Source organism: Phocoena phocoena, chromosome 11 (genome assembly GCF_963924675.1).
Source record: "Phocoena phocoena chromosome 11, mPhoPho1.1, whole genome shotgun sequence".
NCBI lineage: Eukaryota > Metazoa > Chordata > Mammalia > Artiodactyla > Phocoenidae > Phocoena > Phocoena phocoena.
In genome coordinates this window covers 81,880,273-82,024,451 of record NC_089229.1, presented here as the reverse complement: position 1 = coordinate 82,024,451, position 144,179 = coordinate 81,880,273, and the positions used below count along the sequence as shown (strand labels likewise).

Below are 144,179 nucleotides of genomic sequence, written 5' to 3'. Positions count from 1 at the left end.
CTCTATTCCTGGCTTCTGCTGAGATGGCTGATTAAATCCATGAGTCTCACACCTGATCTTTTTTTTTTTTTTTGTGGTATGCAGGCCTCTCACTGTTGTGGCCTCTCCCGCTGCGGAGCACAGGCTCTGGACGCGCAGGCCCAGCGGCCATGGCTCACGGGCCCAGCTGCTCCACGGCACGTGGGATCCTCCCGGACCGGGGCATGAACCCGTGTCCCCTGCATCGGCAGGCGGACTCCCAACCACTGCGCCACCAGGGAAGCCCACCCCTGATCTTTTTATCTAATGGTTGTTCAGCCATACCCTTACTGTTCCGTTCAGAACGAGCTTTCTCTTTTTTTTTTTTTTTTTTTTTGCTATATGAATAGACAGAGAAATTTCTAAATCTCTTAAGTTCCTTTTTGTTTAACAATTCCTTCTTCAATTCATTGCCTTCCTTTTGCATTTTACTATAAGCAGCCAGGGGGAACCATGCTGTTCTTTCAACACCTTGCTTAGAAACCTCCTTGGGTAAATATCCAATTTCATTGCTTATAAATTCTTCCTGCCACAAAACATAAAACGCAGTTCAGTCAAGTTCTTTGCCACATTAAAACAAGTGTCCCTTTTCCTCCAGTTTCCAATAACCTATTCTTCATTCCTTCTGAGACCTCACTAGAATGGCCTTTAATATCCATATTTCTACCAACATTTTGTTCATGATTATTTATGTATTCTCTAAGAAGATGAAAACTTTCTCTCCATCTCTCCTCTTTTCTATCTGAGCTCTCATCAGAATCATGTTTAACGTCCATATTTCTAGCATGCACCTCAAAACTCTTCCAGCCTCTACCCACTCTCCAGTTCCAGAGCTGCTTCTACATTTTTAGGTATTTGTTACAGCAGTATCCCACTTCTTGGTGCCAAAATTTGTATTTGTCAGCTTGGGCTGTCATAAAAAATACCATAGACTTGGAGGCTTAAACCACAGAAATCTAATTCTCACAGTTCTGGAGGCTGGGAAATCCAAAGTCAAAGTACCAGCCAATTCTGTTCCTGGTGAGGGCCCTTTTCTTGGCTTGCAGATGACTACCTTCTTGCTGTGTCCACACATGGTAGAAAAAGAGGCAGCAAGCTCTCTGGTGTCACTTTCGTAAAGAACACTAATCCTATCAGATTAGGGCCCCACCCCATGACCTCCTAAATGCAGTTACCTCTCAAAGGTTCCATCACCAAATACCGTCACATTGGTAATTTGGACTTCAACATATGAATTTTGGTGGTACATAATTTGGTCCATAGCAGTACGTATATGATACATGATTAACTTCCAAATTACCCTGGTTGGCATTATTTTAATGTGTGTAACCAAGAGAAATATTGTCTCTTTTGGGGATTGACGCTGAGTTGCAGGATCCATAGTAATGAACTTCCTTATATAGCTATTATTATACCGCCTAGACATTTTAATCACAATTATGTGTAAATGTGTGTTATTGTTTATCTGTTAACATTGACATCTTAGAGAATAGCCACAACTTGCTACTACAGATACCATGGATTCAATAGCAGAGACCAAAAACAGAGTTGGTCTTCTCTACTTCCAGCCTGGCCTTTCTATACCCTTTCTCTTGGCCCATCACAAGTCCCCCCTCATTCCTTTCTTCTCTCTCTTCACAAAACCTGTCAAAATTTCCTTTCTGAAAAAGACTGTAGTAACAATAATTTACACAATTTTAAGGATTTAACCAAATTACCTTTTCATTCACAAAATTTGCTTTTTTTTTTTTTTTTTTTTTTTTTTGCGGTACACGGACCTCTCACTGTTGTGGCCTCTCCCATTGCGGAGCACAGGCTCCGGATGCGCAGGCTCAGCAGCCATGGCTCACGGGCCCAGCCGCTTGGCGGCATGTGGGATTTTCCTGGACCGGGGCACGAACCCGTGTCCCCTGCATTGGCAGGCGGACTCTCAACCACTGCGCAACCAGGGAAGCCCACAAAATTTGCTTTTTAAGCCTGAAATTTTAGGCATTAATGAGCAGACAAAAGGAGGGTTCGGAAAAACGAAGGACCAGTCCAAGTGCACTTAAAAATCAGATACAGATGACCTCTAGTCCTGTATGGACCTGGTTAGCATGGTATTTCCTACCTTCCTTCCATCTCTGAACCCTTAGGCTGTGCACATATATGATGTGCTGCTGCTGCTGGTTGATCTTCAGGCACCTGTGACCTATTCCCGCTCTCTCTGTCCAACTTAAGAGCCAGGAAAGGGGAAGGAAGAAGACATTTCAACATGGAGGAGGGGAGAGGACAAGTGGCCGAGCACCTCACCAATTCCTAAGCTCAAGTTAGATCTTCATTCTCCTGTTGCCCTTTGGAAATACAGTGGGTAACACATGTGGCTTGTGTATAGAGAAAATTCTCAGAGGACAAGCTATGAAAAGATGTTGAAGTCCAAACTCAGCTTCAAAGTAGTGCTCACATCTTTTCTTTTTTTTCCTCCCAGCACCATCCCTCTCTTCTAAGGGTTTCTCGTCTGCTTTTTTCTCCTGGTCATGAGGTTTTTTCATTTGCTGCTGACAACATAAACTATGAATTTAGTAAGGGTTTGGTTTAACTTTGGAGTAAAGCTAAAGCACAGCTGCTTCCTTTCTCTTGTGCCTTTTCCTCCTCCCCATCATTTTTTCCTATAAGTTTGGACATTTTCTATTTTAAAAATTTAGCCAAATATCTGTATTTTACAATCAAAACTGTTTTTTGAAAACATCAGTCTCATTTTTCTTTGTTAAAGAACTGACATGCCTGAAAGTTCTAGGACTCTAGCCGCTCACTGCTACATATTATTAAGAAAAATGATTGTTGGACTGTTTTGAATGGGAGTGTAGCTGTGGAATTTTTTTTTCTTTCCCCTGCACACACCTCAGGAAGGAAAATACAGAAACACCCTTTTGACTACTCTCATGAGAAGTACTCCTTAAGCCCAGAATAACTCCAAACAAGTAAAACCTTTGTGTTTAGCATAGAGTGGATCTGGAGGAGAAGAGGATGTAGAGAAAGACACAGAGCGTTGGGCTCTTCTCACAAAGAAATTCTGTGCGTTTAGTCTCTGTGCTTTTAGTGTCTCTAAAAGCTGTTTATTGAGGGGAGGGGTGGTAGAAAATGTACCCATTACAGGGGTTGTTTGAATCTCTAAATCTGACTTCAGTTTCTAAGGTGAATGACCTGTGTAAATAAAATTGAAATTACCTCAGGTTTCTTTTTGCAATATTCTTCCCTCCTTTTTTTGCCCATGGTTGGCCTTCCAGTTTGGGTTGTGCTTATAAGTAAAGCACCAGGTGTGTAGACAGTAAATAGTTCCAGAGTGGACTGGGGCTTTTTATACTCTCAGATTCATCAACTCACAACACCTCAGTGGAAACCAATCTTCATTTGGGGAAGCAAAATACATTTTTGATATTAGTCCCATGGAACAATGGACTCTATTCACCATGGAATTCCCACATTTTCAACTATTACAAGTTTTCTAACTTCTTGCCTTGTCGTTATTTCTGATTCAATCTGTCTAAAACCGAATTTATCAGCCCCCTCTGGTCCCTCACTGAATTTGTTGAAGAAAAAATTGGGTGTTTTCTTCTAGGCACTGGGCTAGGTGCTTGGACTACAGTGGTGAAGAGGCAGTAATTCTCAGCCCTTATGGAACTTCCATGTGAGCAGGAGAGGTCAGATAGTTAGCAATAATGATCTTAAGGACTATAATTTCAATGGAGACAAATGCTATGAAGGAGGTGCACAGGTACTATGAGTGAGTTTAACTGGAGGAATCTGTCCTAATCTGGGGGATCAGGAAAAGTTCATTAAGGAAGACGTGTCCAGGCTGAGCTCTAAAGATGCTTAGATATCCACTATGGGGTACTGTGTCTCCAGGGGAATCAATAGCTTTGGAAAGTGGTTGTGAGGAAGCATGTGTTAAAGAAATTGAGCAAAAGCTATGGTTTCTGGAAGAGAGAATGAAGGGAGAGTGATGTAAAATTCAGTCTGGTGAGGTAGGCTTGGAGCATGAAGGCCTTTGAGTCACCTGGGAGATTTAGAATTTTGTTCTAAGAGTAGTAAAAAGCCATAGAAAGATTTGAACCAGGAGAATCACTTAAATAGAATAAACTAGAATAACTGACTGCTGTCAGGAGAATGGAAGCAAACTCTGGTAGTTAAGATTTTTGTTCATCTAGCACACTTCTTGCCCTCTACTTCTGGTAACAGTACACCTCTCCTTGTTTTTGGTTTTTCTTTTTTTTGGCTGCAACGTGGCTTGTGGGATTTTAGTTCCCCGACCAGAGATCGAACCCAGGCCCCCTGTAGTGGAAGAACGGTCTTAACCACTGGACTGCCAGGGAAGTCCCAGCACCCCTCTGCTTGTGGAGAACCCCTTCCATGTGATTTGGGTAAGGTTTGACTCCCTCATCCCCCATCACAGGGATGGGCACATAATCCATCTAAATGTAACTAATCAGAGTTTCCTGTTCTCTTGGCCTCAGGGTTTGGTTCAGCAGTGGGCAATGACCCAAGTCAGACTAATTAACATCCTCTCCAGGACGTCTGCTCAAATTCTCAGGAAAGAGATAAATCCTGTCTCTCTGGGATTGTCAGTGGCCATGGCTCACGGGCCCAGCCGCTCCGCGGCATGTGGGATCCTCCCGGACCGGGGCATGAACCCGTGTCCCCTGCATCGGCAGGCGGACTCCCAACCACTGCGCCACCAGGGAAAATCCCCAAGATTTGTTAATTCACTCTCCTGTTAATGAATGAATATTTGAATTGTTTCTAGTTTTGGACTTTTAGAAATAAAGGTGCTATATACTTGCCACGCACAGGTCTTTGTGTGAACACAGTTTTTATTTTTCTTGAGTAAATCCCTAAGATTTGCATTGCTGGATCATATGGTAAGAGTATGTTTGTCTAACGTTATAAGTGTTGCTAGTGTTTTCCAAATGCCTACACCTCCGGCAATTTATGAGAGGCCCAGTTACTTCCACATTCTTGTCCATACTTGATATTTTTATTCTTTCTAATTTTAGCTATCTTAGTGCATGTGTAGTGGTATTTCATTGTGGTTTAATTTGCATTTTCCTGATGATTAATGATGAGCATTTTGCTATTTTTTTTATTTGCCATTATTAAATGAGGCGCTTATTTGCTATTTGTAGGTATACTTTGGAGAAGCATCTATTCAAATTCTTTATTTTTTAAAAAACACCTTTTTATTTTGAAATAATTATAGGCTCATAGGAAGTTGCAAAAATAGTACAATGAGTCTGACGTGCACTTCTCCCAGCTTTCCAATAGTGACATGTTATGTAGCTTGTAGTACAGTATCAACACCAGGAAATTTACATTGGTATTACTGTTAACAGACTTTATTCAGTTTTATCTTTAATAAACCTGCATTTTTTTGGTATGTGGATGTGTGTGTGTGTTCTATGCATTTTTATCCTACGCAAAGATTTGTGCAGTTACTACAACAATCAAGATACAGAACTGTCTATTACCACAAAATGACTCTCATGCATACCCCATCACACAATCCATCCCATCCTTTGTCCCTATCCTTTAGTACCAGTGTTTGTTTTCTATCGCTATGATTTTATCACTTTGAGAATAAATAGGATCATATAGTATGCCGCCTTTTGAGAGTGGCTCTTTCACTCAGCATAATTCCCTTGAGATTTACTCACATTGTTGTGTCTATCAGTAGTTTGTTCCTTTTTATTGCTGTGTAGTATTCCATCGTATGATAGACGTATCAGAGTTTTAACACTTACTCATCGAAAGACATTTGAGTTGTTCTGGTTTTCGGCTATTTATAAAGCTGCTGTGAACATTCATGTACAGATTTTTATGTAAACACAGGTTTTTATTTTTTTTTTGGATAAATGCTCAACAGTGCAATTTCTGGGTTGTATGGTAAATGCATGTTTAATTTCACAAAAAGGTGCCAAACTATTTCCCAGAATGGCAGTACCATTTTGCATTCCTGCTAGCAAGGTATAGGAAATCCAGTTTCTCTGCATTTTTGCCAGTATTTGGTATTGCCACTTTTCTTTCCTTCCTTCCTTCCTTCTTTCTTTGTTTTAGCTGGTTTAATAGGTGTGTAGTGATATTGCCTATGTTTTTAATTGGGTTGTCTTCTTATTATTGACTTAAAAGTATTCTTTATACATTCTGAATGTATGTCTTTTATGAAATATATATTTTTCCAACACTTCTCCCAGTTTGTGGTTTGCCTAATTTACTTTCTTAACATCTTTTAAAGAGCAAAGGTTTTTAATTTTGATAAAGTCCAATTAATCAATTTTAAAATTCTATTTTTCATGATTTTTTCTGTCATATCTAAGAAATCTTTGCTTAATCCAGGGTCAAATAATATTCTCCTATTTTTTTCTTATACTCATATAGTCTTTGCTTTTATCCATAGGTCTGTGATCCATTTTGAGTTTATTTTGATATATGCTATGAAGTAAGGGTTGAGGTTTGCTTTCTTTTCATGTGGATATCCAGTTGTTTCAATGCCATTTGTTAAAGAGCTTATCCTTTCCATACATAATTACTTTGGAAACTTTGTCCAAAATTGACCATATATGTGTAGGTCAGTTTCTGGACTTTCTGTTCTGTTTCATTGATCTGTATGTTTATTCTTATGCCAATACCACACTGTCTTGATTACTCTAGCTTTATAGTATGTCTTAAAATCATGTAGAAAAAGCAACTTTGTTGTTCTCTTCAAAATTGTCTTGGCCTATCTAGTTCCTTTGCATTTCTATATAAATCAGCTAGGATTTTAACTGAGACTGCATTAAATTTATTAATCAATTTGGGGAGACTTGACATCTCAGCGATATTGTGTCTTCCACCCCATGAACATGATATGTCCCTCCATTTATTTAGATCTTCTTTAATTTTTCTAAACAATATTATGTAGTAGTCTTTCACAATATTTGTTAAGTTGATTCCTAAGTAGTTTGTATTTCTTAATGCTGTTTTAAATATTATTTAAAAATATTAAGTTCCAAATCTTTCATTGCTAATATGTAGCAGTTGATATTTTACATGTATTCTGTGACATTACTAAACTCCCTTATGAATTCTAGTAGTTTTTTTTTTTTTTAGATTTCTTAAGATTTTCTACATAAGTAATCATACTGTCATAAAAACACTTCTCTTTACCTTTTCCTATCTGTAGACTTTTTGTTTCTTTTGCTTTCCTGATTGTATGGGCTAGGACATTCATACAATATTAGATAGGAGTGGTGAGAGCAGATGTCATTGCCTTTTTCCAGATCCATCTGCTGAATTTGGATTGCTATTACTTTATTAAAGAATTTTACACTAATGTTCATACGGCGTATTAGTTAGTCATTTCTTTTAATACTTTTGGTTTTGGTTTCGGGGTAATGCTGACCTTATAAAATGAGTTGGGAAGTGCTCTCTCCTCCTCTGTTTTCTGAAAGACCTTAGGTAGGATTGATATTATTACTTCACCAGTAAAGCCATCTGGATCTGGCATTTTCTTTCTGGGAAGGCTTTCAATTATAAATTCAATTCCTAGATTAGAGTTATACCTACTCAGATTTTCTGTTTCATTTTGAGCCAGTTTTGGTAATATGAGTCTTTCAAGGAATTTGTCCATTTCATATAAGTTGTTTATTGTCAAAAGTTTTGTGTCATTTTCCTATTACCTTTTTAATGTCTGTACGCTCTGTAGTGAGTCCTGTTTTGTTTCTGATACAGTTTATTTCTGTATTCTCTGTTACTTTCCTGATCAACTGAGCAAGAGGTTCATAAAATTTATTTTTCTTTTCAAATACCATATTTTCCCAATTTGTAGTCTCTATTTCATTGACTTTCCCTATTGTTTATTTTCTATTTTATTGATTTGATTTTTCCTCTTGTTTCCTTTTACTATAGTTTTAATTGATATTCTTTTTCTTGCTTCATAAGATTGGAGCTTACAACATTGTCTTGGACCTTTCTTCTGTTCTATAAATTTAAAGTTATGTATTTCCCTCCAAGCACTGCATTGTTGGCATCACACGATTTAAAAAAATCGAAATATAATTCATGTACCCTAGAATTTACTCTTTTGAGGCATGTACAATAAATCGGTAGTTTTTAGTATATTTACAAGGTTGTACAACCCTCACCACAGTCTAATTCCAGAATATTTCATCACTCCAAGAAGAATCCCTATACCAATTAGCAGTCACTTTCGATCCCACCTTTCCTCCAGCCACTGGCAACCATTAATCAATTGGACAACATTTTGTTTACTGTTCATCAGTTGATGTACATTTTGATTGTACCCTCTTTTTGGCTTCTATGAATAATGCTTCTCTGAACATTCGTGTATAAGTTTTTGTTTGAACATATGTTTTCAATTCTCCTGGGTATATACCCAGGAGTGGAATTGCTGAGTCATATGATAACTCTACGTTTAGCTTCTTGAGGAGCCACCAAACTGCTTTCCACAGTGCCTGCACCATTTTGCATTTCCACCAGCTCAGTTTATCCACATTCTCTCTAAATTTGTTATTTACATTTTTTATTATATCCATCCTAGTGTGTATGAAGTGATATCACACTGTGGTTTTTTGTTTGTTTGTTTCTGTTTTTCAGGTCATCTTTATTTTTACTGATGTTCTGTGTTCTTTCAATTGTGTGTTCACATTGTGGTTTTGATTTTCATTTCCCTAATGACTGATGTTGACTGTCTTCTCTCTAACTCAAGGGGTAGTCAGCCTTTTTGTTCAATTCAGGCCTTCAATTGATTGGGTGAGGCCCAACCACACTGGGGAGGACAGTTTGCTTTACTCAGTCTACTGATTTAAATGTTAATCTCATCAAAAACACCCTCATGCAAACACCCAGAGTAATGTTTGGCCAAATATATGGGCACCCTGTGACTCAGTCAACGTGACATTTAAAATTAGCCATCATGGGAAAAAAAAAAAAATCTTAAAAATGCAAAGAATCCATGACTAACAAATACCAAAAAATTAAATAAAAGAAGGATCAGTAAAAATAAATAAATAAAACAAAATAAATAAATAAAATTAGCCATCATGCCCTCCTTCAAGATTTTGAGGGGGTGTGGTTAAGCTCCACCTCCTGGCTTGGGGAGTGTCTACAGATTTTTGAAATTCTTCTGTAAGGAAGATTTGCCACTTTTTCCCCATTGAGTGGGTCTTTGTTCCTCACAACTGACCAAATGTGCCCTAAAACAGAATGCCTAAAAGCCATGAAGGACATAAATGTTCCTTTGGTATGATGTTTTAGATTAAATAATAGAATATTATTTAAATCTAGAATATTTTGGATTTAAACAATAGAAATTTAAAAAAAAATCCAGATCCTTCCCTCATATCCTACAGAATTTAGTGTCTTTCTGGTGACATTGGGTGAACTAGACCTCCCACAATGGTATGGTTCCTCTCAGTTTATCAGATATTTACTGAGTAGCTATTATGTGCTAGGGATGATGCTTAGACTGAGAATATGATGACAAGAAGTCCTGGATTCAAAGAATTATAATCCAGTGAGTCAAGCACAGGTGTAGAGATAGAAGATTTGGGTTGAGCCCTGCTTTATCACCTACGCTGACCTTAGGCAGGCAGGTTAAAAATTCTTTGAATGTCAGCTTCCTCATTTTTCAAAAGAACATAATGGTAGTGATGATAATAATAATAATAATACCTGGCTCACAGGGTTGTTGTAGTAACTAAATAAAACAGTATTTGTGAGGAAAAAGTTTTTAGATTGCTGCACAAATGCTATTGTTCTCAATCACAACAATAGGCAAGACAGGCAAAATAGATGTCCTTATCTCCAACTTTTGTAGCTTTGGCATAATGATTAAGTATCTTGTGCAGAATCACACAGCCAGTTATGTGCACTGCTCACTTCAGAACACAGGTCTTTTCATTCTGTTGTTTCCACCCCACTGCCCTGCAAGAATCTGATGCATTCCTATTTATAAGGGCAGCCTGTCTATTTTTTAAATTATTCTGGAACACATTTAAAAATCCATAATGTGAGATTAAAAAAAAAGAAAAAACTTCTGGTTTGCATTTATCTTGGCAGCTTGGAGAAAACATATTTTTCTGGGCATGTTTGGAAATGGATGATCGTTTTTGATTCTTAGCCATATCCTCCAGGCTTTCCTTGGGACACTTTCAGAGATTATCTTTGGGATTCAGGAAAGCATAATGTCATTTTATTTTTTAAATCCTCGGGGTGTTAGGAGTTTTGCGTCTTATTTTTCCAGACTGCCCTTTCATTGTAGCTATTATTTTTTAAATCTAATATTCATAATTCATTTTGTTAAAGAAGAGATTTCATTTTATGCCAATAAATATGTATGAATATTGGAAGATGAAAAAAAAATGCCTGAGCTGTGAGTGCTGGCAAGAATTATAGGGCATGGTATAGTGAAATAGAATGTGGGGATTAAGTCACTGTGCTCCTCTGTGTAAACCACATGATTGAGAAGAGAATGGGAATCACCTTCTGCTGAAATTCCTCTTGGAAATACCTTCAAAAGCATATTGGAAAAAGATAATTAAATTAAAAGGACACAGTTTATTTTATTTGTAGAATCATAATCCTCCATGGGAGATCTGGGTAAATAGACTTCAAAATTTTGGCTTTGTTCAAGATTCCTTGACACATTCGGTGGTTTGAAAAAATAATTTAAATTCACTATCTGAAAATTAGGACAATTGTAGTTCATAACACTGTACTTGGAACTTGGGAGTTAATTATATTAATGGCTGGTATTTAATATATGATTACTATGTGTCAGACCATATGCTAAGTATTTAACTAGCTGTTAACTCACTTAATCCTCTCCACACTTTGGGAAGTAAGTATAATTATTGTTTCTATTTTATAGATGAGACAACTGTAGTAGAAAATTTTCAGTGTATTATAATCATCTGTTTACATATTGGTCCGTTCCTCTGGACCTGAGGGTAGGCGTTGAACCCTCATACTATTCATCTCCCATGCTTAGCATAGACTCTGGTTCCTAGGCAGTCAATAAATACGATCTAATCTATGCTTCAGGAAGCCACTGAGTGTACGTTGGATTGAAGTTCATTGTTTAGGCAAAATCCAATAAGAATTTATATTCGGATGAAGAAAGTAGAAAAAGAAATGTAGAGATGTGAAAAGGTAAATAGTAAGTGATATAAGATTTTAAGTAAAGGCAGCATTATAAGCTGTCTCTAAAAGAGCTGTTTGGGACTATGTTAATGGGTTAAAGGCCATGTACAGGCTTTACCTTGTTTCATTGTGCTTCACCTTATTGTACTTTGCAGTTATACATTTTTTTAAAAATTGAAGGTTTGTGGCAACCCTGCATTGAGCAAGTTCATCGGTGCCATTTTTTCCACCAGCATTTGCTCACTTCGTGTCTCTGTGACACATTTTGGTAATTCTTGCAATATTTTAAGCTTTTCATTATTACTTTTGTTATGGTGACCTGTGATCAGTGATCTTTGATGTTACTGTTGTAATTGTTTTTGGGAGCCGCGAGCGGTGCCGATATAAGATGGTGAACTTGAGAAATGTGTGTGTTCTGACTGCTCCATGGACAGGCCACTCCCCCATCTCTTTCCCTCTCCTTGGACCCCCCATTCCCAGAGATACAACAGTATCGAAATCAGGCCAATTAACAATCGTACAATGGCTTCTAAATGTTCAAGTAAAAGGAAGTGTCACACATCTTTCACTTTAAATCAAAAGCTGGAAATGATTATGCTTAGTGAGGAAGGCTTGTTGAAAGCCAAGATAGGCTGAAAGCTAGGCCTCTTGTACTAAACAGTTAGCCAAGTTGTGAATACAAAGGAAAAGTTCTTCAAGGAAATTAAAAGTGAACACACAGATAATAAGAAAGCAAAACAGCCTTATTGCTGATATGGAGAAAGTTTTAGCGGTCTGGATAGATCAAGCCAGCCACACATTCCCTTAAGCCAAAGCCTCATCCACAGCAAGGCCCTAACTCTCTTCAATTCTGTGAAGGCCAAGAGAGGTGAGGAAGCTTCAAAAGAAAAGTTTAAAGCTGCCAGAGTTTGGTTCATGAGGCTTAAGGAAAGAAGTCATCTCCGTAACATACAAGTGTAAGGTGAAGTGGCAAGTATTGGCATAGAAACAGCAGCAGGTTTTCCCGAAGATATGCCTAAGATAATTAATGAAGGTGGCTACACTAAACAATAGATTTTCAATGTAGATGAAATAACCTTATATTGGAAGAAGATGCCATCTAGGACTTTCGTAGCTGGAGAGGAGAAGTCAATGCCTGGATTCAAAGCTTCAAAGGACAGGTTGACCCTCTTGTTAGGGGCTAAAGCAGCTGGTGATTTTAAGCTGAAGCCAGTGCTCATTTACCATTTTGAAAAGACCCTTCACGATTATGCTGAATCTACTCTGCCTGTGCTCTGTCAATGGAACAGCAAATCCTGGATGACAGCACATCTGTCGACAACATGGTTTACTGAATATTTTTAGCCCACTGTTGAGACCTACTGCCCAGAAAAAAAAAGATTCCTTTCAGTATATTACTGCTCATTTATAAGCAGCTGGTCATCCAAGAAGAGCTCTGATGGAGATGTACAATGAGATTCATGTTTTCATGCCTGCTAACACAACCTTCATTTTAGGGCCTATGGAACAAGGATTAATTTTGCCTTTCAAGTCTTATAATTTAAGAAATACATTCTGTAAGGTTACTGTTGCCATAGATAGTGATTCCTTTGGTGGATCTGGGCAAAGTAAATTGAAAACCATCTGGAAAGGATTCACCATTCCAAGTGACACTAAGAACATTTGTGATTCATGGGAACAGGTCAAAATATCAACATTTATAGGAGTTTGGAAGAAGTTGATTCCAACCTTCATGGATGACTTTGAGAGGTTCAAGACTTCAGTGGAGGAAATAACTGCAGATGTGATGGAAATAACAAGAGAACTAAAATTAGAAGTGGAGCCTGACTGTTAGCATCTGCCTTATGTATTGAGGTTCTCCTATGTTGGGTACATAAATACTTACAATTGTTATATCTTCTTCTTGGATCGATCCCTTGATCATTACGTAGTGTCCCTCTTTGCCTCTTGTAATAGTCTTTATTTTAAAGTCTATTTTGTCTGATATGAGAATTGCTACTCCAGCTTTCTTTTCATTTCCATTTGCATGGAATATCTTTTTCCATCCCCTCACTTTCAGTCTGTATGTGTCCCTAGGTCTGAAGTGGGTCTCTTGTAGACAGCACATACACGAGTCTTGTTTTTGTATCCATTCAGCCAGTCTACGTCTTTTGGTTGGAGCATTTAATTCATTTACATTTAAGGTAATTATCAATCTGTATGTTCCTATTACCATTTTCTTAATTGCTTTGGGTTTGTTATTGTAGGTGTTTTCCTTCTCTTGTGTTTCCTGCCTAGAGAAGTTCCTTTAGCATTTGTTGTAAAGCTGGTTCGTTGGTGGTGAATTTTTGTAGCTTTTACTTGTCTGTAAAGGTTTCAATTTCTCTGTCAAATCTGAATGAGATCCCTGCTGCGTAAAGTAATCTTGGTTGTATGTTTTTCCCTTTCATCGCTTTAAATATGTCCTGCCACTCCCTTCTGGCTTGCAGAGTTTCTGCTGAAAGATCAGCTGTTAACCTTATGGGGATTCCCTTGTATGTTATTTGTTGCTTTTCCCTTGCTGCTTTTAATATTTTTTCTTTGTATTTAATTTTTCATAGTTTGATTAATATGTGTCTTGGCATGTTTCTCCTTGGATTTATCCTGCATGGGACTCTCTGCGCTTCCTGGATTTGATTGACTATTTCCTTTCCTATATTTGGGAAGTTTTCAACTACAATCTCTTCAAATATTTTCTCAGTCCCTTTCTTTTTCCCTTCTTCTTGTGGGACCCCTATAATTTGAATGTTGGTGCATTTAATGTTGTCCCAGAGGTCTCTGAGATTGTCCTCAATTCTTTTCACTCTTTTTTCTTTATTCTGCTCCGCGGTAGTTATTTCCACTATTTTATCTTCCAGGTCACTTATCCGTTCTTCTGCCTCAGTTATTCTGCTATTGATTCCTTTTAAAGAATTTTAAATTTCATTTATTGTATTGTTCATCATTGTTTGTTTGCTCTTTAGTTCTTCTAGGTTCATGTTAAACATTTCTTGTATTTTCTCCATTCTATTTCCAAGATTTTGGATCATCTTTACTATCGTTACTCTGAATTCTTTTTCAGGTAGACTGCCTATTTCCTCTTCATTTGTTTGGTCTGGTGGGTTTTTGCTTTGCCCCTTCATCTGCTGCGTATTTCTCTGTCTTCTCATTTTGCTTAACTTACTGTGTTTGGGGTTTCCTTTTTGCAGGCTGCAGGTTCGTAGTTCCCCTCGTTTTTGGTGTCTGCCCCCAGTGGGTAAGGTTGGTTCAGTGGGTTGTGTAGGCTTACTGGTGGAGGGGACTGGTGCCTGTGTTCTGGTGGATGAGGCTGGATCTTTCTGGTGGGCAGGACCATGTCCGGTAGTGTGTTTTGGGGTGTCTGTGAACTTAGTATGATTTTAGGCAGCCTCTCTGCTAATGGGTGGGGTTGTGTTCCTGTCTTGCTAGTTGTTTGGCATGGGGTGTCCAGCACTGGAGCTTGCTGGCTGTTGAGTGGAGCTGGATCTTAGCGTTGAGATGGAGGTCTCTGGGAGAGCTCTTGCCGATTTATATTACATGTGGCTGGGAGGTCTCTGGTGGACCAATGTCCTGAACTCGGCTCTTCCACCTCAGAGGCTCAGGCCTGACACCTGGCCTGAGCACCAAGACCCTGTCAGTCACGGCTCAGAAGAGAAGGGAGAAAAAAAGGAAGAAAAAAAAATAAAATAAAGTTATTAAAATAAAAAAGAAGAGAGCAACCAAACCAATAAAGAAATCCACCAATGATGACAAGCGCTAAAAACTATACCAAGATAAACATAAAAATCAGTAACTAGTCAGTCGCATACAGCAAACCCCAAGACTTCACTTGCTCCCAAAGCCCACCGCCTCAATTTTGGGATGATTCTATTCAGGTGTTCCACAGATGCAGGTACATCACGTTGATTGTGGAGATTTAATCCGCTGCTCCTGAGGCTGCTGGGAGAAATTTCCCTTTCTCTTCTTTGTTCGCACAGCTCCCGGGTTCAGCTTTGGATTTGGCCCTGCCTCTGTGTGTAGGTCGCCTGAGGGCGTCTGTTCTTCACCCAGATAGGAGGGGTTAAAGGAGCCGCTGATTCGGGGGCTCTGGCTCACTCAGGCCGGGGGGAGGGAGGGGTACGGATGAGGGGCGAGCCTGTGGCGGCAGAGGCCGGCGTGATGTTGCACCAGCCTGAGTTGCGCCGTGCGTTCTCCCGGGGAAGTCCCTGGATCATGGGACCCTGGCAGTGGCAGGCTAAACAGGCTCCCGGGAGGGGAGGTGTGGATAGTGACCTCTGCTCGCACACAGGCTTCTTGGTGGCGGCAGCAGCAGCCTTAGCGTCTCATGCCCGTCTCTGGGGTCCGCGCTGATAGCCGTGGCTTGCGCCCGTCTCTGGATCTCGTTTAGGCGGTGCTCTGAATCCCCTCTCCTTGTGCACCCCGAAACAATGGTCTCTTGCCTCTTTGGCAGCTCCAGACTTTTTCCCGGACTCCCTCCCCACTAGTGCACTCGTCCCCTTCATGCTGTGTTCACGCCGCCAACCCCAGTCCTCACCCTGAGATCTGACCTCCGAAGCCCGAGCCTCAGCTCCCAGCCCCGCCCGCCCCGGCAGGTGAGCAGGCAAGCCTCTCGGGCTGGTGAGTGGTGGTCGGCACCGATCCTCTGTGCGGGAACCTCTCCACTTTGCCCCCCGCACCCCTGTGTCTGTGCTCTCCTCCGCGGCTCCGAAGTTTCCCCCTCCGCCACCCGCAGTCTCTGCCCGCGAAGGGGCTTCCTAATGTGTGGAAACCTTTGCTCCTTCACGGCTCCCTCCCAGAGGTGCAGGTCCTGTCCCTATTCTTTTGTCTCTGTTTATTCTTTTTTCTTTTGCCCTACCCAGCTACGTGGGGAGTTTCTTGCCTTTTGGGAGGTCTGAGGTCTTCTGCCAGCGTTCAGTAGGTGTTCTGTAGGAGTTGTTCCACGTGTAGATGTATTTCTGATGTATTTGTGGGGAGGAAGGTGATCTCCACATCTTATTCCTCCACCATCTTGAAGGTCCTTCCTCTCATGGTTTTTAATGAGAAATATGAAGTGAGTTGGATCATCATTCCCCTATATTTCAGGTACCATTTTTCTCTGGCTGCTTTCAGGATATTTTCTTTGTCTTTTGTTTTTAGCAATTTGGCTATGGTATTATCTGGGTATGGATTTTTTTGAGTTTATTCTGTTTGAGGTTCAGTGAGCTTCTTGAATCTGCAAGTTTATCTTTTGCCAAATTTGGGCATTTAAAAACCATTTATTTCTTTAAGTATTTTTCTGCATGATTCCTTTTGTTCTCCTTTGGAGACTCCAATGACACAAAGATTAGACCTTTTGGTATTGTCCCATAGGTCCTTTACGTTCTGCTTTTACAAAAACTTTTAAAATCCCTATTGTTCAGATTGGATACTTTTTACTGATATCTTGAAGTTTGTTAGTGAGCCCATCCAGTATGTTTTTAATTTCAGTTATTGTACTTTTCCAGTTCTAACCTTTTCTTTTGGCTCTTTTTTTATACCTTCTATTTCTCTCCTGAGACTTCCTATTTTTTCATCTGTTTCAAGCGTTTTCGCATTTACTGATTAGAGAATGATTTTAATAACCATCTTAAAATCTTGGTCCAATTTCAACATTTTTGTTCTTGGATGTTGATTGTCTTTTCCCTTGAGAAATGTCAAGATTTTACTGATTCTTTATATGTTGAATAATTCTGGATTTGATCCTGGACATTTTGAATATTATGTTATGGGATTTTAGGTTTTGTTTAAACTGGTGTAGTAGGCAACTGAACAGTTTAGGTTTAGCTTGCAAGTTTTTAGTCTGCCTCCTTTTGGCTGTGACTCCAACATCAGTGCAGTTTTCAAAGCCTTTGCTGTGCTACTTGTGTCTGTCTCATGTGTGTAACACCCAGTGAGCAGTCTGGGTCTTAGGCAGTGGTCCATCTTGTAGATCAGTTCTTAATGCTGTTTATTTAGGGTCAGGTCCATATATGCAGAACTCGGAGATGAGCCCAGGAGTTCATACATAGTTTTTTGGGTTTTTTTGTTGTTGTTTTTTATGTGGTATGTGGGCCTCTCACTGTTGTGACCTCTCCCGTTGCAGAGCACAGGCTCCGGATGCGCAGGCTCAGCGGCCATGGCTCATGGGCCCAGCCACTCCGCGGCATGTGGGATCTTCCCTGACCGGGGCACGAACCTGTGTCCCGTGCATCGGCAGGCGGACTCTCAACCACTGCGCCACCAGGGAAGCCCCATACATAGTTTTAAGGCATTGCTTTCTGGAACTTCCTTCTGTCTATTATTCCCCCCAGGGAAATCTTTCCTGCTCTTAGGCATCCCCTTCCTGGTCTTCTAACTAGAAAGCCATGGCTCTCATTTCCCTGGTCTGTTATGCACTTCCCACAACTGTGTCTGCTACTGGGACCAAGTAGTGAGAGATCAGAGAGAAAAGAACAAAATTGGGGACTTCCCTGGTGGCGCAGTGGTTGACAGTCCGCCTGCTGATGCAGGGGACGCGGGTTCGTGCCCCGGTCTGGGAGGATCCCACATGCCACGGAGCAGCCGGGCCCGTGGGCCATGGCCACTGAACCTGCGTGTCCGGAACCTGTGCTCTGCAGCGGGAGAGGCTGCAACAGTGAGACAACAGTGAGAGGCCTGCGTACCGCAAAAAAAAAAAAGAACAACATTGGATTCCCCTTACACTCTTGGACCAGTGGTTCCTCTGGTCAGAGACAAGGGTTTCCTCTCTCTAAGTTTTAGGCATTTGTTTTGCTATTGTTGCCTCTGTGTCGCTGTAGGATTACCCAGGGGCTGGGGCAAGAGAGGGAAAGAAAAACCCAGAGGATTTCCCTGGATCTTTCTGATCCATAAGAGGCCATTTTCCTGCTCCTTGGACAAGAAAGAGAGGACTTTTTTGGGAGCACTTTCCATCTGCTCTGGTATATAATTCTGGATTTTAGGTTGCCTTTGAGTCCAGACTGGGAGAAACTAGATTTCAGGAAGACAGAAACTCACCCCCAGTTTAGTGGCTCTCAGATATCTGTTTGTCTTTACCAATCTACCGCTACCATTTCCTTTTCAAAGTCCTCCATACATCCTTTCCAAGGGGCTTAGTTGCATTCAGTGGGAGAGAGAGGGTGGGGTATATTATCTCCATTTCATTTGGAACTCAGAGAGCTCTTCTTTGCTCTGAATTACTTCAACGTAATATTTCTTAAGATTAAGGACTTTCTCTTATGTGACTACCGTATAATAATCAAAATCAATAAACTTAACATGTCCATAATACTGCTATCTAACCAAAGTGCATATTCAAATTTTTTTAGTTGCCCTAATAATTTCCTTTATAGTTATTCTTTTCCCTGGCTAAAGATCTATCCAAAGAGCATGCATTGTATTTAGTTGTCATGTCTCTTTATTTTCCTTTAATCTGGCTCAATTCTTTAGTCTTTCTTTGTCTTTTATGGCCTTGATGTTTTAAAGATACAGACCAATTATTTTATAGGATATCTTTAAGTTTGTGTTTGATGTTTCCTCATGATTAGACTCAGGTTATGTATTGTTGACAGAAGTACCACATGAGATGTTGTGTTCTTAATGTATATTACAGGGTGTACATGATGTCTGTTTGGACCATTATTGGGTTGTTATCTCTGATTACTCAGGTAAGGAGTTGCTTAACAGTTTTCTCTACTGTAAAGTTGGTATTTTGTGAATATTTTTAGGGGTTGGAGTTTGAATATGATTACAAGGTTAGAAGGAAAACTCTAGACTAGTGCTGTCCTGTAGAACACTCTGTAATGATGGAGCGTTCAATTCTGCACTGTCCAATAGGTAGCCATTTGAATGTGGCTAGTGCAACTGAGAAAGTTTAAGGGGTAACATTTGAAGTTGAAAGTTTCCAGAGAAACTACCAGTTCCTAAAGAGTTTTTTCATACCCTGGTTTCCTGAAATGCTCTGAGAAGAAAAGAGTTGCAAGGTCAAGTCAATTAGGGATCAGTCTCCAGAGCATATTTGGTGAAACACAGTACAATATGCGGCCATCTTGCATTTTTTCATTTGTCCTAGTGCTAGGTGTAGGTGAAATTGTCAGCTAATTATTTTGTGAGTCCTCCCAAAACTTCTTAAGTGGTTTTTATAAATTAATTACTGAAAAGTACAGCCAAGTCGATGGCAGTGATGGGGTTTACACCTGGGCCAGTCATCTGACTCCAAAAGCTGAGGTATTTCTAGTATATCAGCAATGGTAATGGAGAAAATGTTATTGAAGTTCAGGTTGCTTCATGAGACTTTGTCTAAAGTCTCATGATATAGGCAAGAGTGCTTCAAACATTTATTTCTAGTACTTGGATTCCATTTTTATCAATGCAGACCCAGGAAATGTTTAGCATTCATGGAATGTGGTCATCTCAGTCTTTCTAAGGGAATTAATATTAATATTAAGGGCCCTTATCAATGCACAGCATAGCTATCCGAGGATGTGTTTCTTTCTATTTAAGTAAATGAAATCTCAGAACAGATCGCCTTAGTGAAAGTCATTCAGAGCATCAGAGCAAATATTCTCATGCAGATATATAGTTATCACAAAAGGGTCTAAGTGTCTGTCAAAATCACACACATAATTAGTTACTGAAGGGAGCATAGGATAGTTGGAAGGTGTGAGGAAAGGAGGCTTGGAGCGGAGAGAAAGGAGAACAATTTGCAGAGACAAAGAACTGTTGAGCCAGAGACTAGAGCCAGCAATTGGGTGGTTTGAATTAGAGGAGAGTAAGCTATGTACAGTGTCTTCTTTCTCTTCCTTCAGCTGAAGTTCCTTTGGGAAGCTCTTTGCTGAGCCTGGGTTGGAGAAATTTCATTCTCATAACGGTAACTGTTGTTTTGATTGGCTCACGCCAGCAGTTGAGAGCTGTAGTTTGAAGAATTCTCAAGCAAAGGGATTTTGTCTAGTTGATGAGCTCAGAATTCAGATAAGATCTTGAAAGTGGTAACAAGAGTCATTTGTTGTGTGAAGCTATAATTCTTGAAGGTAATTGGGTTTAAAAGCATAAGTATTTCAGAGATTGATTTCATCCTCAATAAAAGTAGATTTTACTTTCTTTTAAGGTACACATTGGAAGTTGTGACCCAGAAATGCCCCTCTAAGACATTACAGATGGCTATTTTCATGTGCTGTTTGGCATATGTTCAGGGAAACCACAAGGGAAAATTGGCTTTGAAATGCTTGTGCTGTAAGGTATATGCTGCGATACTTTGTAAAGACTCATTTTCTTGCCAAATATAACATTCAGTTACCAACTGGAAGTGTAAAAGTTCATATTTTCATGAAAATCTTAGCAATGAGTTTGAACATAAACAATTAAGCAGTGCTTAATTATGTTTCATTTTTTCCGTTCTTCAGTGCCTACTTACTTTACCACTAGAGGGCATTGTTGGCAGGGATATCAAGAGAAAGTAAAACAAAGAATTTTGTCTTTTTGAGATTTTTTTTCAGTTTTCATTTCAGCCAGTTAATAATAATGTACATTCAAAGCATACTTTATTTGTTATCTTTTTCTTCTGTTTTGCATCCCAAATACTTAACTTTTAGCCTTTTTTTTGTGCATTAATTTAATAAAAAACAAATTGTAAAATTTTTTTCAGGTTTCTAACAAATTCTAAATCTAGATCTGTTATTTTTTTCTCCTCAAATGTTATATATTCTTGCAGATTTTCTTTTGGTATATCATTGCACAGTTAGGGACTCATTCTTATTTTTTACTTGCTAAACGGTTGAAAGAATTCCATTTTCCATATCATACCTTTTCTGATATTTGTCAGAGGATCAGGGGCCTATTTATAACAGGCAAAGTCTCTTTTACACACAGATGTTGAAATCTAAAAATGATAAGAGAAGTTCTTTCCATTTGGGGACAATTGTATAATTTATTGGAAGTTCTTCATGTGCGAAGTTTGCCTCTAGAATTCATTGTATTAGACACGGTCCTTTAGTTGCCAGTAATAGAAACCAAATCAGTCATGCTTATGCAAAAAATAGGGGGTGATGGTAATTTATTGTCAGGAAACAGAGACGTCTTATGGACTGTGGCCAATACAAGAACTGGAAGCTAGAGGTCTATCAGGATGCACTCAGTGTCTTGTGTCTGCTGCTGTCTATGTCATTACTTTATTCTGTTCTCTCTGTATATCACTATTCTCTACCTCTTGCATCTCCATGGCAAAGTATGTCAATAGAGTGAGTGAAAATGACAAAAGGTCTCTTGCTTCTCAAGAAGAGGCGGTTCTAGCATTCTGTGAAGCTGGCTCCCTCGGGGTGGTGCAATACTGAAGTGATGAGTGGATTCCATGGTCATGGGCTCACTCCCACATCTTCTTCATGGTGAAGTAGGTCTCCTGGTTGGATGCCTTGTGTGGGTTTCCAGGCCTGTGGTTGAGATGCTCCATAGGCCCCTGAGTGTGGTGCTGGCTGAGGCTCTGGAATGTGTGTGTATCCCTGTGAGGATGAATGGCTGGCCTTTCCAGGATGTAGGGGTTCCACGTAGTCAACTTACTACTAAGTGGCTGGCTGACTTCCTTGAGGAATAATGCCATATTGGGGGTTCAGTATTGGTCTCTGTTGCTGACAAGTTGGATATTCAAAGGCAGCAGTAGCTAGATTGGTCTCGGTAAGTGGGGTCCATGCTCTTGGGCTCACACATAACTTCTGTTTCTACCACCATGTTTGCTCTGTTTGTGTGTCTATCCTGCTTGCTCTGGGTGACCGATGACAAAGACTGGCTAATGTCAAGTGACTATTTTGTCTCCTTGGTTGTTCAGGGCTTTTTCTGTGGTAGATGCTTTCTGGTCAGTATTCACATATAATACACAAGTTTTCACACTTAATGCTGTCACCTATATGTCTATCCACAAGACTCCTTGTTTCTCATCTTCCAGTTCTTTTCCTTCCAGTTCCCTAGCCAGACAGTCAGGCCATTGGATGCTGCCCAGGGATTTATATATATCCTCACCTTGGATCACTTCTCCTTTCACCCAAAGCCAATGAGCAATTGTACTGTTCACAGGTCTACCATTGAGAAGCATTTCCTCTCTGTTGTCTTTCCAGGTGTAGCACAGAGATACTGAAGTTTTAGTTTGCATTAGAATTATCTGGACAGCTATTCAAACCATAGATTGCTGGGCTCAACCCCCAGAGTTTCTGATTAAGTAGGTCTGGAATAGGAACCAGTACTTTACATTTCTAACAAGTTTCTAGGTGATACTTCTGGTCTGGGGACTGTATTTTGAAAGCCACTGCTCTAGAGATTATAAAATGCATAATCTACACTTATTACAGTCTATAAGTAGCATTTTACCACTTCATGAACAATATGAAAAGCTTTTATCTCTAAAACTGCCCTTACTTATGACTACTCTTTTTGCTTTTATTGTCATGTATTTTACTTTTAACCTATGTTATAAACTCTACCACATGTTATTTTTTAAACTATTTGTGTTGTTTTAAATAGTCACTAGTCTTTTAAAAAGTTTTAAGCGAATTAATCTTTTACATTTATCCATATGTTTATCCTCTCTGGAGCTTTTCATTCTTTTTAAAAATTTCATGCTTCCATTTGTAATCATTTCCTTTCATTCTGAAGGACTCCTTTTAGAATGTTTTGTAGATCTGCTGGCGAAAATGTTCTTCAGCTTTGCTTTGCTTGAAAACGTCTTTATTTAACCTTTACTTCTGAAAGATATTTTCACTGGGTAAAGAGCTCTAGGTTGGCAGTTTTCCTTCTTTTTTTTCCTAGCACTTTGAAGATGTCATTTAATTGTCTCTTGGCTTCCACCATTCGTATAATTTTTCCCTTGATGACATCTTTATTTTTCCTCTGGCTACTTTAAAAATTTCCTTTTATCTTCAGTCTTGAGCAGTTAATCATGATGTTTTTGGGAGTTTTTTCTTTGTATTTATCTTATTTGGGGTTCACTGAGTTTCTTGTATCTATGGTGATGTCTTTCATCAGTTTTGGAAAATCCAGAGACATTACCTCTTTAAATATTCCTTCTCTCCATTCTTTTTTTCCTCTTCCAGAACTCCAGAACACAGGTTAGACCATTTAACAGTCTTTTTCTTTATTAAAATTATTTTTCTTATTTGTGCTTCAGTCTGAATAATTTATTTTGAGTTGTCTTTGAATTCACTGACTCATTCCATGAAATCCTAATTTTGTACACTGTATAGTCCTAGAAAGTTCATTTAGTTCTTTTTAGAGATTCCATTTCTCTGCTTAAATTCTTCATATTTTCAGCCACTTTGTCCATCTTTTCCTTTATTTAACATGTTTATAATAGATTTTTTGGCTTGCTTCTTTTTTTAAAAAATTAATTAATTTATTTATGGCTGTGTTGGGTCTTCGTTTCTGTGCAAGGGCTTTCTCTAGTTGTGGCAAGCGGGGGCCACTCTTCATCGAGGTGTGTGGGCCTCTCACTATCGCTGCCTCTCTTGTTCTCTGCAGAGCACAGGCTCCAGATGCGCAGGCTCAGTAATTGTGGCTCACGGGCCCAGTTGCTCCGTGGCATGTGGGATCTTCCCAGACCAGGGCTCGAACCCGTGTCCCCTGCATTGGCAGGCAGATTCTCAACCACTGCGTCACCAGGGAAGCCCCTAGCCCCTAATTTTTTTTATTGGAGTATAGTTGATTTACAGTGTTGTGTTAGTTTCTGCTGTACAGCAAAGTGAATCAGCCATACATACACTTATATCTACTCTCAGTTCCAACATCTGGGTCATCTCTAGTTTTACTTCTATTATTTTCTTGATTAAAAGTTACGTTTTCCTACTTCTTTGCATGTCCTTTTTTATTGTTAATTTTTAAAATTTTATTCTGGACATTGTATTAAAAACCTGTAGATATTGACATAACTATGTTTCTTTTCAGGTAGGGCACATTTTCCTTTACCAGGCAGCAAGGTTGAGGGACTAATCGCTTCAGTTCCATCAGGAATTGAGTTGGGATGGGAATGGGTTACAGCTTTAGGTTGCTTTGGTTCTCATCTGGCTTCAAATGTGCTGAGAATGAGATCTGTCCTGTTTTTAGTACAGCTGCTCTCCCCTATCTGACTTGGAGATTTAATCACTCACACAATGGGGAGCTCTCTCTACCTTTCCAACCTAGTGCCTCAGCTTCCCAAGCTGCCCAGCATTCATCAAAAGTCTCAAGGGCAAAGACTGACTGGTGGGGAGAGCTGCTTATTCTTTTGTGGATTTCTCTAGATTCAAATATATCACTCATGCTACCGTGGCTATTATAGACGCTGTTAGATTTTCCTTTCCCTTGGAAGAAGAATCCCTTTTCTCATGGCAAGCTCAATTATCTACCTATCTCAAGCTTGGCAGATGCTACTAGGGAGGAAAAGGTTCTTCCCTGTCTGGAAGTTAATTCCTTTAGACTTTTTGGCATCCATTTTTTCTTCTTTTCAGTTTATCCATTTTCCCCCTACAGTGAGAGCTATAATTTTCTATAGACTTTTACATCATAACCTAAAATAGAACTCATCTAAATTGTTTGTAACCCCTATGAAAACCATGCAAATTAGATATTATCACCTTTATTTGAAGGTGAATATCACCTTAAAGATTAAGATGAAGCTTAGAATGGACCACTTGCCTGACATTACCCTATTTGAAAGGACAGAATCCGAATTCCACTGCAGGCTGAACTTGCCATGCCTCCGGAGCTAGTGCCACCTCCCTTCCCCACCCTGCACTTTACTCCTTTCACTATAAAGGCACTGCTGTAAGGTGGCTCAGGAAAAAAAAAAAGTGTTCTGTGGTCGAATTAATCTAAGAAATGCTGCAGGCTATCTTCCCCTCTTTAAGATTCATGATATCCACCAGCATGTTAAAGTCCTACAGTAAATAACTTGTTTAATACAATGTATTACTTGTTATTGTATTAAATACAATTGTATTTAATACAAGTCTAAACTTGTTTGACTTCAGGACTTTCCCCCACGTCAGCAAATAATAGCGATATCACTCCACAGAACTAGAGTTGTGTGTAGTACATTTTGCACAGAACAGCACTACATTATTGTCTCCTGATTCTGCTGGTTATGTCTTCCAAGAAGGTCATTTAGGCATTATTTTATAATAATTCACCAAAGCATTTGATGAAGACCGCAGCACTAAATTTTATTAATTTAATTATTTCCTATAGAAGAAATACACGTTTAACTGAATGTTTAGAATAAATCTGTTTTAAGCCGTGCCTTTACAAAAAAAAAAAAAGGTAAATATGAGAGAACAAAGTTAGCATAACAAATTATATTGTTTTATTTAAAATATATTACCTAACATGAAGCAAGTTGCTCTACCCTTATCAATAATGAATCATTCTGCAACATATAGAAATGCTACTTTAGGAATATTTTATGTCAGAAGAACAAGGAACTTCAACGACTGAGAAACTTACAGCTGTCCAGACAGAGGTCATAAAAACAGAAGTATTTTCTCCATTAGGTAGATTCACTGGATATCACTATCTTGCATTAATATTTTTACCTGGATTTCACTGTAAAGGTTAAAATAAAACCTATACAATATGTATGTTGCAGGAAATATGTTAGAGTGTATTAATTTGGTTAAGACTCATGATATAAAATTTCTCGTGAACTAAAAATCAAATTGATTTCCACTGGATCTTCTGGAATTTCTACCGGATTCCAGGGTCAATGAATGTCCACGTTGTTCTTTGAGACAGGAGTCCTTTACATGGTTTAAAAGCATCATTGGCCATGATCTGCTGGATGAGAAAGCTCAGTGTATTAGACTCAGATGCACCAGGCAGTTACTATGTCCAGGACATGATGATATGTTCCCTGACCCTGAATACCAAATGTTTACTGAGAAACAGGTGGCTACCCTTGACCAAAAAATCCACACTTCATTCATCTTCCCACTGTTACATGAATAAATGCTGATCAGTGGTTCCTGTTACAGGGACTATAGAAACATGACTTTTACTTCAGAAAAATAGTGACCCCTGACATACTGAATTTCAGCTTAATCAATTATAATCTCTTGGCCAATCTTGTTTTATGTATGCTTCTTCCCATTTTGCACTATCTCCAATCCCTCCACCACTAAGTGGATTATTTTAAGGCAAGTCCTAGACATTGCACTTCAGAATGATTCTCCAGGACTTTCTGTTTCCTGTACATTACTCTTTTTTTTTTTTGCGGTACGCGGGCCTCTCACTGTTGTGGCCTCTCCCGTTGCGGAGCACAGGCTCCGGACGCGCAGGCTCAGCGGCCATGGCTCAAGGGCCCAGCCGCTTCGCGGCATGTGGGATCTTCCCGGACCGGGGCACAAACCCGTGTCCCCTGCATCGGCAGGCGGACTCTCAACAACTGCGCCACCAGGGAAGCCCTGTACATTACATTTTTTTAGAAAAATTAAACCTTTTATTTTGGAAGCGTTTTAAATTTATAGGAAATTTGCAAAGATAGTGCAGAGAGTTTCCATAGTACACAGAGTTTCTATATACCCTATGACAGTCTCCCCTATTATTATTTTACATTAGTATGGTACATTTGTCACAATTACTGAGTTAATACTTATGCATTTGTATTAACTAGCGTCCACAGTTTTTTCAGATTTCTTTAGGTTTTTTTTTTTTTTTTGGATGCACCGTGTGGCATGTGGATCTTAGTTCCCCGACCAGGGATCAAATCCACAGCCCTGCAGTGGAAGTATGGAGTCTTAACCACTGGATGGCCAGGGAAGCCCCAGATTTCTTTAGTTTTTACCTAATGTCCATTTTCTGTTCTAGGATCTTATCCAAGGTGCTGCATTACGCTTAGTTATCATGTGTCCTTAGACTCCTCTTGACTGCAACAATTTCTCAAATTTTCCCTGTTATTTTTAAATACTGGTCAAAGTATTTTTTTTTAATTAATTAATTTTTGGCTGTGTTGGGTCTTCGTTTCTGTGCGAGGGCTTTCTCTAGTTGTGGCGAGTGGGGGCCACTCTTCATCGCGGTGCGCGGGCCTCTCACTGTCGCGGCCTCTCTTGTTGCGGAGCACAGGCTCCAGACGCGCAGGCTCAGTAGTTGTGGCTCACGGGCTTTGTTTCTCCGCGGCATGTGGGATCTTCCCAGACCAGGGCTCGAACCCGTGTCCCCTGCCTTGGCAGGCAGATCCTCAACCACTGCGCCACCAGGGAAGCCCTGGTCAAAGTATTTTTGTAGAATATTCCTTAATTGGGAATTGTCTGATGTTTTTCTCAAAAGTAGACTGGGGCCATGGAATTTGGGGAAGAACACTACAGAGATGAAGCGCCCTTCTCATCACATCATATCACTGGTGTATACTTTTAAAACCACGTATCACGATAGAGGTTAACGTTGATCACCTGGCTGACATACTACTGTCAATTTCCTTCACTGTAAAGCTACACTTCCCCCGCTATTTCCATACTGTACTCTTCGAAAGGACGACATTCTGTGCAGTCTACATGATGAGAGGGGAATTATGTTCCACCTTCTTGAAGGGAAATATCTACATAGATTGTTTGGAATTTGGCTGGGAGGTTTGTCCATTCTCTCCTATTTACTTAGTTATTCAATCATTTATTTATAGCAGTATGTACTCATAGGTATGTCGTATATCTTGAGTTATAATCCCATACTAACTTATTTATTTGTTGCTCCAATTGTTCCAATTTTAGCCACTGGGAGCTCTTTCAGTAGGTTCCTGTGTCCCTTTGACATATAGCTATCACTGTGGGGTTTTTTTTATGTGATTGACTGTTTTTTGAGCACTTCCTTACTATGCTTTAGGCCCATATTGTGTATTTCCAGCCTCAGTCCTAGAATCAGTCATTTCTGGTTTCTTTACTGGGTACTGGTACTAGAACTGGGTGCTAGATGTGCTCATCACTACTGGGGTGTCACTGCTTCAAGGTTCTCTCAGCTGACAGAGCAAAGAAATACACCTGTGTATACACATATCAATAAGTATTTCTATATGTAACCATTTGTATATATAATAAGCTAAAAATGAATTCATAGTGATGTCTCCAACTCTAATTCAATACCACATAAACCCATTCAAGCTTTGTCCCTTTTGTAATCTCCCTCCATCAGTGAGAAGCCTGGCTCTTGCCATCTGCCATCCATTTATATGGTAATTTAATTCCCGTATACATGTATAATGGTTTCCAAAATGTTAACCCAACCTCCGTGGAAACAACTTTATCAACAAAAATATAGTTCTTATGTATAATTTCTTTCATCTTCAGTCTTACAGTCTTCATTCATTTCCAAAGTTATTTAGGTCAGCACCTTATTTCCCCACCCCTCTAAGGATTTATAAAAATCCAAAAGAGCACAAAACTATAATAACAAAGTAAAAGCAACGCATAAGCCATTTCACCCCCCCTAAAATTAATAATAATTCCTTAATATTATCAAATACTTAGTCAATGTTCATTTTTTCTATTATCTCATAAATGTTTTACTTTAGTATTGGCTTGTTTGAGTCCCAAATTTAAACAAGTTTCACCCATTGAATTTGGCTGATATAACTATTAATTTTCTCTTAATCTGTAGGTTTTCTGCTCTCATTTCTACCTTGTCATTTATTTATTTATTTATTTATTTGCGGTACGCGGGCCTCTCACCGTTGTGGCCTCTCCCGTTGCGGAGCACAGGCTCCGGACGCGCAGGCTCAGCGGCCATGGCTCACGGGCCCAGCCGCTCCGCGGCATGTGGGATCTTCCCGGACCGGGGCCCGAACCCGTGTCCCCTGCATCGGCAGGCAGACTCTCAACCACTGTGCCACCAGGGAAGCCCGCCATTTATTTTTTGAAGATACGCTTCGTTTGCATTTCTCCCTACAGAATTTTCTTCCTGCGGAAATTCTGTCCTATAGAATTTTCCATTTGCTGGATTTTGCTGATATTTAATATCTCACTTCTTTCTCTGTATTTCCTATAATCCAGTATTTCTGTAGTCTGTATTTCTTGTAATCTTGTATTTAAATCTAGAAGCCTAAGCAGATTTGATGGGAGGAGGAAGAGGACACTAATATTTCATAGGCAGAGTTGTGTACTTAAGACATTCCATCTAGAAGCACATAGTGTCTACACATCTCTCTTTTTGTGATGTTAAGAATGATCAACGCCTTAAGATATTGTTAATCTGTTATAAAGTTCATCATCAGCCTTTTACCTAATCATTTTAGCAACCACTGATCATGGTTACTTAGATCTAGTATTTCATCAGGGTTTAGAAGTCAAATCTGTTGTATTCAGTTTATAAGTGCCAAGAGGAACTAATATTTAACTACTCATTCTCTGCAAGAAAAATATGGTATTAGAGTCTGGATTAATTGTGATAAGGTGAGAATGATGGCATATAAGAGTGACATTCGGTTTTACTGCATTGCTCTAACAGTATATCTTGAGAGCTGAGTTGGAGAGCTGGGAAACACTGAGTAATGATATACTTCTTCTTTCTAGGAATGCTAACTGATTTTCCCAATGTCTCTTAGCTAGTGAGTGGTAAGGCTGGAAACAGAATATAGGTCTCTGGACTATGGATTCAGTGTCCTTTCCACCAAACCCTGATGCCATCCTGCTTTTGTGTGCTCTTCAGCACTGGGTCAGCAGACAGAATAACATCATTTATTTGGCAATATGGAAAGATGTAGGATTTCTCTATTTTAAGACAGAGGAAAGCTTGCTTTATTAGTAATCAGTTTTGCTTCACAGAGAGAAGAGGTGGTCTATAACTCTTGGTAAGAAGAAAGACTGTTCTGGCTGGGGGCAGGGGTTGTCACTGGATGGCTCCTTGCTGATTTGATCACCCAGGATGAATGGTTAGTGAAGCACTTACTTATTTATTCTTAACCCCGGCTAAGAAAAAATGGTGACTGAAGTAAAGAACTGAAAGTCTGACCTTTACAGAATAAAGGCATTCCACACATTGTCTTGGCACTTTGCATTGTTTCCATCCTTTTCTGTGCTAGCCCCTGTACCTCTGGAGCTGAGAAGACTGTGATTTACATCTCCACACTCCCTTTCCAGCAGAGGTTTGGATTCAATTTAAATAATGAAAACGAGATGCATTCATATGAGATTTAGAAGGTAAAGGAAAGTTCCTCAGGCATCAGGGGCAGGTGTGTGAACTTCCGCAAATGTGGGTTTTTGCAGTTGCCTACTATAATTCCCTGCCAGTTACCCTCCGCAGGGCTGCAGGCAGCTGTGACTTTTAGCAGTGGTTTCCTGCAGTTTTTAGACCAATGGGCAGCAGCAGGAACCTGCTGATTCTCTGGACAAAAACTACACCGAAATACTGAAGGCTAAATGATCCCCCATCCCCTGCAATTTTTGCTCCCAGCTCCTCCAGTGGTTTTGAAAGCATCTACTTCAACGTACGAATTCTTTTCTGTTTGAAGTGCACAGACTAGTTTCTGTTTTTGTAATTGAACTCTGATATAAAAAGTAATTAGTGTCCGTGTCTGAAGTTCAAATGGTAGGATCGATTTATATCTCTGATAGTAAAGAAAATAGGAAGATGCAAAGTAAGCTGTAAAGCAGAAGAAAGAATCACATAGTTTTAGTTAAAAATGAAAAAGTACAGAAAAGTCATAACTGTCCACATTTCACTTTGTCTTTTTTTAACCTTAAAGACAAAGCTAAGTCTACTTTAATCTTCATCATCCCCCCAACATCATTTTCCATTCCCTTCCCCATTTCCCAGAGAAACGACCCTATTGAGTTTGTTTATATACTTCCAACCCATATTTTACATATATGTAGTAACATTTTATGTGTTTTAAAAACAGCATCATATGTACATATTCTCCATCTTGCATGTTTGTCTTCAGCATCACATTTTGGAAGTTGATCCAGGTTCAATTGCTTCAGCTGCTTCATAGTGTTTCCTGGTTGATTTTGTATTAATTTTGTATTAATATGTTCACCTACTGGTGGGCATTTAGGTTGTTTCCAGTTGTTCGGTATCATGACTTTTATGCTGTCAATACTATAATAAGTTCCTCTTGTTCTGAACGCTTTCTGAGTCTTGAATTTTAACGAAGCTAAGACAACATATATATTTCAAAAATATCTTTCACCTCTTTGTATTTTCTTGTAGGACAGTTACTTAACAGTGATGTGGTCCACATACCCTAAAAACAGAAAAGTCTGATTCTAAATGATTAAAAAATCGTACCGTTTAGATGAACAGGATTTTCTCAAATTCTTCATCCCTTCTGACTATATGAAGCCATGAAGACAGAAGGGAATCATCCGCGTTAGTAATTACTCGTGAGTCTTTGGCTTTTAAATTGTGCCATTGCAGTATTTGCTTCATAGTGCCTTGTGCCCACATCAAAAAGTAGCCATAGGAAACTCCGTGCCTCGTTTGGAGGCTGCTCATCTATTACCTTTTGCTTAGGCTCAATGTCAGTTTCTTGCTCCCTAACAAATCCCCTGGCAGTACAGAAACCAATGTTGGAGCACAGACTCCAGCAAGTGTGACAGTTATGCTTAGTGACTCTCTGGTGTAGTCCTTAACAAGCGTATTTAGTCACTCACTTGGCATATTTCATGTAGAGATATGCTTTGCAGAGAAACAATTCCAAGAGGGTTGAAATGAGTCATAGTAGTTGATTAGTCTGTGGTGGTGGTGAGTCACTGGAACCAAAACATTTTGCAAAGTGCCTATTGACAGATGACCAGATGCTCTGGTTTGAGCTAGTGAGATGTGACATTTTGGAAAATAGGAAGAAAATTGTGATATCTTACTATCTCCCCGTGGAACATGCTGCCAGCTGCCTAGAGGAATATTTTCATTTTTGTGTAGACTGCTTCCTTGACTTAGAACACCCACTCCAATGCTACCACTCTGACTTGCAAATTCCTATTACTCATCTTTCAAGATCCGTCTCAGGCCTGAAGTGTTTCTTGAGACACAGTTACTCACTCCCATCACGGAGCCTCACAGCTGTTGGTTTCCACTGTTATTAGACCATCTATCGTGTGATACTGTGATTTACCTGCCTTTGTATTTATCTTCTTCATCATTCTTCAGGGGCAGAGACCTTGTGTTAGTTGTCCTTATATACTTAGCACATGACACATAGTAGGGCTCGATTCACTTTTTTAAAATATTTATTTATTTATTTTATTTTTGGCTGTGTCGGGTCTTAGTTGCGGCGTATGGGCTCTTTCATTGCAGCGTGTGGGCTCTTTGTTGTGGCACATGGGCTTCTCTCTAGTTGTGGTGAACAGGCTCCAGAGCATGCAGACTCAGTAGTTGCAGCACCTGGGCTCTCTAGTTGTGGCGCACAGGCTTAGTTGCCCTGTGGCATGTGGGATTTTAGTTCCCCGCCCAGGGATCGAACCCACATCCCCTGCTTGGAAGGCAGATTCTTAACCACTGGACCACCAGGGAAGTCCCTTGATTCACCTTTTTTAAAAAAATAAATTTCTTTATTTTTGGCTGTGTTGGGTCTTCATTGCTGTGCGCAGGCTTTCTCTAGTTGCAGTGAGCGGGGGCTGCTCTTCGTTGCAGCGCGTGGGCTTCTCATTGCGGTGGCTTTTCTTGTTGCGGAGCATGCGCTCTAGGCACGTGGGCTTCAGTAGTTGTGGCATGCGGGCTCAGTAGTTGTGGCTCATGGGCTCTAGAGTGCAGGCTCAGTAGTTGTGGTGCACGGGCTTAGTTGCTCCATGGCATGTAGGGCTCGAACCCGTGTCCCCTGCAGCGGCAGGTGGATTCTTAATCACTGTGCCACCAGAGAAGTCCCTCGATTCACCTTTGTTTCTTTGTTAAATGGGTGTGTTACTGTTTATGTAGGCACCATGAGATGCTAATACTTATAACAGTAATAGTTAACATTTACCAAATGCTTCTTATTCTAGGAGTTTCATGGTTCAGGTCTTACGTTCAGGTTTTCAATCCATTTTGAGTTAATTTTTTTGTATGGTGTAAGACAGTGGTCCAGTTTCATTTGTTTGCATGTGGCTGTCCAGTTTTCCCAAGAGCATTCATTGAAGATACTGTCCTTTTCCCATTGTATATTCTTGGCCCCTTTGCTGTAAATGAATTGACCACATATGCATGGGTTTATTTCTGGGCTCTCTGTTCAGTTCCATTGATCTATGTGCCTGTTTTTATGCCTGTTTTGATTCCTACAGTTTTGTAATATAGTTTGAAATCAGGTAGCATGATGCTTCCAGTTTTGTTCTTCCAAGTGCTTCTTATGTGCTAGGCACTGTCTTAAGTGCTTTAGTTGTATTAACTCATTTTATTCTCCAATACCATTCAGGAGGTAAGAACTGTAATCTCTTTTACAGATAAGGATGCTGAAGCACAGAGACATTAAGAAACGTATCCTGCCATACAGCTTCTAAGTGGCGGAGTTAGGAATAACACTCAAGCATTCTAGCATCAGAGGCTGCATGCTTAGACACTATGCTATATTGCCTCTATTTTATGTTAGGAAGATAATCTAGAGATAATTTTAATGAAACAGAATAAATAACTTTACATTGGAAAATAAAATTGCAGTCACTAAAAGAGAATGTTTCAGGATTAATTTGAAGACTGTACTCGAATGAGAGCTGTACGTGTTTGCCTAGAGGGAAATCTCTGATGTATAATTAAGTAAGAAAAGCAAATTTTAGAGTAACTTGGTGTTATAATTTCTCGTGAATAAGAAGAAAATAATAGAAGGGTCATTCAGGCTGGACCTCTTCCTTCCACATCTTTCTCTATGCTGACAAAACGTGCATGAAGGCTGGGCTGTAAATATGGGTTATGACACAGAAGGGGACTAAGTAGGGGAGTGAGCTTATTAATTTTCCTTTTGAATTATTTCATGATTTCAGTGGCAACATGTCATTCTTTTAATATTTGAAGAAGAATTTACTGAGGAAAACATTATTGAAGGTGAATACAGTAAAATTCTAGAGAGAAATTCCAGAGAAGGTGACTTGCCAAGTCACACCTGGTAGGTGAAGTTGACTTAGTTCAAAGCGGTTTCCATGAAACGCTCATTTTAGCAGTGGTTGTTTCATTCTTAAGGACTGGAAAATGAAGAAGCTGTGGTCTGAGGCTGGTGGGCCAGGCCTAGTGGGGGCACCATACTCATTTATGCATCTCCACGATTCACGTCGCCCCACTTGCCCCCCAGGCCTGGGCGACTTGCTCAGGGAGGAACCCTGGCCACTTGCTGTCCCCTGCTAGCTCAGCCTGTTGTGGGTGAGGACTCCTCAGCCATCCTTGTCTGACTGAGTGTCTCACAAGGGCTCTGGCTCCTCCTGCCATTCCGGGTTCCGAGGAAGTACTTGCTATGGGACAGGAGATCTGGCTTCCTGGGCAGCTGCCCCAACGGGATGGAAACACAACCCGGGAGTACAGGGGGAGGTGCTGCTCCGTGCCGCTCACTTGGACAGGAAACAGAAGAGGGCCAGAACACAAATCCTTCTCTCATCCTCCCCTTGATCAATTCTTCTGAGGCTCAGTGGTTCCAATGGCCTTTTCAGAGATGTCTATGCAGCAAAGCAACGGACTAGGTCTTCTTGTGGGGCTGCGGCCATCACTGTAACGTACCGCCTTGTGTTTGCTTTCTCTCCTTCACTGTCTCCCTTCCACCTTTGCCCTCAGGCTCTTGCTGTCCTGGGAGTAGGAGTGGTAGCACATAAACTGTACATCAGGCTCTGTTTTCTAGGGGACCGGAGCCAAGATGTGGGGGGATATAGCCTGGTTTAGAAGCATGGGTGCCTGATGTTATAAATAGTCCTTTGTGCTGAAAATTGGGAAGCACTATTTGAAGTCTGAGTGCTTGACTTGTGGGCTTTGGAAAGGATTTTTTTTTTTTAATTGGTTTTGGTCTGATACAAGGAAATGTAAGTTAGACACAGTTATTTAGGAAAAATAAGTTTTCTTTAAATTATATAGAAAGGAATTAACTTGGGATTTTTTGTGAAGCAAATTATGTGAATGAATTTGTTGAAATACCTTGATTCTTTTATTTTATTGATTTATTGATTTTATTGATTTCTGCCTTTACTAATAGGATGTGTCTTTTGAATTAACACCCTGTTGTGGCCAAGTAAAAAATGTCAGCTTTATCCGACAAATATTGGCGTTTTGACCAAGGCTAAATATATAGTTAAAATAAAATAAATTTAAGTAAAAGTAATACATACTTATCTGGAAACTTGATAAATACAATAATGTATAAAAACTAAGAATCAGCTATAGTCCTACCATCCAAATACAGCCATGTTCACATTTTGGTATATGTCTACCCATGTTTCCTATGGATAGGATATGTATATATTTTACATTGGTATGCGTAATATGGCAATATATACACCAAGTAAACATGTAGAATATTTTCACATATTAATATCTATATATATTTTATAAAACACAAACATATTTTATATATGATTTGGAGTATTATTGTTTAACTTAATATATGATGAGATATTTCCTAAGTTATCAAATATTCTAAAACATGAATTTTAATGGAGACATTTGGTATTTCATTGTATGTACAGGTCAGAGCTTATATTTAACCAAATACTTTGTTGTTGGACATTTGAAATGTTTTAGATAAGGGGGCTTGTATAAGTTTCCTTTTTCTTTACAAAAATGTTATAGAATTTAGAGAGATAGAAAGGGCCTTAAGAGATGGTCTGGTCCACGCCTGTATGTATTACCTTTTAATCATCCGTATAAGCTGGACTGAGACAGTATAATTGTAAAAAGGATTTATTCCACTCTATTTTCTTTTATCTCTCTTCTTGCTCAGTTGCCCAAAACCTTGAGCCCCTTCTCTCTCTGTTTATTGCCAAAACTAATTATCAAAACCTCATCTATCTGGTTTTAATAAAAACGACAACAGCAGACACAGCTGAGGCATGTAGTGTTTACTGTGTACCAGGTTCTAGTCTAAGCACTACATTTATTTTAACTCCTTTAATTCTCTCAAAACCTTCTGAAGTAGACACCCTTACTATCCCCAAGTCAGAGACAAAATGGAATCACAGAGGTGTTAAGTCAATTATTCAAATTCACTTAGAGTTAGCAAGTGGTGGGGCTAGCCTTTAAGCCCAGGCAGCTAAGGTTTAGAACCTGAACTTTAACCACGATGTGATAACAGATGCCCCCGAGCATAAACATGCCAAAGAAGTTTCATTCTGAGTTCTAATTTCCATCATTGGAAAGGGCTGCCTGGAACGATGTGTTGAGAAGGATTCTGGGGCTATATCTGGTTTTAGAGGGGAAAAGGGGATGTGTTGAGAAGGATTCTGGGGCTATATCTGGTTTTAGAGGGGAAAAGGGCCATGATGTATGGACAATGTCTCCCTTCTGTGAAACGAAAGAGATTGCATATTTGCCATCTCTGCCTTACGGTTTTCGTTACGCTAGAATTAGTTCATTTCAAAGCGATAAAACTCCAGAGATTAAAAAAAAAACATTCTGTAGGTGGAATAGAGTTTACTTATACTATTGTTTTTGTTTTTGCAGGAGGCAGATGAGAGAGCAGAGGTTAGGGCGATTTCAGGCTTTTGAATTCACCCTCTTGGTCTACCACCTTCCTACCAACTGACATGCTTCCTCTATCAGTTCAAATGACTCATTTGAAGACCTTTATCTTTATATTCGTTTTAAAAAATTGCCTCTTTCATTCTGTCTGTCCTTAGTTCGAATGAAAGCAGAGGACAATGGAAAGCACAGAGAATCTGGGGACAGAGTTATGGGCTTATATTTTTTGCTCTATCAAATTAACTGTGTTTTCTTGTGTAGTATTTACTAAACCTCCTTTTAGCCTCCATTTTCTCATCTGTAAAATAATTCTTACGTAGACTGTTGTGAAGATGAAGACAGATAATTGTACAGGAAGTGCATTACTGGCAGGTGATGAATGTTCTCTCCATCACTCTCATATTCATCAATACATTGTATCCTTTTATATTCTTGTTTTCTTTGATTATTTCTGACAGAGGCCATTTACTAAAATGTTCACTAAATTTTTTGTTGTTCTTGCTTTTTGGCTCTATGGAGATATCCTTATCAAGCTTCAGTTATGGATGTTTCAGAAATGAGCACTCAGTTGAGACCTGGCCAGTGCTTGGTAACTACACAAAACTGTATTATGGGTTATCTTGGTGCTTGAATTATACTTTAAGAAGAATTATGGAAAGCCTGCTCTCTCTTAAGTTGCTAGTGCCACCATTTTCTAGATTGCTCAAGGCAGAAATTTAGGGGCCATCATATTCATTTGCTTTTGTTTTAGATGACTTCTATTACTCACTGATCTGATGTTCATCTCATCTGTGCAGGAAAGAGTTTGCACAACTTTTAGAAGGACTACTTGGGGGGCTGGCCCTTGGATGCTATCTTGGAACTTGGCTTTGGAACTGATACATAGATAAGGCTGTTTGGCCCACCTGGGCCCTGACCCTGCTCTACCAGCTTGCCTAGATTAATTGTACAGATGGTGCATTCATGGTGAACGCCTGCTTTTCTACCGGGAGTCCGGAATTTTGGTAGTTGTGGGTTGTCACACAGGCAGAGAGGGCCAACGTGACCGGCCTCCAATGAAAACCTTGCACTTTGAGCCTTAAAACTGGTTTCCCTGGGAAGAAACACTGATTTCTGTTTACGAAGGAGCATGTTCTGTGTGACTATCCCCCTGGCTCTCCCCATTCCAGCCCCAGAGGAGAACTTGGGAAGCCTGTGTCTGAATTCCTCCAGACTCCACCTTACGTGTCTTTTCCCTTTGCTGGGAATGCTATGTATTGTTGCCCTGTAATAAACCGTAGCTGTGACTATACTGCCTCTGTGGTAATGAGCCTGTGAGCCCTTCTAGTGAGTCACCCAACATGTGGGTGGTCCTGGGACACCCGAAATACCATCTGTTGTATTTTTCGTGTCTTAAAGTTTAATTTGAGTCTTTTTTGTATCATTCATGCCTCCTTTTAACAAGCTAAATCTTTTCTTTACCTTCTTGAACATATGGAATATATTTATTATAATTGTTTTAATGTTCAAGTCTGCTAATTCTATCATCTGTGTCATTTCTGGGACTCTTTCCCTTGAATGATTGTTTTTTTTCTCCTCATCAGGGGTTGTATTTTCCTGCCTTTTAGCACACGTAGTAAGTTTTTTTTTTTTTTTTTTTTTTTTTTTTTTGCGGTACGTGGGCCTCTCACTGTTGCGGCCTCTCCCGTTGCGGAGCACAGGCTCCGGACGCGCAGGCTCAGCGGCCATGGCTCACGGGCCCAGCCGCTCCGCGGCATGTGGGATCCTCCCGGACCGGGGCACAAACCTGCGTCCCCTGCATCGGCAGGCCCACTCTCAACCACTGCGCCACCAGGGAAGCCCTAGTTTTCAGTGTTTAAGGCGGGAGGGTAAATCCAGCCTGTTACTCTGTCATGGTCACAAGTGGATGTCCAGACCTCCACACACTTCTTTGAATCAGGTAGTTGAGGGTCTTGACTTCTCATCACTGAGATACTGCCTGGCACATAGCAGCTGTTTCAATATTATCTGTTGAAAGACGAAATGAATGAATACTATATAGTTAAAGGTACAGTAGTATTTTTCATTTCCCCAGACTAGACACTTAATAGTAAAACTTCAAAAAATTATGTTTAGATGTATGCAGGCTTGAGGTAAAATCCCTGCTCTCACTTAGTAACCATCTGACCCTGTGGCCTTTTCTCTTCTGAGGACAACATGTACCTTGCAGGACAGGGGTGAGAATTAACTGAGAGGTGGTGTACAAGAAGCACACAGTGAGTTCTGAGTGAGATGGGAACACTTGCTATTGTTCTTGGCCTGCTTAAGTAGTAACCCTATATTGATATAAGGCTTTATAATTCATGCGCTTTCCATATATGTGTCATATATAATCCTAACAATATATTTTCTTCCGAATAATTACCTAAGGTTAAAGTCCCAAGAATCTTATGAAAGAAGAAAAGAATAAGACAAGCATTTGAAGACGAGAGCAGAGCCTTGCTTTTTTTTTTTTTTTTTTTTTTTTTTTTTGCATTACACGGGCCTCTCCCTGTTGTGGCCTCTCCTGTTGCGGGGCACGGGCTCCGGACGCGCAGGCTCAGCGGCCATGGCTCACGGGCCCAGCCGATCCGTGGCATGTGGGATCCTCCCAGACCGGGGCACGAACCTGCGTCCCCTGCATCGGCAGGCGGACTCTCAACCACTGCGCCACCAGGGAAGCCCCTTAGTAAGTTTTAACTGGATGCCAGTTATGCTGAATTTTACCTTTTGCTTATTGGATATTGCAATACTCCTTTAAATATTCTGGAGTCTTTTTTTCTGCAGTTAAATTGTATGAAAATAGTTTGATCCTTTTTTTTTTTTTTTTTTTTTTTTTGGCGGTATGCGGGCCTCTCACTGTTGTGGCCTCGCCCGTTGCGGAGCACAGGCTCCGGACGCGCAGGCTCAGCAGCCATGGCTCACAGGCCCAGCCGCTCCGCAGCATGTGGGATCCTCCCGGACCGGGGCACGAAACCGCGTCCCCTCCATCGGCAGGCGGACTCTCAACCACTGCGCCACCAGGGAAGCCCAGTTTGATCCTTTTGAGGCTTGCTTTTGAACCTTGTTAGGCGGGACCAGGGCAGCCTTTAGGCTCACTACCGAGGTGCTATTCTTCTGCTATGTTCCCTGTCTGATGCCCTGAATATTAGGGCATTTTTCCACTCTGGCTGATGGGAACACAAAGTACTCCTAGTCTTGCATGAGTCCCAGGGATGTTCCTGCTGGTTTCTTGAGGTGGTCCTTTCATGGTCTTGGTAGCTTCTTCACAGGCATGCACTGATCAGTGTTCAGCTTGAGACTCGAGGAGCCCTCAAGAGATCTCCAGAAATGTCTCTCTGTGCACCTTCCTCCGTTCCATTCAGCTATTTCTTTCCTGTGACTTGTAGCTGCCTCAGCCTCCCCAAAGTCTCAACTCTGTCTTTTCAACTCAGGGAGATTGTTCGGTGTTGTTTGGGTTCCCTCTCGTGCTGAGCCATGGAAGCCAGGCTGTCGTAGGGCTCCCCTTGTTTGTTTCCCTTTTCTAAGGGATCACTGCTCTCTACTTTTTTTTTTTTTTTTTTTTGTGGTATGCGGGCTTCTCACCGCTGTGGCCTCTCCCCTTGCGGAGCACAGGCTCCGGACGCGCAGGCTCAGCGGCCATGGCTCACGGGCCAAGCTGCTCCGCGGCATGTGGGATCTTCCCGGACCGGGGCACGAACCCGTGTCCCCTGCATCGGCAGGCCCACTCTCAACCACTGCGCCACCAGGGAAGCCCTAGTTTTCAGTGTTTAAGGCGGGAGGGTAAATCCAGCCAGTTACTCTGTCATGGTCACAAGTGGATTTCCAGACTTCCACACACTTCTTTGAATCAGGTAGTTGAGGGTCTTGACTTCTCATCACTGAGATACTGGTTGGCACATAGCAGCTGTTCAAATATTATCTGTTGAAAGACGAAATGAATGAATACTATATAGTTAAAGGTACAGTAGTATTTTTCATTTCCCCAGACTAGACACTTAATAGTAAAACTTCAAAAAATTATATTTAGATGTATGCAGGCTTGAGGTAAAATCCCTGCTCTCACTTAGTAACCGTCTGACCCTGTGGCCTTTTCCCTTCTGAGGACAACATGTACCTTGTAGGACAGGGGTGAGAATTAACTGAGAGGTGGTGTACAAGAAGCACACAGTGAGTTCTGAGTGAGATGGGAACACTTGCTATTGTTCTTGGCCTGCTTAAGTAGTAACCCTATATTGATATAAGGCTTTATAATTCATGCGCTTTCCATATATGTGTCATATATAATCCTAACAATATATTTTCTTCCGAATAATTACCTAAGGTTAAAGTCCCAAGAATCTTATGAAACAAGAAAAAAATAAGACAAGCATTTGAAGACTTGAGAGCAGAGCCTTGCTTTTGAATATCACACTCTATCTGGGGCTTTGAAGAAGAACATCCAGGCTTGCATGATAGACTTTGTCTCTCAAGCTTTTAACCTGCTCTTCACCTGGTTGTTTATGCCAAAAGCTGTCTTCACAGACTCCCCTTTGTGCCGACCTTCTGTGATGTAAAGCCTGTGATTAATATCATGTGTTACCTTGACAGCTGATAAATTTGGGAGGGCCTTGAGTGGCCTAATGCATGTCCCCCTTCGCATTGTGCTCTCACGGATAAGGCCCTCTAGCCAAACAACCGTCCTTATCAAGGGGACCAGGCGCAGTTTCAGCTTATCCTCAAGGGTTGGGTTTTAGTTTCCTGCCAGACTGTGGGATTATTCAAACAAACCAATCTCATTCTCCTGTGGGAAGCAGGGGGCACCCCGACCTCTTGATACTACAAAGCCTGCTTCCCACCCCCCTGGTTGTTCACTCGCCCCTGACTGCAAACTTCGTGTGGCCCTGTGTGGGTGCTGTGTCTTCTTCCCCTGAGCTGTGAGCCTATATGACTAGTACTGTTCATCCCATCTGTCCAGGATTGGGTGTCATGTGTTTGGTCGTCCCCTCAGAACCCTGGGACAGGAATCTTTCCCTGGACAGTAGGGTGAATGTTGTGCTCATTTCTGCTATATGGCAAAGTGACTCAATTATACACATATATACATTCTTTTTTTAACACTCTTTTCCATTATGGTTTATCCCAAGAGATTGCATATAGTTCCCTGTGTTATACAGTAGGACCTTGTTGTTTATTCATTCTAAATGTAATGGTGTGCGTCTACTAACCCCAAATTCCCAATCCATCCCTCTCCCTCCCCCCTCCCCCTTGGCAACCACAAGTCTGTTCTCTATGTCTGTGAGTCTGTTTCTGGAAAACTCTAGGAACTTAAAGACACAGGTTCCCGGAAGAGGTCAAGAGGGGGACTAAGGAGCCAACCCCGGCTTCTCCTTCTCTGGGTCTGAGTGCTGGCCCTCCCACACACTGGGAGAAGGTAACACAGAGTGTGGCAGGACAGGGTGTTCTTTCTCTGCTCTCTTCTTCCTTTCATCCTCACCCCGATGGGAAGGAGGCTTTTAATCTGATTACGTATCCAAGTCATGCTGTGAGAGGTGGTCCATATTAGGAGGAGGAAGGTTTGCCTGCCTAATAACCTCTTTGGTCAAGGATCCCACTGGAGAGGTTGGGAGCCAGTTATATCCCAATTGGAACCAGGAGCAATAGTTGAGTTGGCTCTGGAGAGGTGGTGGGTGGGAAAGATGAGCCAGAGCCTTTGAGTGGGAAAAGGGATAGAAAAGAAAGAAGTACCAGTAAAGTGTCTGTTCTGTTGGAACTCACATATTTCAGGATATAAAACATCCTGAATTTTTAAATAACAAGAATACAATTAAATGAGAAAAGAGAAATATATGATATGTGACTATACTTTATTTTCCCTGAAAATGCCTACTGTTAGATTTATTAAATTGAATAAGTTGGGGATCCAAAAGTTAGTTTGAGCTGAAAGGAGAATTTGTTGAGTCAGGACATTCTTCATAGGCTGCTGATTGAAAAACCTTTCTGCTAGCTGGTGACTAGTGCGGTTGTTTTAGTTGGTAAAGATCTCTTTCCACATTGAATGGATCAGAATGGTCTCGCCTAAGAGAGTGAGACAAAGGATCCTACTAATACTCATCAAACAGCTTGGGAACAACACAGATGACACGCCAGGCTCTATTCTAAGCACTTGTTTACATGCGTTATCTCCTTTAATCCCCAAAACAGCCCTACAAGGTGGGTGCTATCACTGGCTATGTGACTTCTGACAAGTTACTTACCCTTTCTGAATCCCATCTGTGAAATGAGTGGAGCCACCAGTACCTATTTCAGAGCGTTTTCGTGAAAATTAAGTGATAGGATCAATGTAAAGCACTCAGCCCAATTCCTAGAACACATTAACTGTGAAGGGGAACAGAATATGCCACCCCAAAATATGCCTCTTTGGCATAAGGATTATTTTGAAGAACTGCAGACACGGGAGAAACTCTGAAAACAGAGTAGAAGGGAAATTTACATTAGAAAGGGGGCCTGTACCAGGAAGAGAGCTACCAGCAGAGATAAGGGTTTTTGCCTCAGCATAACAGGGAAGCCTTTGTTTACTTCTCTTTGAAGTCCCAGTTCCCGATGCTTTTCCTAGCTCGGGATGGTATATAAGCCTCGATTTCTGGCCACTTTTGGTATCTCATATTTTTTGTGGGACTCCTGTACGTACATACTTAAAATTGTTTTTTTTTTTTCCCTGTTAATCTGTCTTTTATTACGGGGGGTCTCAACCAAAGAACGTAGGCGGGTAGAGGCAAAATTATGTTCCCTCCCCTATAACTGCTAAAAACATTTGTTGTTTAAAAGCTGTGCTATTTTTGGGCTTCCCTGGTGGCGCAGTGGTTGAGCGTCCACCTGCCGATGCAGGGGACACGGATTTGTGCCCCGGTCTGGGAGGATCCCTACATGCCGCGGAGCGGCTGGGCCCGTGAGCCATGGCCGCTGAGCCTGCGCATCCGGAGCCTGTGCTCCGCAACGGGAGAGGCCACAGTGGTGAGAGGCCCGCGTACCGCAAAAAAAAAAAAAAAAAAAAAAAGCTATGCTATTTTTATTCCCGACTGTCCGAGGGAAGAGTTTACAGACTATGGGTGTTAAACATATTTGAAATGTTCAAAGCACTCAGAACATTAAACATTCCATCACTGGGCCATCAGGAGGAGGCCCAGTGCAGGAGGCAGGTGTGTTAAAGCTAGGCGTGTATTTGCATCTTGTGGCCCAGATGCACACAGTAGGCAGTGCAGGGCGTGGAACAGTTCAGTGGCCAAGACGTGTGGCGCCAGATTGCCTGGATTCGAATCCCAGTCCTGGCATTTAGTAGCTGTGCAACCATGGGCATTTAGTTAACCTCCCTGCACCTCAGTTTGTCATCTGTACAATGGGGAGAACAGCAGCACTGGCCTCAGAGGATTGTCATGAGGATTAAGGGAGACAGTGCAGGTGAAGCCTGCCGGGCATGTAGGGAGCACCAGTGAATGGAGTTATGACATGCTGGTGAACGGCATTCGAGTAGAGGACTGTGGGACGTAGATCCTAATACAAAATGCTAATAAGGTGTCAATCAGGAGTTCTCACCCCTGTCGTGTGGAGCACTTTCTGAAAGGAATGATTTTTGGATGCTTCAACAGCTAGCGTGTTGAGTACAATTTGCAAGATGGTGTGCTGAGCACTTTACCTGTTTTAACTTATTTAATCTCTAATAATGCCGTGAGATAGGCACTGTCGTTCTTCCCATTTTACAGATGAGAAAACAGAGGTCCAGAGAAGTGAAATACCCATTGCTCTGAGCAGTAAGCAGGACTGATGCTGAAGGGCCGTATGGCTGTGGGCTGGAGTGCAGAGCTCCCTCGACCATCGCGTTCACATGCTGCAGGCTGGACTGTGATTCAGGAGGCAGCTGCCTGGTCTGGGAGGGATGGGATGCACCCTAAGCCTCTGCAAATTCACCTACCTGTTCGCAGAGCGGGGAATGTGTGTGGTGGTGGAGAGGGAGCGGGACACGTTCCTTACCCTTCCCCGGAAGCCACTGCCACAAGAGGCCACCTCGATGCTGAGCCCGTTAGCGGAGGAGGTGGGTGCCTGGCGTTCCTGTGAACTGATTAAAAGCAAGAGAGAGGGATGGAGCCGGCTTCGTGGGGAGACAGGCCTCTTCGTTCAACACTGAGGTGAGGCGGAGATGGCTCCTTTATGCCTAGAAATATCCATCCTACCACCTGTCTGAAAACGCCTCTGTTTCTAGAATTCCCTGTTTACAAAGGGAAGGGCACAGGGACCACGTTAACTGTCTTCAGGTAACACTGATCAGTGTTCATCCTTGGAGTCCCTGCTTCACGTGTGTTTGTCGAAAAGATTGCATGTAATGTCCTCCAGCTGAGGGCAAAAGAATGGAAACAGAATAGGAAACTACATGATGTGTGGTTGGGTGGGAGAAGGGATGCGGCGGGGAGGAGAGGGGCTCTGAGGGGGAAATTGCTAGGGCACCAGAGCCCGTGCTGCCTGCTTCCAATTTCTGTTATGCTGGCCTTAAACGTCATTCAGGAGGACTTCATGTGAGTCTTTGGCATGGATGTATCGCTCTGACCCTTGGGAGAGAGCAGACAGGAGTATTGTCTCTTTCATCTTTAAGAACATTTTCCTTTCTATTCAGCAGCTGCCTTATTGCAACTGAAGTTCCCATCAGTCAAGTAGACATTAAGTGGCTTCTTATACAAATACTTGCTGACTTTGCAAGGGCCTCTGAAAAGCATTCTATTTCTTATAAATTCTTTGAAGTTTTATTTTGGCTCCAGCAAGTGTGTACAGATATATGCAGAGATGGAAAGTGTTCCTGTGCAAATGAACTCCACAACCACGAAGTGATGGGAAAGACAGTATGCTCACAATTCCCTGTTGGGGCAGCCCCCAAAGGTCACCTCCAGGTAACGTGATGGGGAAGTTGCTTTTGCTGTTAATTATTGTCCACGTTTAGACTAGAAACTTTGCGAGCTAAAAAAAATTTAAAGTGTTCATGATAGTCAATTTGAAGGATATGGATAAATGAATTGAAGAAAATGAAAATCACTTGTAATTACAATACTGAGACGACTTCCATTAACGATCTTTGCTCAGAATATATCTGTATCTCTATCTTTGTCTCTACTGATCTACCAATCTATCTATGGCCATAATAATGTTTTGAGATATTAACCAACTTTTATAGTAAATTTTATCAAAGTATAATATACAGACAGAAAAATGCACAGATCATAAGTGTACTTTTGGACAAATTGGTGTTTTGTTTTTTTTTTAACATCTTTATTGGGGTATAATTACTTTACATTGGTGTGTTAGTTTCTGCTTTATAACAAAGTGAATCAGTTATACATATACATATGTTCCCATATCTCTTCCCTCTTGCGTCTCCCTCCCTCCCATCCTCCCTATCCCACCCCTCCAGGCGGTCACAAAGCACCGAGCCGATATCCCTGTGCCATGCGGCTGCTTCCCACTAGCTATCTGCCTTACGTTTGGTAGTGTATATATGTCTGTGACTCTCTCTCGCCCTGTCACAGCTTACCCTTCCCCCTCCCCATATCCTCAAGTCCGTTCTCCAGTAGGTCTGTGCCTTTATTCCTGTCTTACCCCAGGTGCTTCATGACATTTTTTTTTTCTTAAATTCCATATATATCTGTTAGCATACGGTATTTGTCTTTTTCTTTCTGACTTACTTCACTCTGTATGACAGACTCTAGGGCTATCCATCTCACTACAAATAGCTCAATTTCGTTTCTTTCTATGGCTGAGTAATATTCCATTGTGTATATGTGCCACATCTTCTTTATCCATTCATCCGATGATGGGCACTTAGGTTGTTTCCATCTCCGGGCTATTGTAAATAGAGCTGCAATGAACATTTTGGTACATGACTCTTTTTGAATTTTTGTTTTCTCAGGGTATATGCCCAGTAGTGGGATTGCTGGGTCATATGGTAGTTCTATTTGTAGTTTTTTAAGGAACCTCCATACTGTTCTCCATAGTGGCTGTACCAATTCACATTCCCACCAGCAGTGCAAGAGTGTTCCCTTTTCTCCACACCCTCTCCAGCATTTATTGTTTGTAGATTTTTTGATGATGGCCATTCTGACCAGTGTGAGATTACATCTCATTGTAGTTTTGATTTGCATTTCTCTAATGATTAGTGATGTTGAGCATCCTTTCATGTGTTGTTGGCAACCTGTATATGTTCTTTGGAGAAGTGTCTATTTAGGTCTTCTGCCCATTTTTGGATTGGGTTGTTTGTTTTTTTGTTATTGAGCTGCATGAGCTGCTTGTAAATTTTGGAGATTAATCCTTTGTCAGTTGCTTCATTTGCAAATATTTTCTCCCATTCTGAGGGTTGTCTTTTGGCCTTGTTTATGGTTTCCTTTGCTGTGCAAAAGCTTTGAAGTTTCATTAGGTCCCATTTGTTTATTTTTGTTTTTAATTCCATTTCTCTAGGAGGTGGGTCAAAAAGGATCTTGCTGTGATTTATGTCATAGAGTGTTCTGCCTATGTTTTCCTCTAAGAGTTTGATAGTTTCTGGCCTTACATTTAGGTCTTTAATCCATTTTGAGCTTATTTTTGTGTATGGTGTTAGGGAGTGATCTAATCTCATACTTTTACATGTACCTGTCCAGTTTTCCCAGTACCACTTATTGAAGAGGCTGTCCTTTCTCCACTGTACATTCCTGCCACCTTTATCAAAGATAAGTGTCCATATGTGCATTGGTGTGTTTTTTATAAGCTGAACATGCCTGGGTGCCTAACAGGTAACTGAAGAAATGGATATTTCCATGAACCGGTGTGCATTCCCTCTGCGTTTACCTGTACGCTGAGGTCCTTTCTCCACCACAAGTAGGTAGAGTTTTCCAACTTCATGTCTTGGGTAAAGGAGGCATCTTCAGATCACAGAGAAAAGGGACTTGACTTTTTGACAGAAATCCAAGAAGATGAGAGATTTAGAAGAACATGAATCAGTTTGAGCCAATTTTTTTTTAACCCTAAGCCTAGATAAAGGATTCTTGGATGGGGGAAGAGGAGAGAAGAAAGTAAGCAAATCGAGCAAAGACATCACTGGGTCTCCTAGAAGGGGCGTTGGCCCAACCCTAAGTTGACAAACTCTATCAGAGAAACTGTGGACTGGAACTTGGATCCACATGTAAAGGTTTCCGGATCCAAGAGCATCCTGCTTTCAGTACAGTGAAGGCCTGAACCCTCATTCAATTCAACCAAAGTAGCTCCGCATGCTCCATGTGTCAGCGTAGCCTCCCAAGTCCTAAAGTGCACATCTTAGACATGAGGGTGATTCTGGTGCAGAGAGTCGTCGGTCCTTGCTTTCAAAAACATGGGTGTAGATTTTTGTCCAGGCCATGACCATGCTTCCCAAGCTTGTCTGTGCATCAGAACTACCTAGGGGCCTTGTTAAATACACAGATTTCCAGGACCTACTACTGAATTTGATCAGGTCTGGCAATCTGAATGTTGACCAACTCTCCCAGGGATTATTATGCAATCAGTCAGGCATCCACTGGAGGATTAGATTTGACATCGGAGGATTAGAAGTGCTCTGCCAGTGGCCTGTGAAGTATATCACTTTATAAGAACAACGATTCAGTGCAGTGGTGTCCAAGTGACCCAGTGGAGCCCACTTAGAAGCTGTTGATGGAAGAGGAGCAGCTTAGGTGGTAAGGCACCTCTCCTGTCCTTCATTCAGGCAGACAGACCCCCTTCTACCTAAATGGACTTGCATAAAGTATTCCAAGGTCAAGAGAGTTTAGCAAACCGCTCTCAATTCCATAGTATCAACCATTATCAGCCATATCCTTTGCTCTGTCATTTATTTTATCCACAGAGGAATTTATGTGAGGATGAGGGTACCCCTGGCAAGAGCTTTGCCGGCCAAAGTCCTCTCTTCATTCCCTGAAGAAGAGACGGTGCAGCTATGACACTGTTGCTCTGTGCTTTCTAGCATCATGCCTGCATCCGCAGGCCTCCTGAGGCTCCCAAGAGGTTCTGCCATGGATTAGCTTATGCCCTTCTGACTAGAGAGTCCTCTGGGCCTGGCTTGGAGGCGTTTAGAGCTCTGTTCCCAATTATTAAAAGCACAGCAAGAGTGCAGAGAACATTTACAATAGTAATAATAATAAAAAAGAACTTTAAAAGCCAAGGCTGTAACAGACAAATAGTCTATTAACCTCTTCAAATGAGCTAATTTAAAGTGAGTGTTCCAAGTGTAATACCTGCTAGGATAATGTGTGAGCCATTGACCGGTAACATCTAGAATATGTACTGCTGAAGCCAGCACCAGTGACCAGACAGACCTTTTCATTTAGCGCTGCCGCTTAGTGGGATGAAAGTACAGTTGAGGCTCCCTGTCTGCCAATGGGAGTAAATGGAAAAAAATGGAAAAAGAAGAACCAAGATGGAAAGAAAGCTAGAATTTGAGTGCCCCCAAAATAATCCTTTGAATGTGATACTGGAGGAGAAGTTAGACAAGATACAAAAGGAACTTGTAGGGACCAGATGATTTATGTTCAAAAATAGAACTATCCAGAAAAACAAAGATGGAGAAGAGATAATTACTGTGTCACTCAAAATCCTGGTGCTGGCTGCAGAGTAAGATGGTGAATGTTCTAACTTCTCAGCTAGATTCGGGAAGCAAGGATGGGAAAAATCAAATCAGGTGCTGTTTGTTTATTTCAATTTGCTTTTATCAAAGTAAACTTCTTATTGATGTATGTCTTACATACATAAAAGTACAAAATCATAAATTGATAGTTAGGTGAATTTTTACAAAGTGAACTTAACCCTTATATAAAGTGAGTGCAGGTTGAAGAGGTAGAACATTAACGGTTCCCTGGATGCAACATCCTGCTTCCTCCTAATCACTGGCTCCCATGAAGGAAACCACTATCCTAACTACAAACATGGGAGATTTGCCTACTTTTGAACTTACATAAATGGACTCATACAGCCTGTACTCTTTTGTATCTGCCTTCTTTTGCGCTGCACTATGTTTGTGAGTTCACCTACGTGTGTGTGTGTGTGTGTGTGTGTGTGTGTGTGTGTATGTATGTGTGTAGCTGCTCATTTTTTGGACTGTATCATGTTTCTTCCTATGGATGTACCACAGATTCTCTGTTCTGTTGTCAGGCCATTTAGGTTATCTTCAGCTCTTTGCTGTTACAAGCACTGCTGCTATGGACTTGTTTGAGTGGATTATTTTAAAATAATCTTGGGTGACGGGGTTCAAGATGGTGGAATAGAAGAATGTATGCTCACTCCCTCTTGCAAGAGCACTGGAATCATAACTAACTGCTGAACAATCATCGACAGGAAGACACTGGAACCCACCAAAAAAGATACCCCACAACCAAAGACAAAGGAGAAGCCACAGTGAGATAGGAGGAGGGGCGCAATCACAGTAAAATCAAATCCCATAACTGCTGGGTGGGTGACTCACGAACTGGAGAACACGTATACCACAGAAGTCCACCCACTGGAGTGAAGGCTCTGAGCCCCACATCACGCTCCCCAACCTGGGGGTACGGCGATGGGAGGAGGAATTCCTGGAGAATCAGACTTTGAAGACTAGCGGGATTTGATTGCAGAACTTCGACAGGACTGGGGGAAACAGAGACTCCACTCTTGGAGGGCACACACAAAGTAGTGTGTGCATCAAGACCCCGGGGAAGGAGCAGTGACCCCATAGGAGACTGAAGCAGACCTATCTGCTAGTGCTGGAGGGTCTCCTGCAGAGTCAGAGGGTGGCTGTGTACACTGGCAGCAGAAGTTCTGGGAAGTACTCCTTGGCATGAGCCCTCCCAGAGTCCACCATTAGCCACACCAAAGAGCCTGGGTAGGCTCCAGTGCTGGGTCGCTTCAGGCCAAACAACCAACAGGGAGCGAACCCGGCCCCACCCATCAGCAGACAAGCAGATTAAAGTTTTACTGAGCCCTGCCCACCAGAGCAACAGCCAGCTCTACCCACCACCAGTCCCTCCCATCAAGAAACTTGCACAAGCCTCTTAGATAGCCTCATCCACCAGAGGGCAGACAGCAGAAGCAATAAGAACTACAGTCTTGCAGCTTGTGGAACAAAAACTACATTCACAGAAAGATAGACAAGATGAAAAGGCAGAGGGCTATGTACCAGATGAAGGAACAAGAAAAAAACCCAAGAAAAAAAACTAAACGAAGTGGAAGGCAAGCTTCCAAAAAAGAATTCAGAATAATTATAGTGAAGATGATCCGGGACCTTGGAAAAATAGTGGAGGCAAAGATGGAAAAGATGCAAGAAATGGTTAACAAAGACCTAGAAGAATTAAAGAACAAACACCTAGAAGAATTAAAGACCAAACAAACAGAGATGAACAATACAATAACTGAAATGAAAACTACACTAGAAGTAATCAATAGCAGAATAACTGAGCAGAAGAATGGATAAGTGACCTGGAAGACAGAATGGTGGAATTCACTGCCACTGAACCGAATAAAGAAAAAAGAATGAAAAGAAATGAAGACAGCCTAAGAGACCTCTGGGACAGCATTAAACACAACATCATTCGCATTATAGGGGTCCCAGAAGGAGAAGAGAGAGAGAAAGGACCCGAGAAAATATTTGAAGAGATTATAGTTGAAAACTTCCCTAACATGGGAAAGGAAATAGCCACGCAAGTCCAGGAAGTGCAGAGAGTCCCAGGCAGGATAAACCCAAGGAGAAACACGCTGAGACACATAGTAATCAAATTGACAAAATTTAAAGACAAATTATTGAAAGCAACAAGGCAAAAATGACAAATAACATACAAGGGAACTCCCATAAGGTCAACAGCTGATTTCTCAGCAGAAACTCTGCAAGCCAGAAGGGAGTGATGAAAGGGAAGAACCTACAACCAAGATTACTCTACCCAGAAAGGATCTCATTCAGATTCGATGGAGAAATCAAAAGCTTTACAGACAAGCAAAAGCTAAGAGAATTCAGCACCACCAAACCAGCTCTACAACAAATGCTAAAGGAACTTCTCTAAGTGGGAAACACAAGAGAAGAAAAGGACCTACAAAAACAAACCCATAACAATTAAGAAAATGATAATAGGAACATAGATATAGATAATTACCTTAAACATAAATGGATTAAATGCTCCAACCAAAAGACACGGGCTCGCTGAATGGATACAAAAACAGGACCCATGTATATGCTGCCTACAAGAGACCCACTTCAGACCTAGGGACAACTACAGATGAAAGTGAGGGGATGGAAAAAGATATTCCATGCAAATAGAAATCAAAAGAAAGCTGGAGTAGCAATACTCATATCAAATAAAATAGACTTTAAAATAAAGAATGTTACAAGAGACAAGGAAAGACACTACATAATGATCAAGGGATCAATCCAAGAAGAAGATATAAGAATTATATACGCACCCAACATAGGAGCACCTCAATACATAAGGCAACTGCTAATGGCTATAAAAGAGGAAATCGACAGTAACACAATAATAGTGGGGGACTTTAACACCTCACTTACACCAATGGAAAGATCATCCAAACAGAAACTTAATAAGGAAACACAAGATTTAAATGACACAATAGACCAGATAGATTTAATTGATATTTATAGGACATTCCATCCAAAAATAGCAGATGACACTTTCTTCTCAAGTGCACATGGAACATTCTCCAGGATAGATCATACTTGGATCACAAATCAAGCCTCAGTAAATTTAAGAAAATTGAAATCATATCAAGCATCTTTTCTGACCACAATGCTATGAGATTAGAAATCAATTACAGGGGGAAAAAAAACGTTAAAAACAGAAACACATGGAGGCTAAACAATACGTGACTAAATAACCAAGAGATCACTGAAGAAATCAAAGAGGAAACCAAAAAATACCTAGAGACAAATTACAATGAAAACACAACGATCCAAAACCTATGGGATACAGCAAAAGCAGTCCTAAGAGGGAAGTTTATAGCAATAAAATCCTACCTCAAGAAACAAGAAAAATCTCAAATAAACAATCTAACCTTACACCTAAAGGAACTGGCAAGAGAAGAACAAACAAAACCCAAAGTTAGTAGAAGGAAAGAAATCATAAAGATCAGAGCAGAAATAAATGAAATAGAAACAAAGAAAACAATAGCAAAGATCAATAAAGCTAAAAGCTGGTTCTTGGAGAAGATAAACAAAATTGATAAAGCATTAGCCAGATTCATCAAGAAAAAGAGGGAGAGGACTCAAATCAATAAAATTAGAAATGAAAAAGGAGAAGTTACAACAGACACGACAGAAATACAAAGCATCCTAAGACATGACTACAAGCAACTCTATGCCAATAAAATGGACAACCTGGAAGAAATGGACAAATTCTTAGAAATGTATAACCTTCTAGGACTGAACCAGGAAGAAACAGAAAATATGAACAGACCAATCACAAGCAATGAAATTGAAACTGTGATTAAAAATCTTGCAACAAACAAAAGTCCAGGACCAGATGGCTTCACAGGTGAATTCTATCAAACATTTAGAGAAGAGCTAACACCCATCCTTCTCAAACTCTTCCAGAAAATTTCAGGGGAAGGAACACTCCCAAACTCATTCTATGAGGCCACCATCACCCTGATACCAAAACCATACAAAGATACTACAGAAAAAGAAAATTACAGATCACTGTAATACCACTGATGAATATAGATGCAAAAATCCTCAACAAAATACTAACAAACAGAATCCAACAACAGATTAAAAGGATCATACACCATGATCAAGTGGGATTTATCCCAGGGATGCAAGGATCCTTCAGTATACTCAAATCAATCAATGCGACACACCATATTAACAAACTGAAGAATAAAAACCATATGATCACCTCAATAGATGCAGAATAAGCTTTTGACAAAATTCAACACCCATTTATGATAAAAACTCTCCAGAAAGTGGGCATAGAGGGAACCTACTTCAACATAATAAAGGCCATATATGACAAACCCACAGCAAGCATCATTCTTAATGGTGAAAAACTGAAAGCATTTTCTCTGAGATCAGGAACAACACAAGGACATCCACTCTTGCCACTATTATTCAACAGTGTTTTGGAAGTCCTAGCCACGGAAATCAGAGAGAAAAAGGAAATAAAAAGAATACAAACTGGAAAAGAAGAAATAAAACTGTCACTGTTTGCAGATGACATGGTCTATATACAGAGAATCCTAAAGATGCCACCAGAAAACTACTAGAGCTAATCAATGAATTTGGTAAAGTTGCAGGATACAAAATTAATGCACAGAAATCTCTTGCTTTCCTGTACACTAATGATGAAAAATCTGAAAGAGAAATTAAGGAAACACTCCCATATACCATTGCAATGAAAAGAATAAAATACCTAGGAATAAACCTATCTAGGGAGACAAAAGACCTGTATGCAGAAAACTATAAGACACTGGTGAAAGAAATTAAAGATGACACAAATAGATGGAGAGATATACCATGTTCTTGGATTGGAAGAATCAATATTGTGAAAATGACTCTACTACCCAAAGCAATCTACAGATCCAATGCAATCCCTATCAAATTACCAATGGCATTTTTTACAGAACTGGAACAAAAAATCTGAAAATTTGTATGGAGACACAAAAGACCCTGAATAGTCAAAGCAGTCTTGAGGGAAAAAAACGGAGCTGGAGGAATCATACTCCCTGACTTCATACTATACTGCAAAGCTACAGTAATCAAGACAATATGGTACTGGCTCAAAAACAGAAATATAGATCAATGGAACAGTATAGAAAGCCCAGAGATAAACCCACAGACCTATGGTCAACTAATCTATGACAGAGGAGGCAAGGATATACAATGGAGAAAAGACAGTCTCTTCAATAAGTGGTGCTGGGAAAACTGGACAGCTACACGTAAAAGAATGAAATTAGAACACTCCCTAACACCATACACAAAAATAAACTCAAAATCGATTAGAGACCTAAATGTAAAACAGGACACTATAAAACTCTTAGAGGAAAACATAGGAAGAACACACTTTGACATAAATCACAGCAAGATCTTTTTTGATCCACCTCCTAGAGTAATGAAAACAAAAACAAAAAGAAACAAATGGGACCTAACGAAACTTAAAAGCTTTTGCAAAGCAAAGGAAACTACAAACAAGAGAAAAAGACAACCCTCAGAATGGGAGAAAATATTTGCAAAGAAATCAATGGACAAAGGATTCATCTCCAAAATATATAAACAGCACATGCAGCTCAATATTAGTAAAACAAAGAACCCAATCAAATAATGGGCAGAAGACCTAAATAGACATTTCTCCAAAGAAGACATACAGATGGCCAAGAAGCACATGAAAAGCTGCTCAACATCACTAATTATTAGAGAAATGCAAATCAAAACTACAATGAGGTATCACCTCACACCAATTAGAATGGGCATCATCAGAAAATCTACAAACAACAAATGCTGGAGAGGGTGTGGCGAAAAGGGAACCCTCTTGCACTATTGGTGGGAATGTAAATTGATACAGCCACTATGGAGAACAGTATGGAGGTTCCTTAAAAAGTAAAAATAGAATTACCATCTGACCCAGCAATCCCACTACTGGGCATATACCCAGAGAAAACCACAATTCAAAAAGACACATGCACCCCAACATTCATTGCAGCACTATTTACAATAGCCAGGTCACGGAAGCAACCTAAATGCTCATCGACAGACGAATGGATAGAGAAGATGTGGTACATATATACAATGGAATATTACTCAGCCATAAAAAGGAATGAAACTGGGTCATTTGTAGAGACGTGGATGGATCTAGAGACTGTCATACAGAGTGAAGTAAGTCAGAAAGAGTAAAACAAGTATATTAACGCATATATGTGGAACCTAGAAAAATGGTACAGATGAACCAGTTTGCAGGGCAGAAATTGAGACACAGATGTAGAGAACAAACGTATGGACACCAAGAGGGGAAAGTGGTGGGGTGGTGGTGGTGGCGTGATGAATTGGGAGATTGGGATCGATATATATACACTAATATGTATAAAATGGATAACTAATAAGAACCTGCTGTTTAAAAAAATGAAATAAAATTCAGAAATTCAAAAAATATCTTTATTTATTATTATCTTTATATTATTTCAAAAAATTCAACTATTTTTCTTTTAGAAGAACATAATGAATGCATGGCAAAATATTTTCTGGGATCTAAGTTACACTTCAGCACTACCATTTTCTTTTCATATAACAGTAAAATATTAGTATGCATATTATCAATGGAACTCATCACAGTCTCCTTGACTTTTTGAATAGTGGGAGAAAACTGTAAATACATGATTAGAGGATTGAGAAAGTATTAAGTATCAAGAAAATTACATTTATGGGCGAGGCTCCTTTGGTTGAGGAGAGAAATTTATTTAAAAAATTTTTATTTGAAGTAGAGGTGATTTACAATGTTGTGTTAGTTTCAGGTGTACAGTAAGGTGATTCAGTTATATATGTATAATATATATATTCTCTTTTACATTCTCTTCCATTATAGGTTATTATAAGATATTGAGTATAGTTCCCTGTGCTGTATAATAGCTCATTATTAGTTATCTATTTTATATATAGTAGTATGTATATTTTAGTCTCAAACTCCTAATTTATCTGTCTCTCTACCTCCTCTTTGGTAACCATACATTTGTTTTCTATGTCTATGAGTCTATTTCTGTTTTGTAAATAAGTTCATTTGTATCCTATCTTAGATTCCACATATAAGTTATGTCATATGATATTTGTCTGACTTATTTCACTTAGTATGATAATCTCTAGGTCCATCCATGTTGCTGCAAATGGCATTATTTCATTCTTTTTTTATGGCTGATTGATAGTCCATTGTATATATGTACCACATCTTCTTTATCCATTCGTCTGTCAGTGGACACTTAGGTTGAGAAGAGAAATTTATAATGTAGTTTTCTGTATTTCATTATAGTCCATAATCTGGATGATCTTTTCATGATTGGAAATCCTTAAACCAATTCATGATATCTTATAACCCTCAATTAAAGTTTCATTTAAAAGTGTTGTTTCCCCATGAGTGTGTTCTAATTCTGGTGTTGTCCTGAGGAGGGCATGGTGGATGGGGTTCATGGGCGCTATCTCGCTGCTGTTCTCTCTGCGTGTTCTGTAACGTCCATGTTGCCTCTACGTAGCTGTTAGGCTCAGGTTTAGCTCCACATGACAAAACAACAATATGAGACAAGACGAAATAACAGGGACTTGAACTTGATATGGTTTATTTCTCCCGTAAGCAGTCTGGGGATATAAGATGATATCTTTAAGATAGCATCAGTGATCCTAGCTTTTGTTTCCCTTGTCTGTTGTCCTAAGCACATGACTTCCATTCTTATACTTACCCCATGGTTCACTATGGTTGCTAGTGATCCAGCTGATAGCATGTCTGTGTTATAGGCTGGAAGCAGGAGAGAAGGAGGAGAAAAGGAGGTAGGGAGGGGGGAGGAGGAGACAGAGGGGGAGGGGGAGGGAGAGGGAGAAAAAAGGCATGCCCTCTGTCTAGAAATAGTTCCTGAAAGTCACAAGCACTTCCATTACATTCTCAAAGCCAGAATGTCATTGGGAAGTATGGTCCTTATCTAGTCACATTGCTGCTGCGTATAAATTGGGGCTTTGTTAAGGAAGAGGAGAAAAAAGGGTGTTGGGTAGAGGTAGGCATTTAAAGTGTTTGCAACACTTTCAAGATCTTAGGCAAATGCTGGGTTTGCTCAGAGGTGGTGCAGCAATGTGGTAGACAGCAGAGAAGGGCACGGAGGACCCTAAACATAAAACTGTACCTGAGAAAAGCCGGCATCAGACCTGCCTGACTTGACAAATTCCTTATTTTCTCGGGAGCACTTTATTTAGCAGTATGTTTTTGCAAAATGTAAAAGATAAAGATAGGAAAAATAAGTCCTTAACTTTCATTAAGAGCATGAAGAGACAGTGTGTTTGGTTTGTTGGCTGGTTTTATTTTTGTTGGCGAGGCAAAGAAAGGAAGATGACAGAGCCTCCTCTGGGGATTTTCACTGATAAAGGAAAGAAAGTCTGGCCAAGTTTTTCTAAGTGTGGTCCTGCCCTAAAGTAGGAGGATGAACCAATTACATTTTAATATTTTAAAATTACTAATGGAAAATAAACAAAAGTTTAAATGGCTCTTATTGGATTTACTTTATATTTACCAAATGACTATTATTTAAATATTACATAGTTAATAACTATTACAGCATATAGCATACTCACATTTTTAAAACTTTAAAACATTCAAATTTTTTTGAAATACGGTTCTCACTGTTTCTTAGTCTTTGACAAGTGACTCGGATTCTGTACTACTCATTCTCTGAACCTGTCTGGTGTGTTTGTAATAATAATAATGATAGCAGCAACAACAATAATAGGTATGATGAAACCATGCGAGTTTAATATTATCATTTAAGTAAAATGGGCACGTAGGCCAAGAATAATCTTGAAAATCAGGGAAGAGTATTACTCACTCAGCTGTGTGGTTAGGCAGGGAGCCCATGGAGGAATCAAAGCCTCCACTGAATGTTTAAGGAAATGTGGCACAGTTATGAGGGAAGATACATACTTCAGTGTAAAATGGCTAAGCAATTGCACATGCTCTCCTTTTGTGAGCTTTGTACCCAAAATAACTTGACTGAAAAGAGAAATCTAGGGCAAATAATTTTATTCATTTAACAATGCTATATAAGCTTGTTCTTCTCAGGAGTTTGGAAGGCAAATGGGGCAGAACTCTCCATTTCATCAAGCATCTATCACACACCAATTTTATACAGTACTACAAAGTTTTGGATCCCTCTTATATATAAACATGTGATATTTCTCCCTTCTCGTGGTACAGTGGGGAGGGTACTGGAATAGGCCTTGTGGACCTGAGTTTTCTTACTTTGCTAGTAATGGGCGGGGGTGGACCAGATTAGTAAGAATCAAACAAAAGGGAGAGGGACCTCTTACTGAGCTCCATGTGTCACTGCACTAAATTCTTCACATTCCGTCTCAAGTAATTTAATGCATTAGCTCTACAGCTCCACGAGGTAGGTATGTTTACTCTCTCCACTTTACAGGTAAGAAAACCAAGGAATAAAGAGGTTAAAAACTGGCCCAAGGTCACATGGATGCTGTGGGGTTGACCTGGTAGAACTAAGAGATCTAGACTAGATATTTCTAGGGTTTCTCCTTGTTCTGACCTCCTTGGACTCTATATTTCATTTACATGGATATTAAAACCACATTGGAAAGTCGTCTGGGAGCGTGGTGGGCAGCATTCCTGACTGAAAGCAGGAGACACACCCCTGGATGGCTGAGTAATGGACTGTGGTCCTCAGTGTCATTTACTGGACTGATTCACATAAATGATATTTTGGGACTCTCTCAGGATTTCCAGTGCTAATCTGAAAAGTAGCTGAGGTGCAGCTACTACTGGTGGCCAAACTCATCCGGTGCCATCACCACTGTACTAAGGTGAGTGACCTAAGTCAGTGCAACTTACATGCCCTCTGCCCCCATCTCCAGAACCCTGGAGTCCATGGAGGGCCTTCAGGAGATGCATTAACCTCCTGAAGTCAGGTGAAAATTTCGTATGTAGGTGATATGAACATTTTTTTCTGAGGGGAAAATCCATAGCTTTCCTATGGGGAAACATTACCTTTGTGTTTTGCCAAGAAGTTTGGCATCAAAGAGGAAGTTAGATGGTAAAGATATCTTGAAGGGAGAGAGGAGGCATAAGTCTATTTTAATACATGAAGGAGCCTGGCACATGTTTCAGCTCAGTGGAAGAAAGCAACAGAGGGGGAAAGATTGAGGACACAGCGAAGAATGACCAGTAGAGCATTGTTCGAATGGGGATGGGTAGGGACAAAATCAAGATCACAGATTGTGGAAGAAAGCAGCAGGGGCAACTTCTTCTCTGGAGAGGAGAGAGGCGGATGGGGAAGACAGGGAATAATGAGTTGGAAGGAAGAAAAGTTGAAAGATAAGTTACCGGTTAAAAGTCAGAGGTCAGGGTTAAGACTAGGATTGGGAGAAAAGTACATGAGTTTGGAAAAGCTGCCTTGGGGGATGCAACCAGCACGGAGGCCCAGCTGGAATGGAAAAACATGGATTTGTTTTGGAACCAGTGAACATAGTCATGAAGTTTTCCCCAGTCACTCTGGGCAGCCCCAGGTTAAAGTGCTGCTGCCCCACCTTATTCACGACTCCTTCTACCTGCACAGCTGCCACAAGCAGCCGTACAGCTTGTGCACTGGGCAACTCGGGAGGATACGCTCCCACTGTACACGCAGTGCGTGTGTTTTATCCTGGCGTTCTGGCAGATGGCGGTAAAGCATCTTTTTCTCACAAAATCAGTAGGCTCCAACTTTCTAACCAATGGAAGCAAAGTGTCTTGAAGAGGGGGAGCCTTTCTCAAATTGGCAGAAAGGTGCTGTATGGTCTAGCAGCGGCTCTGAGTGTAGAGGGCTAGGAGAAGTAATGTGGTGGGTGCTAAGATGCAAGTCAAAAAAATCAGGCCTCTGCAGCACAGACCTGTGCTCTTCTGCCTCAGCTAGTGCACAGTTGTCCTAGTTCGTGCCGCTCTTTTGCAAATACCACGGATTGCTGAAAACCTAGCCCCATTCTCCCTTCCTCCTAAATCCTCTCCTGAGTTCAATACCTGATTTTCTTTTCTGCCGAAGTCTATTTGCCAGCACCTTGTCTGCTACTCACAAGGCACTGTGTTTTATTACTATATATATTTTATTCCTATATTATTAGATATATTTGTCTTCATAATCCTGAAATGATTTGAAATCTGAATATGACAGAGTTATAGTGGAGCCACTAAGGTGCCATATTGGTCCATGATGGTCAGTCATGGGCTAGAGAGCCCCTTCCTCTTCAGGCAGTCTGTCCCCCTTGTTGCCTGAAGATATGAGGCTTGTGACATTCTTTAAAATCAGGAATCCGGGAATTCCCTGGCGGTCAGTGGTTAGGACTCCGTGCTTCCACTGTAGGGGGCCCGAGTTCGATCCCTGTTTGGGAAACTAAGATCGGCATGGAAAATCAATGGGCTTCCCTGGTGGTGCAGTGGTTGAGGGTCCGCCTGCCGATGCAGGGGACACGGGTTCGTGCCCCGGTCCGGGAGGATCCCACATGCTGCGGAGCAACTAAGCCCGTGAGCCATGGCCGCTGAGCCTGTGCGTCCGGAGCCTGTACTCTGCAACGGGAGAGGCCACAACAGTGAGAGGCCCGTGTACCGCAAAAGAAAAAAAAAAAAAAAAACAAAACAGCATGGAAAGTCAAATCAAATCAAATCAAGTCAAATCAGATCAAATCAAATCAGGAATCCTTAGGCCTCAAGGTACCTTGTTCCATAAGGCTCTACAAGACCCACTCACCCCTTGCCTCTCTGATCTGACCTTCCTCTACTCTTCTCCATGCTCCCCAGTTCCAATCATGCCTCCCTCCTGTTCCTCATGCACACCGGGCCCACTCCCACCCCAGAGTCCCTGTGCTTGCCATCCCTCCTGCTGAAACTCCTCCATGTCTCCACTTGGCTTGTTCCCCCATCTTCACAGCATCAGCTGACATGTGACCTTCTTAGGGACACCTTCCCTGTCCAACCTATTTAAAATTGCAATAAACCCACTCCACTCTTTCCTTATCACCCTTCCCTGTTTTGTTTTCCAGCCTAAAAGTACCTTCTAACTTGCTGCGTTGATGTACTTACATATTCTGTTCATTAGTCTCCCACCACTAAAATATAAGCTCCGTGAAGGCAGAGATTTTGTCTGTTTCCTGCCCCCGCTGTGGTCCAGGATACCCCCCAGCCTGGTGAACAGCCCATGAGAACAGAGTCAGCACTCAGTCATTCTATGTTGAATACATTGCTTGAAAATAGTTTCATATATTACTTTTCTAAATCATATATACAATGACCAAAGTATTTTCTAAATTAAAAATTGGTCTGACATTTGTAAATCACAAATGGTAGGGTTTGGGCACAAATGCTGCATTCTGGGGGGTTTTTTTTTGGAGAAATGTTGATGATTCAAAGACAATTGAATAGTGATTTGAAATCAGGATGGCCCTGTAAAATCTAGAACTTATCATGGCTAAACTGTGCCTGGATAGACAATAGCTAAGTCCTAGTAGAAATCCTTTAAACCCTAAAAGGGTATCTGGTGTAAATGTTGTTGACAGTAGAGAGATTCTTCAGCAGCCACGTCTCCCAAGACTTCTTTCAATTCAAAACTTAAGTAACCACTTAGTTTACATAATAAGTTAGGTCAGTGGGTATGTACTTAAGTCACCAACATATATTCATACATTATTTCTTCTTCTGATTATATACATTCTTTTATATATATATATATATATATATATATATATATATATGTTCTGATATATGTGTTATACTGTATGTATATGACTGAAAATAAATTCCTCTGGGGTTCCATTTAAACACCCCAAGTCAAGCAATACTTTTTTTTGAAACCCAAATCTCTTCAGTGGTATTTTCCTTTGTGGTAATGGAAGATAGCTGATTGTAGATGATTAGATGGAAGTGAAGTAATTTGGAAAACAGTTCAGAGTAAGTTTGATAGTAAAATGGAGGAAAAAACAAACAACAATGAAGAATCCACATTCTCTAAACTTCAGGCTGTATAATGGCTGTTGTCAGCAGTACACATTTGAGTTATGAGGTAAAGTGATAAATTGAGTCTCAACAGGAGATAACACTGGGACCCAATAACTTACCATTGCATATTGAACCCAGAACCACACTAGCCTCAATAAGTCCCCAGCATCCTTAACTATACATTTCCCACTAATTATATTTTTTACGGTTGTCAGAGATCATTAATCTTGAAGTTCTAAGACAGTCTACTTTCATGAGAAAAAAATAATTAAAGCCCAGGACTTAACACAAGTCTAACTGCCATAATAAGGAATTATTAATACTTATCTGTTGACTCGTTATACTTTTTGAGAATAATCTGGGTTTATCTCTTTTCCTTATGGACAAAATCAGTTACATTTTGGATAGATCCTTTGCTAATGTTCCCAAGTGACAATCAGTATTGAAACTCAAGAGGTACAGGCAAATGGCTCCTCCTAAAATGAAGAGACAGGAAGTAAAGTGGAATCTATCTCATTTCCATGGTTTTCAGAAGACGTACCTCTCATGTCTCCAGAGCAAGCTCAGTGTGTTCTCTGAAGTCCCATCTTCCCAGCGCCTGCCTGGTGACTTTTATGTTTAGGCCCCTCACTTGAAAAGGCACAGGCTTAGGAAACAGCTGTTCACAATTAAATTAATTATCATTTGTCAACAGCATTCTGAGCTCAGAAATTCTGTGTTCACAGAAGAGAACTGCTGCCAGGCCATGGTGCTCTTCAGAATGTGCCTGCACTTACATCACCCATCTAGTTTGGGAAGGCAGCTTTAAGGTTTTCAAAGCAGTGACAGTATCTTTGTAAAACTATTGTCACACACTCCACTAATCTTTTTCTCTTAACTTTAGAGCATTTGCTCATCATTTGAGATTTTATTTCCCTTGGATTTTGACACACCACTTCAAAATGGAAGACCAACAGCAGAGAATAAAGTGGGTATAAGAAATATCAGTGTGGTCCTCTAAGAATGAATACTTAATGGATGAAGCTGAAGTTCCTTGGTAGTAACCCTGTGAAATTTACGAATCAGAATTCTAACCATTTAACTCTTGGTTAAAACTTTTCTTTGCTGACATAAGTAATCTGAAGAGCTAACTAAGACTTGGAGGACCCAGAGCTTTAACTGTACTGACTAACCCTAAAGACTGTGTATGTTCACATAAAGCAAAGTTCAGTCAGGAAGGGAATTAACCTCAAACTCGCCAGGTAATTACTGAGAAAAAAGCAAGTGTGTTTAAATTACCTGGGTAGTTACTTTTGAGTTCTTCTTCTGGTTTTTTTATTTAATTTTTTAATTTTGAAAATGGGGGAGTCATTTCTAAAATATGTAGAAAATATTTTATCCAATTAGAGTTTTCAATTAAAGTTAAATTCTCCCTATTTTAGTTTATTTTATTTTAGCATTTTTGGACACCCTTCAAAAAATCCAACATGTAGAAAAACAACACGCATGGATATGTTTCTTGAAGCATTGTTTATAATAGGAAACATTTGGGAAGTGATTTAAATGTCCTATAGGTGAATAGATAAATAAATTATGAGATTCGACCCAATGGCCATTTTAGTTTATTATGAAGACTGTGGAGCAACATGTACTAATGCTTATGATAAAATTACACAAGAAAATGATATTATTGAAAAACAAAAAGAAGGAAGAAACAGGATATAAAGATTGTTATGTACTGATTTCAAGTGTACCTGTTTCTGTAGCTTTCAAAATCTTTATGATATGGCTATAAATTTATTATTTAATTCAAAGTAATATATTAGACTTATTTTTATACCAAAGAGAGTCTGTGAAAACCTCGCTGATAAAATCTAAAGGAAACCAGAAAATTTAGTTTTTGAAAAAACTATTTGAATTTTAATTAAAAACCAGTTTAACAAATCTCCTTTTTTTTTTTGCGGTATGCGGGCCTCTCACTGCTGTGGCCTCTCCCGTTGCGGAGCACAGGCTCCGGACGCGCAGGCTCAGCGGCCACGGCTCAATGGGCCCAGCCGCTCCGCGGCCACGGCTCAATGGGCCCAGCCGCTCCGCGGCATGTGGGATCTTCCCGGACCGGGGCACAAACCCGTGTCCCCTGCATCGACAGGCTGACTCTCAACCACTGCGCCACCAGGGAAGCCCAGCAAATCTCCTCTTGAGCTTCCTGCTCCACCTCCCCCCGACATTTGTTCAACATTTAAAGGTTTTGAATAAGCCTGTAATGTGTAATTTATTCTTCTGTAATGCTATCCGTATTTTTTCTAATCTCTTCTTTTAAAAAGATAGCAAAATAAGCAAATAAACCCACAGTTAGCAAAGAAACACTGGATAATGATGGACATCTACCATGTTTTTTGTTAGCTGCAAAAGAACTAGCAAAAGCTCCATTTGGCAATTTCAAAGAGCATTTACTTATGTTCATAAAGTGTTCCTAACATAAGTGAATTTTAAACTGTAATACTTCCTTCAAGGACGTCATTTCTAAAACATGTGGCAATTACAGATCTTAACGAGGTGTATATTCTTTAGTTGCCAACAAACAAGAGTAACAAATTTAATATCTAGAAGGAGAAGATAAATTCACAAAATTTAAAAATGAAGCATTTACAAAGGTACGGGAAAAAGGAAACCTTATTTTATGGGGCTATGGAAGGGAACTAGAAATACGAAAATCACTTTTTAAGTTTTTGTGAATAGCTTCAGTTTAGAACTAAAGCCTTTCCTTTCTCTTTACTTTTGCACTATTAAACTGTTTTGCTTTTTAGTGGTGGGGAGCAGATATAGGGCCATCGACATCCTCTTAACATTGAGCCAGCAGTCCTGGTTGAATACAGAACTTAATGAACAAGGATTTGTGAAGTTTCTGTGATCCTAGAAATATACTGAGTACTCTAATTAGTGCTTCTCTAACTTCAATGTGCATACGGACAACCTAGGGATAGAATTAAAATGTGGATTCTAATCCAGTGGGTCTAGGGTGGATTCTGAGGTGATGGATTTCTAATAAGCTCCCAGGTAATTCAACGCAACTGCTCTAGAGACTAACGTTTGACTAGCACCACAGAACACCAAAAGGCAAATTTGCATGCCTTTGAGAAAGTGAAATACAGTAGACAATTGGCAGAAGTAAACCCTCGCGCACTTGGCCAGATGTAAGTAAAGCAGCTTGCAACCAAACTCCAGCCGACTGCTGGTGTCGGGGGCTGATGTTGTCTGAGGATGAAATGAGAGCTTAAAGTATCTAGTTCAGTGGCTGGTTCCAGGTAGATAACTGTATTTTCCTCTTCTTTCTATAAAAATAATTACCAAATGAAACTGTTAGGGAACACAACCTAATAACATTTCAGCATTTTATACTGATAAAATCCAATGCTGATTAGAGAATGGGCCAGTGGGTGTCATGTAGTGTGCAGAAGACATTACTTAATATACTTGAAATCAGTGTCGCTTTTGGAAGATGACTGGCTTTATTTAGCAAAAAAAGCTGGAAAAAGTGACTTTCCGTAAGAGAAGTAAGAGGGAAGTCATCTGTGGATGTGGTGGGTGGGTGGAGAGTTAGAAATGGACTAGGAAGCTAAGGAAATGGGGCTAAGAAGGAAGGTTGATGGAGCAATATGCCTTTATAGGTGGAACGTCCTTGAGAAGTTCCGGGAGATGGTGTGATTTTGTGATTTACAATAAGAAATATATATTTGGTTTTCCGTTCCTGGCACAGAGTTCCCCAAACCCTTGGAATTTCCTGTGATGAGAGCAAAGGTGTCTTTTGTCATGTTAATAAGTGACTTTTGGAAACCCTCTGAGGGTGCAGGCTGGTTGCCAGGGGAACCAACCATGTGATTATAGGGTTGGACCTTTCAGTTTCACCCCCCTGACTTCCAAGGAGGGAAGACAGGCTGAATTAATCACCATCAGCCAATGATTTAATCAATCATGCCTCTGTAGTGAAGCCTCCACAAAACGCCAGAAGGATGGGGTTTGGAGAATTTCTGGTTGGTGAACGCACGGAGATTCGAGGGGAGTGGTGTGCTCTGGGGGAGGTCATGGAAGCTCCTAGCCCCTTCCCCGTACCTTGCCCTATGCATCTCTTTCATCTGGCCGGTCCTGTGTTATGTCCTTTTATAATAAACCAATAATCTAGTAAGCAAAATGTTTCTCCGAGTTCTGTGAGCCACTCTGGCAGATTAATCACCCAAGGAGCGGGTCATTGGAACCTCTAATCTATAGCCGGTTTGTCAGGAGCACAGGTGACAACCTGGACTTGGGATGGGCGTCTGAAGTGGTGGTGAGAGAGGGCATCGTATAGGACCAAGCCCTTAACCTGTGCGATCTGATGATATCTCCAGGAAGACAGTGTCAGAATTGAGTTAAATTGTTGGACACCCAGTTGGTGTCTGAGAATTGCTTGGTGTGGGGAAAAACCCCACACTTTGCAATTGGGTGCCGAGTCTTATATGGAAATGCTCAAAAGACTTCAGAACAGAGATGTTAGACATTCAGTTCTAAGTTACTTGCTATGCTGTAGGCTAAATGACACAAATCCTCTCTATTGCCCCGAGGCAATATGTCCTGGACACATACAGCCTTGTGTAGGAAGCACTTTGGGGGGTGGAGGATTCTGGTCATGTCCAGCCTGATGGTTGTGTTCAGCCTGTGGGAAAGGACAGCAGAAGGCAAGACAAGAATAGCCCATGTTGAATTCAGCAGGAGGTCATCAGTGACTTAACTCCCTAAACAATCAACAATCCCCAGAGATATTGGGGAGATGGGGGTTTCACATGTTGGGAGCAGGATAATGAGTCTTTGAGAACATTTAGGGAGTTGACAATTTACATAAAAATAAGGTGTTAATTGAAGCAGTAAGGTGCACAAAAATATGGAATGGAGAGACATCATGTGACCAGAAATCAACTAGAAGACTTAACACACCTTAGATTTCACTTGAGATTTCAAACTATAGGGGAGTAAGAGCCATCATGGGATCTTGAACTGTAATGTGTTTAATTTTCACTTCGTAGATTTTCACTTTGGCAAAACGAATAGGACAGCTTTAGAAAAGCACATTGGTCAATCTGATTAGGACATTTTTCAAAAGTCTTTAAAATTAGAATATCTCGCTATCCCCCATGAAGTTTTTACCTGAAAATTTTATAAAACATAGGTTTAGAATAGCTCAAGCCAACTTTCCAATTTAGGTTCATACCTCCCATCCTTTCCCTTAATAAGATACCTTCCTCACTTCCTAAGACAGCTCCTTGAACAATTTCCCAATAGCATATTTTCATAATGAAGATTGACAATATGCCATTTATTAGCTAGGGAACATGAATTACATTGTACAGGTTGATATTGCCTTAACACTGAATTTTGGGGCAGGGGCGGGGGGAACTGTTACACAGACCATGGCTGCCTTCTCTGAGTATTTGTATGCTTTGTTCTAACAGTAGGTGTTGCAGGTGAGAAGCATTTTAAGAGGCCCATGCTGACCACAGAGACAGACCTTTACTCAAGCCAAAGCTCAGTGTAATCAACCACCATATTTGCTTAATGATTTTTAGGTTGTTTTTTTTTTTTTTTTTGCGGTACGCGGGCCTCTCACTGTTGTGGCCTCTCCCGTTGCGGAGAGCACAGGCTCCGGACGCGCAGGGTCAGCGGCCGTGGCTCACGGGCCCAGCCGCTCCGAGGCACGTGGGATCTTCCCGAGGCACGTGGGATCTTCCCGAGCCAGGGCACGAACCTGTGTCCCCTGCATCGGCAGGCGGACTCTCAACCACTGTGCCACCAGGGAAGCCCGATTTTTAGGTTTTATAATGTACATGTATAGCTAGAAATGCTCTACTCCATATTTGTTTTTTTCTCATTGAAAAGTTTTTTTTTTTTAAAGCCAGTCTTACCAAAAGCAAATTTGGAAAAGTTGAGGTTTCTCAGGAAGATAACTGCCGTATTATAGTGGGATAAATTCTATCTCTATATGTCACCGTCCAATGTACTGCCAGATTCCAACGGAGAATCTGGAATTGCTATTTCCCTTCTGTAACATATGGGAGCAAGTTCACACACTTGGCCCCAGAACACAAAGCTCATGATTTGGTTCACTCTCCTTTTCTTGCCTCATTTCCTTGTTCCTTCTTTTATTGCATCTTCTAAATGCACACCAATATGAACGACCATTTTTCAGAGCCACCCAGAGGCTTCCATTTATTTTCTGTATGTGATCAGCTTCCTTTTCTCCATTTGCTTGAACCATCTTCACTTGTTTCTTGAAGTCAGCTCCATGGCACCTATCTGGTATTCATTCTCCAAAGAACACACGAGATTTTATATTTAGCTTTATTGTAGTACTTCTTTGATTCTTTATTTTATTACAAGTGTCTTTTCCACTGGTCTGTGACTCCCATAAAAGCACAAATTATATTTTGAAAAATTCCAGTGCTTAGCATATAATAGACGATCAAAAAAAAATAGTGATTAAGAATGCATGACAGGAAAAAATAAGTTTGCAAAATACAAACTCAACAGACAACTACAAGCCCTTCAAGACATGTCTCCAGCTAATCCACATAGATTTTAGTGATTTAAGGAAGAGGAGAAAAGGTTAAGGGGTTCCTGAAAGGTGGTTCTATAAATTAAGAGGAAAATTATGATCTCTAGAGCTACTTATTGCTTCAGGGCAATATTTCAGATTTCCCTTGTTTCAGGTAAGCTGACAATGTACCCCCAATAAAGGTAAGGTCACAGTTTCTTGCCTGTCGTGTTGGGATTCTTTGAACATCAGGATTCACCAGCTGAATGATGGTGAATTGGGGATGTCTTAATTTTCCAAGATTGGGGCAGACATGCTCAGTTAAGATTAAAAGGGAAAGATCAAGTTAAAAAGAAGTATCTTTTTTTTTCTTGGTGATTTATACATAGTGTTTTTTTTTTTTTAACATCTTTATTGGAGTATAATTGCTTTACAATGGTGTGTTAGTTTCTGCTGTATAACAAAGTGAATCGGCTATATGTATACATACATTCCCATATCTCCTCCCTCTTGCGTCTCCCTCCCACCCTCCCTACCCCAGCCTCCTAGGTGGTCACAAAGCACCAAGCTGATCTCCCTTTGTGTTCATTCTTCCAATCCAAGAACATGGTATATCTCTCCGTCTGTTTGTATCATCGTTAATTTCTTTCATCAGTGTCTTATAGTTTTCTGCATACAGGCGTTGTAGTCAGAAAAGATACTTGATACGATTTCAATTTTCTTAAATTTACCAAGGCTTGATTTGCGACCCAAGATATGATCTATCCTGAGAATGTTCATAGTGGTTGTTTTAAAATAAGGCCCCCTATAGAGACGTGGTATCTATGCCCCCTCCCCTTGAGTATGGGCTCTATAACTGCTTGACTAAGAGAACATGGCAGAAGGATGCTGTGTCACTTTCTGCATCCACATCTTGAGAAATTGGTAGCTCCCACTTCCTGTTTCTTAGGACACTCTCTCTTGGAACCTAAGTAACTTGTGTGAGGAAGCCCAAGCTGCCTTGTGGAGAGCAGTCAGCAATTTTCCTGCCATGTGAATGAACCATCTTGGGAAGGGATGTCTTCCCCATCCCACCCCAGTCCCCGAGCCCCTTGTGGTTCCCCTGTTTTCAGCAGAGCAGGAAGTATGAGACACAAGCTTGGAAAGCAGTTCCTATGGTACTTCTGCTCATGGTTACAATGTTCCTCCTTCTAGACCTAAAATTATTATTGGTTGACTAATATAAATATAATGTGTAATTCAGGCAGAAGGTGGTATTATTAGTCACCTTTGCAACCTGTGGATATTAAGGCAAACTTTGACTGCCTGGCGATCCTGTTGGCCTCTTACTTAGAGAACCTTTTCCCCTCTTTCTCAGGACCACAGTACAGACACCAACACAACCTATTTAGAACAGACAATACTGTTTTCAAACGATTCCTAAAGTTTTACATTTCTCATGCTGTGGTAACATATAAGCAACAGGCTTATATGAAATTTCACGGTATTCAACACGCTGAGACTGTCTTCAGCCTAAGAAAAAGAAAATACTAGGAAAAAGAAAACTCCTCTCAAAATAAAGTTTCTATTGCATCTGTTTTGTCTTGTAATGTATTCCAAAGAATATGGCTATGTTATGGACATGTCTATATAGATATATTTCAAGTCAGTTATTTTGTAAACAGAGATAACTGAGTGGTAACCATTTATATTATCTGAGCACAAAGTTGTATTGCTACCACACATTTTAAAACTTACTCAGATGGCTAGATTCTAAAGCCTCCTCTACTTGGACTTGGCATTAAGTGCCAAGGGTAGGAGTTTATCCCCGAAAAGAACTCTAGCCCTGATACTGATCTGAAAATTTGGATTCCTCTGCAAAGCTCTTTGGCAATTAACCAAAAATACTTCATCATCTGAACAGTGTTTATCCTTTCACAATTTCTTTCACTATTTCATGCCAAAATAATAAAGTGTGTGTGTGTGTGTGTGTGTGTGTGTGTGTGTGTGTGTGAGAGAGAGAGAGAGAGAGAGAGAGAGAGAGAGAGAGAGGAAAAGTGCTGGGGTACAGCTCAAAATGTTCACCTATTTTGGGGCATATTCAGCGGTAGGTAAAGTTTTGGGTTTATTTTCATTGTAATTCATGTAGTTCGTCCATCTGTAGATGAATTTGTTTCCCTAAACAGTGAATATTATTATTATTTTAAACATCTTAGTTGGAGTACAACCGCCCCACAATGGTGTGTTAGTTTCTGCTCTACAACAAAGTGAATCAACTATACATACACATACATCCCCATATCTCCTCCCTCCCGCGTCTCCCTCCCATCCTCCCCATTCCACCCCTCTAGGTGGTCACAGAGCACCAAGCTGATCTCCCTGTGCTATGCGGCCGCTTCCCACTATCTCTATCTATCTTACATTTGGTAGTGTATATATGTCCGTGTCACTCTCTCACATTGTCCCAGCTTCCCCTTCCCCTTCTCCGTGTGCTCAAGTCCATTCTCTACATCTGCGTCTTTATTCCTGTCCTGCCCCCTAGGTTCTTCAGAACCAAGTGAATATTATTTACAGTGATCATTACTCGGATGTTTTATGAAATAATCCTCACTGCTCCTGTAAGATGATTATAAGCAGAGTGCTGCCGCCAAACTGCAGAGGCAACAATGAAGTAGCAAATTTCTGGGACCATGAGATAAAGCTCACTGCTAAGGCTGCTGAAGCCTAAATGATCAATCTTATACCTTTCATTCAGAAACTCAGGAAAACAAAACGCTCCAAACCCACATTCTTTCTTTGTAATCCCTGAATAGTCTTGCCTGAGTATTACCACTTAGGTAGTTAATGATTTGTACCAACAGAGGTAGGTCATTCTTCCCCTTCCTATACTGTTCTAGAGAGACTGATAGCCCTTGGGCAGGAAGATAGTGGAGGCTTCTGCTAGAACACTCCATGGTGATGTCACTGACAAGAAATCTACCACACTGAGCATTTATTTCTCTTTTTCTTGCAAGAGCAAAAGGTTATACACTTTCTGAGAGTTCGCTTCACAAAAACAAGCAATACTTAAATGCACTGTATTTTTGACCACCCAGAGAGGAAGTGTTCTTACAGAAGAGCTCAGAGGGGATATTGTTGTTGATGAAGTGTCAATGAATCAGATATGTAGGTGAAATTCTTCTGAAGCTACACAATCTTCAAATATAAGGAAGACTATTTGAGCTGAAATATGTTTTGGATTAGGAAACCTCTCATTCGAGGGAAATAATTGGAAACACCTGAGGCTCACATGCCATTTCTTTTATGTGTTTCTATCGCAAATCTTTGAGGGAAGGAGGTTGGGAGGGATGCCTGCACGGGTGAGGTCGCTTATTGGCTTTAGTTCCCAGAGCCCTTTGGGTTGTACATTTATACTCCCAACTTGAACATGATAATCACAAATGGAGGCAGCTGGAAGAGATTATGAACCATGAAATATTAACTTTGATTGTACACTCTCGGACGCTCTTATTGTCTCCTCAAATACCGTGACTACACACAGTTTCTATGGTAACTATGAAAAAGAAGAGCCTACACAATTTAGCCAACGTGTATTCAAAGATCATACATAATGGTTCACAGTGGCATAAGGTGTTATTAAGAGTTGTCTGAAAAGGTAGAAGTCTACTCCTAAGTGTCCAAAGACTAAAGAAATAATGTGATCAGTGTGGCTTGATGACTAGAAAATATTTGTGCTTCATCATTATGCATGGGTTAAACGTGAATCCTTTTTATCTCCAACCAAAAAGCATATGACAAATTATTTTGCCAAGAAATATAACTCTTCTCAGATGCTTTAGACTGGCATGTGGCTTTTCTTCCATCTTGGAAATACTAATGTGATTTTACTAGAGTTTTGTTTATTTACCATTTTCACTATTTTTAGGTGCATTCACAGTCCTGTGCACTATTTCCAGAACTTCTTCATCGTCCTGCACAGAGACCATGCGCCCCTTCAACAACTGCCCACTCTCCTCTTGCTCACGCCTGGTAAAAGCTATTGTACTTTCCACTTCTATGAGTTTGCCTATTCTACTTAGTACCTCAGAAAAATGGAACCCGGATATTTGTCCTTTTGTGTCTGGCTTATTTCACTTAGCATAATATTTTCAAGGTTTACCCATGTTGTAGCACATATTAGCATTTTATTTTTTTACTGGATGAATAACATTCTATTGTGAGTATATACCCTATTTTAAAAATCCATTCATCTGCTGATGGACACTTGGGTTGTTTCCACCTTTTGTCTCTTATGAATAATGCTGCTATTAATATTGTTATACGTGTATGTTTGAGTTCCTTGGCGCATGACTTTTTAAAAATAAAGTATTTTTAGCCCTTGATATTTGGATATAGTAAAACAAAACTCAATGATCACCACTAATGATCACTTTTTGGGTCATTTTACGTTTGTTTTTTTAAACAGAGTATATCGGGGGAAGGTCCTCACTTTGCTTGCTCTACCTCACCTTCCAAGACTGTATATGCCCCATCTTCCTGCATATGTTATATAACTAAACAGAAATTAAATTAAATGAAGCTGGGCTACCAGGTATAGACAGGATTTGTTCTCAGAAACTGAAGCAATCATACCTTCTGCCTATAAAGAGGGTCAACATTAAAAATGAGCAAGTTCATTAGTTTTTCAGCTTCTATACTCTTGATGGGTATAGAATAAGATCTCCAAAGACTAAGAAGTGAGAATTGTATATATAAAAAAAAAGTAGCTCTATCAGATTATTTAATTAAAACACTCTTAGCATTTCCTGTCTGTGGGATTTTGTACCTAGTATCACGAGGTGGAAGACATTACTTTGGCATTTGAGTTGCATGTAGGCAGGTTTAAAAAACCCCAGCTAGTTACTCCATAGAAACTTCATCTATTACTTCCAGCCATTAAGAAGCCGGATTAACGCATGCTTTTGGGAGACAAATTCCAAGTGTAGAGAATCAGACCACAAGATTCAGAATTCCTGAAACATGTGCTTTTGGAAAATGCATCTGCAGAAACGGCAGAAGTTGTCGACCTAACAGCTGGGCAGGGTATAAAAGACTGAAATTAGTGACCGGGAAACTTCATGTGCATAAAATGAAAACAGTGATGGTTTTGCTTTTGACCAATGTTTTTCTTCATAACAGCCTAGAAAACAAATGTTTTAACTTGTCCACAAACTCTCTCTCCTGCTTTAAGAAATGGTTACAGGAAAGTCCTGAGGAATTATCTTTTCTAAAAGAAACCGTGTTCTCGCTTGCTGCTGGTTTCCTCTCCTGTGTGGAAGGCAGGCTGCGTCATGTCAGGCATCCTTGTGTTGTTCTCTAGACTTGGATATTATTGTCCTGAACAAAAGATAAAATGGCAATGCATGATGAAATATAATACAAACTGGAAGTATGTTGAAATTGTCATAGCAATATAAAGTAGAGATGATTAGTCTTTCCTTCTCATTAATCTTAAATTAAGACCAGGAAATAGCAGCTCTAGATCATACTCATGGATGGGGGATGATAACAGGAGGGAGGAAATTATTCGCTGATGCCTCACCTTTTGCCAGGGTGAAAGGGTTATTCATTTTGGTCTCCTTCTAACTCAACTCTGTAACTTGTGTGCTTGTTCAGGGTACAGTTCTTAGGCTGATTTGTGATGTGCAGGGTTTTTTGACTCCTAAGCAGTGTAGCTATTTCACTAACTGGTCATGGATACTATTTACTTCTGGTCTTAAATACGAAGATCAAAATGATTCTGAGACAACCAGCTTAATGACTTGTCTCTAAATGTTCACACCCTTCATTTCCTTCTTGGTACTTAAGTAGTACCTAATTATCTTTGCCATTAAATATCTAAGATGTGCCCCAGATTTAAAATATACCAGGTAACATGCACACAAATGTAATAAAGAAGAGGTTTTGTTTCTCTGTTTGCAATTGCTTGAGTCTTCTCTAGGAGACTTAGCAGGAGACTCCTCAGCCTGAGATGTTTATGTTCTACCCTCCTCTGTGGAAATGGAGCTGGACACATCTGCATGGGCATGCAGTTTCCTTTAAACTATGGAATACCTCTGACCCAGCATGGTGAAAAGTCTAGATTGCAGGTCTTTTTATTCCTCCCGTACGGCCTAGCCATGGTACAGTAAGGTGAGGCTGGGAAGACAGAGAACAGGGTAGCTGACAGACTTGGAAGGAAAGAAGTTATAGGAAACAAATATTCATGAAATTTCAACTGACCGAAGAATTTTGGAAATAGACCACTTTGAGGGCAGAGAGGAGAAAGATATTAGTACATATATGGAAGGAATATATAACAAAATACAGATAGAAAACACTGACATCAGAAAATTTAATCATTAGACTTTCAAAACTCCTTTAGCAAGGTTTCATATTAAAAGTATTAAATATTAGTCCTCCTTTCTATGCTGTTAAGTACTGACTCTTAAAACTCACTATTTATGAGTTAAATACTCACTCATAAAAACTGTCCCCAGGAGGAGAAATTGTTATGGAAGGTTCTTGTCAGGGTCCTAAGGAAGTTTCAGTGAAGGGCTAGAAGGACACCCCATGTTTGAGTTGTCCAGTTTGGTCCATTTAGAACAATAAGTATTGTGTGAACACATATCAGTTCATGGAAGGACGCTATCACTGGTACTTTATTAGGAGTCCTAATACAATACACGAGGGTATCTCGTAACTGTAAGAACTTTTGCCAATTGTGAACTCAGTATCCCATGCTTGCAATTTTGGTGCTGTCTTCCCAGGTCCTAATCAACTGCATACTCTTGAGGACAGTGCTGGTGATATGTAGCAAGTCCCACTTCTGCCCCTGATCCTTCTTCCCTCTTTATTCTCTACCCTAGATTGTCATGTCTCCTAGCAATCTGAGAGTTCATGTGGCAGGTGGGACATGATGTGGCCTTGCTAGAGTTCTCTTCTCTAACCTGTGGAAAGTTCTGTTTCTGCAGCATTCTGTGGCATTACCCATCTGCACTGCCCATTAGACAGCAGAACCCTCACACATTCCTCGCAAAGAACTGAGCAAAGAGAGCTTTTGAGAGCTGTGACTCCAAGTGCAGTGGCGTGGAGTTATTCAATTGTAGCCTAGACATGTGATTAGCAGTTAAAGAATCTAGAGATTGAACTTTAATTTTCTGTGTTTGTACCAATAATTGACACTCTTAACTTCGCAATTTTGGAAATAGGACTTGAATCTTTTTTGGTGTATGGAGAAGTCTTAAGATTCTCACGGTAGCCAACTCCTTTTTTGTAGCTCAAGACAATCTTTATTTATTTATTTATGGTTGCATTGGGTCTTCATTGCTGCAAGCGGGCTTTCTCCAGTTGCAGCGAGCGGGGGCTACTCTTCATTGTGCGAGCTTCTTATTGTGGTGCCTTGTCTTGTTGTGGAGCACGGGCTCTAGGTGCGTGGGCTTCAGTAGTTGTGGCAAGTGGGCTCAGTAGTTGTGGCACGTGGGCTCTAGAGTGCACGCTCAGTAGTTGTGGTACACAGGCTTAGCCGCTCTGCGGCATGTGGGATCTTCCCGGACCAGGGCTCGAACCCATGCCCCCTGCATTGGCAGGAGGATTTTTAACCACTGCACCACCAGGGAAGTCCCAATCAAGACAATCTTAATGCTTGATTAGCAGAGTGATGTGGAAGAACGTTGGCATTAGGCTAAGATTCTCGTCTTCACTTTGCCAGTTCCTATCTAAGTGACTTTAGGAAAGTCACTGAATCTCACCGAGCTGAAGTTTCTTCAGCCATAAAAGGGAGATAATATCAGCCCTACCTACCTCATAGGTTCAAACAAGATAATGTGAAAACTGTGAAATCATGTACAAATGTGTAACAATACGAGTCACCAAGGAATGGTCGTGAATATCATTGAGAACTGAATAATGACTTTGTCTCTAAACAGTTTTCCATGAATAGATATACCAGACTCAGGAGCTGACTGTAATACAGAAATTATTCACTGACAAATGAAGTAAAACTTTGCTCCTAGTAAAGACCTCAGAAATATTCTGAGAGCACACTGATGGTCCATCCTAAAGATGTCACCAGATGGGGATGGAGGCTCAGAGAAGACAACAGTAAGGCATCCAAGGAACCTAGAACTTTTCAAAACAGAGTGGGTAAAAAAAAAAAAAATCAGAACTACCAAAGAATCTCCCACGGAGAGGTTCAGTGAACAAATCTGTGACCATGGCAGTTAAGCAGAATAATGACTGAGGAAGACCAACAGAGGCTAAAAACTTTTGCCAAAATTATGTTATTCAATATCCCATGAGAGGATTCAGAACATTTTTTTCCAACCAAAACCAACAACAACAAAAAATCCTTGATTTTGTATATAATAAAACTCAACTGCGCATTCAGTATTCAGTATAATTCCCTTCTGGCTACAGAAGTGAAGGGTAATTGAATTGTAGAAGGGCTGGTTGCTAATGTCTATGGCAGATTTCAGATCCCATCCTTTGCATTTCAACGACATGCTGCTTAGGGCTATGCCAACTGGAAGAAATGGATCTCGGTATAGATAAAACTCTAAGACTTCTGAGAGCAGAGGTTATGTCAGTGGAGGCCAAGGCTGGATTCTTCAGCTTTTTGCAATTAAAAAATCTTTAGTTTAATTTTGACCCTGTGGTTGATTACTAGGTGAATTTTGGTAACTTGTCTCTACAGACTTCTGTTTCGCTCTAAAATGAAGTGGCTGTAATAAACCCCTTTACAGTCCCAATGTTCTACGAGAAGTGTCTGAGAAGAAAGGTTCTCGGAAGAATAGGAAGAGGTAGCCATCACATGTTTAAGAGTTTGGAAGCTCAAGGATAATGAGGCTATAGAAATGGAGAGAGTGGGCTTGTAAAAAAGTAGGTAACCTTCAGAAAAATAGATGTTGATTAGGAAAAACCTAGGAAGAGACAAGCTGAAAGAAATTGAACAGCTGAGCAATCAGAGAAAACTGGAAAGGTTGGTACACAGATGTGGGTAGCTAGTGGGACCATGCAAGGCCAGCAGGCTGTGTAGAGAAGTAAAGTCACTTCTGCCAGCAGAGTTTAGAATACTAAGAAGTTGGTGATCGGGTGGCTGTAACTTTATTCTTAAATCAAGGAGTGAATCTAAAGCTTAGTCAGAAAAAAAAAGAGCAAGAAGACATATAAGTAGATTAGTCATGGACTAGGGCAACAAAGGATGTCAACTAGAGAAGAACACTGACCAAAAGGATTCCTTGACCAAAAAACACCTTGTCATCAGCACTTTGGGGAAGAGTTAAACACAACCACTTACAAAACAGAAAGCCATTGAAATCTTCCTTAGTTACTTAGATGTTATCAGCACGAAAAAGATGAGGCAATGCAAGAAGTGACTGATTAAATGATGCAAAGTCATTTATCAACCGAGTAGCTGAGGCCAGAGTTCTTAATCTTCCCTTTCATCACCATTTAAAAGACACACAACTAGAGAGCTTCTGCAGTCTCTTTAACCAGAATAACTTCTGTTATGCTATTAATAATCTGTTGCTCATTGGAATTAAAATGTACTGGTATAGTTGTAAAATTGATTTTTTAGTATTTGAACTGACTCTGGATTTCAGTCACTCTTACTTGTCCATCAACAAGGATAGGATGAGGATAGAGGGCAAAAAGTAAAGATGGGATGTTTCCCATTCTTAAAAAGTTTGTCATACAACAGAGACGACAAAAACTGATGGTTCCAAAAGCAACATAAATATTTAACAGAAAACTAACCACTACAGGATATATGAGAACAATCCATGTTCTGATGGCTCTTAAAGATGTAGCTACAAATTAGTTTAGTCATTAGTTTTCTGCAAAGAAGGCAAATTTGCAATATCTTTATATACTTACCTTTAAAAGTTGAATTGACTGCCTACTGCTTCTGTAACTCAGACGTCCTGTTTTTCCTTGATCTCTGCAAACCCAAAAAGGAGGGTGGGGGCGGTTAGCGGGATGGGCAGGATCCAGTCCTATATGCCAAGCACTGATTTTTTGCATTGCAACAAACCATGGAATAAACTAACAACAAAAGGATTATCTTTCATTTGAAGAAGAAATCTAAGGTTTAAGGACAGTATATAATGGTAACTTGAACTAAAGGGTTTAAATACCACTTGAAAAGTATTATTTGATTATTAAGTCCAAGTTTTCAATGAGTCATTTTAAAAGGAAACATAAATTTCAAGATATAATTAATTAAAACTTTGAGAGAAGAAATATCTGGAAGATATATTTTTTAAAACTGATGTTGCAGAATAATTTTACCAGCCTGTAAAATTCCTCAAATGCTTTCTACAATTCCAGCAGCCGCAATGATGAAGTAGCTAGTGAAGGGAGGTACAGGAATAAGGCTTCATCCGGAGGGATATATACAAGATGTGTGGAAAGAAGCAGACACCGCCTAGCCGGCCAATTTAGGCGGCTCTACTCTGGTGATGAATGAGGTGACTGATTCATCACCAGGGTAGAGTGGTGGCTTCCCTCACTTCCATATATTTAGGCAGGGATTGAAAGTCACTTTGTTGAAATATAATTCCTACATTAAAAAAAAAAAGTGTATCACACTGAAATAGTGCTGGATGGATGACCCCAAGTACAAATTACTTCCAACCCAGCGATGAGATGTTATTTTATTCTTGTAAAATATGAAAGGAAAGAAAAATAATATTCTAGGTACAGACAACAATGAGCTCCTCTGGAAAAAACCACTACAGGAAAGCTCTTCAATTATACCCAACCCTTTCTTCTTCTCTGTGAGCTCAAAAGAAGAACTATCGCGGGCTTCCCTGGTGGCGCAGTGGTTGAGAGTCCGCCTGCCAATGCAGGGGACACAGGTTCGTGCCCTGGTCTGGGAGGATCCCGCAAAAAAAAAAAAAAAAAAAAAAAAAAGAAAAGAAGAACTATCAAGTGAAATTGCTAGTATTTGATTACAAAGAAACAATATCCAGAAGCTGGATGTGAAAATATGATTGGCAAGGAAGAGTAACAAAAATGCAGGGTGTTTCTAGTTAACACAGTGTTTCCCTCAGCCACTAATGGGGTTCTAAATCCAATGAATCAGGATGCTGTTTGGCACATCACAGGGTAAACTTTCTGAATAGTGAGTTATGGACCTGGAATATAAACAGGCTTCTAAGATATTTTCCTTACATAGGCGGTGGTTTAGATAGAACAATCTGGTCATCACTTCTCATCTTCTGGAGCAATTTGTTGGCCTGAAACAGATTAAATATTTTATGTGTGTCCTTCCAGACTGACTAGCCTGAGGATGAAGGTTTTGAATTGCACCCTGAAAGTGAGTTCTTCAGCAAAGTACTATATTTTAGAGCTAAAAACACTTATAGAAAATTCCCATCTATAATTTCTTCAAGTTTAATGATGGGATTATCACTGGTAGTGGTGTTTGTTTCCATTACACAGTGCGATGGTAATTTCTTGGGGTTATTTGAGCCCCAAATATTTAACACTTAGTAACTTTAATCTGAAAACTTTGACTTCCTAAAATAGTATTTTTTTTACTTGTGTGAAGAAATGGATCATTAACGACATATTTCCATAAATGAGATTATAATCTTTCATAACTTTAAAATACTTTTGTTTTGTAATGTTGAAATGTTTTGAAATAAAAGACTTAGTCATGAACTTACACAATCATTCTGTCATTAAGACTAATATCTTGTCAATGCAACAGGGTAGAAAGCCCAGAGATAAACCCACACACATATGGTCACCTTATCTTTGATAAAGGAGGCAAGAATATACAGTGGAGAAAACACAGCCTCTTCAGTAAGTGGTGCTGGGAAAACTGGACAGGTACATGTAAAAGTATGAGATTAGATCACTCCCTAACACCATACACAAAAATAAGCTCAAAATGGATTAAAGACCTAAATATAAGGCCAGAAACTATCAAACTCTTAGAGGAAAACATAGGCAGAACACTCTATGACGTAAATCACAGCAAGATCCTTTTTGACCCACCTCCTAGAGAAATGGAATTAAAAACAAAAATAAACAAATGGGACCTAATGAAACTTCAAAGCTTTTGCACAGCAAAGGAAACCATAAACAAGACCAAAAGACAACCCTCAGAATGGGAGAAAATATTTGCAAATGAAGCAACTGACAAAGGATTAATCTCCAAGATTTACAAGCAGCTCCTGTAGCTCAATAACAACAACAAAAAAACCCAATCCAAAAATGGGCAGAAGACCTAAACAGACATTTCTCCAAAGAAGGTATACAGATTGCCAACAAACACATGAAAGAATGCTCAACTTCATTAATCATTAGAGAAATGCAAATCAAAACTACAATGAGATATAATCTCACACCAGTCAGAATGGCCATCATCAAAAAATCTACAAACAATAAATGCTGGAGAGGGTGTGGAGAAAAGGGAACACTCTTGCACTGTTGGTGGGAATGTGAATTGGTACAGCCATTATGGAGAACAGTATGGAGGTTCCTTCAAAAACAGAACTACCATATGACCCAGCAATCCCACTATTGGGCATATACCCTGAGAAAACCATAATTCAAAAAAAGTCATGTACCAAAATGTTCATTGCAGCTTATTTACAATAGCCAGGACATGGAAGCAACCTAAGTGTCCATCATCGGATGAATAGATAAAGAAGATGTGGCACATATATACAATGGAATATTACTCAGCCATAAAAGGAAACGAAATTGAGATATTTGTAGGGAGGTTGATGGACCTAGAGTCTGTCATATAGAGTGAAGTAAGTCAGAAAGAGAAAAACAAATACCGTATGCTAACACATATATATGGAATCTAAGAAAAAGAAAAAAGGTCATGAAGAACCTAGGGGTAAGACGGGAATAAAGACACAGACCTACTGGAGAATGGACTTGAGGATATGGGGAGGGGGAAGGGTAAGCTGTGACAAAGTGAGAGAGTGGCATGGACATATATACACTACCAAACATAAAATAGATAGCTAGTGGGAAGCAGCCTCATAGCACAGGGAGATCAGCTTGGTAGTTTGTGACCACCTAGAGGGGTGGGATAGGGAGGGTGGGAGGGAGGGAGACGCAAGAGGGAAGAGATATGGGAACATATGTATAACTGATTCACTTTGTTATAAAGCAGAAACACAGCACTGTGAAGCAATTATACTCCAATAAAGATGTTTAAAAAAAACAAAAAACAAACAAAAAAGTTAAGGTTATAACAAAATATTAAAAAAAAAAGACCAATATCTTGGAATTCTTTATAGCGTCATTCAAGAAACCTTTATTTCAGCTCTAAGAAGAGACATATAAATGGTTCTCACTTGTCTTTTTTTTTTTCGCGGTACGCGGGCCTCTCACTGCTGTGGCCTCTCCCGTTGCGGAGCGCAGGCTCAGCGGCCATGGCTCATGGGCCCAGCCGTTCCGCGGCATGTGGGATCTTCCCGGACCCCGGCACGAACACGTGTCCCCTGCGTCGGCAGGCGGACTCTCAACCACTGCGCCACCACGGAAGCCCTCACTTGTCTATTTTTTAAAAAAAGAAACTCCTACAGAAGTATTGTGATATTGCAATCGGAATTTTCTGAAATCAAGCAACAGAAGAGAAAAATCATTACTTTTAAATACATGATTTAATATGATTTTCCTTTATAAAAGAGTTCCTACTTTTTTGATGTTATTATTTTATAATAAAAAATGAACTGAAACCCTTGGCATTTTGTAGTGTTCTTACAAGTAATTATTTTCTATTTAGTGTGATTGTAAGAGGTCCAAGTATTTGGCCTTCTGTATTCCAGAGGATAGTCAGGTATTTTGTTTTAAAATTTCTATATATCAATTCATACAATTTCTAGTTATATTGTTGACTAATACTGCCATATGTGTATATATATATATATACATACATATATATATATATACATACATACACACACATATATTAACTGAAAATCTGGCCAGTCATATAAGTGACATTCGACGTTCCAAATTCTTAATCTGCAAAATGTAAACAATGCAATACAGGTCTAAACACGAGTAAACAGAACAGATACTAATATGAAGAATGCATAAAGAAAATTTATTTCAAACTTGTATTTGTTTTGCTTTGTTACCATCATGGATTGGAAGTATATATATATTTTTTAAATTTTTATTTATTTATTTATTTTTGGCTGTTTTGGGTCTTCATTGCTGCGTGAGGGCTTTTCCCTAGTTGCGGTGAACGGGGCTACTCTTCATTGTGGTGCGCGGGCTTCTCATCGCGGTGGCTTCTCTTGTTACAGAGCACAGGCTCTTGGTGCGCCGGCTTCAGTAGTTGTGGTGTGTGGGCTCAGAAGCCGTGGCTCACTGGCTCCAGAGCGCAGGCTCAGTAGTTGTGTCACACGGGCTTAGTTGCTCCGCGGCATGTGGGATCTTCCTGGACCAGGGCTCGAAACCGTGTCCCCTGCAGTGGCAGGCGGATGCTCAACCACTGTGCCACCAGCGAAGCTCTGGAGGTATATTCTTATGGGAAAAAAATACTTTGATCCCAGAACAGATAGACTGGATCTATTGAAATGCAGTGAGTCAGACCCACAGTTTAACTAAAGTAAAATTCCATGAATGTGATCTTACTATAGAGCTTACACTGATGAGATTTTTTTTTTTTGCGGTACGCGGGCCTCTCACTGTTGTGACCTCTCCCGTTGCGGAGGACAGGCTCCGGACGCGCAGGCTCAGCGGCCATGGCTCACGGGCCCAGCCGCCCCGCGGCATGTGGTATCTTCCCGGACAGGGGCACGAACCCGTGTCCCCTGCATCGGCAGGCGGACTCTCAACCACTGCGCCACCAGGGAAGCCCCCTGATGAGATTTTAACTGTTCCATTCCTGTATACTGTTATCTATGTTCAAGTTTCATTTGTTTTCTAACAGATTGACTTTTAAAGTGTGGCTTTGCAACCCTCAGAAACTAAGGAACATTATTGTTATTATTACTATAATAACATTTTTATGGAAGACGGTAGCAGCGGTCGAGTCCACAATTAAAATGAATGCCACTGCAGTGTGTAACATGGATGACAGATGATAGGCAAGCATATTAGACAGTGTGCAAATACAGTGCCTTAAACAGGGCACACCCCCACACTGTTAGCTTAAAGCAATGTCTGTAGGATAATCTCCGCCGGCTAGTTTCTGCCATTTGATTCGAGTTACAGAAGGGATCTGACAAATTTGTCCACAGTCTGTCAGCTATTTTCAGCAAGAAGAAAGCGCATGCTTGGACTGGGAACAATGGCGGCAGAACAATGCAAACACATCTGCATTGTTAAAGGGTCCATAGCCTTTCCAAGAGCGACTCTGTTATGCTGTGGTCAGTGCCTTGCCTCTGTGCTCTAATACAGCGGTCCCCAACCTTTTTGCCACCAGGGACCCGTTTCGTGGAAGACAATTTTTCCACGGACGGCAGGGGGTGGGGTGGGGGGATGGTTTAGGGATGATTCAAGCGCATTACGTTTATCGTGCACTTTATTTCTATTCTTATTACACTGTAATATATAAATAATTATACAACTCACATCATGCAGAATCAGTGGGAGCCCTGAGCTTGTTTTCCTTCAACTAGATGGTCCCATCTGGGGGGGATGGGAGACAGTGACACCTAAGTGTGTTACTTACGTGCAGTCTACTCCGTGATCTCGCTTTGGTCGCCGTCACTGCAGAAAACCCTGCTTCACAAAGATAGGATGTTGGAAATGGAAGCAGGCTCCTTTTGCGGCAATCTCAGGATATTCCGGCTTGACTTCAATCCAGAACGTATGGAGATTTGAAGTTGTCTCACACATACTTTTAAGGCCACCGTCATTTGCGATCTCAAGCAGTTGATCCTCTTCTAGCATGGACAAAGTCGATTATTCACAAATGGGTCGCAGATCCATTCCTTCCCAATTCAGGGGTCTTCTGTGCTTAAGAAGTAACGCTCAAACTCTTCTGAAAGCTGAGACAGGTGATCATGCCCCAGCTGGGAGAAAGAAGCCCCTGGCTCAGTCTCTTTCAAAATCTCTGCTAATGTTTGAAACATGTCAAAAATCCCAATATTTACTCATCACCCCCATAATTCCAGTTTGGCTTTGAAGGCAGCCACTTTATCTGCCGACTTGAACACAGTTGTCGTTCTCCCCTGAAGTGACATTGCGTTCGTTGAGCAGGTTGAATATGTCACACAAGTAAGCAAGTTTTGCGACCCATTCTGTGTCACTGAAATGTGCTGCCAGTGGTGACGGTTTTTCTAAAAGAAATCTCTGGAGCGGCTCTTGTAACTCAGAAACTCTGGCCAGTGATCTACATTTAGAACACCATCTCACTTCTGTGTATAAGAGAAGATGTGTGTGCTCTGCACCCATCTCCTCACAGAGCTGCGTGAACAGACGTGAGTTAAGGGCATGTACTTTAATGTGGTTGATAATTTTAATCACATCCTGCAAAACACTGTTAAGTTCAGGTGACATTTTTCGGGTAGCCAGCATTTCTCTATGGATGACATGGTGCATAGACTCACATTCAGAAGTGACCTCTTTGACCTGAGTAGTGAAACCAGAAAGCCATCCAGTCATGGCAGCACCTCCGTCTGTGCATATACCGACACAAAGTGACCAATTCAGTTTTCCTGTTATGTAATCATTCAACGACTGTGGTGTTGGTTGGCAACAAAAGTGCACGTAACATATCCTCATGCACATCCTCCTGAAAATACATCGCACAAAAACAAGCATTGTTGCCTTGTCAACATCAGTAGACTCGTCAACCTGGATTGAGTATGACAGTGACTCATTAATCCGCTCTAACAATTATGCCTCAGTATCCTCTGCTATTTCATCAATTCGTCTAATTATGGTGCTAGCCTCTCCTAAAAGTTCATGACAAATATCCTTAGCAGCAGGCAGGATCAACTCTTCACCAATACTAAGGGCTTCTCAGCTTTAGCAATGTGGTTAGCTACTAAGAATGACGCTCTCAGTGCAGACACATTTGAGGAAGTGGTGGCCTTCAATAATTGCTTCTGTTCTTCGTGTTCATGTGTTTTTCTTTTGAGAAACTCCAAAGCCTTGTCTTTTAATGCAGGGTGCTTGGTCTCTATGTGGCGAAGCGTTTCATGGCTTCGTTGGATAGCGGGTCACCACATATTATACAAAATGGGCTTGGAGAATGTGAAACACCTGTTGCAATGAACCCGTATTTAAATAGGACTCTTGGTATTTTCTTTTAAATACAGCTTTCATTTTGTTGGCAGTCTTAGAGTCTTCTGCTGTCTCATCATTGGGTCCTTCCCCCTTTTCAAAGAAGCTCTCCAGCGACATTTGTGTTTTACTCATTTTGGCTAGGGTTAGCTTGTGGGCTTACCAAAACTGTGACTGAGAGAAGTGCACAGTGTGGGAAAGAGGCGCGGATGGAAGAGGTAAATAAAATAATGGGTGGGCCACGCACGGAGTAAAATACGTGTCAGATTCTGACTGAAAGCCTGCCACCAGATGCAGCTTAACTGTCACCTGCCACTCACTGATAGGGTTCTGATATGAGTCTGCAAGCAGCTGATTTATTGTGGTCTCTGTGCAGTCAGACCTCTCTGCTAAGGATAATCTGTATTTGCAGCCGCTCCCCAGCGCTAGCATCACTGCCTCAGCTCCCCCTCAGATCATCAGGCTTTAGATTCTCATAAGGAGCGCACAACCTAGATCCCTCGCATGCGCAGTTCCCAGTAGGGTTCCCGCTCCTATGAGAATCTAACGCCGCCGCTGATCTGACAGGAGGCGGAGCTCAGGTGGCAATGCGAGCGATGGGGAGTGGCTGTAAATACAGATGAAGCTTCGCTTGCTCGCCTGCCGCTCACCTCCTGCTGTGTGGCCTGGTTCCTAACAGGCCACAGACCAGTACCAGTCCATGGCCCAGGGGTTGAGGACTCCTGCTCTAATATCTCCAAGTGCATACTACATTCTATCAAAAGTGTCTTTTTTTTTTTTAATTTTTATTGTGGGAGGTTCCATACATACAGAAAATATGAAGGAATAATACAACCACATCTGTATACCTGTCACCCAGATTCACTAATTAATATTTTGGCACATTTGCATTATCTATCTATGCTTATACCACACCAAACCTTTAGGAATCAAGTAAAGATTTCTGTATGGATCTGTGAACAACGAATATAACCTCAATAAAATTAACACACCTAAGGAAAGAACAGTGGTTTGTCAATATCTAACATTCATTCTATATTTCAATTTACCCAATTGTCTTAAAAATGTCCTTTCTAGCTGAGATTTTTGTTTTCTTTTTGATCAGTAGTCTGTTAAGTGAAACTAAATGGTAGTGATCCCATGTGGGCCATCTCGTTTAGACTTAACGATGGCTGACACAAGATGGTTTCTCTCTCTCTTAGTCTGCAGATGTGCCAGTACAGGGCATTTAGGATGGCTTTTCTATCCTCAACACATGGCTTCATCCCTGACTTGAAAGATGGCAGCTCCACCCTGTAATCATGGCACAGAGGTGACACAGAGGAGCACACTGTCCAAGGGCATGATCCAGATGCTGTGTACACAATCTCTGTCCACATTCTATCATACAGAATGTAGACACATGGTTCCGCCTAGATACAGAGACTGAGAAAAACAGGCTTTATTCTTGGTGGCCATGAGTTTAGGTTTCCCTGGACCTATGGGTCTTGTGTCTAAAGGAACAATGGTTTAGGGGCAGTAATTAGCCATCTCTGCCATGAGATGTTCCTGGAAATGACTGCGCTCTGATGAAATATAATAAGACGAATACATTGCAATATATTGATATGATTAGACATATTTCAGAAAATTAAGACTATTTTTCTCCTACACTAAATAAGCCTCATATTATTCACATTTATTTTGAGCTCATCAGTCTATTTTTTTAGATTTTCTTTCTCCTTCCTTGTCAGGGTATAAGTTGTCAGTGCTCATTACTGTAACTATGCTTTCTTCCCTTTCTAATTTTCCTTTTCTTTGTCATCAAGTTTCTAAAAATAAACTTTTATAACATACATGCAGAAAAGTTCACAAGTCATAACTGCACAGCACGATGAAAACAGTGATTCATGTAAACACCACTCAGATCAAGAAATGGAACATTGTTAGTACTCTAGAAGCAGTTTTGTGTAACCTTCAAGTACTAGTCCTTTCTTTCTTCCAGAGATAACACTATTCTGACCTTTGACACCATGGCATAGTTTTGTATGTTTTTGAATTTTATATAAACGGAATCGTATAATATATGTTCCTTTCGGTATGGCATCTTTTGTTCAATATCATGCTCATATGATTCAATGGTGTTATTGCATGTAACAGTAGTTAGTATTCATTGCTTATGGGATTGTATTAATATATCATAATTTATCCATGTTATTGTTGATGCACAATTGGATTGCTTCTACATTTTGGCTAATACAAATAGAGTTGCTATGATTATTGTATTTGTCATTTGGTCCACATGTGTATGTATTTGTTAGGCATATATAATTCCTGGGAATAAAACTGATGAATTACGGGATATTTGTAAATTCATTTTTCTTGCCTTATTGCACTCGGACTTCTGGTACAATGCTGAACAGAAGTAAGCATAAAGAGAATTCTTGCCTTGAGCTGAATCTCAAGGGGAAAACTTCAATCACTTCACCATTTAGTATGATAGTCTGCATTAGGATTTTTGTAGATATAAAGGAAATTCTTTATAATCCTAATTTTCTAAGGTTTTCTCCTCATGGGTGGGTACTGAATTTTATCAAATGATTTTTCTATATCTATTGAGATGGTTATAATTTTCTTCTTTATTCTGTTAACTAATTAATTTTCAAAGCTTGAACCAACTTTGCATTTTTGAAATACATCCACTTTGTTTATAATATATTATCCCCAAATAACCCATGTCTCAAAGAAGGTCACATTGAAAATTAGAATATATTTTGAACTGAATGATGATGAAAGTATGAAATATATGTCAGAAACACATTCGTATACTATTCTTGCAGTATTTATCCGAGATTCCAGCATGCATACTTGATTTACTAAAGTCTAATATAAATTGTTACTTTTATAACTTATTGGACAAATCATGGGATTTACAGTACTTTAACTCCATTTACTCCCCTACCAATTTTTGTGCTATTGCTGTTGTTATTATAGGTTAATTTTGTCCCTCCTAAATATATGTTGAAGTCCTAACCCCTTGAGGTTGTGAATTGGAAACTGGGTCTTTGTAGATGAAATTGTTAAGATGATGTCATACTAGATTAGAGTGTGCCTTAATCCAATGACTCGTGTCCTTAAAAGAAGAAGGAAGTATGGACACAGATACACAGATCATGTGAAGATGGAGGCAGAGGTTAGAGTGATGTATCTACAAGACAAGAAATACCAAGGAATGCCAGCAACCAACAGAAGGTAAGAAGAGGCAAGGAAGGATAATCCCCTAAAACCTTCAGAGAGAGAGTGTTTGGCCCTGGTGACAACTTGATTTGACTTCTAGTCTCCAGAACTGTGAGAGAATAGATTTGTTGTTTTAAGCCACTGAGTTTATGGTACTTTGTTATGGTAGCCCTGTGAAACGAATACAGTTGTCATGTATTTAGATTCTCTCTATATTTTAAACCCTATGAGGCAATATTAGTATTGTTTTGTGTAGTGAATATTCACTTATGTTGATCCACGTTTTGACTCTGCATTTTTTTTCACTTCTTCCAACATCTCTGTGCATCCTTCTAAGACCATTTTCTTTCTAGTTGAAGTATTTCCTTAATGTGGGTTTGCTGTTGATGAATTCTCTCAGCTTTTGTTTGCCTGAGAATGTCTTTATTTCACCTCATTTTTTGAAGTTGATTTTTGCTTGGTATAGAACTCTAGGATAGTTCTTTTTAGTACATTAGCGCACTGAAGATTTCATTCCATTGTCTTCTGACTTCCATTATTTGGTTTTCTGAAGTTTTATTATAATATATAGGTGTAGTTTCCTTTGGATTTGTGCTGCTTAGAATTTATTTTTCTTGTTTCTGTGGCTTGATGCCTTTCATCAATTTTTGAGATTTTTGTCATTATTTCTTTAAATATTACTTCTGCCCCAGTCTTGCTCTCCTGTCCTTTTGGGACTCAAATTATAACTCTACAAGACCAACTTGTCCCCAGTCTCTTTTTCTAACCTGCTTTGTTCTTCTTTTTCTTCTTCTTACTTTTCTATTCTTTCCTTCCTTCCTTCTTTCCTCCTAGATTTTGGAATATTTTCCACTCCACTTCATTTTCAACACTGCTTCCAAAATTCTCTTTAAAATGCAGATATAACTCTGTAAGATGCCTGTTTAAAAACCTTCAGTGTCTCCTATTCTGTCTGTCCTTCATCAAACATGTATTAAACTATTATGTGTCATGTGCTGTATTTAGTGCCATTTATGTAAATTAAAAATACATCAATTATACTATACATGTTTTATGAATATATATGTAATTAAAGTGTGATAATGAGGACCAGAATGACTTATTCCTATTTTATATCAGAACTCAAAAGAAGATCAAAGGGGATTTCAAATTTATGGGATTTTTGGTAATGTGAAGCAATATGACAAAATGTTAGCATGCGTTAATCTTGAAGGATAAGTACATGGGTGCTTTTAACGTTATCCTCTATACTTTCTGTATTTTAACATGTTAAAAAAACAAAATGTGCTTGGTATAAAGTAAGCATGAGATGTGTAGATGTTTCTTTAAAATTATCTTAATTGTTAGTCTCTAAGCTCTTCTATAATATATTTGAGAGGCGCAGTTAAAAACAAGGCAGCTATTCCCAGTAGAAGAGTCACATGCAACTGAGATTCTTTCTTCTGTAACTCAGCAAACTAGCCTATTTATCACTGTAGAGGGGAAGAAGCAGGATTGAAGAAATTTTGAGTAAAATTGGTGAATTTTTGTTTTATCTCTTTTTTTCTTTGTCAATTATTGAGGAGTGTGCTACTGATAGCAAATAGCTCAATGGTAAGCAAATTAAAAAGAGACTGGCTAATTAGCAGACAAGGTAACTTTTGCTTGAAGAATCATGTTACATATTTTTTCAAGGAAATGAACTGTTGATTCAGGGACTGCTGTTACCCAATCAATGATCAACAAGTCATTCATAACATCTGTCTCTTTGTGGCCATCTTTCTCAATTGAAATCAAAGAAAAACTCTTAAAATTCTGCTGTATATCTGTTAATATTGAAAATTTAATGAATAGAAAATTTAAAAAGTATGTAATGATGAACAGAGACCCTGAAGGTATCAAAGCAACTCTCTTTTAAAATTATCATTACAGGGCTTCCCTGGTGGCGCAGTGGTTGAGAGTCCGCCTGCTGATGCAGGGGACACGGGTTCGTGCCCCAGTCTGGGAGGATCCCACATGCCGTGGAGTGGCTGGGCCCGTGCGCCAAGGCCGCTGAGCCTGCACGTCCGGAGCCTGTGCTCCGCAACGGGAGAGGCCAAAACAGTGAGAAGCCTGTGTACCGCAAAAATAAATAAATAAATAAATAAAATTATCATTACATAATATACAAATACAGGACTTCCCTGGTGGTGCAGTGGTTAAGAATCTGCCTGCCAATGCAGGGGACATGGGTTCAAGCCCTGGTCCGGGAAGATCCCACTTGCTGTGGAGCAACTAACCCCGTGTGCCACAGCTACTGAGCCTGTGCTCTAGAGCCTGTGAGCCACAACTACTGAAGCCCGTGTGCCTAGAGCCCGTGCTCCGCAACAGGAGAAGCCACCGCAATGAGAAACTCTTGCACCACAACGAAGAGTAGCCCCTGCTCGCCGCAACTAGAAAAAGCCCACACGCAGCAATGAAGACCCAACGCAGCCAAAAATAAATAAATTTATAAAAAAATATACAAATACAGTGAAATTTATGTTGAATAGGAAAAATTACTGAATAATCAAGGTGAGTTGCCACCACTATAGAAAGGTGCAACAAGAAAATTTGAAGTTAAATTTCTCTGGAAAACAAGTTGTTCAAAATAAGTAAAAGAGTGAAGGCTATCATTAATTGGCAAAAAACATGAATGTACTTCTTGGAAATCTCAAATCTAACTCATGAAGTACTAAATATGTGTGTCTATAAAGTATATATATGTATATTAAATGTATATGTGTATATAAAACATTGCTGAAAGAGCTCTTTAAATATCAGACACAAGTCTCTTACTTTACAGATGAAGAAACTCAGGCACAAAGATATAGGATACTTAATTTTATGCAATGGAATACATTCAGGAATTTACAGAATTTCCATCATTCCACTTCTAAAAGGTATTATTTTGGAGGGTGCTATTTCCCAACATGTGTTAGCATACTAACATGGTGGTTCTTATACTGTGTATACAGAATCCTGTGATTCCAGAGAGGTGTCTCAAAGGTCACAGGGAAGGAGGAAAGAAGTTGGGTGTGGTGGGTAGTGGGAATCACTCTTCACCTTGGACGGGTCTCCTTTTATCCGTTTCATACACTGGGATTCTGCAAAGATTTCATTTAAAAAAGCATCCCTGGCCTCCCTGGTGGCATAGTGGTTGAGAGTCCGTCTGCCGATGCAGGGGACACGGGTTCGTACCCCAGTCCGGGAGGATCCCACGTGCCGCGGAGTGGCTAGGCCCGTGAGCCATGGCCGCTGAGCCTGCGCGTCCGGAGCCTGTTCTCCACAATGGGAGAGGCCACAACAGCGAGAGGCCCGCGTACCACACACACACACAAAAACAAAATAAATAAAATAAAAAAGCATCCCTCTGCTAAGTATAGGTTTGTAAATCATTATAACCTCACCAGGATACAGCTGCTCCATGAAGGTCTTTCTCCACAGCTTAGAATCTGCACTGTGTCTAATCAGTTCTTCTTAATCATTTGGCAGCGTCTGGTGAACCTCATGGACTTTCTTGCCAGAAAGCATCATATAGTTTTTTTCTCCAAGTTTAGCCAGATTCATGGACTTCCTGAAGTCCATTAACAGATCCTGGGCTAATAATACCAAGTCTAAAAGCTTTATTTAGAGGATTTAAATAAGAAATTTCTGGGTGAAATAGAGTAAGAATTTGGGAATAATATTAGAGTGTGTTTGGAAAAGATGGATATTTTTTTAGCACAGCTTAACTTACCGGAACAATTTATCCTGCCGAATGAAAAACAAATTATACTTTTGACCAAACTTCAAGAAGCCTATGTACTCTTTTTTTTTTTTTTTTTTTTTTTTTTACGCGGGCCTCTCACTGTTGTGGCCTCTCCCGTTGCGGAGCACAGGCTCTGGACGCGCAGGCTCAGTGGGCATGGCTCACGGACCCAGCCGCTCCGCGGCATGTGGGATCTTCTCAGACCGGGGCACGAACCCGTGTCCCCTGCATCGGCAGGCGGACTCTTAACCACTGCGCCACCAGGGAAGCCCAAGCCTACGTACTCTTGCTGGCCATGCTGTTCTTTGGATTCGTTGATGCACTCAGATACTGTGCTAGAGCAAATAAGTGAACAGCTCACGGTACTTGCTTTAGAGGCCTTCTGTTCTTGAGGATATGAATACTTTTTAATACTTAGAGACTTTTACAACTTAACCACCTTTTCACCAGTTCTACACACACACACACACACACACACACACACACACACACACACACACTCACCACTTACTCTCCACTGGAATAAGTATCCCTTTGGCTTACCTGGCTGGATCAGGCTTGGCTGACTGAGACCTGGGCTGTCTGTCTAAGCTGCGTTCAGTCATGTAGGTGTTGTGAGGATCTATCAGTGGACAGTAAGGATGTGCAGAGACATGAGGACTGTGGCACCAGGGGCTGCGATTGGGGAAAAGGGTTGGTGGGATTTCTTTTTCTCTGTAAAAGAAAAATTAAGCCCAAATTGAACCCCAAAGGCACTTCATACAGTGGCATTAATAATGAAAGCTCAATTAGAGTGAAAGCATGTTCCAAGACCAGAGAATATGGCTTTTCTAGACTTTGTGGGCAGCTCCATTATCACATCAGAAGCATTTGCCTACAAATGAATAACATAAATTCCGTTCTTTCAGCCACAGCCAGCTCTTGATCCAAGATGAAAATTCTAGACGATGCAAATCTTCCTCCACCTAAGCACTGCCAAAGGTGTGGTGATAACTTCATCTCTGCACTACTCCACGGCCTTACCTCTAACAGCAGTGCTGTTGTGGAATGAAATGACCAGAGGGGTCTTGATATCACCCAGTGGAAATTGACAGCCTTTATCATCCCACGAGTTTACCCTACTAGCTCTGTGTTTTTATGTTTTAAAACATAAAAGCTATTATGGTTTTTATGGTCTTATTCAAAATAGGAGTGTTTTGGTCTTTATTGATTTACCTATTCATCATATATCTACTTGTCACCCAGTCACTCCCACCGGCTCAGCCCTTATTAATTGTGGGAAGGACTTAATTTAAAAAAAAAAGAAAACAAGCAACTTTTACCTTGTAAGAGAAGCTTGAACTCGTTCCACCTGATATTTTGAGATATCTTGCTTAGATTGGTCTTGTTTTTCTTTAGTTGTAGTTGTAGCTGCTGGCCAATGAAACATGTGCCTTTGAGATGTTGGACTTACTACTGAGCATCTGTCACATTCAATGTCAGTCTCTAATTTCTCCCATGCTTGCTTCCAGTGGATAGGAGTGTACCAGGCAACAGCCTAACAAAAACGATTTATTGACATGAAATACTATTGGAGTTAGGTTTTTCTTTTTTAAATGACATAGGCTTATTGCAATAAAATTTCAAAGTCAAACTGTGATGTCATTTACGTCCTGTGTAAGGATTAGTGAAACACATGATGAGGCTGTAGTAAGACATCCTGGCCTTAGTTTCCAGTTGTGAAAATTACAAGCTGTATACTCTCAGGCAGATTAGTCACCTACTGTCCTGGGCTGTGTCCTCATACGTAAAATGGGGAGGGTGGTGGTGAGGGTGTTCTATGAGGGTGTGGTGAGATTCAGTTAAGCTACTGAATTTTGTAACTATAAAGAACTATGCAACAGTAGTTGTAATATTAATAAGTTAAATTTTAATGGTTAAGACTTATCTATCATCTGTCTAGTCTTATTTGAGATGGGGGATGGGCATTAGAACTAAAGACATGGAGAGGAAACCACATCCTCCAGGTTAGAATCCTAGGTGGGCAGGTTTTTTTTTTTTTTGGTTTCCTGAATATGTGGCATATATGTGCACATATATGTGCAAAAATTATTCAGAAAAATCATGTGTAGGGACTAATAATTATGTTTTTGTTCAACATGAGAAAAGTTAGGCACCGAAGTGTGCCCTATCATTCTACTTGTTCTCGTGATCTGTTTTTAGTTTATAAAATTAGAGGTTTGGGTTGATGCTGTAACCATTGCCAAACCCTTTGTTTGCCAGCTAAACAGACATAAAGGCAACACAAGGCAAGTGCAGCTAGGCTAGGCCCACAGCAGAGAAAGAGAAAGAGGCAATCTTTCTTAAAAGGTTTAATTTCATGGCTCACAGCAGGAAAACCCCACTTTTGGTTCAGTTCATCAGTTAGGGATTCTCCTTTTTTGCAGCTCAAACATAGGTATTTGCGTGGAAAATAGGCTTATGATCTTTTGAGTGCAATCTCTCTCAGTTAGATTGTAAGCCTTTCTTAGCCAAGGGCAATATTTTATTTCTTCCTGTACTATAGGGGGCTTAAAAACGTCTGATGATAATGACAGTGATAATGTGATAAAATGACAAGTTTTCCTCTGGAAAACATTCACCTCTGGAATGTTGACCATATGAACCCTGTAGGCTCTTTTGTCTGGTTTTATTTTACTGTTGCCATTTTGCCTATCATGTGACCTTGAGCCAGCCATTTAACTTTCCAAGCCCCATTTTCTTCCTTTGTAAAATGCTTAAATAATCTGAGAATCAAAGGAGATAATGTACATATAAATAGCCCTTTGAGTTCCTATGGCACAGGAGCGGTCTGTTCCATATCTGAATCTCTAATAGAAAACAGTGTATTGGGAAAGTCCCAGGCGTTGAATCATACAAGATGCCTATTAAATTTCTGACATGTAATATAGAGGCTGCAAATCATATAGGACAACAATGTGGTTGGTGAAAAATATCTAGCCCTGTTTAAAAATCAGTAGACTCGGGGCTGCCCTGGTGGCTCAGTGGTTAAGAATCCACCTGCCAATGCAGGGGACATGGGTTCGAGCCCTGGTCCGGGAAGATCCCACAAGCCGCGGAGCACCTAAGCCCGCAAGCCACAACTACTGAAGCCCGCATGCCTAGAGCCTAGAGCCAGTGCTCTGCAACAAGAGAAGCCACCGCAATGAGAAGCCTGCGCACCACAACGAAGAGTAGCCCCCGCTTGCCGCAACTAGAGAAAACCCGCGTGCAGCAACGAAGACCCGACGCAGCCAAAAAAAAAAAAGAACAGGACACTGACTTCACCATTAGGTTTGCACAGGATTGTTGTACAATTTGGGCTTGTCCTAAATCTGTTTTGTTCCTTCCAAAGAAACTCTGATGGCGGCTGGTGCTTTGCTTCAGATGCTGCTGCCCAGACCTGAAAGAAAATAGTTTGTTAATAACAATTGCCATTGGAGTTCAACATAGTTTTATAAATGTCAGAGGGTTACTGCAACACATCTTTCTAAACAGGTGAGGTTTTTAAAATGTAATGACTGTATAATATGTAATGTCAAGCTGTGTAACTGAACAGCTACTGTATGTGGTTTAGAGTAAAGCCCAAGAAAGAGAGGGGAACTCTCCAGTGTCGCCTAAACAAACCCTCTCTTTGTTTTTTCTTTAAAGATTATGTTTGCTTAGTTTTAGGAACTTAGGTATTTTATTTTGATAGTTAAATCATAAAAGCACAAAGTATTGTATGCCAAATTGAAGAAAGCTATGGAAATTTAATTATGGGTATTCATTTATATCCAGAGATGGACGAAGTGGCACAATTAACCACCAACAACCAAAAAAATCACATTTAACAGAGAGATCAAGGGATGAAGAAACCACTGGTGCTAAGCCACGGTCTGACAGGGTAAATGAGTTTTTCCTGAACAAATCTAGTTCATAGTATTTATATCTTATACTCACTGTTACTGTGGAATTGGCCTGCATTATGATATTGGGAAGGAATTGGTACAGAGAGACTGTTTGTCCATCCACATTTTGTTGGAGAATATGATTTCCGATTTCCAGTTCTTTGTCAAGGGAAGAGTTAATGAGCTTCACGCATAAACCTTTGACATTCACTTCAGCTATTTTAATGTCTCCAAGAGCACTAGAAAATAAAACTCAAAGATTATAAGGTGCCTTCAGCTGAGCGTGTCTTTAGCTCACTTTAAGGACTGGATAATAAATATGCTTTGGAAGTTGCTCTTAAGCTGTATATTCTGTTGGACAAATTCCATGTAGAAATAGTGTATTTTGTGCCTTAAGCAAATGGCTTGATTTCTTAGTTCTGTTTGGTTATCTGTGCAACAAAATGATCTTTCACATAAAATAAACTTTAAAAATGCTTTAGGTATCAAGATAAAAATGCCATTGGGAGGTACTATTATTATTATTTAAATTTCCTACTGTTCTTCACAAGAAATACTGAGACGTGAAACTCTCAAGTAGATCAAGAGGAAAGTTAAACTATTTAGTTTATTTCTGATAAGGTTACTATGAACATGAATTGCAACTATATGCTTAAAAGAATTCTGCAAACTTAAAACATACACATATAAGATGGTATTTTTTCCCCTTCTAACATTTCGAGGGCTTAGTATGTATCAAGGACCAGGTTAAACATTTATATATCAGCATTTTTCAGAGTGTGGGTCACAACCTATAAGTATTGGGTTGGCCAAAAAGTGCCTTCTGTTTTTAAGTAAAAATAAAAGACACATTTTTCATTTTCACCAAGAACTTTATTGAACAACGTATTCACCCTTTTGTTCCACTACCTTCTGCCATTTTTCAGGCAACTTCATAATTCCATCTTCCCAAAACTTTTTATCTTTTTGAGCAAAGAACTTGTCCAGGTGCCTTTTACAGTCTTCCGGGAATTGAAAATTTTCAGTAAGAGAATTTTGTAAAGACCCAAATAAATGGAAATCCGAAGGTGCAATGTTTGGTGAATACGGCAGATGAATCAGAACTTCCCAGCCAAGCTGTAACAGTTTTTGCCTGGTCGTCAAAGAAACATGTGGTCTTGCCTTATCCTGATGGAAGCTTATGTGTTTTCTGTTGACTAATTCTGGACGCTTTTCGTTGAGTGCTGCTTTCAGTTGGTCTAACTGGGAGCAGTACTTGTTAGAATTAATCGTTTGGTTTTCTGGAAGGAGCTCATAATAAAGGACTCCCCTCCAATCCCACCATATACACAACATCACCTTCTTTGGATGAAGACCCACCTTTGGTGTGGTTGGTGGTGGTTCATTTCGCTTGCCCCACGATTACTTCCATTCCACATTATTGTACAGTATCCACTTTTCATTGCCCATCACAATTTGTTTAAAAAGCGGAACATTTTCATTACATTTCAGTAGAGAATCGTATGTGGAAATACAGTCAAGAAGGTTTTTTTTGCTTAACTTATGTGGAACCCAAACATCAAAGCGATTGACATAACTAAGCTGGTGCAAATGATTTTCAATGTTTGATTTGGATATTTTGAGTATGTCGGCTATCTCCCGCATGGTATAACGTTGATTGCTGTCAGTTAATGTCTCGATTTGATCAGTATCAACTTCAGCTGGTCTACCTGACCATGGAGCATTGTCCAGCGAGAAATCTCCACCACAAAGTTTTGCAAACCACTTTTGACACATTCAATCAGTCACAGCAACTTCTCCATACATTGCACAAATCTTTGTTTGCATGTGGGTTGCATTTTTACTTTTCTTGAAATAATAAAGCATAATATGCCAAAAATGTTGCTTTTTTTCTTCCATCTTCAATATTAAAATGGCCACACAAAAATTCACCAATTTTGATGTCTTTTTTTAAATGCATGCTTATATGACAGCTGTCACATACAATCTAACAAAATTGTTTTGAATGAAGTTAAAGACAACTAAGTGCTACTAGAGTCATCTTACAGAGAAAAAACGAATGAAACTTTTGGCCAACCCAATAAGCCATGAAATCCCTTTGGTGGGTTAGGGACATAATTTTAAAAATGAAATATACCCCTACCAATAATAGGAACCAATACTTATGATGTGCCAGGCACTCTTAACATATTATCAATAAATCTATGATTTCATATCTATAATTCCAAAATGCAAACATATCTGAAAAACCAAAAGATTCCTAAAAAAACACACTTGAAGCAAAATCTGACCTGAATTCCTTTGGTGGCAAAACCTGAGCTGAAACTGAGGAGAGGCTAGTTACTGTCTTCATTCATGATTTGTGTAACTATTCATAAATTTGGCTGTGGAAAGATTACTGTTTGATTTTGGATACTTCTCCAAGCCCTATTGGGGTGTTATGTAATATGTGTTCTAGTCACCATAATACTTTCTTAAAATCCTCCAAATTCTGAATTTGGAAACATGTAAGTCTCCAAATGTTTTGGTAAAGGCATTGTGGACTGGTAGTTACTTATTTAATTCTCACAAAAGGCTACGTATTTCTTATTGAAGTTCACCATAAAAAATTTGAAAAAAACTATATTATCTCATTTAATTCTCACAAAAACCCAGTGAGACAGGTACTATTTTTAGTCCAACTTTATAGAAAAGGAAACTGAGGTTTAGAGAGATTAACTGCCATGTCCCAGTTCTCTCAATAAATGTCAGTTCTTGTTCTTCTTTTTCAACTAGTAAAATCTCAAAGAAGTTTGATCCAACCATTCAAATTGTTTAAATTTTGTATACACCCTGGTGGTTGAGCACTGCTAGAAGATACACACACACACACACACACACAGAGTATAGACTGCTGCCACCAAGTGAATTAGTGGTCTCCAGCCAGATGTGGGCCCTTAGTGATTGGCAGCAAACTGTGTTCTTCATGAGTTGAGCCAGCACCTTCTGTCATTCCCTCAACAACATTCAAATCCCTGCCTCACATCTCCAGTTTTATTGTCAGAAAATGATCTCACCCACAAATAGAGCCATCAGAAAGAAGTGTGTTTTCCTGCTTTCCACGTAGAAGCAGCTTCACCCATGCCCACACTGACACTTCGTTCTAGCCACCTCGTTTCAGTGCAAGAGGAACCCTTCTCCCGTCGAAAGTGAAACTCTGCTTACCACCCCCTGCTGCTGCTTTGGAGTTTCAGTCCCATTCTCCTTTCACACCAACCTCTCCCTCCAGACTGCCTCTTTCCCCCAAATATGTACATATCTTCCAAGTGCTATAACCTTAAAAAAGAAAAACACAATCCTCCTCTGGCTTCCACTTCCTACTGCCATCACAACCGAGCTTTTGGAAAGACTACGGCATGAGTTCTTCATCTCTTATTCACTCCCTCAACCCACGACCATATATTTCTGCCTTAGACCAAGATGATTAAGGCCCTCTTAAATTGGTCATCAATTAGTAAATTGAGTGGTAACTTTTCAGTCTTTGTCTTTTTTTAAATAGAGGTATAACTGACATATAACATTATATTAGTTTGGGGTGTACAACATAATGATTCAGTGTTTGTATATAAGGCAAAATGATCATCACAATAAATCTAGTTAACAACACTGATCACCATATATAGTTACAATTATTTTTTCTTGTGAGGAAAACTGTTAAGATCTACTCTCCTAGCAACGTTCAATACAATACAGTATTAGTAACTGTGTATTAGTATTAGTAACCATTCTGTACATTACATCCCAATGACTTATTTATTTTATAAATGGAAATCTGTACTTTTTGACCCCCTTCTCCCATTTTGCCCACTCCCCACCTCTTGCTTCTGGCAACCAATCTGTTCTCTGTATCGATGAGTTCTTTTTTTTTTTAGATTTCATTGATAAGCGAGATCATATGGTGTTTGTCTTTCTCTGACTTACTTTACTTAGCAGAATGCCTTCGAGGTCCATCCATGTTGTTGCAAATGGCAAGATTTAATTCTTTTTTTATGGCTGAATAATATTGCATTTTATATTTATACCACATTTTATTTACCAATCATCCATTGATGGACACTTAGGTCGTTTCCATATCTTGGCTATTGTAAATAATGCTGCAATGAATATGGTGGTGCATATATCTTTTTGAATTAGAGGTTTTGCTTTCTTCAGATAAATACACAAAAGTGGAATTGCTGGATTATATGATAGCTCTGTTTTTAATTTTTTGAGGGACTTCCATACTGTTTTCCATAGTGATTCAACTTACATTCCCACCACTCAGTCTTTGTCTTAATGTCTCTGTGATACCTGCCTCTGCCAGATAGGTCCTTCTCTCCTTGTTTCCCCAAGTCCACTGTTTTTCTTCTGCCAGTCGGGTTGTTCCTTTATAGTCTCTTTTTCAGATTTCTCTTCCTTCATCCATTTCTCAGACGTGAATCCCTGGGATTCTGCCCTTAACCCTCTTTCATTCCCATCACACTCTATATATATGATATCACCCACAAACAGGGCTTTCAGCAACCATTAATACACTGATGACTGCTAAATCTAAATCCTTTTCCTGCTGAGCTCCAGACCCATAGAAACAACTGACCCCGTAGAAAGACCCCAGAGATACCTCTAAATCAACATGCCCCAAAATGAATACATCATTTTAGAAAAGCAGAAAACCTATTCCAGGAAATTTCATCATCATTTATCCTGTTGGCCACGCCTGAAACTTCTATTACTTTCCTGCTCTTTTATCCTTCTTGCCTTATCTGTGATGATGTTCTATTAATATTACTCTTTAGTAGCTTCTGTATATAGTGCCTTCTCTCCATCCCTATTTGCTGTCTTCATTAGGCTCTCATCACCTCTGTGTCACAGTGTAACAGTGTCTTAACTGGTTTCTCCAGTCTTGCTCCCTCCTAACCAATCAACATTTTGCTTCCAGAGCAATCTTTGTACAAGGATAAATCCTTCAAAGTCTGACCATTTCTTTCTAGAGAAAACACCAATGTCACAGCATGGAAACAAGGCCCTACGTAATCTATCAGCCTCTTTAATTTCTTTTTTTCCCTACTTCCTATCTTTGCTTAAATTGTAAAACCACAAGAATTTCTCACAAGACTTGTGATAATTCATGTCATTGCATGCTTCACCCATTGCCTATGCATGCGCTATTCCTTCTTCTCGTTCCACAACACTTGAAATTTTCAGACTTCTTAATATCTTGGGTACAAAATATCTCATTGTTATTTTAACCTGATTTTCCCTGTTTATAGTGCAGTTGAGTAAGCTACTTATTGGCTACTCAGTTTTCTTTTGAAAATTGTCTTTCATATAATTTAGTCCATTTCTATAGGGTTGTTTTACATTTTTATGATGGATTTATAGTATAGTATTTAAATATATACAGAAATTTTTGAAAGAACTGTGTGGTAATAAGTGGGTATTATCCATGTTAAGTTATTATGTTGGTAATAACTTCCTATGACAGCAAGAGAAAACTAACATACACTTCTTATGAATTGTAGAATCACAGTGCTAAAAATATTGCCTGCAGTTTTGGTCTCAGTGCCCTCACCAGAGATTTATTCCAGAGTTTTCTGTTTTCTATTTTTCTGTTGATAAACCAGCTACCAATCTTTTTGTTGTTCCTTTGAAGGTAAGTGTCCTTTTTCTCTGGCTGACTAAGATTTTCCTTACTTCTGTTTTAGAAGTTTTTCTACATTGTACCTAAGGTTTTGTTTGGTTTTTTTTTACCCCTATGTTTTCTCTTGCTGGGAGTTGGTAGTGTTGTTTGTACCTGCGGCTTGATGTATTTCATTTTTGGGAAAATTCTCTGCCAGTATTTCCACCAATACTGTTCTACCTCAGTCCTTCTCTACTCTCTTAGTGACTTCAATTACAAGCATTTAGATTTTTAAAAATCTTGCCCTAATTTTTCCTTACGCTTGTTTTTTCTAATCTCTTTGCTCTCTATAATTCAGCCTGGATGTTTTCTTCTGAGAATGTTCCGGTTCAATAATTCTCTCTTCTGTTGCATCAAATATATTGTTAAACTCATCTACTTTTGAAATAGTAATTTCTGTTATTGGATTTTTTTTTCTAGAATTTCCTACTGATTCTGTTATTTTTAGTTTCCAGTTCTATGCTAAAAATTTTTCTTGTCATTTAATTCCTTGACTATTTTAGTCAAGGTTATTTAAAAATCCCTGTCAGATAACCATAATATCTGGATCACCTAGGCCTGTTTTTATTGTCCATTTTTAATCTTAGTTTTGGGTCAACTTTTAGTGTTTGTATGCCTTGTTATTTTTGACTTAGTGCCTAGTATGATAGATTAAACATTGCAGAGGTAATTTAAAGCTATGTCTAATTTTTTCTTGATCCAGAGAGGATTTACTTTAACTTCTGGCAGCCATCTACATTGGGGGGAAACCACTTTAATCCAATCAGGGTGTGAAATAATTTGACACTAGGCTTTGGCCCCAATTAGGCTGGTTTATTTTGAAGATAGCCTTAATACTGTGTGTACCTTTGAAGTTACAACTGAAAGCCTGGGGTGTTTATCAGTGACCCTCCTTCTTGACAGGCCCTGAATCAAGCCAATTTTTATTCACCCAGTCCCGTGAGACTGCCAAAATCTCTGAATAACTTCTCAGCCTCTTAGCTGCTGCTTTCAAATTGACAACTGTTTTGAGGAGAAAAGTGGCTCCAAATGTCAAGTTATCACTCTGAGTTTCCTCTCCTAGAAGAGGACTTGTGAGAATATAAGATGTAAAATCTATGAAATCTTTATGTATTTATTTATTTATTTGGTTGTGCTGGATCTTAGTTGTGGCAAGCGGGCTCCTTAGTTGTGGTTCATGGGCTCCTTAGTTGCAGCTCACTGGCTCCTTAGTTATGGAACATGGCTCCTTAGTTGTGGCATGAGAACTCTTAGTTGCAGCATGCATGTGGGATCTAGTTCCCTGGCCAGGGATCGAACTGGGGTCCCCTGCATTGGGAGTGTGGAGTCTTAACCACTGTGCCACCAGGTAAGTCCCAATCTATGAAACCTTGACCTACACTACCAAACTGCCTTCAGTGGTCTCACTTTATACCCATACTACATTGTATGAGGTTGGCTGTTTTGTAGAGAGGTTCACTCTTGAGCAATGTATATCCCTGTTCCTTTCTTTTACATTACTGTTATGGTTCTTACTAAATTGTAGATATAACATTTTTACTCTTATTTAATAGCCCTAGAATTTCTCTATGTCATCTTCATTCTAGTGTTACTGAATTCTCTGTGGGATGTTTTTATTTTTTGACAGAATTCCTTTTTGTTTTTGAGACTTGCTTTTTCTGCCTGGGAAGATGAGCAGTAGTTTGAGTTTTTCTTTTAACCAGATAAGACTCTAGAATAGCTCAGTTATCTCTTTGTTATCATATATGTAATTGGATATGTACAGTTGCTTTTCAAAAACATTTCATTATTCAAGTGAAACGTTTATTCATTCATGTTAAATTTTTTATTTTATGCATATAAGTAGAATAAATTAGCTTGTCTGAAAGAAAAAATACCATTGTTCATATCAGGGCTAGCCACTTCATTTGCCTTCCTTTTGATATAAGGCCAAAAGTTACAGGAAAATACCTCATATAATACATGGAAATTCACTGAGCCAGGGCTGTTAATCTGCTATCAGACAACCTTCTGTAGTCATCTTTTTTTCTTCCCTGTAAGCCTTCCCATTTTTCCTTAGTAGGAAAATGACTTGAAACCTCTAAGTTGTGACTGGCTGAGAGTGTAGAGTGATGTACCAATCATTCTGTCAGTAGCCTTTGCATGGTCTTGATTTATAGAGATTGAAAAGACAAAGGGCTATATCACTTCTTTAAAAATGACAATTTTTCATTATTTAAGCTCTGATTTCTCTAGTTGTTGGAGTCTACTTGATAGCTCCATGCTACTTTACTTATCTTACTTTAGATTTTTGCTACTCTAAAGTTTATTAAACTTATCTTTAGCATTTCAGTTCTTCCAATATGCATCTATCTAACATTATCTATGAAAATTGGCACCTGTGTTTATAGTTGCCATTAACACAAGGAAAGACAAAGACCACATGATCACACTTTTTAATCAGATTCAGAAAAAGCATTTGACAAAATTCAACATCTTTTCACTATAAAAACTCTCAAAAAATAGGTAAAGAAGGAACATACCTCAGCACAATAAAGGACATATATGAAAAGCCCACAGCTAACACAATCAATGAGGAAAAACTTCCTCTAAGATCCACAACAAGGCAAGGATGCCTATTCTCACCACTGCTATTCATCTTAGTACTGGAAGTCCTACCCAGAGCAATCAAGAAAGAAAAAGAAACAGAAGGTGCAAAATTAGAAGGGAATAAGTGAATTATCTCTGTTTGCAGATGACATGATCATACAGGTAAAAAACCCTAAGAACACCACAAAACAAATTCAGTAAATTGTAGGATGCGAAAATCAACATACAAAAATCAGTGGCATTTCTGTACACTAACAATGAACTAACCAAAAGGGAAATTAAGAAAACGATCCCATTTACATTAGCAACAAAAGAACAAAATACTTAGGCAATAACTTAACCAAAAAAATGAAAGATTTATACACTGAAAACTACAAAACACTGGTGAAGGAAATTTAAAAAGACACAAATAAATGGAAAGACATTCCATGTTCATGGATTGGAAGAAGTAATGTCAAAATGTTCATACCAGTCAAAGTGATTTAGAGATTCAGTGCAATCCCCATCAAAATCCCAATGGCATTTTTAAACAGAAGCTGTAAAAAAAAAAAAATCCTAAAATTTATGTGAAACTACAAAAGACCCCAAATAGCCAAAGCATTCCTGAGCAAGAACAAAGCTGGAAGTATGACACTTCCTGACTTCAAATTATATTATAAAGCTAAAGTAACTAAAACAGTGTGGTACCAGCATTAAAAAAGACATATAGACCAATGGAACAGAATAGAGAACCCAGAAACAAACCCACACATTTATGGTCTACTGCTCTTCAACAGGAGTGCCAAGATGGGGAAAGGATAGTCTCTTTAATAAATGCTGGAAAAGTGGATATCCACATGCAAAAAATGAAATTGGACCTCTATCACACACCATACACAAAAATCAACTCAAAGCGGGTTAAAGACTTATTAAAGGTAAGACTCAAAACCATAAAACTCCTATAAGAAAATATGGGGGAAAACCTTCTTGACATTCATCTTGACAATAATTTCTTAGCTAACACACCAAAAGCACAGGTGAGAAAAGCAAATATAGAAAAATGGGATTACCTCAATTTAAAAAGCTCCTGCACAGCAAAGGAAACAATCAACAAAATGAAAAGGCAACCTACAAAATGGGAAAAAATATTTGCAAATCATATATTTGATAAGGGGTTAATATCTAAAATATATAAGGAACTCACACAACTCAATAGCAAAATATCAAATAATGCAAATAAAAAATGGGAAAGGACCTGAATAGACATTTTCCCAAAGAAGATATGTGAATGGCCAACAGGTACATAAAAAGGGGCTTAACATCACTAATCACAGGGAAACGCAATCAAAACCACAATGAGATATCACCTCACACCTGTAAGAACAGCTGTTATCAAAGAGACAACAATAAGTATTGGCGAAGATATAGAGAAAAGGGAACCCTGTGCACTGTTGGTGGGAATGTAAATTGATGCAGTGCTATGGAAAACAGTGCGGAGGCTCTTCAAAAAATTAAAAATAGAACTACCATATGATCCAGCAATCCCACTTACAGGTATTTGAAGGAAATAAAATTACCATTTGTTGAGTTATCTGCACCACCATGTTCATTGCAGCATTATTCACAATAGCCAAGATACAGAAACAAAGTGTCCATTGACAGGAATGTGAATGTGGTATTTATTTTATAAATACAGTTGATTATTGAACAGTGCAGGGGTTAGGGGTGCTGACCACCCACACAGTGGAAAATCAGCATATAACTTTATAGTTAGCCCTCCATATCCATGATTCCACATCCACAGATTCAGCCAAACACAGATCATGTAGTACTGGAGTATTAATTGAAAAAAATCCACCTATAAGTGAACCCATGCAGTTCATAACTGTGTTGTTCAAGAGTCAGCTGTATATATATATATATATATATATATATATACACACACACACACACACATATATATAAAATGGAGTATTATTCAGCCATAAAATGGAGTATTATTCAGCCATAAAATGAAGGACGACCTGCCATTTGTGACAACATGGATGGATGTTGAGCACATTATGCTAAGTGAAATAAATCAGACAGAGAAAGACAAATACTGTATGGTCTCACTTATATGTGGAATTTTAAAAAGCTGAATTCATATAAACAGAAATTAGAACAGTGTTTGTCAGGGGATAGAAGGTAGGGGAAATGGGGGAAATATTGGTCAAAGGATAAAAACTTCCAGTTATAAGATGAATAAGTTCTGGGAATCTTATGAACAGCATGGTGACTATAGTTAAAAATATGGTATTATATACTTGAAAATTGTTAAGACAGTAGACAGTGGATCTTAAATGTTCTCACCAGAAAAAAAAAAATAAGGTAATTATGTGAAGGATGTGTTAACTAATTTTATTATGGTAATCATTTCACAATACATATGAGTATCAAATCATCATTATGTAAGTTACACAATGTTATTTATCAATTATATCTCAATAAAAACCCCCAAAAGATAAAAAAAGTTGTATGCCTTAAATATATGCAATTATGTCAATGATATCTCAATAAAACTGTCTAAAAAAAGTGAAAGAAGAAATGGTTATAAGCAGATCCATACTACAAAAAACGTTAAAGGAAGCATAATTAAAATGGATGGAAATATAATTTATAGATCAAAAAATAAAACAAATAAACAAAAAGAACTAAAAAGCAAAGAAAAGCAGTGAAAATACATAAGGGTAAATATATAATATTTTTCTTATTTAAATTTCTTTTAAAAATTGATTATTTAAGCCAAAATAACTATGGAGTATGGGATTTACACCATATGTAGAAGTAAAATACGTGACAGCAGAAGCACAATGGCTGGGAAAAGAGAAATGAAATTATAGTATTCTAAGGCTCTTATACTATTTGTGAAGTGGTAAAATATAACATGAGGGTAGTCTGTAATAGGCTCAAGATGTATCCTATAAACCTGGAAGGAACCCCTAAAATAAAAGAGTTATAGCTAATCAGCCAACAATGAATGGAGATAAAATGGAATATAAATAATGATTAATTTCAAAGAAGACAGAAAAAGAAGAAAAAGAGAACAGAACAGTTGGGACAAATAGAAAATGAATAACAAGATAACAGAATTAATCAACCATATTAAAAATTACTTTAAATCTAAATTGTTTAAATGCCCAAATTAAAAGACAGAGATTGTCAGAAGATGAAAGAGCAAGCCTACTGCATGCTACCTGTCGATACAAAACATAATATTAAATATAAAGACACAAATAGGCTAAAAGTAAAAGGATTAAAAAAAGATATACCATGCTAACACCAGTAAAAGAAAGCTGGAATGCCTATGTTGATATTAGACATAGTAGATTTCTGAGCAAAGAATAATGCCATGGATAAAGAAGTTTATTTCATAATGATATAGACATCAATTCTATATTGGAAGAAGATATAACAATCCTAAATGTTTATACACCTAAAACCAGGGCTTCAAAATACATGAAACTAAAACTGATAGAACTGCAAGAAGAAATCAGTGAATCCACAATTATAGTTGGAAATTTTAACACCCCTTTTTCAATAATTGATGGACATAAAATCAACAAAAAAGACAATAGACTTAACACCATCAATCAGTTTGACCTGATCAATATTTACAAAACACTCCACTCAACAATAAATATATTTACCAAAACATTTACCAGGACTGACAATACCTGCTATAAAGCAAGTCTCAATACATTTAAAAGGACTCAAGTCATATAAATTATGTTCTTTGACCACTATGAAACTGAATTAGAAATCAGTAACAAAAGATATCTGGAAAATCATCAGAACTGGAAAAATCTGTAAAATATTTGGGAGCTAAATAATAGACTTCTTATTACTCAAGGATCAAAGAAGAAATAAAAATGGAAACTAGAAACTATATTGATGCCACAGCTAAGTGCTGAATCTTGGGCAGACTGTCCCTGGGAGAGGACTCAATCTAGCTATGCAGAGATAGCAAGGAGAGCCTGGAGTGTGTTCTGGTTGGAGCAGCGGTGGCCACTGTCAGCACACTCAGGAGTACACAGCAGCTCTCCCAGTGAGCTTAGCACTAGATCTGGGTCCTGGAAGAAGACTGCCACAGAGGCAGCCCAGATCTCAGGCAGCAGCTGAACCACCTCGATTCCTGCAGCCACAATACCTCAACCCCCAGCCCCAGCCTACTTCACATCACAGCTTTGCACTAGATTTAGGACAAACACAACAAAGAAAGGTAAGTGACCTTGGTGCTGCTTCTGATCAGAACCATGGACACCTACACAAGCGGTGCATAGGTCCTCTGTGACTGCACAGACCTCATTGCTTCAGCAATCACCTCCTTTGGGGCAGGGTGTGCACTCAAGGGCAACAGAGTCTGATTGAACCTGATCCTCAGGGCTTCTGCTCCAACAACTGGAAAGTAGACCCTGCTCCTGACAGGGCAGCAACAGCCATGGAGCAGAGAGTAAGTCCAGCCTCACAACCTACACAGGCTCTACACACTACAACAGCAACCACACCCCTATCAAGGGGATAATGGCCAGCACACCTTTAGGAAAGACGTGGCAAATGTCCATATCAAAAGCAGTCCTCACACCAAAAATGCTGGACACACAAAGTCTACACAGGGATGTTCCCACATAAAAACACCTCTTCAAGTGATGTTCAAAACCACAGCAATCAGACAAGAAAAACTGAAAGGGAAGAAGGTAAAACTGTCAGTATTGCAGAGGACATTATACTCTATATGGAGTCTCCACACAAAAACTATTAGAACTAATAAATGAATTCAGCAAGGTAGCAGGATACAAGATTAATAAAAAGAAATTTCTTGCATTTTTATACACTAATAATAAAGTAACAGAGAAATTTAAAAATCTTATTTCAAATCTCATCAAAAAGAATAAAATACTTAGGAATAAACTTAACCAAGGAGGTAAAAGACCTATATGCTGAAAACTATAACACAGTGACAAAGGAAAGTGCAGATGATTCAAAGAAATGGAAAGATATATCATGTTTTTGGATTGGAAGAATTAATATTGTTAAAATGGCCATAGTACCCAAAGCAATTTACAGATTTAATGCAATCGCTATCAAAATACCGTGACATTTTTTTCAGAACCAGAGCAAATATCCTAAAATTTATATGGAATCACAAAAATCCCAGAATTGCCAAAGCAATACTAAGGAAAAAGAACAAAAGCTGGAAGTGTAACTCTTCCACACTTTGGACTGTACTACAAACCTGCAGTAATCAAAACTGTGGTATTGGCACAGAAACAGACTTATGGATAAATGCAACAAGATAGAGAGCCCAGAAATAAACCCACACACCTATTATCAATTAATGTACGACAAAGGAAATAAGAATATACAATGGAGAAATGACCATCTCTTCAACAAGTGGTGTTGGGAAAGCTGGACAGCTAAAGCTGGATGTAAATCAATGAAATTAGAACATTTCCTCACACCATATGCAAAAGTAAAGTCAAAATTGTTTAAAGACCTAAATGTAAGACATGACACCATATAACTCCTAGAAGAGAACATAGGCAGAACATAATTTAACATAGGTTGTAGCAATATTTTCTTAGATCAGTCGCCCAAGGCAAAAGAAATAAAAGCAAAAGTAAACAAATGGGACATAACCAAACTTAAAAGCTTTTACACAGCAAAGGAAACCATCAACAAAATGAAAAGACAACCTATGGAATGGGGGAAAACAATTGCAAATGATGCAACCAACAGGGGGTTAATATCCAAAATGTATAAGCAGCTCATACAACTCAATAGTGAAGAAACAAAAAACTACATCCAAAAATGGGCGAAGACCTAAACAGACATTTTTCCAAAGAAGACACATTAAAAGATGCTCAACATTGCTAATTATTAGAGAAATGCAAATCAAAACCACAATGGGGAATCACCTCACACCTGTCAGAATGGCTATCATTAAAAAGTCTACAAATAATAAATGATGGAGAGGGTGTGGAGAAAATAAAACCCTCCTGCTGTTGGTGGGAATGTAAATTGGTGCAGCCACTATGGAAGACAGTACAGAGGTTCCTTCAAAACTAAAATTAGAGCTACCATATGATCCAGCAATCCCACTCCTGGGCATATATCTGGAAAATGTGGAAACTCAAATTTGAAAAGATACATGCACCCCAATGTTCATAGTAGTACTATTTACAATAGCCAAGGGATGGAAACAACCCAAGTGTCCATCAACAGAGGAGTGGATAATGAAGATGTGGTATATATATATATATATATATATATATATATATATATATATATATATATATACACACACACAATGGAATATTACTCAGGCATAAAAATGAATGAAATATTGCCATTGGCAGCAACATGGATGGACCAAGAGAATTTTATACTTAGTGAAGTAAGTCAGAGAAAGAAAAATAATATATCACATGTGGGATCTAAAAAATAATACAAATGAATCTATATATAAAACAGAAAGAGACTCACAGATATAGAAAACAAACTTATGGTTATCAAGGGGAGAGGGAGGGCAGGGGAGGGACAAATTAGGAGTATGGGATTAACAGATACAGACTACTACACCTAAAATACATAAGCAACAAAAATTTACTGTATAACACAAGGAATTCACTATCTTGTAATAATCTATAATGGAATATAATTAAAAATGAATCACTATGCTACACACCTGAAACTAACAAAATATTGTAAATCAACTCTACTTAAATTTTAAAAAAAAGTTATTTTGAAGTGAATGAAAATGAAAATAAAACACATCAAAATTTGTGGGATTCCACTAAAAGCTGTAGTTAGGGGAAATTTTACAGTGCTAAATGCTTGTATTAGAAGAGAAAATGTTTTCAAATCAATGATCTCAACTTCCACCTTGAGAAACTAGAAAAAAAAAAATGAAACCTGAAGTAGGCAGAAGAAAGGGAATACAGATCAGAATGGAAATCTATGAATAGAAAACCAAAGCAAAAAAATTAGAGAAAATCAATTAAATGAAACACTGATTCTTTGAAGCTCAACAAAATTGATAACTCTTGAGCAAGATTTATCAGGAAAAAGAGAGAAGACACATATGGCCATTATCAGCAATAAGAAATGTGACATCACTACAGATTCTATAGATACTAAAAGGATAATGGAATATTATGTATAATTTTACAACAATAAATCTGACAACTTAGATGAAATGGACAAATTCCTTGAAAGACACAAACTACTCAAGTTCACTCAAGAAGAAATAGGTAACCGGACTATCTTGACATCTATTTTAAAGAAGTAAAATCTGTAGGTAAAAACCTTCTCACAAAATAACTCCAGGCCCAGATGGCTTCACTGATGAATTCTATAAAATATTTAAGGAAAAAATAATATTACTTCTACACAAACTCTTCTAGAAAGTAAAGGAGGAGGGAATATATCCCAACTCATTTAATGAGTTGAGTATTACCCTGATACCAGGGCAGACAAAGACATTAACAGGTAAAGAAAACTACAGGCCAGTATTCTTCACAAACATAGATGCAAAAATTTTTAGCCAATTGAATTCAACAATATATGAAAAAGATAAACATTCTGACCAAGGGAGGTTTATTCTAAGAGTGTGGGGTTACTTTAACATTTAAGAAATAAAAAATCATATGATCATCTCAACAGATGTATAAAAGGCATTTGTCAAAATCCAGCATTCATTCATATATTCATTGCCACAGATCAAATATTCTGAATCAGAATCCTGTCAATCCTTTGTTTGAAACTTTCCCATTGCTTCCCATTGCCCATAGTGAAGTCTACATAGTCTGGTATTCAATGCTCACTGTGATCTGTCTCCAACCCTGACGCCTACAACCCTGTTATACCTCTTCATGCACTGCTCAGTACAGCCATGCTTATACTCATATCTGATCTTAGCTTTTCTGCCTCCTTCATTTTGTTTATGCTGCTCCTTTGTTCAGCCCTGGCTGTGAATTAGAATTACCATGGCATTTAAAACAAAAACCAAAATACGATGCCCAACTCCACTAGAAATTTTGATTCAAAGAGTCTGGTGTAGAGTCAGGACAATCCCCAGGTGATTCAATTTTGTGGGTAGAGTTGAAAACCAATGGTCTAGAATATTCTCAGAGACTCCAAATTTGCATATCCAAAATGTACTTATCTTTCCAAGATGTTTTCCATGATAACTCCTTCACAAAATCTTCCCAGACCATCTCTGCTGGGAAGAAAGCTATCCTCTGAATGCCTTATTACTTTACTTGCTTCTCTCTTGATCCTTACCTGAAGGTCTTCATGATCTGCTTGAGTAAAGTTTCTTAAAACCATATTCATAAGTTTTTTTTTTGAAGTTTTGCTGAAAATAAGTCATCATTTTTAACACGGTAAGTACTGTATGAATAATTTGATGAAGTGCTTTTAGATGGTTGAGAGAACACTTGGGTATTCACTACAATTAAGTGGCAAAAGTGGTTGATTTTAGGAAATCTGACATAAGGGGGAAAAGGTTTCCTTTATGTTTGACCCTTAACTTTGGCTAACAACTTCTTTTAGTCCTCAAACACCCTCTATCAACATATGCTTATCACTAATGGGCAGAAGACGTAAATATACATTTGTCCAAAGAAGACATATAGATGCCAAAAGGCACACGAAAAGATGCTCATCATCACTAATTATTAGAGAAATGCAAATCAAAACTGTGAGGTACCACCTCACACCGGTCAGAATGGCCATAACTAAAAAGTCTACAAATAATAAATGTTGGAGAGGGTGTGAAGAAAAGGGAACCCTCACACACTGTTGGTGGGAATGTAAATTGGTGCAGCCATTATGGAAAACAGTATGGAGATACCTCAAAAAAATAAAAACAGAGTTGCCATATGATCCAGCAATCCCACTCCTGGGCATATATCCAGACAAAACTATAATTCAAAGAGAAACATGCACCCCAATGTTCATAGCAGCACTATTTACAATAGCCAAGACATGGAAACAACCTAAATGTCCATTGACAGATGAATGGATATAGAAGATGTGGGGTATCTATCTATCTATCTATCTATACATCAGCCATAAAAAAAGAATGAAATAATGCCATATGCAGCAACATGGATGGACTGAGAGATGATCATACTAAGTGAAATAAGTCAGAAAGAGAAAGACAAATACCATATGGTATCACTTATATGTGGAATCTAAAGTATGACACAAATGAACATATCTATGAAACATAAACAAACTCACAGACATAGAGAACAGACTTTTGGTTGCCAAGGGGGAGGAGGGGTGGGGGAGGGAAGGATTGGGAGTTTGGGATTAGCAGATGCAAACTAGTATACATAGGATGGATAAACAACAAGGTTGTACTGTATAGCACAGGGAACTATATTCAGTATCCTGTGATAAATCATAATGGAAAGAATATGAAAAAGAATGTATATATATGTATAACTGAGTCACTCTGCCGTATACCTGAAATTAACATGACATTGCAAATCAACTATACTTCAATAAAAATTTTTTTAAATGTGTGTTTATTACTAAAAATTCACAATTTAATCTGTTGTTTGTGCAACAAGAAAAGCAGGGTTAAGTAAATGCATAGATGCGTCAGCTTGTATTTTAGTTCTAATATCAACTTTCTTCCTGATCAATTCTTTTTTTCTACAGATACTAATAACCATAAAAATGGATCAGTAAGTTGTAAGTCCATCTTTTTCCTTCTGTCTTGAACTCAAGACAGATAAAAAAGGCTTCTAAATCCATCTGATTGATTTGCCAATAATGAAAATTATCTTGAATAATTGAGTTAACTTTATTCGTAAGCCTTATGTAGTGCTGTTTTCTCTGGCATCTTTGAAGAATTAACTTTCCTTGTTTGGTTCCCTAGAAAGTTATATTGATTCCTTTTAACTGCCCAGAATATGAAACAGTTATATTTTAATGGATTGCTTAGGGTCTTAGAGGAGATCATGGATCTAACAACAGTTTAGAACTTTTATTTCCTACTAATTTATTACTCCTACCCCAATAGAAGATATTAAATAATTCAAATAGAGTATTTACCTGGATCTAGATTGGCCCACTTCTTCAAGAATCATAGAAAAGTGCTTCCACGTTTTCTTGGTGTGGAATGAGTGCACGACAAGTTTCTCTGAATCACCAAACAAAGATAGGAAATAATCCTCCCCTTCCCCAACCACAGCTGGCTGAGAAGCAAGCACCGGCATAGTGTGTTTCTTTGGAAGTTTGAAGTTGTTGAGTCCTTTCGAAGAAACCAAAGAAGGAAACAATACAGAGAGAAGTAAATAAAAGATTAAAAGAAACCAAAGCTACTATCTTTATTCTTTGCTTCTACAAAATGATATTCTTTATACATTTTACTGTCACAGTCAAACTAAGTGAGGATAGTTCGAAGCTTTAAACCAGTCTATAAAATCACCAGTAAGTGATTATTTTTAGTGACACTCAATTCCTAGAGATTATTGCAGCTATCTTAAACTATCAATTGTATCATCAGCAAAATTACAATTTAGCTGATTAAGTTGTACTACGAGCATCATAAGTTTTTGAGTAGGTAAAACATTTGAGTCTCTCAAATTTGGTACATTATATGTAAGTACAACTTTATTCTATTTTGTATTAGCTTTTCTCCCCAAATTGCTACTCATAAATTAAAGTCTCAAATGAGTCCTTTCCTACCAATGGTTTGTATTTGGCCAGGTAAAGACTTAAATTTCCTCTAATTAACTAAAATACTTTATTAAAAAGATAAAATAATGCTTAATCAGATTCTTGTAACCTCTTACTCTTTTAAAATTCTCAGTAGTAAGATTCAAATACAAAATAAGTTTCAAGACTTTGCATAGAAAGAATCATGCTGGATAAATCTAATTATGTATCTGCAAAGAGAGAGTAACAGTACAGACAGGCATCATGATGAAATAGATAGAGCAATGTGTCTTGGATTTAGACACATCTGTACCCCAGCTCTGTCACTTACTAAGCCAAATGATTTAAACCTTCCAATTCTCAGTTTTCCTGAAAATAAAATAAGGATAATACTACTTTGTGTGAGGCGATGTGAGAATTGAAGATAATATAGGTAAGTGTCTAGCACAGTATCTGGCATTTAGCAGGTACTCAATAAATGATAGCTATTATTGTAGCACAGGGACTTTGGTCAATGTGACCCTGAATCCAAAATCATCAAAGGATTAAGACAATCTAGAGTGTGCTTTATCTTCTTATGTCTTTAACAAAGCCAAAGCAATGTGAAAAGTGGAAAAAAATAAACATATAGTTCCTAAAGAGGATTCCTCAGAGTATTTTGTTTAGAAGAAATATTTGGAATTAAGTTAGTTCATTCCCATTCAAGTGAGTATTTCCTTAATCTTTAAATTCCTTTGGGGGAAGAGAATATATAGCATCCTTAATAGCTCATCCTGAGGGATGAAAATCTTTGTATTCTAAAAGGAAAGAAGACACATTGATTTTAGTTCCAGTTATTATCTCATCTAGAAAAGAAATGAACCAAATGCAACAAGTCTTGGTAGACTCAGCCATCTATCTACAGAGTCAGAACCTACAGTAACTGAAGAAGACTTCATCCCAGCACAACTCTCATCTTGCAAGGTGAAACCAGTATATTTGTTACCCCCCCCCAAATACTAGGAGCTTTCACAGTTCAACTCAAATATAGAACATATACCGTGATGATACAGTGCCAAAGGATGAGAAATATTACCTCCTTAGATATAAAATGTGTATTTTCACTTTTAAGCATATACATTTTGGTCATTGCTAAAGGTCATTGTGAATTTAGGAGGCTTCTTCAAAAAATGTATCTTAAGCATACAAACAATGAAGCACAGGGAATATGACAATAATGGCAGTAGATCAAAATCCTACATAACACTGTGTCAAAGGCTTAGGAAAATACCAGGAACAAAATGAAATGTAGATAGGAAGGAGCAAGGCTGTAAATGTCCACAGAATGGTAGAGGAAAATGAAGACATCAGGTAGTCATGGGTGTATTCGTGTTAACAATTTTGAAACCTGTTAGTTGACTGGTAATACAGACCCCAAATCTAGCCCATTCTATGAGAAGGTACTTAGAGATACATTCGGATTCACAACTAATTTTATTGAGCACACTTACTATGTGCTAGGTGATTTTCATAAATATCTCATTTAATTCTTAGGATAGCCCTGTGAAGTTGATATTTTAATCCCCATTTTGTAGGTGTGGAAAATGGGACTCAGAGATGCTAAATACCTTACTTAATGTCCCATGTTATTGGGACTAGAAAGGGGGTTTGAACCTAGGTCCTCTGTTTCCAAGGGCAGTGCTCTTTTCAGTAAACCTTGATAATATACCCTCAGAGTTCCCTAAACATGGTGAGGAACATACACCTCATAGTGTGAGCACTGCTGAGTGCATTGTTGGCAACTGTCAAAACTTTACTGCTGTTTTCATTTTCCTCTTCTCCAAATTCTTCATTGTTTTTCCCTTTTCTCTCCACCATTTTATTACCTACTTTATGTTTCTTCTTTCTCTTATCTACCCGTCTTTCCTTACTTAAGCCATAGTCTCCTAAAGCATAACATACATAAGACATTGTTAATCTTTCTGGTAGCATTCAGAGGAAGAGCAATTAATGCTATACATTAGAATTTTTAATCATTTAGCAATTCTAGAGCATCTAAGTGGTCAACCCATGAATTATTATGATAACTCAAGATATTTTAATCACAGAGATGATGTACTTGGCCACATATGTTTACGTGACTTGAATATGACTCCAGTGCTAGAATCAATGATGGGCAGAGTCAAGTTATTCTGCATATGACATTAAGAAATTAGTATTATTGGAGACAAATAATAAAACATCATTCTGGCTTCTAGGCACATAAAGACTATTGAACTATATGCTTTAAAAGTAGTCTAAAAAACTTGGTACATGTTTTGCTTACCCAAGCTGTCTTCTGATTGGGAGTGGCTCACTAGAGCAGGTTTAAGAGGCTTTGGTCCAGTTGTTGAAAAAGTTACTCCACTAACCTGAGGGCTGGACAGATAGTAACTGAGAGGTATTTCATTGGATAATGACCATGAACATGGCAGTGTAGTGGTATCTGAATCCGTTGACGTTGGAAAAAAATGTACTAAAGATCGCTGTGTCTCTGGGAGATTGTCACGTGTGTCTTCAATTCTGTGTACAAAAATTAGTATTATAAACAGTGAGAAAGTCAAAATGATAGACTGTGAGCACAAGAAGCATTAATTATCATTATTACTCAGGGTTTTGCTTTTCAAAGATATTATGCATCTAACACAAGCGCAAGAACGTCTTATATTTCTAGTTTTAACAATCTAAATAAAACCCTTTAGTGTCAGGTCATGCTTTCTCTTTTCTATTTAAAAATCAATAAACTCCTACTTCAGATAGTTTTTCAAAAGTGTAAATGCTGGGCTTCCCTGGTGGCGCAGTGGTTGAGAGTCCGCCTGCCGGTGCAGGGGACACGGGTTCGTGCCCCGGTCTGGGAAGATCCCACATGCCGCGGAGCGGCTGGGCCCGTGAGCCATGGCCGCTGAGCCTGCGCGTCCGGAGCCTGTCCTCCGCAACGGGAGAGGCCACAACAGTGAGAGGCCCGCGTAACGCATAAAAAAAAAAAAAAAAAAAAAAAAAAAAAAAAAAAAAAAAAAAAGTGTAAATGCTGAAAGAAGAAAATAAAAATTACTATATTCCACCAACTAAAACTTTTACCATTTCCTGCCATGCTTTTTATATTTTATTAAATTTTTTTAATTGAAATATAGTGATTTACAATATTATATTAATTTCAGGTGTACAACATAGTGATTCAGTATTTTTTCCTTCCAGGCCTTTTAATGCATTGTTTTTTTTTGTTTTTTTTTTCGGTACGCGGGCCTCTCACTGTTGTGGCCTCTCCCATTGCGGAGCACAGGCTCTGGACGCGCAGGCTCAGCGGCCATGGCTCACGGGCCCAGCCGCTCCGCGGCATGTGGGATCTTCCCGGACCGGGGCACGAACCCGTGTCCCCTGCATCGGCAGGCGGACTCTCAACCGCTGCGCCACCAGGGAAGCCCTAATGCATTTTTTTCACTCAAAACTGAGACTCTATAAACCATTTATAACCCACTTTTATCACTTATTATATTTCCCCTTTCCATTAACATGAAAACCATGATTATCATTCCTGTTTAATATGTAATGGTTTACTATACTTTTTCCTTTAATTTCTCCTGCTGCTTAACTAATTTTCCTGTATTTATAAAGATTCTAGAGTTAATGTGTGCTTTCGAATGCACTTTACAAATTAATAACTATAAATACAGCTCACATGTGTATGTTTGTGTGTATCTGTGTATGTGTATGTCTGAATGCTGAAGGGACTAGCACAAAAGAGGGAGAAGAAAGACTTACTTTCCAAGTATTATTTTTGTAAGTAAATCCTACTATATGAATAAAGATTTTCCTTTCTTTCTTTTTTATAAATGTAAAAGTATAGTGTGCAATCATTTAAACAAAATCCCTAAACTACAGTACACTTATTTTACAAGTAAAACAATATTCTCACGGAGTAGCTCATGAAAAGGCTTATGACAACTGCATTTTATGAGTCACACTGAGGCTCTTCTCAGTAACTTCAAAGCACTCCATGTGTGTGTGAATGTGTGTGTGTTTAATGCTTGAATTGTGAACAAAGTCCTGGGGTCCAACCCTTTAGCTCTCTGAAAAACCAGACACTTGGCCAGCCCAAGCCCTGCCTTCCTGGGGGCCAAACGTCTATCCACTATAAGTCAGGAACTAAGTGTTTTGCCTCCAAGCACTGTCTCTATTTTGATCTCTTTGTTTTCCAGAGTTCCTATAATGTTATTTTAGCCAGTCTTCTGTTCTTTGTTTTTGTTTTTCCAAATCTTTCCATAACGGAACAAGGGCCTGAAGCTTCCTAATCTGCCATCTTGCTGATGTTACTCTCAATCTCTTTGTTTACCAGGAGGTATTCACAATCGTTTTGTTCTATAATTTGTAAGTTCCTTCATCAGAAATATTATATCTGGAGAGCTCTGTATTCAAAATCAGAATTCTCTAAGTGTGCCTCTCACAAGGCACAGATATCTCAGGCAATTTTTAAAAATAATTAAATGGCATTGGCTTTGGAAACGGCATTATTATTAGCCCAGAGCTTATCAAGCTTGAGCACGTGCCATTCTACTGACTACCCAACCACTCATCTCTGTCAAAAACCTCTAACCCATGAAGATATGCTCTTGAGAATGACTGTGGTGGTAACGAAAAGGAGACTACAGAGGTCTATTGTCAAATGACAAATATTTCATCTCTGTCTAAACTGATACAGATCATATGACATAATTTTTCCCTGACACTGTCTAGAATAAGCAGGAAAAGGACCTTTCTCTTTCAAAGTTCCTTACATCTGGGTTTCATTACAGACAACTGGCTACATCTTTTCAGCATGTTCATTTTATAAGCTCTGAATTTTTTTCTTCCACTGGTAAAACAATAGCATTTCCAAATAAATTTAATTCCACAAAAGATTCCCAATAAGCCTTTGCAAATGTTGTGATCAAAGAACTTCAGTTTAGGGCCACAGGGGATTCTTGTTTTTGTAGTCGAATAAGAAATTTCTAATGGCAGCACACACCGTTGGAAGAGCTGAAACATTTCAGGAAGAGATAAGCGTGATGTAGCCCATTGTCTGAGCCCTGCACTCACCCACCTATTAGACTCCTTTTGGAAGATGAGAGATTTTCTTCCTAGTGCTTAGTGAGGTTTCCCTTTCCCATGTGGAATTTTCCAAGCCCTTACTTGGTATTTTGCTCCCTCTGTAATTGATTAGCACTAAACCAGAGGCAGTTATAAAAGTTCAATTCCAGCATTTCAATGTTATTTCAACGCTGCATTGGTAATACTGACAACAGTTATTTCTCAGATGACCTCTAAGAACAAATATTTAAAAAATAGACTTGAGGGAGATTGGTTCAAGATGGCAGAGTAGAAGGACGTGAGCTCACTCCCTCTTGCGAGAGCACTGGAATCATAACTAACTGCTGAAAAATCATCGACAGGAAGACAGTGGAACTCACCAAAAAAGACACCCCACATCCAAAGACAAAGGAGAAGCCTCAATGAGACAGTAGGAGGGGTGTAATCACAATAAAATCAAAATCCATAACCACTGGGTGGGTGACTCACAGACTGGAGGACACTTACACCACCGGAGTCCATCCACTGGAGTGAAGGTTCTGAGCACCAAGTCAGGCTTCCCAACCTGGGGGTCTGGCAATGGGAGGAGGAATTCCCAGAGAATCAGACATTGAAGGCTAGTGGGATTTGATTGCAGGACTTGGACAGGACTGTGGGAAACAGAGACTCCACTCTTGGAGGACACACACAAAGTAGTGTGCACATCAGGACCCAGGGAGAAGGAGAGGTGACCCCATAGGAGACTGAAGCAGACCAACCTGCTAGTGTTGGAGGGTGTACTGCAGAGGCAGGGGTTGGCTGTGGCTCACCATGGGGACAAGGACACTGGCAGCAGAAGTTCTGGGAAGTACTCCTTGGCATGAGCCCTCCCAGAGTCCACCATTAGCCCCAACAAAGAGCCTGGGTAGGCTCCAGTGCTGGGTCGCCTCAGGCCAAACAACCAACAGGAAGCGAACCAACAGCCCTACCCATCAGCAGACAAGGGGATTAAAATTTTACTGAGCTCTGCCTACCACAGCAACACCCAGCTCTACCCACCATCAGTCCTCCCCATGAGGAAACTTGCACAAGCCTCTTAGATAGCCTCATCCACCAGAGGGCAGACAGCAGAAGCAATAAGAACTACAGTTCTGCAGCCTGTGGAACAAAAACCACATTCACAGAAAGATAGACAAGATGAAAAGGCAGAGGGCTATGGACCAGATGAAGGAACAAGATAAAACCCCAGAAAAACAGCTAAAGGAAGTGGAGATAGGCAACCTGCCAGAAAAACAATTCAGAATAATGATAGTGAAGAAGATCCAGGACCTCAGAAAAGAATGGAGGCAAAGATCGAGAAGATGCAAGAAATGTTTAACAAAGACCTAGAAGAATTAAAGAACAAAGAGAGATGAACAATACAATAACTGAAATGAAAAATACACTAGAAGTAAACAAGAGCAGAATAACTGAGGCAGAAAAATGGATAAGTGACCTGGAGGATAGAATGGTGGAATTCACTGCTGAGGAACAGAATAAAGAAAAAAGAATGAAAAGAAATGAAGACAGCGTAAGAGACCTCTGGGACAACATTAAATGCACTAAAATTCACATTATAGGGGTCCCAGAAAGAGAAGAGAGAGAGAAAGGACCCAAGAAAACACTTGAAGAGATTATAGTCGAAAACTTCCCTAACATGGGAAAAGAAATAACCACCCAAGTCCAGGAAGCACAGAGAGTCTGAGGCAGGATAAAGCCAAGGAGAAACATGCTGAGACACATAGTAATCAAACTGACAAAAATTAAAGACAAAGAAAAATTATTAAAAGCAACAAGGGAAAAATGACAAATAACATACAAGGGAACACCCATAAGGTTAATAGGTGATTTATCAGCAGAAACTCTGCAAGCCAGAAGGGAGTGGCATGATATATTTAAGGTGATGAAAGGGAAGAACTTAGAACCAAGATTACTATACCTGGCGAGGATCTCAATTCAGACTCAATAGAGAAATCAAAAGCTTTACAAACAAGCAAAAGCTAAGAGAATTCAGCACCACCAAACCAGCTCTACAACAAATGCTAAAGGAACTTCTCTAAGTGGGAAACACAAGAGAAGAAAAGGACCTACAAAAAGAAACCCAAAACAATTAAGAAAATGGGAATAGGAACATACATAGCAATAATTACCTTAAATATGAATGGATTAAATGTTCCAACCAGAAGACACAGGCTTGCTGAATGGATACAAAACCAAGACCCATCTATATGCTGTCTACAAGAGACCCACTTCAGACCTAGGGACACATACAGACTGAAATTGAGGGGATGGATAAAGATATTCCATGCAAATGGAAATCAAAAGAAAGCTGGAGTAGCAATACTCGTATCAGATAAAATAGACTTTAAAATAAAGAATGTTACAAGAGACAAGGAAGGACACACATAATGATCAAGGGATCAATCCAAGAAGTAGATATAAAAGTTATAAATATATATGCACCCAACATAGGAGCACCCTAATACATAAGGCAAACTCTACCAGCTATAAAAGAAGAAATCGACAGTAACACAATAATAGTGGGGGACTTTAACACCTCATTACACCAGTGGACAGATCATCCAAACAGAAACTTAATAAGGAAACACAAGCTGTAAATGACACAATAAACCAGATAGATTTAATTGATATTTATAGGACATTCCATCCAAAAACAGCAGATGACACTTTCTTCTCAAGTGCACATGGAACATTCTCCAGGATAAATCACATCTTGGGTCACAAATCAGGCCTTGGTAAATTTAAGAAAATTGATATCATATCAAGCATCTTTTCCAACCAAAACGCTATGAGATTAGAAATCAATTACAGGGAAAAAACATAAAAAACACAAACACATGGAGGCTAAACAATACATTACTAAATAACCAAGAGATCACTGAAGAAATCAAAGAGGAAATCAAAAAATACCTAGAGACAAATGACAACGAAAACATGATGATCCAAAACCTATGGGAAAGGGCTTCCCTGGTGGCTCAGTGGTTGGGAGTCCGCCTGCCGATGTAGGGGACGCAGGTTCGTTCCCCGGTTTGGGAGGATCCCACGTGCCACAGAGCGGCTGGGCCTGTGAGCCATGGCCGCTGAGCCTGTGCTCTGCAACGGGAGAGGCCACAACAGTGAGAGGCCCGCGTACCGCAAAAAAAAAAAAAAAAAAAAAGAACAAAACCTGTGGGATGCAGCAAAAGCAGTTCTAACAGGGAAGTTTATAGCAATAAAAGCCTACCTCAAGAAACAAGAAAAATCTCAAATAAACAATCTGAACTTACACCTAAAGGAACTAGAGAAAGAAGAACAAACAAAACTCAAAGTTAGTAGAAGGAAAGAAATCATAAAGATCAGAGCAGAAATAAGTGAAATAGAAACAAAGAAAACAATAGCAAAGATCAATAAAACTAAAAGCTGGTTCTCTGAGAAGATAAACAAGATTGATAAAACTTTAGCCAGACTCATCAAGAAACAGAGGGATAGGACTGAAACCAATAAAATTAGAAATTATAAGAAGTTACAACAGACACCACAGAAATACAAAATATCATAAGAGACTATGACAAGCAACTCTATGCCAATAAAATGGACAACCTGGAAGAAACGGACAAATTCTTAGAAAGGTATAACTTTCCAAGACTGAACCAGGAAGAAATAAAAAATATGAACAGACAAATCACAAGTAATGAAATTGAAACTGTGATTAAAAATCTTCCAACAAACCAAAGTCCAGTACCAGAAAGCTTCACAGGTGAATTCTGTCAAACATTTAGAGAAGAGCTAACACCAATGCTTCCCAAACTCTTCCAAAATTTGCAGAAGAAGCAACACTCCCAAACTCATTCTACAAGGCCACCATCACTCTGATACCGAAACCAGACAAATATACTACAAAAAAGAAAATTACAGACCAATATCACTGATGAATATAGATGCAAAAATCCTCAGCAAAATAGTAGCAAACAGAGTCCAATGACACATTAACAGGATCATACACCATGGTCAAGTGGGATTTATCCAAGGGAGGCAAGGATCCTTCAATATACTCAAATGAATCAATGTGATACACCATATTAACAAATCGAAGAATAAAAACCATATGATCATCTCCATAGATGCAGAATAAGCTTTTGACAAAATTCAACACCGATTTATGATAAAAACTCTCTAGAAAGTTTGCATAGAGGGAACCTACCTCAATATAATAAAGGCTATTTATGACAAACCCACAGCAAACATCATTCTCAATGGTGAAAAACTGAAAGCATTTTCTCTAAGATCAGGAACAACACAAGGGCATCCCCTCTTGCCACTATTATTCAACATAGTTTTGGAAGTCCTAGCCATGGAAATCAGAGAGGAAAAGGAAATAAAAAGAATACAAACTGGAAAAGAAGAAGTAAAACTGTCACTGTTTGCAGATGACATGATACTATATACATAGTATCCTAAAGATGCCACCAGAAAACTACTAGGGCTAATCAATGAATTTGGTAAAGTTGCAGGATACAAAATTAATGCACAGAAATATCTTGCATTCCTATACACTAACAACGAAAGATCAGAAAGAGAAATTAAGGAAACAATCCCATTCACCATTGCTACAAAAAGAATAAGATACCTAGGAATAAACCTACCTAAGGCAGTAAAAGACCTGTTCTCAGAAAATTATAAGACACTGATGATAAAACCAAAGATTACACAAACATATGGAGATATACCATGTTCGTGGATTGGAAGGATCAATATAGTGAAAATGACTATACTACCCAAAGCAATCTTCAGAGTCAATGCACTCCCTATCAAATTACCGCTGGCATTTTTTACAGAACTAGAACAAAACACCTTCTAGACACAAAAGACCCCGTATAGCTAAAGCAATCTTGAGAAAAAAAAAATGGAGCTGGAAGTATCAGTCTCCCTGACTTCAGACTATACTACAAAGCTACAGTAATCAAGACAATATGGTACTGGCAGAAAAACACAAATAGAGATCAATAGAACAGGGTAGAAAACCCAGAGATAAACCCACACACCTATGGTCAACTAATCTATGACAAAGAGGCAAGGATATACAATGGAGAAAAGATGGTCTCTTCAATAAGTGCTGCTGGGAAAACTGGACAGTTACATGTAAAAGAATGCAGTTATAACACTCCCTAACACCATACACAAAACAAACTCCAAATGGCTTAAAGACCTAAATGTAAGATCAGACACTATAAAACTCTTAGAGGACAACATAGGAAGAACACTCTTTGACATAAATCACACCAACATCTTTTTTGACCCACCTCCTAGAGTAATGGAAATGAAAACAAAAATAAACAAATGGGACCTAATGAAACTTAAAAGCGTTTGGACAGCAAAGGAAACTATAAACAAGATGAAAAGCCAACCCTCAGAGTGGGAGAAAATATTTGCAAACGTATCAACAGGCAGAGGATTAATCTCCAAAATATATAAACAGCTCATGGAACCCAATATTAAAAACAACAAACAACCCAGTCAAAAAATGGGCAGAAGGCCTAAATAGACATTTCTCCAAAGAAGATATACAGATGGCCAATAGGCACATGAAAAGCTGCTCAACATCACTAATTATTAGAGAAATGCAAGTCAGAACTACAATGAGGTATCACCTCACACTGGTTAGAATGGGTATCACCAGAAAATCTACAAACAACAAATGCTGGAGAGGGTGTGGAGAAAAGGGAACACTCTTGCACTGTTGGTAGGAATGTAAACTGATACAGCCACTATGGAGAACAGTATGGAGGTTCCTTAAAAAACTAAAATTATAATTACCATACAACCCAGCAATCCCACTACTGGGCATATACCCAGAGAAAACCATAATTCAAAAAGACACCCCAATGTTCAATGCACAGCTATTTACAATAGCTAGGTCATGGAAACAACCTAAATGCCCATCGACAGATGAATGGATAAAGATGTGGCACACATATACAATAGAATATTACTCAGCCATAAAAAGGAATGAAATTCAGTCATTTGTAGAGACGTGGTTGGACCTAGAGACTGTCATATAGAGTGAAGTAAGTCAGAAAGAGAAAAACAAATATTGTATATTAACGCATATATGTGGAATCTAGAAAAATGGTACAGATGAACTGGTTTGCAAGGCAGAAATAGAAACACAGATGTAGAGAACAAATGCATGGACACCCAGGGGGGAAAGCGGGGGGTGGGGATTGTGATGGTGGTGAGATGAATTGGGAGACTGGGATTGACATATATACACTAATATGTGTAAAACAGATAACTAATAAAAACACTTTAAAAAAATAGACTTGAGAGCTTCCCTGGTGGCGCAGTGGTTGAGAGTCCGCCTGCCAATGCAGGGGACACGGGTTCATGCCCCGGTCCAGGAAGATCCCACATGCCGTGGAGCGGCTGGGCCCGTGAGCCATGGCTGCTGAACCTGCGCGTCCGGAGCCTGTGCTCCGCAACGGGAGAGGCCACAACAGTGAGAGGCCCGTGTACCGCAAAAAAAAAAAAAAAAAAAAAAATAGACTTGAACTGATCAGTAAACACAGGGCATCTAGATCTAAAGTAACATTAGCCTTAAACTGTGTATATTCAATATTAGAGATCATTTTCTAGAAAACATTGGAAAACCAATGCTAATGCTTTATTTGATAGAATGATTTACATTAGTAGTAAAAAAAGAGTTGTAGCTTTTATTTAACATCCTCACGGACATTTCCCAAACCAAAATTCTCTAGCAGTTCTCTGTCCCCAGGTTAATAAAGTAGTTTTAAAGAAACTGTCTGCCAATTACCTTAAAGAAACAATTAACATGCTAGATATGAGCTTTGGAATCTCAACCAGGTCTGATATGATGGAGATCTGTCTAGGTGAATTTTTACATTACTCAAAGACTATACCTTATAAAACGGTGGTTGGGGAAATTGTATGTTATCATTAACTAATTTTAGGAAATTTGTAGACTTGATTCTAGTTCTAACTTTTTATAAGCTGTTTTGAAACAAAGAGGTCAAATACTCCAACCTCAACTTCTAAAACTCATTTGTGCCTTTCTTACTGTGCTTGATTTTCCATTTTATCTTCCTGCTCATGGACTTCACTCTGCAGGACCGCCGAAATTTCCTGAGTGGCTTGTGTGTCTTTCATCTTGGCTGGAAGAGAAGTCTCTTTTCTTTTCTGGGAAAACAAATCATGACATTAGTCAGTGAATAGAGCTGAGTTTCAAGGCAGATTTTCTTTTTTGAGTGACCTCACTTGTTAATCTAACTACCTTAAAGCACCTGCCAGACTTCATGATTTCTTAACCAAGCTGGGGCCAGAACCAGGATTCTAATATGAATATGTAAGCACTGATATAGCCAATACTGATATTGGCTAAAAATATTAAACAAATCAAGATGAGGTGTGTAGCACTCACTGGAAGCAACTCAAGAGGCAGCGCAGTAAGCCAGCAAAGCTACCTTTATGATTACAACTTTTACATCTGGCCAACACTGCCTGTTAGAACACTGTGAAGTAATGTCTCCATAGTTACAAAGTTCCGGTCTCTGAACAATTACTATGTTAATGCTGCACCTGCTTTGCAGTTTGCAGACATCAAATAAGAGTAACTTGCTTTTAAGAGAGCTGTTTATCCTACCAGACAAACTGTGCCATCAAAATGTTTGATACACTATTTTGGATTTCTTAGGATTAAGGCCAGTATGCAAATATTGGGGGAGTTAATCACTGTTTTTTGTCTTTTTGTTTGTTTTGTTTTGACAAATGCTCTTTGAGCACATGGCAACAGCTAGGCAACAGGAACAGAAAACTTGTATATTTTAAGGCGAAAAGAAACCTATTGGTAGAAACAATGAAATCAAAGCCAGGAGTTCTAAATTCTTCTAGTTACACCAGCAATATGATTTAGAAGAAATCACTTAATTCAGATTCTATCTTGAGTAAAAGATCCACACAATGTGTCATGATAATAATGGCATGGGAATAAAATTAACCCGTATGAAAGTCAATGATTATACACAGTAATAAGATATAGAATGATGATGATTACTGGATGAGTAAGTTCATTCAATAAATATTTAAATAAGCATCTACTGTGCACCAGGAACCAGCAAGTTACTATGAACAAATAATTCCCACTTCAAGGAATAATGATAAAATATCTTCCAATTTAGATTAGAAAATGGCTTCCAAAAAACTAAAAATAGATCTACCATATGACACAGCAATCCCTCTACTGGGCATATACCCTGAGAAAACCATAACTCAAAAAGAGTCATGTACCACAATGTTCATTGCAGCTATATTTACAATAGCCAGGACATGGAAGCAACCTAAGTGTCCCTTGACAGATGAATGGATAAAGAAGGTGTGGCATACATATACAATGGAATATTACTCAGCCATAAAAAGAAACGAAATCGAGTTATTTGCAGTGAGGTGGATGAACCTAGAGTCTGTAATACAGAGTGAAGTAAGTCATATAGAGAAAAACAAATACCATATGCTAACACATATATATGGAATCTAAAAAAAAAAAAAAAAAGGTCATGGAGAACCTAAGGGCAGGAGTAAAGACGCAGACCTACTGGAGAATGGACTTGAGGACACGGGGAGGGGGAAGGGTAAGCCGGGACGAAGTGAAAGAGTGGCATGGACATATATACACTACCAAATGTAAAACAGATAGCTAGTGGGAAACAGCCACGTAGCACAGGGAGATCAGCTCGGTGCTTTGTGATCACCTAGAGGGGTGGGATAGGCAGGGTGGGAGGGAGACGCAAGAGGGAGGAGATATGGAGATATATGTATATGTATGGCTGATTCACTTTGTTATAAAGCAGAAACTAACACACCATTGTAAAGCAATTATACTCCAATAAAGATGTTTTAAAAAACCCATAAAATATATAGATGTATATCTTAAAAAAAAAGGAAAATGGCTTCCATCTTGGAATGATGAACAGTATTTAAATACAAAGGACAATGAATAAAGTAACTTTTAATAAAAGAAAAAGGCAAGAAGTATATCACATAATGAGGCAAGTAAATGAGAGGAGAGTAAACATTTGACTATTTTCTTCATCTCAGAGATAAAGAGAAATTCCTTATCAGTATTATAGGCCAATTGCATAAATACAGCATAAAGAGATTTATAAATTTATACTTATGTTTAGAAAAGAATTAAAAATGGATTTATTATTTTGTGCCACTGTCCCAGTTTCCCTAAATCTACCTGTCTGGATGGTTTCCTAGCTGTAAAAATTTCTGTACTTGAACCACATATGTTAGCATGATGTCATTATGACCTCTTTTGTTTTATCAGAGCACCTATTCATATTTTCCAGCATAGTTTGGAGAAACAAAATTCTGTCAACTGAGAAAAACTTTGAAAAGCTTTGAAATTGTGAACGTTTCAATAGTTATTTCCCATACAGGATATTTTCCTTATTTCCCTTCTCCAAATTAGAGCATATATGCAATTAAAATCAATTTCCTCTTTTACTGCTTCTCAAACTAAGCCAGTGGTTTTCAAAAGGAGTTGAAGTGAATCATAGGGGGAATTTTGTAAATATGAAGGGACATTAATAGTAGTCATAAAGATTTGCTGGGGTGTTAACTGGCATTTAGCAGACAGGATCCAGAAATGCTAGATTTTCTGAAATGTGGCAGATAATCCTACTTGGCAAAGAATTTTCCCACATACCACATGACTTGCCAGACATTCATGTAGGTAAAAAATAGTTTATAATTATTTGAGCCTAAAGCCTAGCTCCATATTAAATATAAATGCAAAATATTTTTGTACACTTTTAATTATTTTGTACACAATTACTTACACTGAGGGAAGATTATAGATTGGTTTGTTCAGACCTTTTCCAATAATTTTTCATCAGTTTGGAAAAATTACATCATCAATGGCAATACCACTCGGTGTATTCATGTGGCTGTTATAACATCTGATATAGGTAATAACCGTAGCAACAATAACAAAATCAACCTGAATCTGATGAATCCTCTAACTTACATAAAATACAGAGAACAGAAAAGCACGTTAGCTAATAGATCAAGAGATTTAAAAGACACCCTTTGTCATTTGTGGATATAATTTATAACCTAATTCAAGCAAACTGTAAAACGTGCGTGACATTGGAAATTTAAGTACTCTGGATATTCAATGATATTAGGAATAAATGTTAAATATTTAAGGTGTATTACAGTATTATGATTGTATTTTTTAAACAAGATTCCTTGTTGTTTAGAAATACATACTGAAACATTTAGAGATAAAATGATACGATGTCTAGATTTGCTTCAAAATAATACAGAGGGTAGGGAGTGGATGGAGTTGTGGATGAAAATGATGGAATTGACTTGTAATAGTTGAAGCTAGATAATGGGTACTGGAGGTTTGTTATACATCATGTTTATTTTTTCTATAAATGTCTGAAATTCTCTGTTGTAAAAAGGGAGGATCAGGGCTTCCCTGGTGGCGCAGTGGTTGAGAATCTGCCTGCTGATGCAAAGGCACACGGGTTCGAGCCCTGGTCTGGGAGGATCCTACATGCCGCGGAGCAAGTACGCCCGAGAGCTACAACTACTGAGCCTGCGCATCTGGAGCCTGTGCTCTGCAACAGGAAAGGCTACGACAGTGAGAGGCCTGCGCACCGCAATGAGGAGTGGCCCCTGCTTGCCACAACTAGAGAAAGCCCTCGCACAGAAGCGAAGACCCAACACAGCAAAAATAAATACATTAATAAACTCTTACCCCCAACATCTTCTTTAAAAAAAAAACGGAGGATCATTTGGGAATGTGTAGACTCCACACATTGATAGCATCATCTTCATGGCTGTCTCTAATTCAGGAAGGACAGAGTCAAGATAGAGCTAAGGGGCTTCCCTGGTGGCACAGTGGTTGGGAGTCTGCCTGCTGATGCGGGGTACGCGGGTTTGCGCCCCGGTCCGGGAGGATCCCACCCGCGGCTGGGCCCGTGAGCCATGGCCAATGAGCCTGCGCGTCCGGGCCTGTGCTCCGAAACGGGAGAGGCCACAACAGTGAGAGGCCCGCGTACTGCTAAAGAAAAAAAAAAAAAAAAAGATAGAGCTGAAAGCAGAAAAGCAGAAACACTTACTGTTTATGAGGTTCAGTAGCCTTCACACAGGTTCTTCCACCACAGCTCTGGAAGATGGGAGTCTCCCCGTTTTCCCAAATGAGGAAGTGGAAGTTCAAAGAGATGAATACCTTTTCCAAGGTTATATGGTCAATAGATGGCAGAGCCGGGATTTGGTCTCACATCCATTTGTTACAAAATCCCCTTCACGGGCTTCCCTGGTGGCGCAGTGGTTCAGAGCCCGCCTGCCGATTCAGGGGACACGGGTTCATGCCCCGGTCTGGGAGGATCCCACACGCCGCGGAGCGGCTGGGCCCGTGAGCCATGGCCGCTGAGACTGCGCGTCCGGAGCCTGTGCTCCGCGACGGGAGAGGCCGCAGCGGTGAGAGGCCCGCGTACCGAAAGAAAAAAAAAAAATCCCCTTCACTATACTCCCTGTTTCTCTGCTGTAATTCCTGTCCAATGTCTTCCTAGCTCCTTCCATGGTAACCGCCTAACCATTTACCTACTCCCGAACCAGCTTTGTCCCTTTCTTTCTCTTTGCACTGGTCTCAAATCACTCTCTCCCAACTTCCGGACTCTGTGTCATTTCTCTTTGGCCTTACCCTCTATTGGGAAAACACCAGAATTTTGCATGAGAAATTGAAGCCCCATAAGAGTAGATATAGGGCAAAATAAGATGATGAAAACTGAGTTTTATATTATGAGCTTTTACCTTGATTAAGAAAAAATTAAAAGTGGCAAAATACCAACATATTCAGTAATCAAAAAAACCCCCCAAATATTATATGTCCATAATTTTTTAAAAGTCGAAAAACACAAAGAACTGGCTTTATGCATCCTGGACCTCTGTCTCCACATATGGAGAACATTTGCACAGTAGGGGATTTTTTTTATTAAATCAGTAATATAAATAAAATGTCTTGTGTGAATGAAGGTTGTATATATAAAGAGAATTTTCTTCCTCTCTCAGGCCATGGGTGGAAATTTCCAAACTGAGTAATATGCAATTGAAGATTACAATTTAAAACATGACATGTTCCACTAAGATTCAAAGAGTTTGTATATATAGGAATACAGTTTCATATTTGCACCCGTATTATAGTATAAATTCCTATTGTGAAGCATCTTACTAGTCTAAAAATATACTGTATTTCTTCATTTCCTTCACACAGAACCACGTGTAAATAACACAGCCTTGAACAGAGATGCTATTATTTCACCTTGACGTCAGGGTCATGTGAAGGTCCTACAGGACGTGTTCACAGAGAGGATAAAGGACCACTTATTGGGAGGTTCGAGTTTCAGATAGCTTGCTCAAATACCTTCATGGCCCTTCCCAATCACAAAATTCTATTGCCAAACAGCACTAAGAACGTCTGCAAACGTGATACTAAACGTCAAACAGTGGTTTGAATCCTCAGACATACGTACCAGTTTTAGCGATGGTTCATAAATAACTGCATGGTTACTTCACACACAGGGTACATGTACTGAGGCTCAGCCTTTATCCACGAATCATTTCTACACATGTTCTTTAGAGGAATAAAATACTTATTCTAAGACAGGGCATCTCAGACTTTTTCAGAAAGGCCGAGATCCAGAACACACGCTCTTATTTGCAGAACACCATTTTCCTGTAAAATACTTAAAAAAATACAAATCAATATATTTTTTACTTCATCTACACACCGTTTTTATATATTTTTACTAGCAACAAGAAATGCACTTCATATTATTTGGATACCATGTAAACTCATAACCACTGGCTCACACATTTTAAAACAAAATAAAACACCCAACAAACTGCTGAGCCAGGAATAAACGATTGGTTTTGAGTTTTCCTGTGGATATGAATTTGCAGTTTCAGTTTCTTCTCTCATCGACTGGCAACCTTAAGCAGAAAAGTGGTGTCTGGAGCCAAAGACTTGTAAAAAAGGATTGGAGAACAATTTCAATTGAGAACATGCGATCCATTAACTTTTTTTCTTTTGCACACAGGGTAAAGGCGATCATTACTCAATATTACAGTCGAACGCTCCCTCTCTACAGATTATGGAACACTAGTGCCCCGTGGGAACAAGTACGAGCAGCAGTGGATTAAAGGAGTATGAAAGAGAGTTATTAGAAGCCTGAATGTGAGCCCTACCCATGGCATCAGGCACAAATAGAAGACTGAATGGAGCCTGGCCCCAGCTCACTGTGGAAGCACACCCAGGCAAGGAGGGGCCTCAACCCTGCCTCAACCCTTCTTCCCTGGTTAGGGCACACGTAACAAATTTGATCAGTTGTAGTTACTGCCAGCATTATTCATGACTGATGATGGCAGTAGGTGGCAATGAGCGGTACAGTTCACTAAGGGTGGATTCGTTACTCTTGAGACCCCCCCCCCCGATAGTTCTGTCTACATAAATGAAGCTGCTTTCATTATTCTCCCGACAGTGTGAAGTACAAGCAAATTTAAACTGGTAAATTAAATTTAAGTTGGCTAGCAGCTTTTCTCCTCATGTGCACATGAGAGAACAGAAGAAACTGAGAGGCTCCTAAGGATATTAAGGACCCCGAGGTTCACGTTACGTCTTTTGCAAGAAAAGGACACCTCTAACCTTCACTAGGAACAGAAAATAAATTATCAGGGTGGATAATACTGTACCTGAAATTACCCTGTGTCATTTGTTTGAGACCCTGCCTGTTAGAAAGAGGCGAGAAACCAGACATCTGAGATGGAACGAGAAAATTCATGCAGTGTGAGGGAACGGAACTCTCTAACCTTTGGCCACGTGTAGAGTAGTTTGTAGGAGAAGAAAGACAAGCTGGACATTTTTATACACTGGAGATTTTCATTGGCTGTTCTATTATCCTTAGTTTTGTTGTTATTCTGTGTTCATGTTTGTTTCTCCCTTATTTTCTGAGTAAATGCTTTTACAATTCAGAGCCATAATCAATAGTGAATACTACTACTACTAGCTATCATTTAACATATATTTCCTATTTGTGTTAAGTACTCTATGTATATTATTTCATTTCATCCTTTTAAGGATGTGTAATTATCCGTCTTTCACAGATGATGAAACTGACACTTATAGCAGTCAGATAATTGCCCAGAGTCACACAGCTATGAAGTGGCAGAACCAGGGCCAGAGTTCAGGTCTGTCTGACTCTAGAGATTGTATTCTTCATCATTATACTCCATCATTCTCTGAAAAATACAGAGCACCACTGTTTAAAAGACTATTGGACAGGGCTTCCCTGGTGGCGCAGTGGTTGAGAGTCTGCCTGCCGATGCAAGGGATGCAGGTTCCGTGCCCCGGTCCGGCAAGATCCCACATGCCGCGCAGCGGCTGGGCCCGTGAGCCGTGGCCACTGAGCCTGCGCATCCGGAGCCTGTGCTCTGCAACAGGAGAGGCCACAACAGTGAGAGGCCCGCGTACCGCAAAAAAAAAAAAAAAAGACTATTGGACAAACACTCTATATATATATAGGTGACAGCCATGTTCCTTGCTCTTCTGAAATTTATTGTTTTGATGGGGCAGTAGTATCTGTGAATATGAAAAAATAATGCGTGACAGAATGTGATAAAAATCAAAGGATAGTTCTGTTAAGAACTAGAAGAACTCAGGGAAGAATTAGTACTTTTGCTGTTGTGGTTAGAAAAGACTTCACAGAAGAGATGAGATATGTGTGGACCTCAAAGGATAGATAGGATTTGGAAAAGCAGAGAAACAGGAAGGAAGGCATTTATTATCTTATATTTTCATGCATGTGTTCACTCAACAAATACATATTAATTGTCTATTGCGACTAGACAGTGTTGAATGTACTTTTCTGGCGAGCATCAAAATCTAGGGGTAGACATGGGGTAGGCATATTAATGGCTGAGGCAGAGAGATGGCCTGGGTGTGCAGTCCTAGGTAGAGTCAGATAGATAGGGGAGACCAGATCAGGGAGGGCCGTGAACCAGGCCAAGGAGTAGAATATATTCTCAGTATGCATTATCTAGCCATTTACTTGTTCCTAATGGCTCAATAATTATATTAATTACTGGATATTTCAGGAGTTTCTTGCTTCTATTTGTATGTAAGAGTGTGTGTGTATGTTTTTCTTTTCCTTTTGTTTTTGGATTTATAAGAGTTCTTTATTTAATCCAGATCAAAGTTCTTTGCTGGATTTATGTATTACAAATATATTCTCTCAGATTGTAATTTGTCTTTTTACTCTCTGAAAGGTGCATTTTATGACTAGAGATTCTTGACTTTAATGAAGTCCAATTTATCAATCTTTTCTCTTAATGACTTTGTGTCCTATGTAAGAAATATTTATTTAAATTGAGGAAATATTAGACTATTTTTTCTCCTGGAAGTTTTACTTTTGTACCTTTAATATTTATGAACCACCTTAAATTAATTTTTGTGCATAATACGCAGAAGGATTCAAGGTTTAGTTCTTTTATTCACAGAGTTATCCAGTAGACCCTGCACTCTTTACTGAGAAGACAGCATCCCTCCCATTGAAAGACAATAGTACCTCAGTTGTAAATCATGTGGCCATATGTGTTTGGGTCTCTATTATGGTCTATTAATTTATTTGTCTATCCTTGTGCCATTACTGTACTGTCATAATTAGGGTAATTTTATAGTATAGTATATAGGTCTTTCAAAAAATTTGTTCAATACTATCATGACTATTCTAGGTTCTTTGATTTCCATGTGAATTTTTAGAATCATCTTGTCAATTAAAAAAAAATACCAGCTTATATTTTGTTTGGGATTGCACTGAATCTACGGATCAATTTGGAAAGAATGGATTATCTCTAATCTTGCTTTCTGGTAATATTCTTGTCAGGTTTGGGTATGAAGATTATGCTGGGCTCTGAAATAAAAGCAAAAATAAATAAATGGAACCTAATTAAACTTAAAAGCTTTTGCACAGCAAAGGAAGCCATCAACAAAATGAAAATACAACCTACAGAATGGGAGAAAATATTCACAGATGACAACCAACAAGGTGTTTATATCCAAAATATATAAACAGCTCATACAATTCAATATCAAAAAAACAAATAACACAATAAGGGAATGGGCAGAAGACCTGAATAGATATTTCCCCAAAGAACACATAGAGACGGCTAACAGTCCCGTGAAAAGATGTTCAACATTGCTAATTATTAGAGAAATGCAAATCAAAGCAACAATGAGCTATTGCCTCACACCTGTCAGAACGGTTATCATCAAAATGTTTACAGATAAGAAATGTTGGGAAGGATGTGGAGAAAAGGGAACACTTGTACGCTGTTGGTGGGAATGTAAATTGGTGCAGCCACTGTGGAAACCGTTATGGTCAAAAAACTAAAGATAGAACTACCATATGATCCAGCAATTCCACTCCTGGGTACATATCTGGAAAAAAATGAAAATATTGATTTGTAAGGATATATGCACCCCAATGTTCATAGCAGCACTATTTACAATAGCCAAGATATGGAAGTAACTCGAGTGTCCAGGAACAGATGAATAGATAAAGAAGATGTGGTATATATACACAATAGAATATTACTCAGCCATAAAAAAATGAAATTCTGTCATTTGCAGCAATATGCATGGATGTGGAGAATATTGTGCTTAGTGAAAAAAGACAGAGAAAGACAAATAGTGTATAATATTACTTATATGTGGAATCTAAAAAATAATACAAATGAATGTATGTAGTAAAACAGAAAACAGACTCACAGATACAGGAAAAAAACTAGTGATTACCGGTGGGGAGAGGGAAGAGGAAGGGGCAAGTTAGGGGGATGGGATATAGAGATAAAAACTGCTATGTATAAAATAGATAAGCAACAAAAATATATTGAATAGCACAGGGAATTATAGCCATTACCTCATTAAAAAATAAAAAACAGAAAGAATGAAAGACCATGCTGGTTTCATAAAACAAGTTGGTAAGTGTTTTCTCTTTTTCCATTATCTGGAAGAAATTGTGCAAGATTGGCATTATTACTTCTTTATATCTGGGGCAGAATTTACTGGTGAAACATTCTGGTTCTGGACTTTACTTTCTGGGCAGTTTTAAAATTCAATTTTAGTTTGAAAAATTCAATTACAGTTTTAGGACTGATTATATTTTGTTTCTTCTTTGTTGATTTCTGGTCGGCTGTGTTTTTACCAAAATTTTAACCAAAATTTTTTCAAAAGGAATCTGTGATGTTTTCTCCCTTTTCATTACTGATATTGGTTATTTGCCTCTTCTATATATTTTCCTCTTTGTTAATTTAATCAGTCTTTTTAAAGAACCAAGCACTGGCTTTTGATCCTCTTTATTATACGTTCTAAAACTTTCTTTGGGTTCAGTTTGCTATTATTTCTGTGAATACTTGAGATGGCTATTTAGATAATTACTTTACAGCCTATTTTTATTTTCTAATATAGGCAGTTAAGGCTTAATGGCATTTCCCACTAAGCATGGCTTTAGCTTTATTCCATAAATTTTACTATGTAGTATTTTAATTAACATTTCTTTAAATATATTTTTTAAATTTACACAATCTTTTAGATCTCTATTGCTTAATTTCCAAACATATGAAGATTTTCAGGTTATTTTTTTGTTAGTGATTTTTAACTAAATTCCTCTGTGCTCAGAGTACATACTCTGAATAATTTAAGCTCTTTGAAATTTTGTTGAGCTTACCTCATGGCAAGCATACGGTCCATTTTGGTAGAAAGGTTTCTGTATTTTTGAAAAGAGTGCATACTTTGAATTTGCTGAGTACAGTGTTTTATATGTCTCAGTTAGACTAATTGCAATAATTGTGTTATTCAAATTATTTTTATCCTTACCAATTTTCCCTACTGATTATAAAAATTGCAGAGAGAAGTATATGAAAATTCATCATTTTTTTGCAAATTTTGTCTGTATTTTACATTTCTACCACAAGTGCACAAGGATTCCCTTTTCCCTACATCTTCACCAACACTTGTTATTGCTTGTCTTTTTGATGAAAGTCATCCTAGCCAATGTGAGATGACATCTCATTGTGATTTTGATTTGCATTTGTCTGATAATTAGTGATGTTGAGCACCTCTTCGTGTACCTATTGGCCATCTGTATGTCTTCTTTGGGAAAATGTTTATTCAGGTCCTTTGCCCATTTTTTTTTACCAGATTATTTTATATATATATTTTTTGCTATTGAGTAGTATAAGTTCCTTATATCTATTATTTCTGGCTGTGTTCAGGCACCTGTCTTGTTTCCTCATATTTTTGAGTATTCTTATTTTTTTAAAATAAATTTATTTATTTTATTTATTTATTTTTGGCTGCATTGTGTCTTCGTTGCTGCACGCAGGCTTTTCCCAGCTGCGGCAAGAGGGGTCTACTCTTCATTGTGGTGCGTGGTCTTCTCACTGCAGTGGCTTCTCTTGTTGCGGAGCACGGGCTCTAGGTAAGTGGGCTTCAGTAGTTGTGGCACACGGGCTCAGTAGTTGTGGCTTGTGGGCTTACTTGCTCCGCGGCATGTGGGATCTTCCCGGACTAGGGCTTGAACCCGTGTCCCCTGCATTGGCAGACGGATTCTTAACCACTGTGCTACCACGGAAGCCCTTGAGTATTTTTCATTGAGTAACAAACATAGTTTATGAAAAAATTATAGATGTAATTTAGGCCTAAAGTGCTACATTCCTTTAGAGAGTATCTATTAGGCAGCTAGGGAAACTAGAAAGTCCATATTAACTAAATCAGTTCAGTCAGGGGTTAAGACAATTTGAAGCTGGGTTTCAGTTTCTGTGAAGGCCAATCTATGTCTGGTTTATTCTTACTCCTAGGGCTTGACTTTTAAGATTCCAACGGTTTGACTTTCAAGGTTCCAACCAGAAGTCTGGAGGGAGGTGTTACCAGTGCTTCTACTCTTTGTTGGACCTTGAACTTCAACTTTTGTCCGCCATATCCATAAATCTGTAAAATCTCTGTTCATTTCCTCAACCAATTCTTCCTAAATAACCTGACAAATTTAGGGCAAATATGGCTGTAAAGATGGGTTATCTTTCTGGGTCTTTTCATTCTTCTGGGTCTTGGAATCATGATGCTTGACTGACTTGATAGTTTTCTAGTGTCTTTAGTTCTGTTACATTTTCTCAGCTTTTCTCTTTGCTTTCAGTAGGAGAATTAGTCCAAATTACCTGGGCAGCCCTTACTAAATCCTTATCCTCATATTGTTTAAATAAAATATTTCTATGCCTTTTAGTTCATCTATTTGCTATATTGGTGTCGTCAGTCAATAAAAGAAATATTCTCTTTAGTATTGTGCTTAGACAAAAGAGCTGGTCCTATAGCCTGTATGTTCTATGACAAATTTAAGATGAGATTCAAATTTATTTTGTTACTTGGCAATTTTTATTTGGCCTCATTATCTAGCTTTTTTATGGCTACTTCACTCTTCTCCTCCTCCTTTCACGGTGTGTTATGCAAATTTAATAAGAAAATACCTGTGAAAGGTCTTTGTAAATGTATAAAGAATAATACACGTATAAGGTGGTGTTACTATTCTAGATTCATCATCGTTTCTCTTGTAAAAACCTCGTACACATATTTTAGCGCCTCTGAGAAGGTTTTGGTGGGCCATTTGGCCCACCAAAGAAGTATTGTTCTGTACTGAATGATGACAACTGATTTATTCAGATCTTCTCCTGGGAAGAAGGATCACAAAGTAAACAAAGTGAAACGGTTCATCTGCACATGAAACATGTATGATTAAGTAACTTGTCAAAATCATACAGCTTGTGCTTAATGGAAAAGGTAAAGCTAGTACATGGCAGCAGGGACTGAATCCAGGACCCTATGAATCTAATCCCATGGCATGAAATAGAAGCAGTAAGACAATGAAAATTTGAGAAAATTATTTTCAAAGACAAAATTTCAAAGATTTGAAAATCAAAAAGAAAAACTTCTCTCAACTCTGAGCTACTATGCTAGCATATTTCTCCTTCCCTCCCTCCCTCCCTCTTTCCTTCCACAGCCAAATATCTCTTGGGGGAAAAAGCTATATTGCTTTCATTTCCTTACTGCTTACTCACGTTAAATCCACTGTGATATGATTTGTTCCTTCATGGATAAATCATGCCTGCTCTTAGGGATCACAATGACCTCCTAGTAGACCCATCTAACGGCTTTAATCCTGCTCTGTTTCTATATGATGTCATTCTCTCTTGGCCTCTTTTCCTCCAAATTCTTGTCCAACTCCCCTTCCTCCTCTTTTTCTCCAAGTTCAGAGGATCACCTTGTGTCAGTCTTTGGCCCTCCCTCCCTTTGCTTTTTCCCTTTCCTATTTCCTTCAACAATTTCACCTTTTTATTTTATATACCTGCAACCATTGTATCTTTATGACTCTAAAATCTCTAGTTTATGCTCTCCTCTTAAACTAATCCAGCAATTTCAACTGCCTACTGCAAGTTTCAGATTTTTCCAACCCTACTCAGTTGTCCCTAATTGTTAAGGACCTCCTGGATGGAAATAGAGCTCAACCCAGTCCTAGAATTAATGAGAACTCAGGATGGCAGGAGAAAACAGCTACCTTCCCTGTGAACAAACAAGGTCTAGAAATAATGTAATTCTTGACTTCCTCGTGCCTGAGGTCAGGGTGCTTTGAAATTAACAGATCCATAAATAGGTGGAGAGCATAACATTTCAGTCTTTCATTGAAAGACCACAAGCCCCAGCAAGAAGGCTTTTTGGCTGGTCCTTCTGCTTAGGTCTCTGATGTCCAATTTTTATGCCAGTTTACCAGATGTTAGAATGCAGAGTATCCTCGTTAAAGGTCAACCTTGTACACTAGGAAATCGGTAACTAGAAGTGGGGCAGAAGTGGCTTTAATCAACCCTTTTAGCATAAATCAGTCCTTTTCCTTGTGGCTCAGTTTTGCTCTCAGCTTCTCTCACTGGGCACTGAAAGTCTTCCCTGATGAGAGTCAGTCTTCACCTACTTCATGAGTCACCAAGGTCCATGCTATGAGGATCACTTTGGGTACATCATGGTACCTCTCTGAACTGGATTTGAGTTTGAAGCACTCTGGTTAAGATTATCCTTCCGTGGACATTAGCCTTGATGTTCAGGACTTTATAAACCCTACCACCACTGATTACATCCCACACCTTGCTTAGCCCTCCCCGCTAAGCTCTTACTCTATTGGCACAGACAGTATTAGGACATTTATAATTGAACTCATTGGAACAGGACCTTGATGTCCCGTATTCTCTTGTGCTCACTATTTCTTCTCCTAGTATTACTTTCACCCAGACACTCAATCTCTGGATCACTTCCTCATCTTTGACAAATATTCCTACTTTGTTAGAATTCAATAAATCACCTATCAGTTTATTTTATTCTACCTCCATGACAGCTCTCATCGATTCCTCCATTACCCAGCTTAAACAAAATACTCAGTTTTATCTCTCTTATCACCTGCCTTTACTCATCTGATGCTCCAATCAAATTGATCTATGTAGTATCTTTGTATGTGCCCCTGGCTTTCCCCCATCCATGCCTTTGTTCTGACTATTCCCACTGATAAGTATCACCCTTCCCAACACTGCTTCTGCCTCTAAAAATCTATTCAGTCTTCAAAACTAGTTTTCTCAGCCGTAAAATGGAATTAACATCTATTTCATAGACGACTACATAAAATAATGTAAGTAAAGCATTTTAAATGGTTATTATTTTTAATAAAATAATAAATGGTCATTATTTTTATTCTTAATATTTATTACCCATATCTTCCATAAAGTATTTTTTCATTCTCCCAAACTAAAAATGATTTCTTTCTCTCCTGAATATCCATGGGATAGGTTTTCCATTTCTTTCCCATGGCATTATCACATTCTACATTACATTACATTACATCAGTTGTTTAGCACATGCCTTATCCAATCATAATAGGTTCTAAGCTCCCCGAGGTCAGGGGCCATTTCTTGGGCATCTTTGCTCCTTCTCCAGTGGACAGAATAGATACCTTATAAGTATCTGCAAAAGCAATGAACGGATTCACCACAGTGGTAATTATAGCTTTATCACCATCTTTACTCACAAATTACATCTTGATGAAATTACAAATTAACAAATCCCATTATACCTACAAATTGCACAGTGAATCATTCATCCGGAGGGTGATTACCCGGTTCTTTCTGGGAGGTGTTGGCAACTCTGAAAGACAAGTGAAGATCTGAAGAAGGCAATGTTGCTGTTCATAGGTCAGAAACTGGAAAGAATGTTTGTCCCTGGTGAACCTTTTCAATTCCAATATCAAATTTCTTCAATTCTTTTGGCTATAAGATATACCATTATTTTATCTACCGCTAAGAAAAAAATCCAAGATAGCGAATCTAATAAAAGACCCTGGCATAAAGCTGGGATCCCCAAGGGACAACTTGAATTTTTCAACCTTAGCCTGGTAAGAGAGAAAAGAAAACTCTCCCCTGAGATTCTGAACCACAGCCATTACTCACATAGGTATGAGGTCTGCATTCACACCACCAATGTACTGTAAAAAGAACTCAGGAAGATAATTAAATTTAAAGTGGTCTCAGGTTGGTAGTGGCCCTAGGTAACTGTTGGAAATAAATGTTTATATAAGAAATTCAATCCAGGCAACACCAATGTCATAGACTGCCATTGATCATACGATGCATCTCAATTTCAGAGGCGTTAAATTGTGAAAAAGTATCATCATAGAATTGATGTAATACATTGTTTCCATTAAGTATTGAGAAGGTCTGCAAATAACTCAGTGAAGGAGATAGGAAGTAAAACCAAACTTCTCTTTCTTTGACATTTTGACCAGGACCAATTGCTTCTCTTCCAGAGACCCATTAGGAAGTA

At 39.2% G+C, this 144,179-nt stretch overlaps 1 protein-coding gene across 1 annotated transcript; it reads right to left on the bottom strand.

Annotated features, from left to right (window-relative positions):
- Positions 1-85,143: 85,143 nt before the first annotated feature.
- On the bottom strand, positions 85,144-128,353 carry LMNTD1 (lamin tail domain containing 1). The gene is made up of 8 exons (XM_065888198.1): positions 128,265-128,353; positions 118,395-118,630; positions 115,484-115,682; positions 97,160-97,346; positions 96,501-96,620; positions 94,522-94,736; positions 93,743-93,913; positions 85,144-85,339 (listed from the first exon to the last, which is right to left on the bottom strand). Exons 1-8 carry the CDS (start codon positions 128,351-128,353, stop codon positions 85,144-85,146), a joined length of 1,413 nt encoding a protein of 470 aa, XP_065744270.1.
- Between the last annotated feature and the right edge of the window lie 15,826 nt (positions 128,354-144,179).

Bases quoted from the DNA above. Each gene is read 5' to 3' on its own strand.
- LMNTD1 (XM_065888198.1), bottom strand. From the start codon at position 128,353: ATGAAAGACACACAAGCCACTCAGGAAATTTCGGCGGTCCTGCAGAGT. The intron at 118,631-128,264 runs GTAAGAAAGGCA...TTTTGTACACAG, and splicing joins AAAATGGAAAATCAAGCACA to AATTGAAGACACACGTGACA. The intron at 115,683-118,394 runs GTAAGCAAAACA...TTTCTTCGAAAG, and splicing joins CCAATCAGAAGACAGCTTGG to GACTCAACAACTTCAAACTT.